Source organism: Mustela erminea, chromosome 4 (assembly GCF_009829155.1).
Source record: "Mustela erminea isolate mMusErm1 chromosome 4, mMusErm1.Pri, whole genome shotgun sequence".
Classification (NCBI taxonomy): Eukaryota; Metazoa; Chordata; class Mammalia; order Carnivora; family Mustelidae; genus Mustela; species Mustela erminea.
The window spans coordinates 117,035,725-117,154,240 of NC_045617.1; the positions used below are offsets into that span (position 1 = coordinate 117,035,725).

General features: G+C 39.7%; 2 protein-coding genes across 2 annotated transcripts; one reads left to right on the forward strand and one right to left on the reverse strand.

Moving 5' to 3' along the window:
* Positions 1–7,359: 7,359 nt before the first annotated feature.
* SRPK1 (SRSF protein kinase 1) lies at positions 7,360–94,339 on the forward strand. Its single transcript, XM_032340508.1, is given in 16 exon segments — positions 7,360–7,558; positions 7,561–8,083; positions 57,507–57,625; positions 59,156–59,264; positions 60,023–60,110; positions 61,629–61,716; positions 66,383–66,489; positions 67,366–67,531; positions 69,585–69,610; positions 70,037–70,250; positions 70,627–71,046; positions 71,417–71,517; positions 81,585–81,692; positions 86,756–86,825; positions 90,366–90,458; positions 91,942–94,339. Coding segments are annotated over 16 exon segments (2,493 nt in total). The 5' UTR covers positions 7,360–7,482; the 3' UTR covers positions 92,127–94,339.
* A 6,810-nt stretch (positions 94,340–101,149) lies between these two features.
* LHFPL5 (LHFPL tetraspan subfamily member 5) lies at positions 101,150–113,328 on the reverse strand. Its single transcript, XM_032340509.1, has 3 exons — positions 112,499–113,328; positions 108,136–108,372; positions 101,150–101,455 (listed from the first exon to the last, which is right to left on the reverse strand). Exons 1-3 carry the CDS (start codon positions 112,908–112,910, stop codon positions 101,445–101,447), a joined length of 660 nt encoding a protein of 219 aa, XP_032196400.1. The 5' UTR covers positions 112,911–113,328; the 3' UTR covers positions 101,150–101,444.
* Between the last annotated feature and the right edge of the window lie 5,188 nt (positions 113,329–118,516).

Genomic DNA, 118,516 nt, shown 5'->3' on the forward strand with positions numbered 1-118,516 from the left:
TCTTACTATTAAATATGATGTTAGCTGTGGGGTTTTCATAGATGATTTTTATCAGATTGAGAAAGTACCCTTCTGTTTCTAGTCCGTTAAATGTTCTGCATGGTGGTAGTTTAAAAGTTATTTCAGTGGGTAAGGGAGCAAAATGTTTGAAAGTTCAAGTTCAAGCTCCTCAGAGGCTCTATCCTTGCTGTAGTCCTACCCATAGAAGAGGCCCAACAAGTATCTGAGGAATGAACTCTCTCCCATCTCCCCCCTTGCATTTCATTCTCCCCAGTGATTCTATGGTGTCTATGCCTCCCCTGCTCCACTCCCCAACACCGTGCTGTCTTATCTGAAGTTTCCTTTCCACTCTCTTCTATTCCCAGCTGACACATATTCATGATCCCCAACACTGTCCAGGTGTCATCTCATTCAGGAAAGACACCGCTCTTCAGACCCTGAGCTAAGTGGGCCTTGTTGTGTGTGTTCCCATGGTACCCTGTGCTTCTACCATTATACACTGTGTGAATTATTTATCTATATTTCCATCCCCCACTAAACGAGACAGGTGATATACACACACAGGTGTGTGGCCAAGAGTGTGGATTCAAGAGCCCTACTGCCCAGATTCAAAACCCCTCCTCTGACTAGCTTGGATGACCTTGGCTCTGCCTCAGTTTCCTTATCTGCCACAGATGATGATAATAACGCCTATTTGGTAGTGTGTGACAGCTGAGGGACAATAGGGTCTAGTAAACAGTAATTATTCCATGAGTTAGCTATTAAGTCCCATAGGGCAAGGCATTGGTTTTTTCCTTCTCTGCTTCTCATAGCCCTGGTCTAAAGGTGAGTGAGTCCTCAATAAATGTTCACCACGAGGGTGAGCATGGTGGATAGTATCTGAAAGAAGGAAAAGCGAAACGGATTCAACATTGCACAGCAGGTAGAAATCAGAATTCAACTGTGTAAGCCATTTCTATGTATTTCCTACCTGCCTTCGGTCTCATCCTGGGAACAAGCTGGAGAAATTAAATACCTGTCATTATGTACTCCCTCTCCCTGGGGTCCCATAAGAGCCTGAGAGGTTTATGAACTGCTCAGAAAATAGGGAAAATACTTTGATTTCCAGTCCATTGTTTTTCTGGTCCAAGTCTTCATCACCCCTTGAACATATTTAGTATAACAGAGCACCTTGTCCTGGCTTCCACCTCATGATGTTTATAATTTGCCTTAAAATATTTTGGGGGCACCTGGGTGGCTCAGTTGGTTAAGCAACTGCCTTTGGCTCAGCTCATGATCCTGGAGTTCCAGGATGGAGTCCCACATCGGGCTCCCAGCTCCACGGAGAGTCTGCTTCTCCCTCTGACCTTCCCTCTCAGGCTCTCCCTTTTTCTCTCTGAAATAAATAAATAAAATCTTTAAAAAAAAATTCAGGATTCCCCCAGGTTATCAAGGAAAGATCGATCCTCTAGATCCATCTCTAGATAGACCTTCTAGGTGGTTCTTCTGGTACTTAACAGAACCTTAAAAAGAAGTTCCTAGGTCCCTGTTTCGTCAACTCACCTAGAGGGGATGTGCTATAAAACTTTGGTAACCATTCCTCTAGTGTTGGACTTCCACATTTTTTTTCTTTAATTGGCATTTTTCAAGAAACAAATCCATTTTTTCAAAATAAAATAATTGGGCATATGAAAATTCTGACAAAGACCGGATAACACTTGTAGGTGCTAGTTACTTATAGTTAACATCCAGGTGCGGCTTACATTCTAATCTGTGATTCCCATGCCAGGAGTGGTTTGTAAACATTCTGATCGCAAGGCAGCTTCGACAAAGGAGCTCAAGGTCATTGATTAATGCAAATTCCGCCAACGGCAGCTTTTTTTTTTTTTAATAACATCCATTACACAAATTAATAGGCAACGCATTTCACAAGTGGAAACCTGCTTCCGATGATGCCTCTGGTGTTGATCAGGATTGGAACAGCATAACAAATTATAAAGGAGACTCCATCTCTGGTTCCCTGCTGCCAGCTCTGCGGGTGACAGAGTCCTGCCTCGGTGATACTGTTATCCCACCTTGAGTAAAACAGTAAAACATTCATGCAGTGGCCAGAGCATCCAAAAGGCCAGAGAGACGTCAAAGAGCTTACATAGTCATAGGAGCTGTTTTGTGCCCGCCTGCTAATCAATGTTTAACAAAGGTTGCATGTGTGTGGCCGGTTTTAGTGTGCAACATTTTTCTTTATATTTTGGGAGTGAAGATGAGAAGCTGGCAACTCCTCATTGCTTTCGACTTCTCTGGCAGGTATGGTTACTGACAAAAAAGAATGCAGAGTTGGACGTGATCAGCTCATTTCAGTTTACAACACCTGCTGTCTCCCTGAGCACGCAGGGAGCAGAGCAAGGGCTCTCCCTACCTCTAGAACCACCAGTGTCTGGGACCTGCCCATTGCTAGAGAATCTCCTTTCTCTCTCAACTTTCCTGCTGTTGGCAGAGCATCCAAAAGGACAGAGAGCTGAGACCTCAAAGAACTTACTTAGTTTCCCATTCCACCAAGCCAAGGTTTTTATTCTTTTATCTCTTCTCCCTACTCTCCCCAACCCTTCACTCCAGCACTATTTCTTTTTGAAGCTTAAGCTTTATAAAGGAGGAAGAAGGAGGGGGGGAAAGCCAAAAAGGGGGTTATCTCCAAGCAGCTTCTGTTCTCAAGCCTTTCCAGGGAGTCCAAAAGCCTGGCTTATTTGCTTGAAAAGTGCTAGCCACTTTGGGTGTATCCTGTAGACTGCCCAGACAGGCTGTGCTGGATAGTCTCTGTTTGCCCCTCCAGATGAACCCTCCACCCTTCTCCACCCTCTTTGTGCCCTGGGAGGTTGGGTTGCTCGGACCGCATCACCCATGCACCCTTGCCTTCTTACTTCCAGTTGGTACACTCAGTGAGGGGCACTAGATGGCCTGAGAGGATGAGAGGAGTAAGAAATTGGGCATTTAATTCCCTGCCGGACAGTGGTTGCGTCCTTTTATCAAAGGGCACAGCTGCCATCCAGCAGATCTTTCTTATCACTACAATTCTGATAGGGGTTGGATTGTGTCCCCTCCACCCCCTCCCACCAATATAAGTAAGATATATTGGAGTGTTAACCCCCAGTACTTCAGAAAGTGACCTTATTTGGACATAGGATCTTTACAAAGGTTAAAGTTAAAGAGAGGGACACCGGGGGTGGCCACCTTGAGCTCAGGTCATGATCTTGGGGTCCTAGGATCAAGTCCTACATCAGGCTCCTTGCTCAGCAGGGAGCCTGCTTCTCCCTCAGCTTGTTGCTCCCTCTGCTTGTGCTCTTGTTCTCTCTCTGACAAATAAATAAATTTTTTTTAAAAAATAAAGAGAAGTTAGAAGAATTAGAAGTTAAAAGAGATCATTAGAATGCGTCGTAATCCATTATGACAGATGTCCTTATGAAAAGGGGAAATTTGGACACAGACTGAGACACACATAGAAGGAAGGAAATATAAAGAGGCACAGAATCCTCTACAAGCCAAGGAAAGAGGACAGATCCTTCCCTCACGGGCCCCAGAAGGAACCACCCCTGCTGACACCTGGATTTCTAGCCTCCAGAACCACGAGACAATAAATTGCTGTTGTTTAAACCACACAATTTGTGATACTTTGTTATGGTAACCCTAAGCAGACTAATACAAAGTATTACGGGGTTCTGGTTAACATCTCCACCCCTTGTCCTTTCAGGCCTAGGGGTAGTAAGGACTCCCACATTGATAGTCCTTGGACGCCTCACCATTCCTTCTTGGTTTCCCTTAACCCTACCCACACCTCAATCCCTTCATTCAGTTATCTTCAATTTTTCTGTTGAATGTGCCATGTGTTTCTTGAAACTCCAACCTAGGATATAATTGTTTTCTCAATATAACTTCACAAAAAATTCTTTTGGGGTTATTCAATTGTGCAGACATCTACTGGGAATCTGAAAAGTAAAGCATCCGATATATATTCATTTTGTTCTGCTGTCCATTTCATCTCACAAGACAAAAGGGAAGCCATAAAAGGTAAATGATATTTTTTTATTTAATTCAGATCAAAACTTAGGACAAAGTGTTAAGAGTTTGTGGTAACCAAAGCAGGGAATGTTGGGTTTGATGAAACATGTGTCCTAAACTTTAGGTGATCAAATTTCAGAAACTTCCAAGAAGCATTAGGGGACTGTCCCAGGGAAGTCTTAATAAATTAGCTCACATGGGGCACCTGGGGGGGCTCAGTGGGTTAAAACCTCTGCCTTCGGCTCAGGTCATGATCCCGGGTCCTGGGATGGAGCCCCGCATCAGACTCTCTGCTCAGCGGGGAGCCTGCTTCCTCCTCTCTCTGCCTCCCTCTCTGCCTACTTGTGATCTCTGTCTGTCAAATAAATAAATAAAATCTTTTTTAAAAATTATAAAAATAAATAAATAAATTAGCTCACAGGGAATGGGATCTTTTCAGAAATTATATTGACACTGCTCCTGAACAGTTTTCCAAATAATTCTACTTTTAAAAGAACTTGAGAAAAACAGTTGTGCAAGAGAGATATGCATGCTTCACCACTTGAAGAGGAAGGATGAAATCCAGAATGGGACAAGCCCTGTAAAATTGGGGATGAGAGGGTGGGGAGTGATTTTTAAAGTTATGTTTAAAGTAAGAAGCACAAAAAAGGCAGAGGCTTTATTTATTTTTTTATTTCTTCCAGTTTTTATTTAAATCCCAGTTAGTTAAAATACAGTGTAATATCAGTTCCAGATGTAGATTTCAGTAGTTCATCACTTACATACGATACCCAGGGCTCATCACAAGTACACTCCTTATCACCCATTACCCACCTAACCAAACCCCCTGCCCACCTCCTCTTCAGTAACTTTGTTTGTTCTCTATAGTTAAGAGTCTGTTTCCTGGTTTGCCTTTCTTTTTTTTTTTTTTTTTCCTCCTATGTTCATCTGGGGTTTTCTTTCTTTCTTTTTTTTAAAATTTTATTTGTCAGAGACAAGCAAGGGGAGCAACAGGCCGAGGGAGAAGCAGGCTCGCAGCTGAGCAAGGAACCTGATGCAGGACTCCATTCCAGGACCTGGGGATCATGACCTGAGCCCAAGGCAGATGCTTAACTGACTGAGCAGTTTCTTACTTAAAAAGGCATGGACTTTAGAATGGGAGGGGGGGACTAGCTCAGATGAACAACTATACAGATTTTAGGAAAAGTGTGGAGAACTGAACATGCTGAGAGAAAGGGGGAAAAAACAAAAAAGGTCTGAGAAATGGTCAATTGAGGGAACTCAATTCAGTGAACTTGATAATGACTCTGGAAAAATTCTCGAATGAGTTATTAAACAATAAGCTCTTAGGGAAAGAAGCAGTGATCACTCAAAGCCAGAATAGGTATGAAGAATTCATGCCAATTTAAACTTATTTCCTTCTTAATGAATCTGCAGTATCGCATTTGGGTTATTAGCACAGTTTCACGTTGTCCGGCTCAGTGTTTTCTCCCTCTCGTCCAGAACTTTCTCATAAACTGCACATCATTTATTCTTTGATCAGACAAATATTTAAGCACCTCCTAGGTGCTGGATACTATGCTAGGCACTGAGGATACCTCAAGAAAAATTCCTACCTTCATAGAGTTTACCTTCTTGTGGAGAGTACTTTGCCAATTCTGGGATTTCTTATCAGCCACCACAGCTCTCCTGTCTTTTCTAAATCACTGGAGGTTTTCCTGAGCTAGCAGAACCCTCACTGCCTGCCCCAACTCTCCCTTTGTTCTTAAGTAGAGTGGAGAGGAAACTGGGATGCAGTTTTCCTTGGCCAACAAGGTGCTATCCTCTTTTGCAATATGTCCAGAAATGCTATCATTCAGGTTCCATGCAATAGATATTAATTACCTAAATTTCAAATTCAGCCAACCTGCATTTCTGGCATCACATTCCACTGGATCCACTTCAGTCATTACCAGTCCCGCCCCCACCCTTAAGTTTCCAAATCTGTGCCTTTTTGCTCAACTGATTTTCTCATGCAGGAATGCCTAATGTCTCTTTCTCCACCTACGGAAACCCTACACATTTCCCAAGATCCAGTTCAAAAGCTGCCTCCTCCCCTGGCTGAATTTGATTACTTATTTTGCTCAATAAAATCCCACCCAAGCCCCCATGCTTCACTTGTGTAGTACTATTACACTTTCATCTTCCTTTCTCAGTCAGTTAATTACTTGTCTGTCTTCCCCCATAGAGTCTAACTTCTTCTAGGGCAAGGGTCTTCAAAGCTTACCCGCTGTCCAGCTTTAGTACTTTACAACAGAGGTTGGCAAACTAAGACCTGAGCCAAGAATGATTGAAATAGCTGAAAAAGATTAACAGAAGAATAGTATTTTATGACATGTGAAAATTACATGAAATGCAAATTTCAGGGACCATAAACAAAGTTTATTGGAACACAGCCCCTGTTTTCTATTTTCCATTTGAACTCCAGGGGCAGATTTGAAGAGCTGAGAGAGATCTTAATGGCCCACAAGCCTTAATGTTTACTATATGGCCCTTTACAGAAAATCTTTGCTAACCTTGCCTTACAATATGGGTTTGCTGATGGAATCACTGGATCAGGACACCCAAAATTGGGGGCACATCCCTCCAACTTTCAGTTTCTTAGTGGAGGTAATATTTTGCTTTTAAGCTGTCATAAATATCAAATGAAATAATGCACTTAGAAAAGTATAAACACATGCTACAACTATATTTATCATGTACTAAAAAGATGATAAAGTGGTAAAATGAGAAAACACTGTTTTTATTCTTCCCCTTCCTTCCTTTAGAGCCTTCATATAAACGTGAAACTTTAAGAGAAAATTCAGTTTTAAGGTTTCACGTTTTAAAAATTTATTTATTTAAGGTCTTCACTTTTAGAATGAAGGTAAGTTCACAGGCTCCTTCTTTCCAGGCACTTTTTGGTGCTGCTCCAACTTTCTTTTCTTTCTCACTTGTAATTTCGCCCGCCCTCATTTTCTTTCTATAGTATCTGAACTGAACCTCACAAGAGTTCAGCAAAGAAACTGGAACACGCCTGATTAAGTCCATTCTACAGACCAGGAAACTGAGGCGGACTCCAGTGGGCTGCAGAGCACCGACTCACCACCCAGGGAACCCTCAAAGCCACGCTCTTCTCCTTTCCTCAGGGGCAACCGCCCTGCAGAGAGAACGAACCTGACCCCGCCAGGCTTCCAAGCTGGTTCTCAGCACCTCTTTAGCATTCACACTCGGCGTTCTTTCCTCCTCCCAGCCCCCGATTCTATACAGCCCCCCCCCTCCTGGCAAGCAGGTGGTAGGCTCCGCGCTCAACGCGCAGGCGCGCGCCGTCGTGGGGCGGGGGCGGGGGGCGGGACCTGGGGGGCGGGGTGTGCGCGGGCTTGGTTTTGGGCCGCGGCGGGAGCGGGAGTCACCGCCACTCGAGTGCGCAGGCGCCTGGCGGTTACCGGTCTCGCCATGGAGCGGAAAGGTGAGCGGTGGAGCGGCCTCCGCCACGAGGGGCAACGGCCGGCGGGGCGAGGCCCGAGTCAGCACTGGAGCTTCGCCTAACCGCCGCAGTCCGGTCCCCGGGCGTGCGGCGCCCCCCCTCTGAGGTGGCGCCGCCCCTCACCCCCCGCCTCTGGGCTGCCGGTCCGCGCCCCTCAGCCCGGGCGTCCTTCCGCGCCGGCAGTCATCGCCCCTTGTTCCCCGCCAGGCCGACCCGCGCCTTGGGGCCGCTGCAGGGCCGGGCTCTCGGCGAACCAGAGAGACCCCCGGCCGCCGGCCCCCTGACCCGGCCCGAGCCCCCGCCGGCGCACCCCGCCTGGGCGCTCCTCTGCGCCCCGTGGGCCGCCCGCCGCCCGGCCGGCCGCCTCGCCCAAGCCGCGGCGCTCGCCCCAGAGCCGCCCCTCAGGCGGGCCCCGCACCCGGGCCTCGCGCCCCTGCTGGGTCTCCACCCTCACCTTGGTTGCCTCCTTTCCTCCACATTCGCCCTTCATCCATCCCTCTCTCCTGCAGTGCTTGCGCTCCAGGCCCGAAAGAAAAGGACCAAGGCCAAGAAGGACAAAGCCCAAAGGAAGTGAGTCTTGTACCCCAACATCCCATTCTTTGGATTTCCTCCCGCACCTCCTTTCCTCTGGTTTCACCTCTTGAACGTGCGCCGCGTTTGGGCACCGCGCGGCCCCGGCCACATGGCCTCGGAGTGGCCTTGGAGGGTCGCACTCAATGAACCCTGTGGAACCGAGCCGATGTTGCTGAGGGCCAGGCCTGGGTCTTAGCAGCCCCGGACCTGCTGGAAAGGGCTGTTGGAGGAGGACCAGAGCCCGCCCGGTACCTTAGCTCACCAACTCCGGAGAGGAGGCACGGCTCCCCGAGTTTGGGCCTCCCGGCGGAGCTGGTTGATCAGTATCAGTTCGTGGACTGTTGGTCTCTTCCGTACCTGCTTCCCCGAGTCTTAACTGGACTCCTACGTCTGCACCGTAGGCCGAAAGGGAGTTCTTAAATGAATTTTCCGCATTTTGGTCTGCCACCCACACGCTCTAGCTTACAGAGGAGGGCACGGAGCTTTCCCCTGGGTTAGCCAACTTCCTGAGCCTGCTCGGCGCATCGCCGGCCCTGCAGCGTGCGGGCAGACCACTGTGTATACAACCGGCTTCTCTTACCGCTCCTCTCCTCTTAAAACCTCAAGTCCTCGCTCTCAGTGCACATTACCTTCTGGAGTGGGCCTAACAGTAGTGACGGGTGTCGGCGATGCTGGTTAGGTGTGTAAAGTGCCACACGTCCGGGTTTATCAGCAGGATGCATAACCGTGGTTTAGCGCCACTGTGGGAAACACAAAAGTTGGTCCCATCTTAGAAACGCCCAGTAGAGGGCTTCTGCCAGTGAGGCTTAGCCGAAAGAACTTTTAGCTGGGGCTGACGTTTAATTGCCCGGTGTCTTGGAAGTTGTCTTTTAGGCAGTTTGTGTTGAGAAAAATAAATGCATTATTTTCTTGACACTTTTCCATTTACTTGATCTTATGTGGAGTTGCATACAGCTTCATTCTTCTTGAGCCGATGAAGCGAGCATTTCTGAGGTTTTCCTGTGTTACCTTTCTGAATGATACTGCCAGATGTGGTGTGTGTCTGTGTGGTTTTTGGTGGCTCCCCGATGTTTGAGAAGAGCACATAATGACTTCTATCAATAGAGCTAAAGTGGTAGGTGACCTCACCTCTTGTTCCATTTCTATCAACTGTCTTATGAAATTTTTTATTTCGTAAAGTGCTTGGTAACCTACACATTTAAATATGAGTTTATCTACATGTGTTTGTTTGACTCTTCATTATCCATGTGTGGATCATTTCAAAACCAGTTTTTAATCCCACATTGGCTTAATGGAAGCAGCAGAGGAGCTAACCTGGTTCTTGTCTGCAGTGGGAATTTAAATGTTACTCTTTTTTTTTTGTATGCGCCTTAGTTTTGTTAGTCCCTGTGGAGATGTTGAGATGTGTTATAAAACGTTATCTTTTCTGCTGATGTGGGGAGATGATAATTTTACTATGTACTGTGCTGTTTAGAAAAGATCTGTCCTCTCTCCACATAGAAATTAATTTTGTATCAACCTGAGTAGCCTATAATTTGGGAGGAAAGTATAGATGGGTGTATTTATTTATTTATTTGTTTGTTTGTTTTTAAGTAGTTTCCACACCCAGTGTCAGGCTTGAACTCACCACCCTGAGATGAAAAGTCGCGTGCTCTACGGACTGAGCCAACCAGACACCCTGATCATATATTTTTATTTAATTTTTTTTATTTATTTTTAAAGATTTTATTTATTTATTTGACAGAGAGAGCACAAGCATGAGGAGCAGGAGAGGGAGAAGCAGGCCCCCCTCCAAGCAGGGAACCTGATGTGGGGCTCCATCCCAGAACCCTGGGATCATGACCTGAGTTCAAGGCAGTTGCTTAACCACCTGAGCCACCCAGGCACCCCTGGATTATATATTTTTAGTACCAGATATTCGTTACTTTGGATTATCTATTTAGACCATGTGCTTTATTTCTAAAGCCGAATGTATGTGCTTTGGATTATCTGTTACTCCTTAACTCACTCGTGTATAATTTGTTATTTGCATACTTGCACAAAAGCAGTTAAATAGCATAGCAGTTATTTTACTGACTATTTGATCTTGTACAGCTTTAACTCCTGAACTTCTATGTAAATGAGCCTTCATTTACTTACAGTTTTAAAGATACTTTTTTTAAATTTTTTTTTTTTAAGATTTTATTTAGTTATTTGACAGAGATCACAAGTAGCAGAGAGAAAGGGAAGCAGGCTCCCTGCCAAGCAGAGAGCTCAATTTACTGGCTCAATCCCAGGACCCCGGGATTATGACCTGAGCCACTCAGGGGCCCCAAAGATGCTTTATTTTTGTTTTTTTCAGTTAATAGTTCTTCTTGACAATTTTAATTTTTTGTTTGTTTGTTTCTTCAGACTTCTTTTAAGTAGCTGAAATGTCTAATTAACTTGGTTAGAGTACTGTGTCAGAAGTTCAAGCCCCACCTGACTCCCGTAACTGGACTCTGCTCCATGATTCCTGACTGCACTCCTGATTTCCAGTCGTTTTGCAAAGGCAAACTGCTAGTTACCAGATTAGTCAGGGAGAAGGTCTGAGGAAGAAGCATGACATAAGGTTCGTCTGGATGGCTCAGTGGGTTAAGCCCCTGCCTTTGGCTTAGGTCATGATCTCAGGGGCCTGAGATGGAGCCCTGCATTGGACTCTCTGCTCAGCAGGGAGCCTGCTACCCCCCCCCCCCCACTCTGCCTGCCTCTCTGCCTACTTGTGATCTCTGTCTGTCAAATAAATAAAGTTTTAAAAATTTTTTATTTTTATTTTTATTTATTTTTTATTTTTAAATTTTTTTTAAAGGTTTTATTTATTCATTTGACAGACAGAGATCACAAGTAGGCAGAGAGGCAGAGAGAGAGAGGGGAGGAAGCAGGCCCCCTGCTGAGCAGAGAGCCCGATGCGGGACTCGATCCCGGGACCCCGAGATCATGACCCGAGCCGAAGGCAGCGGCTTAACCCACTGAGCCACCCAGGCGCCCCTAAAAAAATTTTTAAAAGAAGGATGACATAAAATTTGGTCTTTGGAAAAAGAAAAATTTGGTCTTTGGAGTGAGTCAAATCTGGTTTGAATTGCAATTTTGCCACTTATAGCAATCTGACTTTGGATAATTTAATTAAGGCTATGGTCTCATATATTGTTATGACTAGTAGCTGAGTCATGATGAAAACTGATTAAGAATTTACAAAAATTAAGTATTTAAGTGAAAAATTTTAGAGACTTTTGGAAGTACAGGTGGAAAGGATTTCAGTCTCCTGATTTTTGTAGATGTTAAAACTAGAACCTACATAACATGAAATAATATTGCATGGAGCTGGAGCTGGTTGTAGCAGAGTCAAAACTGGGATCCAGGGCTCCTGCCTTCCAGCTCAGTGCTCTCTAGCATGTGTTTCCTTCAGGTTGACTTTAGAGATTTTTAGTTGTTATTTGAAGAATTTTGCCTCCATTTCACTTTCTCAGACATTGTATTCTTATTTACTAATATTAACTAGTGGATGATAATCTCTGTTTTACTTTACAGATAAAGAAATTGAGATTTTTCCATATTACTCCCATAGAAGAGTGTAAAGCCAGGATTCAACCCTGGGTCTCATGGATCCCAAAGCCCTTGGTACTAACCATTGCTGTCTCTCAAGTGACAGTTCCTTCTGATGTGTCTGAGGGACAGACAAGGTAGAAACTGAGCAAACTAGGGCTTCTAAATAAGGTACCTCCAGGATGCTTGGGTTAAAGTTTAAGTACCTACTGGCTCATGGCTATATTTCTAAAAGGGCACAATTTTCTGTCTTTGGTCATTCAAGTTTTTTTGGTAATTTCAATGTATATATCAATAGGTGTGTGCCTTTATCTGTTTGTCATAAGCTTTTATAATGTAACACCCTTTATGTTTGCTTTTGACATTATTTCTTATGGAACATGATTCCAGAATGGATTTCATATTTAATAATTTCATTGCTTAGCTTAGGAAGTTAGTTGGGACAGTAGTTTTTACTTTCTTTGAAGTTAAAGAACTTTATGAATTTAGTAGTCAAATTACTTGCACTGGAAAAGTGATTTTTGCTTGTTTTAGCACTCACTGATCAATGCAGTTAAAAGAGAGACAGCTTTATTTCCTAGTTTTCCAAAAGATTTAATTGTTACATTGAAAATTTAGAAGAAAAGATAGTGGAAAATTTCTAACATTTTTATCCAGTAGAGAATAGAGTACATAAACTTGAAACAATTTTTTTTAGTTAAATGGTTGGATGCTTTTTACACTTTACAATGTACCTTGGAAATTGATTCTGTATCACTTCCTTATAGTGTAGCCTTACTATTTTTTTAAAGTCTGCCTTTTTCACTAAGGCTTAGAAATGGTTCAGTATCAGGACACCTGGGTGGCTTAGCTAGTTAAGCATCCGATTCTTGATCTCAGCTCAGTTCTTGCAGGTCTTGTTCTCATGGTGGTGATTTCAAGCCCTACATTGGGCTTCATGCTGGGCATGAAACCTAGTTTAAAAAAAAAAAGAAAACAGAAGAAATGAATCCGTATTAGGGCACAGTTGAGTAGCTTCATCTAGCATTCCATCATTCCGTTAATTGGTTGTATCATAATTTATTTGAGCTCTTATTAAGCAATATATTTATACATGTATTTATTTCCTATTAAGCATATCTAAATATACATCCAAAAATGGAATCATGAGTATACTTTTCCCTAGCTAGCATTATCATGCATGTTTTTCATAACACTAAATATTCCATATCCTTTTCATTGTTCTAGTGTATGTTTCCAGTTTTTCACAATTCACAGCTAAAATAAATAAGTTTTTGGATCACAACCATTGCTCACATCAGTGATTATTTACTTAGGATAAATTCTTGGAAGTTATATTACTGGTATGTAGATTTTAAAGGTTTTTAAATTTGGGGTGCGTGAGTGGCTCAGTCAGTTAAGCGTCTGCCTTTGGCTCGGGTCATGATCTCAGGGTTCTGGGATGAACCCCCACATCCTTGGGCTCCCTGCTCAGTGGGAAGTCTGCTTCTCCCTCTCCCTCTCCCTCTGACCCTCCCCCTGTGCTCGTGCCCGCACTCACTTGCTCTCAAATGAATAAATAAATATAAATAAATAAAGGTTTTTGCATTCATGTTGTCAACAGAGTTTTCTCCAGAAACATTAACTAGTTTAATTAGGAATTAACTAATTGAATTTTCATATTCAATTCAAATTCAATTCAATTTGTATTTAAGAAAAAACAAGTAATTTTTTAACCTTCCAATATCCTAGCAGTTTTCCATCCTCTGGTACATCAGTGAAAGAAAAACCTCTTTGTCCTTGGGAACTTTATTTTCATGGGGGAGGGGGACAGAGAATAAACAGTGTACATAGTAAGTACCTTATGTGGTGTGTTAGGCAGTTAGTTGGAAAAATAGAAGAAGATAAGGGGAATTGAGGAGTGGGGATGGCGGTGCAGTTTTAAATAGGGTGATTGAAGCCATATTGAGAAGAGGGGAGTGAAGGAGGACTGCTCCAGACAGTGTTGGAACTGGGAATATTCTTGCACATCCTGCTTGGGCACCAGCACTGGACAGTGTTACTTAAAAAGCTTCCCAAATTTGGTAATCTGTCATTTTAATTTTTTTTGTTAATCTATAATCTATATACCTATGGATAGGTAATCTATAATTTTAATTTCTTTTGTTACCAATAAGGTCAGCCATTTGTGGGATGTATTTATTGGCCCCTTCCATTCTTTTACCCATTTTTATATTGGGTTATAGATCATTTTTGTAATATTAAGAGCTATTTATTAAGAATATACCATTGTCATGTGGCAGATTTATATTTCTCAAGCCTTTCTAATTTCATTTATTATGTGTTCTTGACATAAATTGATTTTTTAAAAATGTGGCAAACCTGTCTTTTCCTTTGCTTTTTATTTTTTTGAAATTTTCAATGTCAATTGTCATCTTTAAAAAAGCTTTATGTTTGTGATTCCATTAAAGTGTGTGGTTGCAAAATTGCATTTCTAGAATTACAGTTGTCAGAAATACTTTCTTGTCCTCTTTTCTTCCTCAGTAAGTTTATATTATGTTAGTAAATTTTGTTTATATGCCTTTCTGCTACAGTGAGGCCCAGAGGCTTGCCAGATTATTGTATTCCTTTAGATTACTTGGTGCTAAAGTGGTAGGTACTTAGGAACTCCTTTATCAAAAATGAAGACAAGACAGGCTGGTCAACTAGATTCAGTTTTTAATAAATTTTCTAGACCTGGCAAGATAATAATCCCCCCCCCATCTTAGGGAGACTTCTTGCTCCATGCTCCCCAGATCTTCTCGGTCATTAATGCTAATTTAGGAACTAGTTTTATTCTTATATTGTCTAAAGTATTATTGTAATGCTTCTCTCACTGTAACTGAATTAATTCCAAGTAAGTAAGAAAATTCAGATGGCCAAGAGGTTTTTTTGAATTCTTCATTTCCAGTACAAGGCAAATAATGATTTAGCTAAGGAGAGATAGGTAACTGGATGTATTTATAATCTTGGGGGCTTTTTCATTGAATTTGAGATGCTATCATTTTTAAATTACACCATCTTATATTTATCACGTTGAAAAAAACTACCAGTTAAACACACCATTCACTGTAAGACATGTCTTGATTTCAAAGATGTGGGAATGTTAGGAGACCTGTTTGTGTTTGAATTTGTGAACTGCTGTAATTCCAGTGATGTGTGGAATTGGGAGCACTTTTCTTTTTAAAAGCTTTATTGTGGGAAATTTCAAATTTATATGAAAGAGAAAATGGCAAAATAAACTTTTGTGTATCAGTCTCAACTTCAGCAGTTATCAGCTATGGCTAATGTTTCATTTTATTTCCTGCTTCTGCTCCCCTCCATCTTTTTTTAAAGCAAACTGCAGACATCATATCATTATGTAAGATATAGACTCTTAATTTTCTAAACAGGGCTACAATACTATTATCATACTTAAAATTTTTTGAACCAAGGACTTTATTGGTTAGTTTTAAGTTTGTTTAAATCAGGATTCATAAAATCATTATATTGCTATTGTTTGAGAAGTCTTTCTGTTTTTTTTATCTGTTGGTTCTTCAGGTTTTTTTTTTTCCCCTGCAAATTTTTTTTTGCTAGACTGCTTTGTAGGTGGTGTTGTACACTTCTACCAGGTGATACCTGCTGTCTGATGAACTTTTTGTGATGTTAGCAGCCACTGGTCATTGCCTAGATCCATCTTATTTAGGGTTGCAAAGTGGTAATAGTCTGTTCTTTAATTTATTAATTATATTGTTCTATAAAGAGAAACTTTACCTTGTCTCTTTGGTTACCCAGAGAAACACTTCGTATATGTAAGACATTGATAAATACTTTCCAATTTTCATATAATAAATTAGATTCCCAGCATCCTCCAAAATGACCAAGAAAGATTTATTTTAATATAAACTCATAGATTTAAACATTTGTGTTTCAGTTCATTGTATTGGTTTTTTTTTTTTTTTTTTTTTTTGCTGGTACAGCTTTATGGAGGTATAATTTATATATGAAATTTGCCTGTTTAATGTGTATAATTCAGTGATTTTTAGTATGGTTCACAGAGTTGTACAACCATCACCATGATCAAATAAGATTGAAACGTTTTCATCACCCCAAATAGAAACCCTTTACCCATTAGCAGTCACTCCTCATTACCCCACAACAGTACCCTACCTCCAATCCTAGGCAAAGACTAATCCTCTTTTTTGCCTATCTGGACATTTCATATAAAGGGAAGCATATAATAAGTGGTCTTTTGTGACTGGCTTCTTTATCTTAGCATAATATTTTCAATATTTATGGCTTGTGTAGCATGTATAGTCTTTTTTTTTTTTTTTTTAAGATTTTATTTATTTATTTAACAGAGAGAGAGAACACAAGCTGGGGGAGCAGAAGACAGAGGGAGAGGGAGGGGGGAGAAGCAGACTCCTTGCTGAGCAGTGAGCATGATGTGGAACTTGATCTCAGCACCCCGGGATCATGACCTGAACTGAAGGCAGATGCCCAGCGACTGAGCCACCAGGTGCCCCTGTATAGTCATTTTTATTGATTGCCCCATCTTTGGTCAGTTGGAGTCCCTTTGAGATGGCCTGGCCCCAAAGTCCATTTGACTTAATCTGAAGCATCTTTTATAGCTTTTTTGCTATCAGGTATGACAGTTTGTCTAGAATTATCTTGTGCATTTTCTGCCCAGACCAGGAAATAGGCCTTTCTCTAAGAAGCTTTTTCATGGGAAATGGCATTTCAAAATCACAATCTAGGCGCTTAAAGTGTTTATTCCTACTGAGTTAGTCATTGTTTCTAGGCCTTGCCTGTGATTGAAGCTAGGAAATAAGTTTTTTTTTTCTTTTTAAAAAAATTCATGAGTTCATGTTATACTTAAAAATCGAATTAAATGACCCAAGGTCTTTTTCTTAGCCTTCTTTGATTTTACATCTCCCATCTCCTCTCTCCCACACTGGAAACCCCTTATTCTCAACAGCACCAAATGATTACTTGTTTTCCCTTTCCCACAGTATAAATACAAAAGAGTCACAGAATGACAATGCCAATACTACCACCAATATATGATTATTAAAGAAAGCTAATGATTTTTTGTTGTTTTTAAACCTTAGGATGTATTTCCCTATGGATGTAGAGTCAAATTACTGAGTTTTACAGGTACTTGGGCCAGTTCCTTGCTGTGTAATTATGTTACCACCTGGTTAACACAGCTTCATTTGTCATTTTGCTCTCATTTTATAGCATCTTTGGTGTTTTTTAAGATTCCAAATCTTACAGCATTTGAGTCACCTGTGTTTTTAATTTAAAATGAATATTGTATGTAATTTGTGATTGTGTTGATTTATTTTTGGGATGTGGCTTATAAAACATACTCTGAGTAAGCCAAAAGGGAAGAGTGGTTATTAGAATGTATGGAGTAGACCTCCTTCTTTGTATCTGAAGAAGAAACAACTTCTTAGCTCTCCTTCATTGTCCTGTGAGAAGATGAGTCCAGTGTAATCAGAGCTTCAGATTTTTCAGGAGACCCTGGAAATCTTTGTTTTCCTGTGATTCTCCAGATTATTTTGATTTTTTTTTCTTTTTCAACCATTGTAAACAAAAGTTTAGGGCCAGGACTTGCCTTACAGTCTGCAGTTTGTCATCTCTGCCACAGAGTCTGAACAGGGTGAGGGTTAGGTATTTATAGCCTAATTAATTAGCTTAATACTATATCAAGTACCCTTTCCTAAAGTTACAGTAAACACAGTTGTGGAAGAGCCCTGTGGTTCTGTGTACTTCTTATTGGAGAATGTACTTTGGGAATTTCGGAAAAAAACATGAGATCAGCTATGAAGACTGGCGTATCCAGTTTTTCAACTCTTTTGACAAAGAATGATTTCAGAAAGTTATCAGAAGCCACAAAATAAATATACTTTGTTCATTTTCAGGGAAGTATAGTAGTACTGTTCATAAAAGTCAGTTGGCAGGAGCTAGATAAATAAAAATTATGTTCGTTTGTACCATGGTGAACCTTCAGTTGTATAGATAAAGATTAAAGTCGAGGGTAATTTGTTGCTATTGGGTAGTAAGTTCATTGGTGGCCTAAATGCCTTGGACAATATGGACGAGTATTTTAGGATAGCTTATCAAGAAGTTTGAGAACATTTAATACATGTGTTTTTTAAGGACTTTTTTTTTCTTAAGTAATTTCTACACCCAACATGTGGCTCAAACTTAGAACCCTGAGATCAGGAGTCACATACCACACCAACTGAGCCAGCCAGTTGCCCCTTAATACGTATTTTTAATTACTATATAAGAATTATCACAAATAGTGATGAACAGACATCAATACCATGAAATTTGGCGTTGATAGGTACCATGAGTCACATTTATGACCTTTGTATTTGATTTACTCAAATTCTAAATTCTTTGTTTTGAGTGGCTAGGTGTTTTTTAAAAAGGCTACCAGTACTTTCAGGGTGAATTTGTGAACTTTTGTTTCCTAAAATACTAAGGTAATCTTATTTTGTAACTGATTATAAATGTAGTTTGTAGCAACTGTATCTTTTCATTCACTTTGCTTTTAATTATGGTGCTGCTTCAGTTTGTGAATATTCTTGAATGTCCTTCTAACCAAGGAATTTGATTAAAGGTGTTGGGTTCTTTTTACACATGAGCTTGGTGGCAAGCTCCCTTGATACTCCTTTTCTCTTCTACAACTGTCTGTGCCTTTGAGAATAGATTTAACAGAAACTGTATTTTGCATTTTTCTTTGCTAGTATTAACAAATAATGTGATTAAATTAATTAACTTGTGCTCATGTTTCTAGGTGGAAGGTTGGTATAGGTGTGTATGCTTGTGTGCAGTTCGCCAAAAAGCTTCTCCTTTTAAAACACCGTCCCAGGTTCCAGCTTTTCTCCAGCACCATTGCTGGGTAGATTTGGACAATGTCATTTGACTTCTGGACTCTGACATGGCTTATCTGTAGATGGTGAGATCCTGAGGGTGAAACTGCATGGGAGTGCCTAGCCTAGCCTAGTGTGAAGCTAGAGTAAAGTGCTGGTGGTTACTTCCTTCCTCATGCTTTCTTCCTTACCTTACATGGGATTACCTTTGACTTTTATGTGACATTTCTTACTATTATTCATGTATCAAATTAATGGTTTTAACTTACCCATTGGTGTTTCCTCTATATTAATCTGTATATATAAAGTCTGATTTGGGATATAATGGCCTAAAGGTCAGGGATAATTTATATTTAATTAACACCTGATAAACTTAGGCACTCATATTTTTATTTTGATGGTGCCAGATCCTAGCTCTGGTTTAGGATTACTGAGTTGAGGTTACTACTTGAGCATGTCTCAGAAGTTAAGTTCAGCTTGTCAATTTGCAGAAGAAAAAATACCTGTCAGAAATATATATGGAAAAGTAGTGGGAGAACTTTAGTACTTACTGAGCTCTACTATGTTTAGGTGCTGGAACTTAAAATAGAATCTCATTAAAATTTTGCATCAGATCAGGTACTTCAGCAGAAGAGATGCAAAGATGGTTTCGTGTACGTTCACCTCTTCCCCTCAAGGGGCATACAAGCTCTTAAGGGAGATGAGTGTACAGATATGATTTTCTCTTCGTCTGTATTAGTTCCCTAGGGTTACTGTAACAAAGTACCACAAACTGTATGACTTAACCCACAGAACTTTATTGTCTCACAGTTCTGGCAGCTGCTTCTCTGAAATCAAGGTATCATCAGCAGGGTTGGTTCCTTCTGAGGGCTGAGAGGAAAGAATCTGTTTTTAGGCCTCTGTCCTTTTGTTTGTTTGTTTGTTTAAGTTTTTTTTTTTAAAGATTTTATTTATTTATTTATTTGACAGAGAGAGATCACAAGTAGGCAGAGAGGCAGGCAGAGAGAGAGGAGGAAGCAGGCTCCCTGCTGAGCAGAGAGCCCGATGCGGGACTCGATCCCAGGACTCTGAGATCATGACCTGAGCAGAAGGCAGCGGCTTAACCCACTGAGCCACCCAGGCGCCCCCCTCTGTCCTTTTCTTGAAGATTGACATCTCCCTGTGTCTGCATCATCTTCCCTCTATGTATGTCTCAATTTGTGTTTGAATTTTTACCTTTTATAAGGACACTAGTGATATTGGATTAGGGTTCATCCCAGTGACCTCATCTTAACTTGTTCACCTCTATGAAGAGCCTGTCTCCAAATAAAGTCACATTCTGAGATACTGGAGGCTAGGACTCCAGTGTTTCTTTTCGTGGTTGGGGGTGGGATATAGTTCAACCCATAACACAGTCCCTGGAAGACAGTTCTCTGCAATAGGAGATTCTGTAATTCTTTATTCCCCACAGTCAAAAGAAATGAAGACTAAAGTTTACAAGTATGTAACCTAGAGTTGCTGGGTGCTGTCTCTAGTCAGCTTTTAGGCATCTCTTACCTCTTTACTCAAATATTACAACCCTATTTAAAATAACGTTGGTGTACTTTGTCCCCTTAGCTTACTTTTCCTTCTTAGCCCTTCTTGTAGCCTGACATTATAGAACTTGTATCTCCTTGAGAGACATTGAATAAGACTTTGATGGGATGTTGCAGTCCCGACTTTAGCTATGCATTGGCAAAAACTCAAGAATCAGATAGATTCCGTTTATTTAGGGCTATTTTTTCACCTCATGCTAAAATGTAAACATGTTGAAGACCCTAGACTTTTTTTTTTCTTTTTTCTTTTTTTTGCTCATGGTTGCATTTCCAATGCCTAGAAAAGTGCCTGGCACAAATACTTAGTAAAAATTAGTTAACTAATGAACAGATAATTGCTTATTCCTTTTCCCTTATTTCTTTCCTGCAGTGCTACAATTTATGTATTGGGCCCTGTACTAAGTAGAGTATAAGCATAATGTCTTTAAGGTAGATTTTTATCCTGTCCTCTTTTTACACAGCTGAAGGACAAAGAACTTCCTAACCTAGCAGTTTATCCAAAGTCGTGGAGCTCTGGTAAACTATAGAGCCAGGATCAAACCTAATAAGTCTCATGGCACCAGAGGCCTTGCTTGGGAATACTATCTTTGCAATGTCTCTTATATTTTTGCTTTCTATTCTGCTACCTTTTACTACCTTCTTGACAAAGGAATTTTTCTAAAACTTTTTATAGGGTTACTTTGCTGCTCACATACATGTCTTGATGACTTCCACATAAATAATAATAAATAAATAAATAAATAATTCAGTGCTTGACATTTAAGGCTCTTCACAGTCTCCTTCGGTAGGGGACTGGTTTGGGCTGGGTGGGTGTCATGAACAATCAAAGGATGGTGAGTAATAGCTAGGGATGAAAGAGAAGTTACATGTCTTGTATGTATACCTTTTCTAGGCATTTGGGTTACAGGCATTGAGCAAAATAAAATCTGTCCTCATGAGACATATTCTGGGAGTGTGGGAAGGAAGACAAGAAAATGTCAGCTGCTAAAGAAAAATGTAGCAGGATAAGGGGATGGGGGGAGGGCATGCAGCCACTTGATGTTTTATATAGGAGTGTCAAAGTTCTCTGAAGAGGCAACACTAAACTCAGAACTAGAGTGATGTAGTCAGAGATGAGTTTGGGAGCTAGTGAAAAATTGGATCATGAAAGGCCTTGTAAGGCCATTGTGAAAAAATCTGTTTTGATTGTAGTACTTGCCTGGTATTGGTGCTTATTTAAAGATCAATTGTGTTTTTGTTTTCTAAGTATAATTAAGTCAAAAATGCTGTGTATAGAAACCTAAGCTGCTGGGATTGGAAGGTCACAGAGTGCCATCTAGTGGTTGTTGATCATAAATGTGGGTGAGCCTTCCAGATTGTAAGAAGGCGCTACAGTAGTTTGTTTTTGCCAGCTAAGTCATATAAATGGAAAATGTGAATGCCTGAAGAAAACCTTCATTTACGAACTACTTGAGAGTAATTATTTTTTTTAAAAGATTTTATTTATTTATTTGACAGACAGAGATCACAAGTAGGCAGAGAGGCAGGCAGAGAGAGAGAGAGGGGGAGAGGGAAGCAGGCTTCCTGCGGAGCAGGGAGCCCGATGCGGGGCTCGATCCCAGGACCCTGAGACCATGACCCGAGCCGAAGGCAGCAGCCCAAACCACTGAGCCACCCAGGCGCCCCTTGAGAGTAATTATAAACATTGTCCCCCATGCCCCTAAATATTTCATGTATTGCCTCAAGGACATTCCCTTATATAACCAGAATTATCAAAATAAGCAATAAAATATTGATACAACATTATTATTTAATCTGGATCTTACTCTTTTGCCAATTGTCCCAATGTCTTTATAGAAAAACAAATTTTTTTCTGGCTTATTATCTAACCTAAGATCATGCATTGCCTTTAGTTTTTATGTCTCTTAAATCTAGAACAGTTCCATAGCCTGCCTTTGTCTTTCCTGACATTGATATTTTTGAAGAATATAGGCCATTTATTTTCTAGAATGTCTTTCGGTTTGGGGTTATCTGTTTCCTCATGATTTAGGTTTTGTGTGTTGGTGCCACCAAAGTAAATTGTATCTTCTTTGGTGTATCACATCATAACTGTCTCAGAATTGGCATTGTTTCCTTTAATTGCTTAATTAAGGTGGTGACTACCTAGTTTCTCCAGCATAATGTTATGTTTTCCTCCGTTGCAAATCTCAAGTTCTTTGGGGGGAGATACTTTGACCTGTGTAAACAACTTTTTCCTCATTGAAATTTCACTCTTTTAGTATCCATTGTTGATTCTTGCCTAAATCAGTTGTTATTATGACAGTTGCAAGTAGTGATTGCCTAACTCTCCCATTTTCTGCTCGAGTTATTGGTCAGCATTCTGTTGTTAGAAAAAACTTTCCCCTTTCCCCATTCATAATCATAGTCCTAATCCTTGGTGTGAATTGAGGTAGTCTGTTTTATTCAGTGAGTTTTAATCCATTATTCTCATTATTTGATGCTCATATTCTTTCATACTTGACCAGTGGGAGCCCTTTCAAGCTGGCACCTTGTCTTTTGACAAGTTTTCTGCATTCTTTGAGCACTTACACTTTCTAGCCCAACAAAATGTTCCAGGTTCATCTTTGCCTGCTCCAACCCTGGAATCAGCCCTTTCTCTAAGGAGCCCTGGTTCCTTTTTTTGAAGACTTAGAAACCAAGACTTGGGTATGATTTTAAGGTCCAAAAAATTCTATGTTGGACAGTATGTTGGCATAGTAGGATGTTTCTGTGACATCACAGTTCTTTATTTCCAATGAAAATCTTAGGTGGCAGAACCTGTGATAACCTCCTCACGCCTTCATGCCTGTTCTTTGGTATTACCCTACACTGAGTAGGTTGCTGGAGCAATGATAATTAATGTTGTATAAAAGCTCCATGTTTCTTTTTTTTTTTTTTTATTTCTAGCATAACAGTATTCATTATTTTTGCACCACACCCCGTGCTCCATGCAATCCGTGCCCTCTGTAATACCCACCACCTGGTACCCCAACCTCCCACCCCCCGTCCCTTCAAAACCCTCAGATTGTTTTTCAGAGTCCATAGTCTCTCATGGTTCACCTCCCCTTCCAATTTCCCCCAACTCCCTTCTCCACTCTAAGTCCCCATGTCCTCCATGCTATTTGTTATGCTCCACAAATAAGTGAAACCATATGATAATTGACTCTCTCTGCTTGACTTATTTCACTCAGCATAATCTCTTCCAGTCCCGTCCATGTTGCTACAAAAGTTGGGTATTCATCCTTTCTGATGGAGGCATAATACTCTATCCCCAGGGGTACAGGTCTGTGAATCACCAGGTTTACACACTTCACAGCACTCACCAAAGCACATACCCTCCCCAATGTCCATAATCCCACCCCCTTCTCCCAAGCCCCCTCCCCCCAGCAACCCTCAGTTTGTTTTGTGAGATTAAAAGTCACTTATGGTTTGTCTCCCTCCCAATCCCATCTTGTTTCATTTATTCTTCTCCTACCCACTTAAGCCCCCATGTTGCATCACCACTTCCTCATATCAGGGAGATCATATGATAGTTGTCTTTCTCTGCTTGACTTATTTCGCTAAGCATGATACGCTCTAGTTCCATCCATGTTGTCGCAAATGGCAAGATTTCATTTCTTTTGATGGCTGCATAGTATTCCATTGTGTATATATACCACATCTTCTTGATCCATTCATCTGTTGATGGACATCTAGGTTCTTTCCATAGTTTGGCTATTGTGGACATTGCTGCTATAAACATTCGGGTGCACGTGCCCCTTTGAATCACTACGTTTGTATCTTTAGGGTAAATACCCAATAGTGCAATTGCTGGGTCATAGGGCAGTTCTATTTTCAACATTTTGAGGAACCTCCATGCTGTTTTCCAGAGTGGCTGCACCAGCTTGCATTCCCACCAACAGTGTAGGAGGGTTCCCCTTTGTCCGCATCCTCGCCAGCATCTGTCATTTCCTGACTTGTTTATTTTAGCCATTCTGACTGGTGTGAGGTGATATCTCATTGTGGTTTTGATTTGTATTTCCCTGATGCCGAGTGATATGGAGCACTTTTTCATGTGTCTGTTGGCCATCTGGATGTCTTCTTTGCAGAAATGTCTGTTCATGTCCTCTGCCCATTTCTTGATTGGATTATTTGTTCTTTGGGTGTTGAGTTTGCTAAGTTCTTTATAGATTCTGGACACTAGTCCTTTATCTGATATGTCATTTGCAAATATCTTCTCCCATTCTGTCAGTTGTCTTTTGATTTTGTTAACTGTTTCCTTTGCTGTGCAAAAGCTTTTGATCTTGATGAAATCCCAATAGTTCATTTTTGCCCTTGCTTCCCTTGCCTTTTGCGTTGTTCCTAGGAAGATGTTGCTGCGGTTGAGGTCAAAGAGGTTGCTGCCTGTGTTCTCCTCAAGGATTTTGATGGATTCCTTTCGCACATTGAGGTCCTTCATCCATTTTGAGTCTATTTTTGTGTGTGGTGTAAGGAAATGGTCCAATTTCATTTTTCTGCATGTGGCTGTCCAATTTTCCCAGCACCATTTATTGAAGAGGCTGTCTTTTTGCCATTGGACATTCTTTCCTGCTTTGTCGAAGATTAGTTGACCATAGAGTTGAGGGTCTATTTCTGGGCTCTCTATTCTGTTCCATTGATCTATGTGTCTGTTTTTGTGCCAGTACCATGCTGTCTTGATGATGACAGCTTTGTAATAGAGCTTGAAGTCCGGAATTGTGATGCCACCAACGTTGGCTTTCTTTTTCAATATCCCTTTGGCTATTCGAGGTCTTTTCTGGTTCCATATAAATTTTAGCATTATTTGTTCCATTTCTTTGAAAAAGATGGATGGTACTTTGATAGGAATTGCATTAAATGTGTAGATTGCTTTAGGTAGCATAGACATTTTCACAATATTTATTCTTCCAATCCAGGAGCATGGAACATTTTTCCATTTCTTTGTGTCTTCCTCAATTTCTTTCATGAGTACTTTATAGTTTTCTGAGTATAGATTCTGTGTCTCTTTGGTTAGGTTTATTCCTAGGTATCTTATGGTTTTGGGTGCAGTTGTAAATGGGATTGACTCCTTAATTTCTCTTTCTTCTGTCTTGCTGTTGGTGTAGAGAAATGCAACTGATTTCTGTGCATTGATTTTATATCCTGACACTTTACTGAATTCCTGTATAAGTTCTAGCAGTTTTGGAGTGGAGTCTTTTGGGTTTTCCACATATAGTATCATATCATCTGCGAAGAGTGATAATTTGACTTCTTCTTTGCCGATTTGGATGCCTTTAATTTCCTTTTGTTGTCTGATTGCTGAGGCTAGGACCTCTAGTACTATGTTGAATAGCAGTGGTGATAATGGACATCCCTGCCGTGTTCCTGACCTTAGCGGAAAAGCTTTCAGTTTTTCTCCATTGAGAATGATATTTGCGGTGGGTTTTTCATAGATGGCTTTGATGATATTGAGGTATGTGCCCTCTATCCCTACACTTTGAAGAGTTTTGATCAGGAAGGGATGCTGTACTTTGTCAAATGCTTTTTCAGCATCTATTGAGAGTATCATATGGTTCTTGTTCTTTCTTTTATTGATGTGTTGTATCACATTGACTGATTTGCGGATGTTGAACCAACCTTGCAGCCCTGGAATAAATCCCACTTGGTCGTGGTGAATAATCTTTTTAATGTACTGTTGAATCCTATTGGCTAGTATTTTGTTGAGTATTTTCGCATCTGTGTTCATCAAGGATATCGGTCTATAGCTCTCTTTTTTGGTGGGATCCTTGTCTGGTTTTAGGATCAAGGTGATGCTGGCCTCATAAAATGAGTTTGGAAGTTTTCCTTCCATTTCTATTTTTTGGAACAGTTTCAGGAGAATAGGAATTAGTTCTTCTTTAAATGTTTGGTAGAATTCCCCCGGGAAGCCGTCTGGCCCTGGGCTTTTGTTTGTTTGGAGATTTTTAATGACTGTTTCAATCTCCTTACTGGTTATGGGTCTGTTCAGGCTTTCTATTTCTTCCTGGTTCAGTTGTGGTAGTTTATATGTTTCTAGGAATGCATCCATTTCTTCCAGTTTATCAAATTTATTGGCACAGAGTTGCTCATAGTATGTTCTTATAATAGTTTGTATTTCTTTGGTGTTAGTTGTGATCTCTCCTCTTTCATTCATGATTTTATTTATTTGGGTCCTTTCTCTTTTCTTTTTGATAAGTCGGGCCAGGGGTTTATCAATTTTATTAATTCTTTCAAAGAACCAGCTCCTAGTTTCGTTGATTTGTTCTATTGTTTTTTTGGTTTCTATTTCATTGATTTCTGCTCTGATCTTTATGATTTCTCTTCTCCTGCTAGGCTTAGGGTTTCTTTCTTGTTCTTTCTCCAGCTCCTTTAGGTGTAGGGTTAGGTTGTGTACCTGAGACCTTTCTTGTTTCTTGAGAAAGGCTTGTACCGCTATATATTTTCCTCTCAGGACTGCCTTTGTTGTGTCCCACAGATTTTGAACTGTTGTATTTTCATTATCATTTGTTTCCATGATTTTTTTCAATTCTTCTTTAATTTCCCGGTTGACCCATTCATTCTTTAGAAGGATGCTGTTTAGTCTCCATGTATTTGGGTTCTTTCCAAACTTCCTTTTGTGGTTGAGTTCTAGCTTTAGAGCATTGTGGTCTGAAAATATGCAGGGAATGATCCCAATCTTTTGATACCGGTTGAGTCCTGATTTAGGACCGAGGATGTGATCTATTCTGGAGAATGTTCCATGTGCACTAGAGAAGAATGTGTATTCTGTTGCTTTGGGATGAAATATTCTGAATATATCTGTGATGTCCATCTGGTCCAGTGTGTCGTTTAAGGCCTTTATTTCCTTGCTGATCTTTTGCTTGGATGATCTGTCCATTTCAGTGAGGGGAGTGTTAAAGTCCCCTACTATTATTGTATTATTGTTGATGTGTTTCTTTGATTTTGTTATTAATTGGTTTATATAGTTGGCTGCTCCCACGTTGGGGTCATAGATATTTAAAATTGTTAAATCTTCTTGTTGGACAGACCCTTTGAGTATGATATAGTGTCCTTCCTCATCTCTTATTATAGTCTTTGGCTTAAAATCTAATTGATCTGATATAAGGATTGCCACTCCTGCTTTCTTCTGATGTCCATTAGCATGGTAAATTCTTTTCCACCCCCTCACTTTAAATCTGGAGGTGTCTTCGGGCTTAAAATGAGTTTCTTGGAGGCAACATATAGATGGGTTTTGTTTTTTTATCCATTCTGATACCCTGTGTCTTTTGACGGGGCATTTAGCCCATTAACATTCAGGGTAACTATTGAGAGATATGAATTTAGTGCCATTGTATTACCTGTAAGTTGACTGTTACTGTATATGGTCTCTGTTCCTTTCTGATCTACCACTTGTAGGCTCTCTCTTTGCTTAGAGGACCCCTTTCAATATTTCCTGTAGAGCTGGTTTGGTATTTGCAAATTCTTTCAGTTTTTGTTTGTCCTGGAAGCTTTTAATCTCTCCTTCTATTTTCAATGATAGCCTAGCTGGATATAGTATTCTTGGCTGCATGTTTTTCTCGTTTAGTGCTCTGAAAATATCATGCCAGCTCTTTCTGGCCTGCCAGGTCTCTGTGGATAAGTCAGCTGCCAATCTAATATTTTTACCATTGTATGTTACAGACTTCTTTTCCCGGGCTGCTTTCAGGATTTTCTCTTTGTCACTGAGACTTGTAAATTCTACTATTAGGTGACGGGGTGTGGGCCTATTCCTATTGATTTTGAGGGGCGTTCTCTGAACCTCCTGAATTTTGATGCTCGTTCCCTTTGCCATATTGGGGAAATTCTCCCCAATAATTCTCTCCAGTATACCTTCTGCTCCCCTCTCTCTTTCTTCTTCTTCTGGAATCCCAATTATTCTAATGTTGTTTCGTCTTATGGTGTCACTTATCTCTCGAATTCTACCCTCGTGGTCCAGTAGCTGTTTGTCCCTCTTTTGCTCAGCTTCTTTATTCTCTGTCATTTGGTCTTCTATATCACTAATTCTTTCTTCTGCCTCATTTATCCTAGCAGTGAGAGCCTCCATTTTTGATTGCACTTCATTAATAGCTTTTTTGATTTCAACTTGGTTAGATTTTAGTTCTTTTATTTCTCCAGAAAGGGCTTTTATATCTCTCGAGAGCGTTTCTCTAATATCTTCCATGCCTTTTTCGAGCCCGGCTAGAACCTTGAGAATTGTCATTCTGAACTCTAGATCTGACATATTACCAATGTCTGTATTGATTAGGTCCCTAGCCTTCGGTACTGCCTCTTGTTCTTTTTTTTTGTGTTGAATTTTTCCGTCTTGTCATTTTGTCCAGATAAGAGTATATGAAGGGGCAAGTAAAATACTAAAAGGGTGGCAACAACCCCAGGAAAAAATGCTTTAACCAATTTAGAAGAGATCAAAAATCGTGAGGGGGGAGAAAGGGGATAAAAAGAGGTTCAAAAAGGAAGAAAGAAAAAAAAAGAAAAAAGAAAGAAAAAAAAAAAGAAAAAAGAAAAGAAAAGAATTAAAAAAAAAAAAGGAAAACACCTAAGAAAAATGTAAAAAAGAAAAAATATATATATTAGATAAACTAGTAAAAAATCGTTAAAAAAGAAAAAGGTAACAGTTAAAAAAAAAAAAATTTTACCCGAAGGCAAGAAAAGAAAAAAAAAAAATGAAAAAGAAAAAAATTAAATTAACTGCAAGACTAAAAAAAAAATCACAGGGAAAAAGCCATGAGTTCCGTGCTTGGCTTTCTCCTCCTCTGGAATTCTGCTGCTCTCCTTGGTATTGAAACCGCACTCCTTGGTAGGTGAACTTGGTCTCGGCTGGATTTCTTGTTGATCTTCTGGGGGAGGGGCCTGTTGTAGTGATTCTCAAGTGTCTTTGCCCCAGGCCGAATTACACCACCCTTACCCGGGGCCGGGGTGAGTAATCCGCTCGGTTTGCTTTCAGGAGCTTTTGTTCCCTGAGCGCTTTCCGTAGAGTTCCGGAGGACGGGAATACAAATGGCGGCCTCCTGGTCTCCAGCCCGGAGGAGCCGAGAGCCCGGGGCCGCACTCCTTAGTGCGCCCTCAGAGAACAGCGCCCAGTTACTCCTGTCTTCCTGACCTCCGGCCGCGCTCCGAGCTCTCCGAGCCTGCGACCAGTTCAAGGTAACACCGAGCTGTGAGCTTACTGTCGGCTCTGTCTCTGTAGCCGGCTTTCCCGTTCCAATACCCGCAAGGTCTGCGACACTCAGACACCCCGATCCTTCTGTGACCCTGCGGGACCTGAGGCCACGCTGAACCCGCGTGGGCTTCGCCCCGGTTTAGCCTCTGGAGTGATGTCCCTCAGCGGAACAGACTTTTAAAAGTCCTGATTTTGTGCACCGTTGCTCCGCCGCCCCCGGGGTCTATCTTCCCGTCGCTTTGGAGTCACTTCTCCGCCGGTCCTACCTTTCAGAAAGTGGTTGTTTTTCTGTTTCCAGAATTGCTGTTCTTCTTCTCTTCGATCTGCCGATGGATTTTCAGGTGTTTGCAATCTTTAGATAAGCTATCTAGCTGATCTCCGGCTAGCTGAAGCAGTCTCAGCCTGCTACTTCTCCGCCATCTTGACTCCTCTCAATGACTCAAAGCTCCATGTTTCTATTCTTGAAACAATGCCGTTGTAGAATTTGTGATTAATAAGTTCCCTAAAATATTGAATACGTGAATTTAAATAATGATTAGCTCTCCCCAAATTAATACATAAACGTCCTGTCTAGTAACAATATTCAGTTAAGAACTAAAGCAGATTTTAAATTTTATGGAAAAATACAAATGTAAGAGTAATATAAATTGTAAAAAGTATAATAATAAGGATGGAATTGGAACTGCCCGGATATTTTAAATGCTGTGAAGTTGTAATAATTAAAATTGCTTGATACTTACCCTTGAATAAACAAGACAGTGGAACAGAATAGAGAATCCAAAAAACATTAAAGGCATGGGAATTTAACACCATAAAAGTTGTATTTCAAATGAATTCAGAAAAATGAATTCCAACTGCTGTTGGAAGAACTGGGATTAAAAAAATATTCTTGACCTGTTTTTAACACAGTTAATTAGAGGTGGAGCAAAGGTTTAAACATTAAAAAATAAACAACATATAAGAAAAAATGTGAATGTTAAAAATGAAATAATCTTGGAGGAAGGCATGACCAAAAACTGTATCTAAAGATTGAAATATTTTATAAGAATAAAAAATGTATACATGTCAAAAAGGAGAAAGTCAGGAACGTCAAACCAAAAAACACTGGGGGAAAAGTACTTTTTTTTTTTTTAATTCTATTTATTTATTTGATAGATCACAAGTAGGCAGAGAGGCAGGCAGAGAGAGAGGAGGAAGCAGGCTCCCCACCCAGCAGAGAGCCCGATTCGGGGCTGGATCTCAGGACCCTGAGATCTCGACCTGAGCCAAAAAGAGGCCTCAACTCACTGAGCCACTCAGGCGCCCCCCGGGGGGGGGGGGGGGGCGAGTACTTTTCAACCTGTGCTCAAAGTGATGATGTTCATTGGGCATGTCATTTGGTTCATTCCTGTTTGCATTCCATTTCAGGTTCTCCCACATCCTGGTTGGTTTTATATTTTCATTTTGGGAGCCAAAGGACACATTACTGTGTTTTTGAAGAGTCAGAGCTATAGGAGAAGATATAATCAGAAGTGCACTTCTCTTCATTCTGGCTTCCCTCTTCCCCGCTTTTTCTGTCTCTTTCCCACTTGCCCATTGTTGCGTGTTTCATTTTGCACAAATGAGCAGGTGCATGGATTTTTTTTTTTAAGATTTTATTTATTTATTTGACAGACAGATTACAAGTAGACAGAGAAGCAGGCAGAGAGAGGAAGGGAAGCAGGCCCCCTGCTGAGCAGAGAGCCCGATGTGGGACTTGATCCCAGGACCCTGAGATCATGACCCGAGCCGAAGGCAGCGGCTTAACCTTTCTTCCATGGATGGTGGCATACTGTAGCTATTCCTTTGCACTATGCTTTTTCCATTTACCTGTGTGTCATGGTTGTCTATTATTCTATATCAGTTCATAAAGAACTTTCTCAGCGCCTTTTTTTTTTCTTTTTTTGCAGCTGCATAGTGCTCACTTGTGTGCACGTACCACACTGTATTCAACCACTCCCATGTGTGGGCATTTAGGTTGTTTTTAATATTTTGCAATTACAAACAAGGCTGCAATGAATAGCCTTCTGCCAGTGTTATTTCCAGTTTTTTGAAGGTGTTTCTTTCAGGGTAGATCGATTCCTAGAAGTGGAGTTACTGAGTTGGAACCCAAGTAGGTTTATCATTAATTATTATCACATTTCCTTTCAGCAGAATTGTGCTGTGTGCATTCTCACTAGCTGTGTATCAGGTGCTTATCTTCCAAGAGCTTCACCAAAAGAATGTATTTTTCAGCAGTCTGATAGGTGAGAAATGGTATCTCAGTATTTACTTTACATTTTTCTTTTCAATGAGTTTCACCTTTAATATGTGTGGAGCGTCGTTTTTACCTGTTTTTGTAAATTGTCTCATCTCCATCTTTTTCTCTTTTGGAAAAAAAAATGTAAGTCTGTGGCAAAGTTGAAAAAAATGGGATGATAGCCTGTAATTGTCTTCTTCTGTATTCACTAGCTGCTGACATTTTGCCATATCTTCTCCCATCTTTCTACAACAGAGTAACACAATTTAATGACTTACAGCAGCTGTGTGCATCCATGAAATCACCACTGTAATCAAAGTACAGAAAATTTCATTGTACCCAGAAGTTTCCTGCTCCTTTGTGGTCCATTCCTTCCTATATTGCTGGCCCCAAGCAATGGCTGATCTATTCTCTGACATTATGCATCAGCTTATATTTCTAGAGTTTTATATAAATGTAAATACACGTCATATATTCTTTTGTATTTGGCTTCTTTCATTCAGCGTAATGATTTTTGAGATTCATCCATTTTTCCTGTGTATCAGTAACTTAATTCTTCTTATTGCTCCATAGTATTCCAGGGTATGGCTTTACCACAATTTGTTTATCCATTCTCCTTTTGATGACCATCTGGTGGTCAGTTTCTGGCCTTAAAGCTGTCTACATGGTAATTTTGTTGCTGAACCATTTGAAAGTTACAGGTCTCATGACACATCATCTGTAAATACTTCACGATACATCTCTGAAGAATGATATTTCCTTTAATAAATGCAGTAATGTTATTACACTGATAATGAGCACACCTAAGAAAGTGAATATTGATTCAGTGTCATCTAATACTCTGACCATATTTAGATTTTCCTGTATCTCAAATATGTCTTTTACACCTTTCTTTTTTTGGATCTAGAATTTAGTCAGGCATTGCATCTGGTTATGTCTCTTCAGCTTTAGTTATGTCTAGGTTTCTACATAAGGAGATACTCCACGTCCTCTGTGCTTTCCCTGCCTCAGACTGGAATCATCCATTGCCCCCAAAGAACCCCCTTGTGCATTTTAGTGAGGAATTATATTTGGAAACCAAGATCTAGCTACTGGTCCTGCTCATTGCTATTAGGATTCTGTTGTTTCTAGACCTTTAAAGTGGAAGTTGAGGGTAGAACTAAGAAATATATTTAAATATATATTTTAATTGTGTGTGTGTGTGTGTGTGTGTTTATTTATTTCATGGTACTTTCAATTCAAGTGTACTACAGGTTTTCTTTACTTTCTCTCATTCTATATTGGTATATCCCTTCTTTGTTCTCCATGAATCTGTATTACTCCTTTTGCTTTCCTCCAGTTACACACAAGTACTTTCAAGATTATGTTTCACTGTCAACACTAAATCAATAAAGTGTAACGTTTCCTTGTAGTAGTTCAAGTCCTAGCAAAACATCTCACTTAAGGATGCATAGACAGCTATCCAAAATTAATTGAATTAACTTTTTCTCCTGTTTTATTGATTTAATATTCAGTTAATTTATTTTTTCCATCTGTTTACATTCAATATTAAGGTTTGCTTTTTCATCATTTTTTCTTTAATTTCAGTAATACAGATGCTGTACGTGGTTTAGGGAGCCAGTCCCATCCTCCCTTTCCCCTTTTCCTTGTCTCCCACCCCACCTAAAGGTGACCATTTCATTCCTTTCTTTTTTTTTTTTCCTTTTTTTTTTTTTTTTTAAGATTTTGTTTATTTTATTAGGGAGAGAGTGCATCCACATGGGGGGAAGAGCCAGAAGGAGATGGAGAGAATCTTAAGCAGACTCCACGCTGAGTGGGGAGCCCAACACCAGGCTTGATCTCACAACCTCAGGCGATCATGACCTAGGGCGAAACCAGGAGTCAGACACTTCACTGACTGAGCCACCCAGTGGCTTTTCTGATTTATCTCTTTTTGTAAAAAAGTATATATGTATTATTTCTTCATCTGCCTTATACATAAAATAATCATACATTCTTTTGCAGTGTGCTTTTTTTCCCCCTCCTTAATAGTATATCTTGGAAATCACTTCATACCAGTTCTTAGAGATCATCATTCTTTTTATGGGTTCCCATGTTTTTTCGAATTCTTACTTTACTTCAGAGAAACCCCAGCTGGAAATTAGAGTTGATACATATGGGTGTGATGGTTGCAAGAAAGGTGGCTAGGAACAGGAGTCAGTACACCTATATCCAAGAAATGGCCTGTTCACTTACATTTTTTAGGTTATAATAACTATTTATAGTATATGTATGATTCCCTGCTTTATCCAGTGTTTTCACTTAACACAGATACCAGTGTGATCAACTTGAATTATAGGACTTTTACCATCTTTTGAGATTCTCTGTTTCCCCATCAGGTTGGCAAAGAACAAAAAATAATACATGGTATTGAAAAAGAAATGAAGAGACATGGTCATATATTGCTGATGGGAGTGTAAATTGATAAAGCATCTATGAAAGTCCATCAGCAGTATTATCAAAAAGTAATTTGCACATACCCTTTTTTTTTCAGTGTTCCAAAATTCATTGTTTGTGCACCACACTCAGTGCTCCATGCAATATGTGCCCCCCACAATACCCATCACCAAGCTCTCCCCACCTCCCCTGCACATACCCTCTTCTAGGAATTTGTTAAACTGATAGAGATATATGTGTAAAGAAGTATTAAAAACAAGGTTTAGAAGTTTGTGACAATAGAAGAAAATGTCCACAGAAAGCATGTTTTTTAAAAATTAGGGTATACCCTGCTTCCATTAAAAATGAAGTACCTGCATCCCTACTTTGAGAATTATTATGAAATGTTACTGAATGAAAAAAGAATGCTTTGAACACTGGATTGCATGCTAACAATAGTTAAAAATAAGAATATGTGTATATGTGCATATATACCCATACATACATTTATTATATAGAATGATATAGGAGAAATGGACTTATCCCTTTGGAGAAGGGAAAAGGGGAATGGGGAAGCTGGAGTAAGATAAGAGAGTTTTGTTTTGGTTTGTTTTTTAAGATTTTATTTATTTATTTATTTGTCAGAGAGAGAGAGAGAGAGAGAGAGCGAGCACAAACAGGCAGATTGGCAGGCAGAGGTAGAGAGAGAAGCAGGCTCCTTGCTGATCAAGGAGCCCCATGTGGGACTCAATCCTAGGACCCTGGGATCATAGCCTGAGCCAAAAGCAGTGGCTTAACCAACTGAGCCACCCAGGTGTCCCAAGAGAGTTATTTTTTACAGTGAATAGCAAAAGATCCAAAGTAATAAGTGACTGAAAGAAGATTATTTCTTCCCAAGGTTAAAACTCTGGGGATGTATCTTTAGCCATTTACAGTGGCTCTGCTCCACACCACAAAGTGTCATGTGACCACAAACTCCTAGTTCACTGGTCTCACCATCCTGGATTTTGGGTGTTGTGCTTTGGGGCCAAGGGGGCATCTTGTTTCAGTCATAGGAAGAGGTGTAGGGTACTTGCCAGTTTCTTTTCTTTCTTTCTTTCTTTTTTTTTTTTATTTGTTTTTCTTTTAAGATTTTATTTACTTGACAGACAGAGATCACAAGTAGGCAGAGAGGCAGGCAGAGAAAGAGGGAGAAGCAGGTTCCCCGCTGAGCAGGGAGCCCGATGCGGGGCTCCATCCCAGGACCTTGAGATCATGACCTGAGCCGAAGGCAGAGGCTTAACCCACTGAGCCACCCAGGTGCCCCTACTTGCCAGTTTCTTGAGGAGAGTTTCCCTCTACGTGGCCCATAAATAGCTGCAAGGGAGACTGGGAAATGTGTCTCTCTCTGGTAGTCCATGTGTCCAGCTTAAAAAAAAAAAAACACAGTAAGTACTGTAGAGGAATAAAATGGAAAGTGGTGTAACAGTCTCTGCCATAATATCATATTGTTAAAGTTTGAAGTTTTTGTGGTGTAAGCAAACTAAGTTGATCTGATAACCTAAACATTTTTTTTTCCAGCCTGAAGGTTAAGTAACCCACATGGCTAAATAGTTAATTAGTATAAAGATGTTTTACTTTACTCTGAAAATAGTTTCTTTGAATAGCTGCTGTTTGAATTCCTTTGAAATCATAAAGGGATTTCAGGTGTCTACAGGACACTAAACTAAACTTTAGAGTTCCAAAAAGTATTAGGTATGGAAACATTTTCAAGTAGGTTTTATTTTCTTTTTTAAAGGTTTTTTTGTTTTGTTTTGGGTTTGGGTTATTTTTGTTGTTGTTGTTGTTTTGACACAGAGATAGAGAGTACAAGTAGGCAGAGCAGCAGGCAGAGGGAGAGGGAGAAGCTGGCTCCCTGCTGAGCAAGGAGCCTGATGTGTGGGGCTGGATCCCAACACCTTGGGATCATGACCTGAGCCCAAGGCAGCCACTTAATGGACTGAGCCACCCGGGTGCCCTTCAAGTGGGTTTTATTAAAAGGAACCCATGAGGTCATAGAAATTAAGCAGACTTTTAAATTTATGAATTTTTCCAAACTAATTTATGGAAAATTGTTCTGCAAGGTATCCTCATGAAGGTCTGCATTTTGTAGAGATTTAAGCTGGCCCACATTTTTGCTCCTACTTGTTTTCATAGTTAGCACCCCATTCTTTGTGCTCTTTCAAGTGCCCTTTGAAAATTAAGTGCTTGTCTCCGGATCTCTTACTGCTTCTTTTGTCTCTCTTGCTACTACTGTTCTTGCTCCATTGCAGGACCTCTCTTTATGAAAAGCTATTAGTTTGCTGCTGTTGGCCAGATGGCAAGAACTCTTCAATAAGCAAGGAGAATCTCAGTTCCTTGGCTTTGTATTAATACAGGGATAGCTTTAATTTCTATCAAAAACAGAAGGAGGGGAATACCGTGCCTTATTTAAAGTCAGCTCTGTTGTGTAATATACAAACAATAAAATGAACCCATTTTCGTAGTTCGGTATATTTTGCCAAACATATACACCCATGTAACACCCCCTCCCCATCCTGACCCTGAGCCAGGTCTTCTTCTGTTACTATAGATTAGTTTGGTCAACAAACTGAGATAAACGGACTCATACAGGATGTATCCTTCAGCATCTGTCTGTCTTCTGCTCAGCATACTGATTTTGAGATTCATCCATGTTTGTTGCCTATGTTAGTAGTTTGCTCCCTATATTAGTAGTTTATTCCTTTTATTGCTGAATATTAATCTATGACTCTTTTAGTCTTTTTCTCCATTGGTGGCCATTCGTGTTATTTCATGTTGGGGCCTATTATGAATCAAGATTGTTTCTATGAATTTGTGTATAAATCTTTGAATATAACTTTTCAGTAGGATTGGACTTAGGAGAAACATCAAAGTGTTTTCTTAAAGAACTCAACAAGAAAACATTCCTTTTCATGGAAATCAGTAGATAAAATTGTAAAATTGAAGGATAATTATGATTTATTAACAGGGGCCAAAGAAATAAAGTCTGTTCAATTCAGTAAACTTTTGAATACCTGTGAAATGTTAGGGAATATCTAAAACAAAAATGGATAAGACACAGTCCCTGTCCTTGTGAAAATTCAGCCTAGTTTCACATTGTTTGAGAGCAAAGAAAAATTAATATTGTTACACAGATATTCCTAACTGCTGACTAACTCTAGTTAACCAGGTGTCAGAAAAGAAACAGTTTTCATTGGGGCACCTGGATGGCTCAGTCAGTTAAGTGTCAGAGTCTTGAATTCAGCTCAGGTCATGATCTTGGGGTCATGAAATCAAGCCCTGAGTTGGGCCTGCGCTGAGTGTAGAGCCTACTTGAGATTCTCTCTCTCTCTCTCTCTCTCTCTAAAGAAAACACACAAAAAAGAACATATTTTTCATTAAAGCCTCTGCCTTCGGCTCAGGTCATGATCTCGGGGTCCTGGGAGCAAGCCCCACATTGGGCTCTCTGCTCAGCAGGGAGCCTGCTTCCCTCTCTCTCTCTTCCTGCCTCTCTGCCTACTTGTGATCTCTCTCTGTCAAATAAATAAATAAAAACTTCAAAAAAAAATAAATAAAGTGGATTTAATGCTTTCCTGTGTATCCCATTTTTTTTTAATGTTTGAAGTTGTTAATCACAGAAACCTAAATATCCAATAAAGTAGAAATAACAAATAATGTATCTGTGTGGAATATTGTTTTTAAACATAATAATGACTGTAAAATATTGAATAAAATACATATAAAGCATTGAAAACAGCTTGATTCTGTCCTAATCCTTTTTCTCAATTATGAGAAATTTCAAAAATCTACAAAAGTTGAAAGACTAGCATAGTAAATACTTTGTATATTTATCCATCCAGGTGTATTAGAGATAGATATATATATAGATATATATAGATATATATAGATGTAAATACTTTTTTTTTTTTGACTGAACTATTTGAAAGTAAGTTGCAAAATCTATGACACCATATCCCTAAATACTTCAGCTTGCTCCTCCTAAGACTACGGATGTTCTTTTATGTATTTGTCTTGGCTGTGGTAATGGTATTATGGTTAACAGTAATTCCTTAGGATCATCTCACAGCCAGCTTATAGTCATATTTCCCCAGTTGCCTTTATAAGTGTCTGCTGTTTAAGTCATTAAAACAAGGTTCACATATTTCGGGTGTGCAAGTTTATCTCTTTTCATCTAAAACAGTTCCACTGCCCCCCACCACCCCAGTAACTGATTCCCCCCCCCCAAGAGATCAGGCCAGTTATCTTGGAAAATATCCCACATTCTGGATTTAACTTGTTCCTCTCTCCCTATATTTCCTTAAAACTGGAAGTTCAGACTAAAAGATTTTTCAGTTTTCACTTGAACATTTTGATGAGAGTAGTCAGGATGATGGTGTGTACTTCATATTGAATCTTTTTTTGTTTTTTGTTTTTGTTTTTTATTAACATAAAATGTATTACTTGCTACAGATCTGTGATTCATCAGTCTTAAACAATTCATAGCACTCACCATAGCACATAACCCTCCCCAATGTCCATCACCCAGCCACCCCATCTTGAATCACTATTTGTAATGAGAAGTTTAACCATATGGCTATTGGAATCTAGTTTTTGAATAATTTTTAAGGTAAAACCTTGTTACAGTGTAAATCCCTTCGATTAATTAGAAAATACTAATACTTATAAATAAATATAACCTGATGGCTTTTTCTGTCCCCCAAATGGGAGAGCAAATTTTGATTTTGTTGCAGGTTTTCTCCTCCAGGACTACTATTTTCAGTAGTGTGTAAAGAAGAGACAGGAACTAATAAGCTTTATTTCTGGATCAGTGATGCAGTTTTGTCCTGTATTCCTATACAGTTTGGTAAAACACTCAAAATAACTTTTCCTTCATTATGTATATACCCATTACATAAAGCAGTGGTGGAGCTTAATATCCTTGTATTTTGAATTAGACTGAAACAAGCAAACTTGGTCTTTTGCTATCACTAATTTGAAAAGTAGATATGTGTGAGCTTTTAAGGTTGATGTTTTTGTTGTTTAAAATCTATTGCTGCTTTTAAATCTGATCCTTCTTTGAAGAGGGGAGATCATAACATGGTCTGTGAGTTGAAATTTGTAATGGTATGATAAATTAGCTTTTTTAAAAGAAGACAGTAATGGGATGCCTGGGTGGCTCAGTTGGTTAACCGTTTGCCTTCAGCTCAGGTCATGATCCCAGGGTTCTGGGATTTAATCCGGCCTCAGGTTCCTTGCTCACAGGGAGCCTGCTTTTCTCTTTGCCTGTCACTCCCCCTGCTTGTGCTCTCTCTGGCTTTCCTTCTCTGACAAGTAAATAAATAAGATCTTTAAAAAAAAAAAAAAAAAGACTACGACGACCATAATGTATACTTTAGAAGTTCATTACACAGAAACATTTTTTTAAATAGTAAACATTTAAAATGGAATGTATTGATTAGGGAGTACAAATAGATAATCTTTTCAGCAATTAAATTTTGTATGTTAAATGAACAAATTGGCAGTCAGATTTTACATAAATGGTGATTTTAAACAGCCAGTAAACTTACTTAGTCCTCTCTTGTTGGATGTTTAGGTTTCTAGTTTGTTCCATAAGGAATTATGTCTTTCAGTATTAAAAAATAAATATAGAATGGAAGCCTATTGCATAAAAGCTATTCAGTCTTCTGTCCTACACTTTCCCCAGTCGTGGGCCTACTTCCTTAAATCAACCATTTTGACCTGTTTCTTCATAGTTGGTTGTTTTGTTTTATTGAGATAAAATTGACAGTAACATATTCATTTCATATTCTTTTGTTTAATGCCTGTATCCATCATGCTTATTGCTGTTTCTTGATTGATTGGCTTTAGCTATTACCACCAATTTGTGCTTGATTAAAGAAGATTTAATTCACTTGTCCCACCTCTACTCTCCCCTTTCCTACAACAGAGCTGTACAATCTTACACAATCTAAATTTAGACCATTTTCACCACCCCTGTAACCTCCCCTACTGAAAACAAACATACAAACATACAAACAAACAAACTCATTAGCAGTCACCATTATACCCTTACCCCAGATTCTGTAACTAATCTACTTTCTGTCTGTGAATTTGCCTATTGTGGACATTTCATGTAAAGGAAATAATATAATATGTGGTCTTTTGTGGCTGACTTCTTTCACCTAGTATAATGTTTTTAAGGTTCATTCATGTTGTAAGTTACTTCCTTTTTATGGCTGAATAGTATTCCATCATATGGATGTCTTTTATTTATCCACTCATCAGTTGATGGACATTGGGGTTGTTTCCACTTTTTGGACTATTATAATTAATGCTGTTGTGAACCCTGGCATACGGTTTTGTGTGGGGGCATATGTTTTCATTTCTCTTGGATTAGACCTTGAAGTAGAATTATTAGATCAAATGGTAACTCTAATATTTAACATTTTGAGAAACTGACAAACTCTTTCCCAAGGTGTTTGTAATATTTTGCACTTCCATGAGCTATAATACAGTATTCCAGTTTCTCCAAATGCTCAACAACACTTGTTATTTCTTAACTTTTTCATAATAGCCTTCCTAGCAGGTGTGAGGTGGTATCTCATTAGGGTTTTGATTTGTATTTTCCTGATGTTCAGCATCTTTTCCTGTACCTGTTGACTATCAGTATTATCTTCTTTGGGAAAATGTCTGTTCAGATCTTCTGTGCCCATTTTCAAAAGGAATTTTGTTTTCTCCCTTTTGAGTCTTTGGAATTCCTTAGTATTTTAGATATTGGCCCCTTATCAGATAAGTGATTTCAAATTTTTCCTCCCATTCTATAGCTTACCTTTGATTTTCCTTCTCTCTGTAGTAGCTTTTTAATGTATGATGTAGTCCCACTTATTTATTTTTTAAAAACTTTTGTATTTGCTTTGGGTGTCACATTCAAAAAATTATCAAAACTTTTGTCCAGGAGTATACCACCTATGTTTTCTTTTAGGAGTTTGATGTTTCTGGTCTTAATGTTTAAGTGTATATGGTATAAGACAGTGGTCCAGTTTCATTCTTCTGCCTATGGCTGTTCGTTTTCCTAGCACTACTTCTTTTTTTTTTTTTTTAAGATTTTATTTATTTATTTGACTATCAGAGATTACAAGTAGGCAGAGAGGCAGGCAGAGGGAGAGAGGAGGAAGCAGGCCCCCCACCAAGCAGAGAGCCAGATGGAGGGCTCGATCCCAGGACCCTCGGACCATGACCTGAGCCAAAGGCAGAGGCTTTAACCCACTGAGCCACCCAGGCGCCCCCCCCAGCACTATTTCTTGAAGAGACTGTCCTTTCCCATTTCTTGAAGAGACTGTCCTTTCTCCTTGTCCTTTTTATGCTAGTACCATACAGGGTTTTGTTTTTGTTTTGAGAAAGAGCTGTAGCGAGCAGGGGGAGCAGAGGAAGAAGGAGAGAGGTTTTTTGTTTTTGTTGTTTTTAAGATTTTATATATTCATTTGGCAGAGAGAGACACATTGAAAGAGGGAACACAAGCAGGGGAAGTGGGAGAGGGAGAAGCAGGCTCCCTGCTGAGCAGGGAGCCTGATGCAGGACTTGATCCCAGGACCCCAGGATCATGATCTGAGCCGAAGGCAGATGCTTAACGACTGAGCCTCCCGGGCGCCCCGAGGAGAGAGAATCTTAAGCAGTCTCCTCACTCAGTGCAGAGCCCAGTGTGGGACTCAATCTCACAACCCTGAAATCATGACCTGAGCTAAAATCAAGAGTTGGAAGCTTAACTGAGTCACCCAGGCATCCCTAGTAACACTCTGTTTTAACTACTATAGCTTTATAATGTAGTTTAAAATTAGGGAGCATGATACTTCCAGCTTTGTTCTTCTTTCTCAAGATTCTTTGGTTATTTAGATTATTTTTTATGGTTCCACACAATTTGTACACTTAATTTGTTCTATTTCTTTGAAAAATGCTTTTGGACTTTTCATGGGAATTACATTGAATGTGCAGATTGCTGTAGGTAGTATGGACATTTTAATACTGATTCTTCCACTCCATGAATATGGACTGTCTTCCATTTACTTGTGTGGTTTTTTGTTTGTTTGTTTGTTCGTTTCCATTAATGTTTTATAGTTTTCAGTACACAGGCATTTCACCTCCTTGGTTTATTCCTAGGCATTTTATTCTTTTTGATATAGTTGTAAATGACATCATTTTCTTAATTTCTCTTTCTGATAGTTCACTAGTATGTAGAGACACAACCAGTTTTTATGTGTTGATTCTGTATTCTGCTACTGAACTGAACTTCTTAGTTCTAACAGTTTTTTGGTGGAATCTTTAGGTTTTTCTATATATAATATCATGGCATCTGCAAACAGTGACAGTTTCACTTACTCCTTTCCAATTTGGATGGCTTTTTATTTTTTTCTTACCTAATTGCTCTGGCTAAGACATCCAGTAGTCTGTTGAATACAGTGTTTGCTGTGGGCTGTGTCATATATGGCCTTTATTATGTTAAGGTATTTTCTCTTTATACCTACTTTGCTGAGAATTTGTATCATAAATGGATGTTAAATTTTGTTAAATCTTTTTCTTTATCAAGGTGATCATAAGACTTTTATCCTTCATTTTGTTAATGTGTATCATGTTGACTGATTTGTGAATGTTGAACTATCCTTGCATCCCCAGAATAAGTTCTGCTTGATTGTGGGAACAATCCTTTAATGTATTGTTGAATTTGGTTTGCTAATATTTTGTGAGGATTTTTGCATTTATGTTTATTGGGGATAGTAGCCTGTAATTTTCCTTTCTTGTGGTATCCTTGTCTGGTTTTGGTATCAGGGTAAGTCTGGGCTCATAAAATGGATTCACAAGAGTTCCCCCCTCTTCTGTTTTTTTGGAGGAATTTGAGAAGAATTGGTATTGTTCTTTGACTTTTTGGTAGAATTTACCTGTGGACCGTTTGGTTTTTTGTTTGTTGGGAGATTTTTGATTACTGATTCAATCTCCTTACTAGCTATTGGTCTGTTCAGGTTTTCTATTTTCTTCATGATTCAAGATTGGTAGGTTGTATGTTTCCAGCAATTTATCAGTTTCTTTAGGTTGTCCAGTTTATTAGCATATAGTTGTTCATAGTAGTCTCTTAACTATCTTTTATAGTTTTGTAGCACAGTTGTAACATCTTTTTCATTTTTTATTTTATTTCAGTTACCTTTCTTTTTTTCTCAGTCTAGTTAAAGGCTTTTGTCATTGATCTTCTCTATTGTCTTTTTAGTCTATATAATTTCTGCTCTAGTTTTTGTTATTTCCTTCCTTGTACTAACTTTGGGCTTTGTTTTTCTTTTTCTAGTTCCTTGAAGTGTAAAGTTACGTTGTTTGAGACTTTTCTTGTTTCTTAAGGTAGGCATTTATCACTATGACCTTCCCTCTTAGAAGCACTTTTGTTGCATCCCATAAATTTTGGTACATTTCAGTTTTCATTTGTCTAAAGGTATTTTTTATTTCTCTTCAATTTCTTTGATTCATTGGTTGTGCAGTAGCATGTTTAATCTCTATTTTCTAGTTTTCTTGTAATTTATTTCTGTTTTCATACCATTGTGCTCAGAAAAGATGCTTGATATGATTTCAGGCTTTTAAAATTTATTAATATTGTTTTGTGAATATATGATCTATTTTAGGGACGCCTGGGTGGCTCAGTTGGTTAAGCAGCTGCCTTCGGCTCAGGTCATGATCCCAGCGTCCTGGGATCAAGTCCCACATCGGGCTCCTTGCTCAGCAGGGAGCCTGCTTCTCCCTCTGCCTGCCATTTGTCTGCCTGTGCTCGCTCTCTCCCCCTCTCTCTCTCTGATAAATAAATAAAATCTTTAAAAATATATATATATATATATATGATCTATTTTAGAGAATGTTGCATGTACACTTGAGAAGAGTGTATATTTTGTTGCCTTTGGGTGGAATATTCTGTATGTACCTGTTAAGTCCATCTGGTCTAATGAGTCTTTTAAGGCCATGGTTACCTGATTGATTTTCTGTCTGAATGATCTGTCCATTGATGTAAGTGGGATATTAAAATTACCTATTGACTTTTTTTTTCTCCATTGAAGTCTGTTAATACATTTAGGTACTCCTATGTTAGGTACATAAATATTTACAAATGTTATATCCCCTTGTTGGATTTACCCCTTTATTTACAATGCCCTCTTTTCTTTTATTATAGTCTTTGTTTTTAAGTCTGGTTTTTTTTTTTCTGGTAAAAGTATACCTACTCCAGCTTTCTTTGGGTTTCCATTTGCATGGAATACCTTTCCATACTTTCTCTTCAGTCTCTGTGTGCCCTTATATCTGAAGTGAGTCTTTTGTAGGCCACATATAGATGGGTCTCGTCTTTTTTATCCCTTTAGTCATTCTGTGTCATTTGATTGGAGCATTTCCTCCATTTACATTTAAATTTATTATTGATAGGTATGTACTTATTGTTAATTGTTTACTGACTCTTTTGTAGTTTCTTTTTTGTCAGTTCTTTTCTTGCTGTCTTCCTTTGTGATTTGATGACTTTATTGAGTGGTATAATTATATATTCCTTTCTCCTTACTTTTTTGTATACACTATAGATTTTTGTTTTGTGGTTACCACGAGGCTTACATGTAACAATTTATATCTAATAATCTATTTTAAGTTACTGAAAGCTTAAGTTTGAGCCCATTCTAAAGCTTAACATTTTTACTCTCCCCTATATTTTGTTTTTGATGTCACATTTTATTGTGTGTCCCTTAATTAATCAACATAATCCTAGTTATTTTTTACTGCTTTTGTCTTTTAACCTCCATCTAGCTTTATACGCAATTAATCCTTTTCTTTTGCAATATATTTATCTTTCCAGTGAAATATAATCTTTCATATGACTTCTTTTTGCTAATTAGTGCCTTTTCTTTTCAGCTTAAAGAAGTCCCTTTAACATTTCTTGTAAGGCTGGTTTAATGATGATGAACTGGAAAACTCTATCTTTCCTTCAATACTGAATGATAATTGCTGGGTAGGGTACTCTTGGCTGGAAGTTTTTTTTGTTTTGTTTTTTATTTCAGTACTTTCTGTATATTGTGCTGTTCCTTTCTGGCCTGCAGGGTTTCTGCTGAACAGTCTGCTCATAGTTTTATAAGGTTTCCTTTGCACATAATGAGTTATTTTTCTTCTGCTGTTTTAAATTTTCTCCTTGTCTTTAACTTTTTAGATTTTTAGAAGATATATATTTGATTTGAGAGAGAGTGTGAGAGAGAGAGACCATGAGAAAGGGAGCACAAGCTGGGTGAAGAGCAGAGGGAGAAGTAGGCTCCCCACTCCCACTCAGCAGGGAGCCTGACATGGGGCTTGATCCCAGGACCTTGGGATCATGACCTGAGCTGAAGACAAATGCTTAACTGACTGAGCCACCCAGCACTCCAAGTTTTGAGATTTTAGTTATGTGGCTTGGTGTGGCTGTCTTTGGATTCATCTTTTTTGGAAATATTTAGGCTTCCTAAATCTGGATGTCTGTTTCTTCCCCCACGTTAGAGAAGTTTTCACCCATTGTTTCTTCAAACAAGATATCTGCCTTTTTCTCTCTCTTTCAAACTTCTGGGACTCCTCTAATGCAAATGTTAGTCCGTTTGATGTCCCACAAGCCCCTTAGTCTGTCTTCAGTTTTTTTTTCCTGCTGTCTTTCACTGTCTTAACCTTGATTAAGTTGATTGATCCTTCCTTCTGCTTCATCTAGTCTGCCTGTTGGATCTAGTGTATTTTTCAGGTCAGTTACTGTATTCTTCAGCTCTGGGACTTCTCTTTGGTACTTTTTTAGTATTTCCAGTCTCTCTTAAAGTTCTCACTGCATTCATCCATTCCTTTCCCAGGTTGTTGAACATCTGTATGACTGTTGTTTTGAACTTATCTCTGTTATTAAGGTCTATTTTTCTGAGGTTTTATCTTGTTTTTTCGTTTGGAACATATTCCTCTGTTTCATCATTTTGCTTTGTTCTCTCTTGGTCGGTTGGAAACAACCACCTCTCCAAGTCTTGAAGGAGTGGCCTAATGTAGGATATGAACCTTGTTGCTTAACCCTGCCCCAACTCTTTGTTGTCTTTCAAACATTTGTCCAAACAGCCTATTATATTTTTAATAGATCCTAGTAGTTGAGAGTATGCTAAACTATTTTTAATAGCTCCAGTAGTTGAGAGTAACCCTGAGGGCAGGATTTAAGCACCTAGAATCAGGCTCTTTGGAAACCAGACCCTTGGGCAGCAGTTTTTAAGTGTGTGCACATGGATATATTCCTGTGGGACCACAAGCATAATAAGTCTCACTGGCAAGACAATTGGACAGTGTCGCCTGAGCAACAGTTGCAAAAATTAGGCCTCCAGATGAGTGTATAATCTCTTTTCTGGGAGATACTGGCGACCTGGAACATGGCAGAAGAGTTTCAAGAGGCGCCCACAGCTGTGTTCCTTGAGAGCAGTTCCATAGTCTATTAAATGTGTGCCATACCTGAAGCCCACCCCTCAGACTGAAGCTCCTAGACAGCCAACAGGCCTTCACAGAAAGACTGGGGGTTGTGCCTTGATATACAGTCTACACAGTGCCCTGGAGGTAGCTTCCTGCCAGGACTCATCTCTTTGATTGCCACACTGGCCACCAGAACCCAGAGGACAACAGCTGCAAAAACAGGGGCACCAACTGCATGCAAAATTCCCCTCTAGGAGGCCAGTGTTCGAGAGCATGGCAGGAAAGTGCAGTAGTGGTGCCCATCCTCTTGAAGTCTCTGGAAAGGACTAGAGTCAACCCCTAGATTCATGTTTAATTATGTTGATTTTGAAAGTAGAAAATCAGTAATCTATTAATAACTTACATTACTTTAAGTATTATACCTGTAATTATATATGCTTTTTTGTTTGGCTTGTGGTGGTTTTCTGGAGTTTTTATTATTTTTCCCCTTTGTGTCATTTTCTTTTACCATGTATCTCCAATATCTTGAGTATACTTTCTTGTCTGTGTGTTTTCCCTGAGACCTCCCTCTTAGAGCCCTCCAGCCTCTCACTGTAGAGTAATCTCAGAGTAAATGCATTTTAGGGCTTTTTAAATTATTATTACAGTATAGTTAACATACACAGTGTCAGTTAGTTTCAGGTGCACAATATAGTGATTTAGCAATTCCATACATGACCCATTGTTCATCCCAAGTGCACTCCTTAGTTGCCATAGGTTTTCTTCACATTTGTTCTCTTGGAACTTTTTTTTTCTGTCATCTCTCCTGGATTCACTGTTTACTTGGATCTCATGTTTTCTTTCTTTAACCTTTTGTTTCCTGTCCTCAAGCAACTTCTTTAGAAAAGGTGAATGATAAATAAGTTCTATATCCTTCTATATTTAAAGGACTGCCCTCAAATCTATTCGAAGCTACATTGGGTAAAACAAAAAAAGTTATTTTCCTCAGAATTTAGAAGTCATTGCTTCATTGTCTTTTCGTATGCTGGATTTCTAATGAGACATTTGATGCCAGTGTGATTATTGTTCTTTTAAATCTTTTTTTTGCCCCCTAGAAGCTGTTAGGACCTTAATACTGGATACTGAAATTTCCCCAATAATATATCTATATTTTGGCAAGAGTAATCCTGTTTAGCACCACAAGGGGCTGTTTTGAGTTAAATGGAGATTCTGTTTAATCCCCAGACATTTCTTGTATTCCTTAATAATATCCTCCCATCCAAACAGAGCTCTCTTACTTTGCCATTCCCGTTATTCAGATGTTGGACCTCTTGAATTGATTGTCTCTGACCTCTTTTTGGTGCATCTATCATCTCCATAGGTGATTCCCGCCCCCCCCCCCCCCCGCCAACATTTAGAAGACTGTATATATTCCAGAGCTTCTTTCCCGTATTACTTACCTTTTAGAGCACTTTATTTCATTTTGAAGTTAATATCACTTAAGATATTAAATCTCTCTATTCATATAAATTATGGTTGACCCTTGAAAAACAAATGGGATGTCAACCCCAACAAAGTGAAAAATCCATGTATGTTTTGAATGCCCAAAAATTCACCTACTAAAAGCTTGCTGAAGCCTCACCTTGCTGGTAACATAGTTCATTAACACATATTTTGTATGTTGTATGTGTTACATACTGTATTCTTTTAACAAAGTAAGCTAGAGAAAAGAAAATATTACTAAGAAAATCATAAGGAAGAGAAAGTACATTTTACAGAACTATCCTGTATTTATTATCAAAAAATTTGCATATAACTAGTCCCATGTAGTTCAAACCCATGTTGTTCAGTGGTCAAGTGTAGTTTTATTTATTTATTTAAAAAAATTTTTTTAGGGTTCTATCTATTTAGTTGAGAAAGAAAGAGAATGAGCAGGGAGGAGGGGTAGAGAGAAAGGGAGAGAAGCAGACTCCTGCTGAGCAGGGAGCCCAACATGGGGCTCAACGCCAGGACCTGGAGATCATGACCTGAGCTGAAGGCAGACACTTAACCAGCTGAGCCACCCAGGCACGCCCAACTGTAGTTTTAAAAATTGTGATCTTCCTGGGGCATCCAGGTAGCTCAGTTAGTTGGGTGCCTGACTCTTGGTTTTAGCTCAGATCATGATCTCAGAGTTCTAAGATCAAACCCTTTGTTGAGTTCCCAGCTCAGCAGAGTCTGCTTCCCCTTGTTCAACCTCTGTCCCTCCCTAATCCCAACCCCCTGCTCATGCATTGTGCTCTTGCATGCTCTCTCTCTCTCTCTCTCTCTCTGAATGAATGAATGAAAACTTTTTTTTTTTTTTTAAATGTGTTCTTCCTGAATGCACTTCTCTCAGATCAGTTTTCCAATTGTTTATCTTGGTCTCTATCATTAGGGGTTGGAGGCTTTTCTCAAATGTTTGCTAATACTTGGTCAGCTTTTCATTTTTATGAGATGAGCCATTAGAGAACTGATTGAAAGCCTTGTGTCCTAGCAAGGATTTTTCTTTAAGATGAGTAATTAGAGAGTCATCCATGGTTCTGGGTACCTGAATCTGGAGAACTTTACTCTGGAGTACCAGCATCCACACTGACAGCTTTTGTTATTCCATTTGTGTTCATTTTCTTTAGAGAATAGCCCTACAGGGTAAATGCCAGACTATCTACTTTGCTGTGTTAGGGTGTCAAAGTTATTTTACAAACCTTCAGTTAATCTCTTTATTTATCCCTCATCTCTTACCTGCATTCCATCATACCTGTATCTATCATTTAATCAGGTATCACAGGTCAGCTATCTCCCTCTATCACTATAGCTCACTATAGCTCACCCTACCTTTGTGTTTCTGGGTTGCCAGGACATTGCTCTTTCTGTCTCCTCCACATGGTTTTAGATTTATAACCTTATTCCTTTATTTAGTTTTGTTGGCTTTGAGCAGGAAGATGATATTAATAGTTGTGCAGTCCATCATCTTAAAGTGTGTCCCTAGTTTTTGGCTATAATAAATGCAGTGATAACCATTATTATGTCCAAGTCTTTGTCCATATATATCTTAATTTCTTTCACAAATTTTTAAAGCTTTTTAATTTTAAAATAGAGGTGCCTGGGTGGCTAAGTCGTTGGGCATCTACCTTTTTGGCTCAGGGCGTAGTACCAGGTCCTGGGATGGAGCTTTGCAGCCAAGCAGGGAGCCTGCTTCTCCCTCTTCCACTCCCCCTGCTTGTGTTCCCTTTCTTGTTGTCTCTCCCTCTGTCAAGTAAATAAATAAAATCTTTTTTAAAAAAAATAAAAATAAATCTTTTTTATTTTTAAGATTTTATTTACTTATTTGTCAGAGAGAGAGATCACAAGTAGGCAGAGAGGCAGGCAGAGAGAAGAGGGGGAAGCAGGCTCCCTGCTCAACAGAGAGCCCGATGCTGGGCCTGAGATCATGACCTGAGCTGAAGGCAGAGGCTTAACCCACTGAACCACCCAGGCGCCCCTAAAAATAATAAATCTTAAAATAATTGCAGGTTTGCAGGAAGTTGCAAAGATAATATAAGGAGGTTCTAGTTTTAACTATATCAAAACTAGGAAGTTGACATTGGTATAAAGTGTGTGTTTATCTTAATTTATAGGATAAGTATTTAGAAGTGAAATAATTTAAAATTGTTGTGATTATTGCCTAATTATGTTTATGTATGTGTCTTATTTAGAATGCTTCTTGTTATAAGTACCCAAATTCAAACTCACTTAGGCTGTATCCAGAGGGATTAATAGGTAGGGAGTTGTCTGTAAACCCTGGAGATACATTCAGTGCCCATTTTCCTCCACCATTAGCCAATAAATACCTTTGCTTTATTTTTCTTTATTTTGACTTCATTCTCAGAATTCTCTCCCTACTTGGCAGCAATAAACATTGGACAGCTCCTTGGCTCTTAGTGCTTAAGATTTCAGAAATAGAGCTCCCAGCAGCCATCATTTCCCCCTCAAAAGGATCCTAGATCTTGCTTGGATCATGTGTCCACTCCTGTAGAGAGAGGGTGGGTAGGGCCATATGATTGCAGCCTTGACAATTGTAGAGGGTCATTCCCTAAAAGGAAATGATGCTGGATAGAAGATGAAGCAGAGTATGAAAGTGGCAGTCCTATCATTGCACACTTACTAACCTAACAATGAGTTGTATCTTTTTTAAAATTTTATCTGTTTTTTAAGTGATGTGAATATTTCATGAGTAACAGTTTTTGTTTCATAATTGGTATATTCGTAGTTACAAATTTTTCTCAAGTGAAATTGTCACAGATTTTAACATGTAATATGCCAATTTCTAAATACTTTGAAGTTTTATTTACTTTTTTAAAGATTTTATTTATTTATTTATTTATTTGGGGGAGAGAGAGCAAGCAGGGCGAGGGACAGAGGGAAAACCAGATTCCCTGTTGAGCAGGGAACTCAATGCAGGGCTCAACCTGGGACTCAGGGATCATGACCTGAGCCAGTCAGATGCTTTGCCGACTGAGCCACCCAGGCAGCCCTACTTTGAAATTTTAAATTTCATTTCCTCTTTAAATCAAGAGCTAAGATATTTTTATTATATTTTATGGTATGCCCATTTTGGGCATATATTTTTGGATGTTTGGGAAGACCAAATATAAAGTTCACATGTAAGTATATCAGTTTAATATGTAAAGTTATTATATAGTTGGTGCCCATTTGTACTCCTCCTTGATCAAATCCCTATATTGTAGCTCCACTGTAGAATTTGTAGTTACCCTGAATTTATTCTTTTTTTTCTTGTTTTAATCACTTTTTTCCCTCAGCTTTTTTTGAGATACAATTGACCTATAATATTGCGTAAGTTTAAACTGTACAACATAGTTACTTGATATTTATATTGCAATATTATTGCCATTGTAGCATTAGCTAACATCTGTTGTGTCAGGTGATTATCATTTCTTCTAGTGGTGGGGACAATTAAGATCTAGTCTCAGGGGTCACCTGGGTGGCTCGGTGGGTTAAAGCCTCTGCCTTTGGCTCAGGTCGTGATCCCAGGGTCCTGGGATCAAGCCTTGCATCGGCCTCTCTGCTCGGCGGGGAGCCTGCTTCCCCCTCTCTCTCTCTGCCTGCCTCTCTGCCTACTTGTGAGCTCTCTCTCGCTCGCTCTCTCTCTGTCAAATAAAATAATTAATTAAATCTTAAAAAAAAAGAAAAACTAGTCTCAGGGCACCTGGCTGGCTCAGTCCTAGAACATGGGAATCTTGATCTCAGGGCCATGAGTTCAAGCCCCATGCTGGTCTAGTTTACTTTAAAAAAAGAAAAAAAAAGCATACTTAAATGTTTTAAATTTTTAAAAAAGATCTTGTCTAGAGGTGCCTGGATGGCTCATTTGGTTAAGCTTCCAACTCTTGATTTTGACTCAGGTCATGATCTCAGGGTCATGGGATTGAGTCCTTTGTCAGGGTCAGCACAGTCTGAGAGTCTCTCCCTCTGCTCCTTGTCCTGCTCATGTGTTCCCTCTCAAATAATAAATGGATAAACCTTTTAAAAAGAAAAAAGATCTAGTCTCAGAAAGTTTAATGTTTGGGGACACCTGGCTGGCTCAGTCAGAGGAACATGGTGCTCTTGATCTCAGGGTGATGAGTTCAAGTCATACATTGGCTGCAGATATTACATAAATAAACTTTTTTTTTTTTTTAAGAAAGTTTAATGTGTGTAATACAGTTTTGTTCTCTGTAATCACTCTACTATGTATTAGATCTTTATTAGTTGCAGTTCTTTATTTCCTTATATTGGCCGTTTTGTGTGTGTTTTAAATTTGGTTAAAGTGATATATGTATGTATTCTGCATCTTGCTATTTTCACTTCATCTTGTTTGTGCAATTAATTCATGCTGTTTTATGAGTGTAATTCATTCATTTTGTTGGATATAATATTTTATTATATCAAAATACCATGACTTATCCTTTCTCTTCTTGATGGACATTTTATTTTTTTTTTTTTAAATATTTTATTTATTTATTTGACAGAGAGAGATCACAAGTAGGCAGAGAGGCAGGCAGAGAGAGAGGAAGGGAAGCAGGCCCCCTGCTGAGCAGAGAGCCCGATGTGGGACTCGATCCCAGGACCCTGAGATCATGACCTGAGCCGAAGGCAGCGGCTTAACCCACTGAGCCACCCAGGCGCCCCTTGATGGACATTTTAGTTTCCTGCTTAATGTTATTACAGATGGTGCTGCTATAAACATAGTCACGTGTGCTGCTTCTGGGGTGTTCATAGCAGTGTGACTCATAATAGTCAATAATAGTCAAAAAATGGGACCAACTCAAATGCCCATCAGTTGATGAATGGATAAATGAAATGTGATCTATCCATATAATGGAATATTATTCATAAAAAGTAATGAAGTACTGATACATCCCACAACATGGGTAAACCTAGGAAAACATTATGCTATGTGAAAGAAGTCAGTCATAAAAGACCATATATTGAGTGGTTCCACATGAAATGTCCAAAAAGTCATATTCATAGACACAGAATATAGATTAGTGGTTTCCAGAGTCTAAGGGAAGAGTATAATGGTGAGTTACTGCTAATTGGATTGGTTTTTTTGTGGGAGTGATAAAAATGTTCTAAATTAAGATTGTGGTAATACAAGTCTGTGAATATACTAAAACCACTGAATTATATGCTTTAGATTAGTGATCTTATGGGATGTGAATGATATCTCTCTAAAGAAGTTAAAAATAATTTCTAGGTCACTGTTTTTCAAACCAACCTTCTAGTAGGTTATAAACCAAGTTAGTTGGTTAGTAATAGGCTTTGTAAAAAAAAAAAAGAGAGAGAGAGAGAAAGTGTATAAGTAAAGTATAAGTAAAAACTCATAAGTAGCATATTCTTTATGGCAATTATAAATATAAATATAATATAAATATGAATTATATAGTATTTGCTCACAAAAGACAGTAGTTTTGGCACTTGGGTTTTATTATTTATTTGGCTGATTAGAGACTGAGGTAACGGATGCTTAGAAATGAGGATTATACCAGAAATGGAATCTAAATTGGAAAGATCCTCAGAAATAAGGGGGAATACCCTGACAAATACAGTTTTTATCTGTTTTTACTCCTTCTGTGTCAAGCCTTGCTTGGAAATATAAGAGGAACAAAACTGCCAAACTTTTCCACTACTTTCTGCCTTCCTCACTCACAGATTTTTGCCTTGGCTTCATTCTGTACCCTTGTCAAGTACATTCCTATTTCTAACAGTACTTCTGTTTGGATCAAGTTATCTCTTCTGAAATCATGCTGCTATTAAAATTTGATCCATTGTCCATTTCAATTTCTGTGAGATTTTGTAGATGTACTGGGTTTAATCTTATATGCTTTGAGAGCTTTAAAGTGCTGGCATAATTTTTTCCTTGTGAACATGAATAGCCGAATTTTGAGACCGGAAGTGTAGGTATTAAGAATTTCAAAGCACAGACTGAAACTATTTTAGAACTCCCCTTTTTTGTTCTAAGAAGAATGGGTTTTAGTTCCTAGTATTAATAAGCTGAAATTTCTTTCTGTAGCTTTTCTGTCAATTCTTTACTCTTAACACCCATTGTCAATGGAAATTAAAGTGATTTTGAATTATTTAATCATATCACCATATTATCCTCATTGTCTACTAGTAACTGTCTCTGTTTCCTCAGAATTTCTCTTTTCTTTCTTTTTTTGTTTCAGTTGTCCGATGTTACATAAGTATGGCATTAGTAAAACATTGGTAGTTTGAGAAAGCCAAGATGATGATACAGGATCAGAAGGAAACTTTAATTAGTATCCTTAAGGTAAAAGATAGTGCCTCATTGAAACTAAGCAGCAGTCTGTAAAAAAGGAACATTCAAGAGCCAAAATGGGGCACCTGGCTGGCTCAGTTGGTAGAGCATATGATTCTTACTCTCAGGGTTGAGTTAAAGCCTGTGTTGAGCATAGAATTTATTTTTTTAAAAAGTGTAAGAAATTTAAAATATGGTAGAAATGTAATAGACAACACAAGTTAGATAAATCTAAAAAGTAGAACAGCAACAGAATCTAAGGAGATAGAAAATGTAAGAAAATTAATGTAGTGAGTCAGAAGGTCCAGTGTCTGAAAAAACATGTTCCAAAGAGAACAGACAAAATGAAGAAGATTAAATTTACATTGAAATACAGGAAATTTTCTCAGAACTGAATGAATCCTTGTCTTGCAAGTAATTACACAGAAAGTACTTAGCAAGCTGGATTTTGGAAAAGCCATTCAGGAAATTTCAGAACATGGGAATTAAAGAGAAAATCTTTAAAAAACACTGAGGGAGAAAAACAAGCCCTGTTTGGAAGACTCAAGAAATCAGAAGGCAGGGGCGCCTGGGTGGCCTAGTGGGTTAAGCCTCTGCCTTCGGCTCAGGTCATGATCCTCAGGGTTCTGGGATCGAGCCCCGATCGGGCTCTCTGCTCAGCAGGGAGCCTGCTTCCCCCTCTCTCTGCCTACTTGTGATCTTTCTCTCTGTCAAATAAATAAATAAAATCTTTTAAAAAAGAAATAAAAAGAGAAGAAATCTCAAAAAAAAATTATTAAAAAAAAAAAGAAATCACAAGGCATTGGTTGGACTTGTCAACAGCAACACTGAAAACTAGAAGGTGACAGAGGATTTACTTTATACCCAGACCAGCAATCATGGGTGAGGATAAAATAATAAGAGAGATCTTAAATTTACCTCCCATGTGCTCATTCTCCAGAAGTTACTAAGAAATGTGCACTATGAAAATGAAGGAGTAAATCACTGTGGACTTGAAGGGACAGGACATCCACCACAGAGAGATGACTGGATATTAAGACGTTATATATTTGAAATTAATACTTAAATGTAAATTTAGTATATTTTTTTAAATGACATTTCAGAGTTAAAAAGTAGGATCCCTCCCCGCTTAAGTAATCTTTCTCTATTGTTTTAGAATAACAAGATAGTTTCTTCTGTCCCAACACATGTCAGAGTAGAGACTTGTATTTCAAATTGTGACTTGTAATTCATTATTCAATCTTGAATCCTTTAGGAATTCTACTTAAAGATAAAAAACTCTTCACAAATATATTTGTTTTCAAGAATGTCCAGATCTTTTAAAAATAATTTTTTAATGAATCCCATGATGTTTGTAGAATCCTGATATTTCAGCAATTTTATGTCTGGTTTTCACTATTATATTTCACTGCTTTTCAAAAGTTTCAAATTGTAATTTTATTTTTGTAATTTTATTTGTATAAGGTACAAGTCTGAAATTAGAGACTCTGTTTTAGAAATTCATTTTAATCTTAAATTCAGGAATATTCATTCAGACTCATATTTCCACATAGGAAAGTGGGCCAGTTCTTTACTAAATAAGTTTCCCAAACACATGTTTTCACTAAAAATGAATGCTTTGAATAGTGTAGTTTATAGCTACTTTTGTATTCCTGGAAGACAAAAAAGTACCCAGAATTGAGGCAGGTTGGAAAGGTCACCAAAAATCTAAATTTGAATCATTAGTTATGCTTGCCAAGGTATTCCCTATGTCTCAGTAGCGCATATAACTGGTTTTGCTATTAAAAATTTTTTTCTGTAAAACTGTGTCTTTTAAAAACAATCTAATGAAACAGAATGATGAAAAGATAAATAAAATATTGAAAAATAGGGATTAAAATTCCTTTTCCTGCAACTACTGAAAGGAATGTTGTGTACCTGCTTATTTTGCATGAAACTTTATAAAGCAAACAACTAAGAGGTGTCAACCTGAATACAAATCCAAGCCTTTCTGCCTCTGAACTTTTCAGTGCACAAAAATTTTGATGCAACTAATTGATGGCATGTAGAGAAAGGAATTAGTAAATTTTTTTTATTCATTTTAAGTTGAGAAACCATCTTTCCCTATCAGATAAGCCAAGTTTTCCAAACATGTTAATATTAAGTACCAAAAGCACATACATGGCAGGAAATACAACTCAGTTACAACCTCTTTAGAAAAGTCATACTTACATAATAATTCTAAAGGCTGTTCATGGCTACAGGCTGGAAAAAAACAGTTTAAAATAGAAGTGTTTTAAAATAAAATAATTTGTTCAGAATAGAAGTGTTTTAAAATAAAATAATTGTTTCCCAAACTTTAATATTTTAACTTTTTTTTTTACTTTTTTTTTTTAATTTGACAGCAATCACAAGTAGGCAGAAAGGCAGGCAGAGAAAGAAGGGGAAGCAGGCTCCCTGCTGAGCAGAGAGCCCAATGCGGGGCTTGATCCCAGGACCCTGGGATCATGACCTGAGCTGAAAGCAGAGGCTTTAACTCACTGAGCCACCCAGGTGCCCTAACATGTTGTTTTTATAAATAGGGAGAATGTTTCTATCCTTCCCTGGTGGTTTAACTTCAGGGAAATAATTCTGAATATAGAGTAAAGATTATCCAAAAATACTCATCAGCTTTATATTTAGTGGTAAAAAATTAGAAACAAGTTAAATGTCCAACTGAGCAGAATATGCCGAAGTAAGTGGTGATATGGCTAAGGAAAATATGTAAGATTTAATAGATGGCATAGGAATGAGGAGAAAACTTTAAAATATAATGGAAAAGCAGGATACTAATTTGTTCATATAGTATGTGATTACAGATACATGTTTTCATAAAAATACAGGAAGATACTGAAAGAAAATATAATAGTTTTATCAGTAATTTGTTTGGATATTGAGTTTAAGTAGTTTTTTCTGTTAAACATCTAACTCTTGGTTTCGGCTTAGGTCACGATCTCGGGGTCATGAGATCCAGCCCTTGTGTCAGGCTGAATATGGAATCTGCTTGAGATTCTCTCTCCTCCCTCTACCCCTCTCATTCATGTGTATTTCCTCTCTCCGTCTCTCTCTCTCAAATCTTTTTTTAAAAAGGTATTATTTTCCTAACATAAGATAAAATGATAGCTAATATTTTCTTAGGCCACCAGTAGATAATATTCTGTTTATGTCATCTGTCAAGTAGGGAGACATTTTGATAATAACACTTTCTTAATGTCCTATTTTATTTTGTCCATGTGGAATGAACATGTTTGTATTATTTCTTAGATCTGAAACTCAGCACCGAGGCTCTGCTCCCCACTCTGAAAGTGACCTACCAGAGCAGGAAGAGGAGATTCTGGGGTCTGATGATGATGAGCAGGAAGATCCCAATGATTATTGTAAAGGTAAGGCTTTTTATAAGGAGACACCAAGTAAGATAGGATTCATGTACATGCAGTATCTCACTTAATTATTTGGTCTGTGAGTGTAAGCTGTTGTGATGTTTTCTGCTCCTTGCATCCTTTACTTGAAGTATAAGAAATAGTATTTCCTCTCAGTTCAATTTAATGTATTAAAGCTTGGTTTTATATTAAATCTGTTTTTACCCTTTTTTTTTCCTTAAAAACGATAGCATGTATTTACCTTAGAAAATTTCAGAAATACATTAAACAAAAAATATAAGCCATTTGTAACACTGTATCACCCAGAAGTAACCAATTTTGAGATTTGGCATATAGACTTTTCAGAAAACCTTTTCATTACTTTTTTCTCATAGTGATGATTGCTAATATAAGTTAAACTGGAATTACAGATACTTAATAGCAAGTGATATCAGAATGTATCTAACTATCTGGAAGAACCTGGTTTGTGTTATTCTCAGCAAGCAAAGATGTAAAAATACCTTGACTCCTGCCACTGTTGGCAGCCTTTTCAGGCTTTCCTTGTTTTGTTGTGTTATATTGTTTTAGGAAAACAAACTTTTTTTTTTAAGTTAAGTAAATGGAATTCATTGATCTCCCAGGATGTATAAAAATACATCCTGAGACTGCAACTATAAATAGTTTTTATATAAACATGTACATGTTTAGGTAAATCTACTAGATTTTTAAGAGGCAAGAATATTGTGATACATAATCTTATTTTTGTTTGAGAATGACTTATTTTGGGATGCCTAGGTGGCTCAGTTGGTTAAGTGGCTGCCTTCAGCTCAGGTCATGATCCCAACCCTGGGATCAAGTTCTGGGTTGAGCTCCTTGCTTAGCGAAAAGTCTGCTTCTCCCTCTGCCTACTGCTCCCCCTGCTTGTGTACTCACTCTGTCTCTTTCTCTCACACACACAAATAAATAAATCCCTTAAAAAAATGACTTACTGTTTTGTTGTTGTTGTTGTTTTTAATTTCTTTTCAGCGTAACAGTATTCATTGTTTTTGCAATGACTTATTGTTTTAAGTAACATGGTGGTTCAACAACTTGCTTACTCTAAATCATTAACCTTATTTTCTAAGATTTTTTTTTAAAGATTTGCTTATTTTTTTAAACGAAGATTTATTTATTTAGAGACAGAGCTCAAGCGTATGTGTGCGCAGGAGGTGGGGCAGGAGCAGAGGGAGGGCGAGAGAGACTCTCCAGCAAACTGCTGCTGAGTGCAGAGCCCAACACAGGGCTCTATCTCACATCTCAGAACCCCGAGATCATGACTGAGCCAAAATCAAGAGTTGGATGCTTAACCAACTGAGGCACACAGGTGCTCCTAAGAATTTTTTTCATAACATGAGTTCAGTAATACTGTGTGGCTGATTTTTTTCTGTTCAATTGATGATGTAGAAGAAACCATTTTTAATTTGATAAGCGGTGTATAGATGTTGGAAAATGGAATGTAAGATATCTTTTTTTACTACATAAGTGACAATGTTTCTTTCTTATTGTTTCTTCCAGGAGGGTATCATCTTGTGAAAATCGGAGATCTATTCAATGGGAGATACCATGTGATCAGAAAGTTGGGCTGGGGACACTTTTCAACAGTGTGGTTATCATGGGATATTCAGTAAGTTGTAATGATCCTGCAAAAGAATTAGGTGATGCCTGAGAGCTTTCATCTGAATTTCCAGAGATGATCCAGCCTTTAGTCTATCTCTAGACGAATTTCTTGATCAGAATTTTGTTGTTGGTAATCTTTATGTTCTTGGGCAAATTTATCTTTCATCTGGGGAAGAAGAGCCTTGGAGACAAAAGATTGATTCGATTAGTATCCATAAGGCACTTGGAACTTGGAAATTCAAAACATTACAAATACTCAGTGAAAGTGTGGTATGTAAATTCTTTAGGGTGTTTTTGTTTGTTTGTTTACTGGAGTAAGTTTTTAAATGATGTCCTATACCAACCTATGTGAAGTATTTCTTCTGGCTTTTTCTAGGAAAGTGTTAAAGCTTTTAACCTTTTAGCTTTTGACATGCAGATATACAGGACGCTTCTGATTTGATGTGGTTGTCCCCCATATTTACTACCATTTCATAATTTTACTTGGATTCAGAGAAGCATTCAGAAGGTAGACTTTAACTTGGAGAAATGTGTGCTGACTGAGATTACCTAAGAACAGCTTTTCTTCCTTCTATAAATGAAATCTGGCCAGTTAGTACCATTAACAGTTACAAGTGATTACATAGAAATAGCCTGTGTTTAAGTACAGGAAGACATGAAATCCGTATTTGTACTTTTGTCACTACCTCCCAGTTACAGGTAAATTTTACCTTCCTAAAGTGAGGCTAGGGCATTAGGTCTTAACTGCCTGTGTTTGTTTTGTAGGGGGAAGAAGTTTGTGGCAATGAAAGTAGTTAAAAGTGCTGAACATTATACTGAAACAGCACTAGATGAAATCCGGTTGCTGAAATCAGTGAGTATTAAATCCCATGTGTGACGCAAGACACACCAAATGTAGACTTTTTAGCATGACTAACTTTTATTGTAAAGTTACAATATCCTTAAAGAAGTAGAGGTAGATGACAATATTTATAAATTCTGTGCTTGTGGTAGGGGAAGTGGTGGATTCCCATCAAAAGCATTAAAAAAAAACTTTCAAATAAATGAAAATATTTATGGAGCATGTTTTATGTACCAGAAAGCACAAAAAATGTTTTACTTTCCTACTGTAGTTTAAAGTTTTCTGACAATAGCCAAAAATATCCAGATGCCCATTAACAGATGACTGGATAAAGAAAATGTGATGTTGGGGGTGTGTGTGTGTGTGTGTGTGTGTGTGAGAGAGAGAGAGAGCTGGAATATTACTTGGGCATCAAAAAGAATGAAATCTTGCCATTTGCAATGACATGGATGGAGCTAGAGGATATTAGGCTAAGCGAAATAAGTCAGTCAGAGAAAAATAAATGATTTCACTTATGTGGAATTTAAGAAACAATACAGATGGGCATAAGGAAGGGGAAAAACAAATAAAATAAGATAAAAACAGGAAGACAAACCATAAGAGACTCTTAACTATAAGAAACACACTGAGGGTTGCTGGAGGGGAGGTGGGTGGGGGGATGGGATATCTGTGAGAGATGGGCGTTAAGGAAGGCACCTGATATAATGAGCACTGAGTATTATAAGCAGCTAATGAATGAATCACTAAACTCTACTTCTGAAACTAATAAAAAATAAAGTTATGCGAATAAGTATATATCTATTTTATACTTTAAAATATTATAAAAATATATAAAATAAATACTTTATTAATTCCTTTTATATATCTGAAAACTTAGGTAAATTTTAGAAAACTTATTTTTAGTTTTGTTAAAAATTAGGAAGTTATGGTAGAAGGAGCTTAAACTCATAGTTAGAAAACCTGGACGTTAAGACCAGCCCTAGTCCAGTATATCCTCTAGCTCACCACGTCATTTCTTCTGAGCCCTTGAGTTTTCATTTGTAAAATGAGGAGAGCTCTAAGAATGTAATTTTCAGAGTGCCAGTCTGACAGGCTAGGAGCCTGTGCCCAAAAGTTACATCGATACTGCTTGCTTCCTTGATTGAGAAGGTTTTTTATGGGGGGGAAAGTTCGACTGAGTAAACAGTGTGAGGAATGTTGGTTCAGTGGTTGTTTTGCATCCTATGAAAGCTCCTTATTTCCTCATGGCCTGGTAACCAGCATTAATTTGAGAGTCACACTTTTGGTAGAAAAATGGTTGAATTAGAGCAATAGTCTTTGTCAGTTGTATTTCCTTTTGTGCACTGTTTATTTCTTTGCCTGTTTGAGCAATTAAATTTTTAGTATGTTTTTCTCATAATTTGTGTGATCTCTTTCTTGGGAGTAATTGTTCCTTTGTTACATGTGCTACAGGTATTCCCTCCCTCCCCCACTAACTGGCTTATTTCCATGCTTTCCCTTTTGCTAAATACTGTCTCTTTCCCACTACAGGTTCGTAATTCAGACCCTAACGATCCAAATAGAGAAATGGTTGTTCAACTATTAGATGACTTTAAAATATCAGGAGTTAACGGAACACGTATCCTTTAAAGAAATGTTTGAAAATAAATCACGAAATAACCTTATCTCCGAGAAAGGAAACCAGATTGATAAAATAGCATTCGTCTCTTTTCTCAAGGCAAAGTATAATCAAACTACTTTGGGTTATTGTAGACTTCTGAACACAGATATGAATAGTGTTTATATGTTGTGACTTGTCAGGGTATTGCTTAGGCTTTTTCCCCTTTCCAGGCAAATTAAACCAAAGTCAAAAGAAAAACTTTTTTTTTTTAAATCAGGCTTGTATTAGTAAAGGTTCTTAATGGGAATAATCTTTCATGATAAATACTGGAAAAAGAAAAAATTAACATGTTGTATTATCTACTGGCCTTCAACATTGAAGAGGGTGTGCATATAGATTATGCTTAGACTCTAAACAGGTGTGATTGCATTCTGTCAAAATGAAAAAACTGACTTGTTTAATGTTTTTATCTGGATTTTTAGAATTTCTTGAAGGAATCTTAGCTGATTTTTTCATAAGTTAATATCACAGTGACATGTGTGAACTGATTAAAAGGTTATTGCAACAGCCATGCTTATGACGGCTCATCAGACTTTTCAGAATAAAAGATGAAGTAGAATCTCACTTGGATTGGAGAGTCTAAAACTACCTGTTCATAAACTATTTAAAAATGTTAAAAGAAAGACATTTCTTCTTTCATTCTACTTTTTCTGCATATTTAGCCTCTCTTAACATGCACTATTAATTGCCAGTTATCTCTTTTTAAGGAGGTGGGCTACATATGGTTCTGGAATCATGTGGACTATGGTATGAGGTTTGAATGGAGGAATGAGCGAGAACAGGTGATAATGTGAAAAGATTTTTTCTGTCATTCTAAATTCGGTTGTTATTTCCTTGGAGAAGTATAAATCACATATCCCTGATGTCTGAAGAAAAGTGCTTCAAGAATCATCCATTTTAAAGCAGAGTCTTGTGACTGTTGTGATCACTCTGTAGATGGCTTACTCTGTATGTATATAATAAGGCTAACCAAGATACAAAAGATACATAGGATGCCATTAGATTCTAGTTCCCTGTTGTTTGATCTTGTAATGATTATCATGCCAACTCTCTCACTGCTATTTGGGAAAGCTACAAATAAAACTAGAAATATTCTAAATAGTCTCCTCAATAATGCTTGAGTGAGTATCTTGATTTGACTCTAATGAAGAAGGGTGTTCTTTTTGTTGGTTTGTTTTTTAAACTATTGAAATCTTAGTGGGTTTGAATTTCAAGTTTCAAGATATTTTCCAAATATTACCAGGTAGTTTCTCTGTAGTTTTATCCACTGAGTCCCTCTTTGTCCTGAGCCCATTTCTCCTCTGCTCTTCCTACTTGTCTCCCAACTGTCTTGGCTCCCACATTATTTGCTGCTACTAGAGATTGAAAAAGATAAAGAGCACTGCATTAAGGATTAATGGGTTATGCCATTCTCTTTTCACAAGATAAGCATGTCTGCATGAAGCCATATATCTGTATTTTTCTTTGTATCTGAGCATTTCCAGAGCACTGTCCTTCTCATACTGAAATATAAGGGACCCTAAACTAAGAGGGAGCACAAACAGGGGAACAGCAGACAGAGGGAGAGGCAGGCTCCCCACTGAGCAGGGAGCCCAGTGTGGGGCTCCATCCCAGGACCCTGAGATCATGACCTGAGCCGAAGGCAGAGGCTTAATCCACTGATTAAGGCGCCCCTCTTAAGCTACTAAATGTTCAGTCATTTTTGTATCACTGCATAGAGATTGAAAATCCCACTGTCAAATTACAATGGTTCTCTCAAGAAATCAAACATTGAAACTAGGAGCATAATAGAATAACTTAAGAATTCCATTTTCTGGGTTGTTGTTTTTTTTTTTTAAGCAATCTGCATTTTAATAAGTCCTGTTTTGTTATATTTCGTGTATACAAAGTAGAATAGTTAATCTCCACACATTCATTATGCATTTTAGGATCTTGTTTAATCTTGTTTTGTCTCTACCTCCTGCTAATTTTGTGGCTATTAGATATATTACTTCACCCATAATTATTTTAGAATGTATCTCCAAAAAAGAAGGACTTTAAAATATAACCTCAATATAATCACTATGTCTAAAAAAAATTAGGACCAGTTTTTTAGTCATCCCAGTATCTAATTTGATAATGTTTTTGTCTAGGAGTTTATGGTTTCAGGTCTTAAACATCCAATGAAGTCTCCATTTTGAGTTGATTTTTGTATGTGGTGTAAGATAGTCGTCAAGTTTCATTCTTTGCATGTGGCTGACTAGTTTTCCCAACACCATTTATTGAAGAGATTTCTTCTTTCCCCAGTGTGTCATAAGTGAATTGACTATATGTATGGGTTTATATCTGCCCACGACTATGACTATGAATTTATCTAGCCTTTTTGATGAGAACAGACATTGTTGAAGCCTTTTGGGAACGCTGGTCACTATTCTCTCTAATTTCTTCAGGTGGTATTTTCCCCCTGCCTCCAGTAGTTTCCTTGTATACTTATATTGATTAGTAGTACTCAGTAGTTTCCTTGTATACTTATATTGATTAGTATTACTCTGCTAAATACTTAAGGGGATCCCTCTGCAGATCACCAAGTTTTCTTTTTCTGTAGCTGCCTTTGTCTCCCAAGACTGTTGACTCCATCTCTTAAACTCAGGGGATCTGGAAAGTCTCAAGGCAGTAATATGGGGCAGTCATAGGACTCAGCTCATTTGTTTCTCTTTCCTCAAGGATCACTGCCTTTATTTGTCTGATGTCAGGGTCAATAAATTTGTCGTTTTATGTATTTTGTCTGCTTTTGTTGTTGTCATTTTAAACAAGAGGGTAAATGCATGCCCTGTTAACTCCATCTTGACAGAAGTTCCTAGGGATGTTTAACTCTGTGAAATTGCCAGCCAGTTTTCCAAAGTGGTAGTACCATTTTATACTTCTCTTAGCAAGTAAGAGAGTTCTCATTGCTCCATATCCTCCCCTATATTTAGTCCTGTTGGTCTTTTTATTTTAGTTATTCTAGTGAATTTGTAACGCTATCTTATGAAAATTTTGTTTGTGTCTCCCTGAATAGCATGTCCCTTTAATCTTCTTTAATTTAGAACGTTGCTTTCCTTTAATGGCATTGACTTTTTTTTCTTTTTTAAAGAACCCAGAGCAGATATTTTATCTCTTAATTTGGATTTGTCTAATGGTTTCCTGAAAATTAATTCCAAGTTAATTTTGGTCAAATATACTGCATGGATGATGCTTTATTCTTCTTGGTGTATTAAATCAGAAAGTACCTGATATTAGTATGTACTTTAGCATTAGTGGGTAATAAGTTGGATCACTAGGTTAAGTCACAGTCTTCCAGATTTCCCTGTTTAGAAATACCTTTTTCCTTTCATAATTAATAAGCAATCTGGGTTGATACTGTGACATTGTGACTTTATTCCAACCACTCTTTAACTCAGTAGTTTTAGTGTTCATTGATTCTTACTTGAGCCAGTTATTGCTACAGTAATTATAAAATGGTAATTTTCTATTTCTGTCTTTGTATGTCTGTTACTTGTCATTTTCTCTAAAAAAGATATTTCCAGGAGCACCTGGCTGCCTCAGTTTCAGGGTCCTGATTCTGAGCCCCATGTTGGGTGTAGAGATTACTTAGAGTGAAGATTGAAATCTTTTTAAAAAATTAAAAATAATTAAAAAGATATTTCCCTGTCCACAACACATTACTTTTTAAAGTCTTTGTTTGGACTCACTCGTTTTTATTTATAAGTTAATTCATAACTTCATTTTTAAAAATGCTTTCAACTTGGCGAGTGTCATCCTTTCCAAGTTGTTCTCTTGATGTGTTCCATTACTGATCACACAACTAGGTTTCCAGGTTCACCTAGAATTTGGCCATTTCTTCAAGGAGCCCAGGTTTTCTTTTAGTGAAAAATCTTATTTAAAGGAGAATTCTGAGCACTAGTTCATTATTACATATTACATATTACATATTATACATTTTCCCATAGGTAGAAATTTCTGGAGGTGCAAGGTAGCAACATACTATAAAATCCCAGCCATGCCCTGCACATAGTTATTCCTACTTGTGGTGATTGGAATGTTTATACATAAAGAGAACACACGGTGGCACTAGAATCAAGATTAGTTTTGTAAACTACCCTGACAAGTCACAACATAAAAACTACTGTTTTTAAAAAATGTTGGCCTTCACATTTTTTAGGTTAAGTTTTGGTACATTATTTCCTGCAGTTAAAGCAGAAGTTATTTTTTCTTGCTTTGAGACCGTGAGAGTAGGAGTTGTTACCCTGGGCATTAGTTTTACGTCAGGGAAAACTGATCAACAACTTAAAGCTAGTGCTTTCACTAATTGAATGTGCAGGTTTCTTTTACTTTTACTACTGAGCGTTTTAATGTACATAGTTTTATCAATAAACCAGCCCCCCCCCCCATTTCTTGGATGTTTTCAGTAACTAACCTTTGGAATTCAGAATATTGACAGCTAGTTATATTTTTAAGTCATATTCTTTTTATACTGAAAGAATTACACAGTAACAGTTTCATTGTGAAAGAATTACACAGTAACAGTTTCATTGGGGCAGAACACATTTTATCTTGCCTCTTTCTTCTTTTGTGCCCCCCTTTTCCTTCCTTAACAAACCCTTAGATATCTGCATGGTTTTTGAAGTTTTGGGGCATCATCTGCTCAAGTGGATCATCAAGTCCAATTACCAAGGGCTTCCACTGCCTTGTGTCAAAAAAATTATCCAGCAAGTATGTATCCTAGTTTTTTCTATGTGGTGATTGTTTTATATTCTTAAAGTGTCAGGAGTTTCCTATATCCAATAGAATTTTTATTTTAAAAACTAGGGATTTTTTTTAATTGTTAAAATTAGGTGTTTTATTCAGCCCCTAATGTTTATTCTCTCTTTAAGTGATTTAGCAATAATCATTTTTCCCAGATTCATCTCCTATAATAATCATTAGAGAGGAAGATGTGTTCATTGACTGGTGTTGGAAATTTGGAGCCCTTTTCTGGAAGTTGTGGTTGCAAATATTTATTATTTGTGAATAGAGAATTGCTGTGTCAAATTATTACTATCTGTAGAACATTATTCAAGGGTATTTTCTAATATTCTGAATAGCTTTCAATATACAGTAAAGAAGTTTACTCTCAGGAAAATATTAATACTTCAGAGGGCAAATAATTTGTTTGGATAATGTGTTTTGGTGGAAAGAGCTCTAAACTGGGAATCAAGAGACCTAGGTTCTTTATCAACAAGGAAATTTTAATTAAGAGATATCTAAATCTTTCATCACCTATATCTCACCATTTTAAGAGCATATTGACTTTTATTCTCAGCCTTAATGTTCTTCATTAACTATCTCAATACTGTTAGCTTTTTTAAAACAATTAGCCTTTTAAAACTTTTTATTAATAGATGAACTCTTGTCTTTGCTCATACTTTACAGGTAATCTTTCTGGGGAAGTTTTCCTTGGTGCCTTACTAAAAATGCTTTATTCTCTGTTGAAAACTATCATATTGTTCTTATATTTTTACTTTTTAAAATGTTGTATTGTGATTTCTTCCTTCTCCAGAAAGGACTTAAATTCTGTGTTTGCAAGTCTACTGCTCTGTTCCCATTCAGGTGTTACAGGGTCTGGATTATTTACACACCAAGTGCCGTATCATCCACACTGACATTAAACCAGAAAACATCTTGTTGTCGGTGAACGAGCAGTATATCCGAAGACTGGCTGCAGAAGCAACCGAATGGCAGAGATCTGGAGCTCCTCCACCTTCTGGATCTGCAGGTATGTTTTCTTTAAGGACTTTGGTCTCATTAGAAGTTAATAAAAGTTCTGGGGCACCCAGGTGGCTCCGTTGGTTAACCGTCTGCCTTCGAGCCAGTCCTGGGATCAAGCCCCCACATCAGGCTCCCTGCTCACTCTGTCTGTCTCACGGTCTCTCTCTCAAATAAATAAATCTTTTTAAAAAAAGAAAGAAAGAAAAAAGTTGAGAAGTTCCTATTTTTATTCTATTACCAGGCAGTTAAGTAAAGCATTTCTCATTTAACAATAAGATACAGTAAGTACTTATGTATAAGAAAGTCTCAGCCTTCAAGACTTTAAATTTTAATCTTCAGTATTGCTCTCCTATAGAAAGAAGTCTAGAAATTGGGGCGCCTGGGTGGCTCAGTGGGTTAAGCCACTGCCTTCGGCTCAGGTCATGATCTCAGAGCCCTGGGATTGAGCCCCCCATCAGGCTCTCTGCTCAGCAGGGAGCCTGCTTCCTCCTCTCTCTCTGCTGCTTCTCTGCCTGCTTGTGATCTCTCTCTGTCAAATAAATAAAATCTTCTAAAAAAAAAAAAGAAGTCTAGAAATTGTGTCTTCTAGATACAGATATTTTGTATACTATAAAAGTTATTAATGATTCATATTCTTGTTTTAAAATATTTTCCCTTGTGATTCAGTGGCTATTTTTGATGTGTTTATCTCTAACCATGATCATACATACCTGCTTGCTTAGAGATCAGTGTGATCTATAGAGGGCTTGCTATCAAGAACTTGAGTTTAGGGGCACCTGGGTGGCTCAGTCATTAAGTGTCTGCCTTCAGCTCAGGTCATGATCCCAGGGTCCGGGATCAAGCCCCGCATCAGGCTGCCTACTCACCGAGGCGCCTGCTTCTCCCTTTCCCACTCCCCCTGCTTGTGTTTCCTCTCTCTCTCTGTCAAATAAATAAATAAGTTCTTTTAAAAAAAAAAAAAAAGAACTTGAGTTTAGGGGCGCCTGGGTGGCTCAGTAGATTAAGCCACTGCCTTCGGCTCAGGTCATGATCTCGGGGTCCTGGGATCAAGTCCCGCATCAGGCTCTCCGCTCAGCAGGGAGCCTGCTTCTCCCTGTCTCTCTGCCTGCCTCTCTGCCTATTTGTGATCTCTCTCTCTGTCAAATAAATAAATAAAATCTTTTTTTTTTTTTTAATAAATTAAAAAAAAAAAAAACTTGAGTTTAAGCACTGGATTGGACAGACCTGGTTCGAATCCTGGCTTCATCATTGGCTGGTTGTTTTGAGCAAGTGTCTTGACTTCCCTTTCCCTCATGAAGTTCTTGGGATTAGTTCCATGTTAAAGCAGTTAATAGGTTGCCACACAGTAGTATGTGCTAAATAAATGATGGCTATGATTGTGGTGCTTTTTTTTTTTTTTTCCATTTGGGGTATAGATTTAATTTTAGTAGTTTTATTATATTTGAGGAACTTTTTTTTTTTTTTAAGGAACTTGATCAAGTTTATTTTTCCAAAATGAAAACGTTCTAGAAATACTACACAACAATGTGAATATAATTAACACTGTTGAACTGTACACTTAAGTGTACAGGGAAATTTTACCTTGTGTGGCTTTGACCAGAATTTAAAAAAAAATTTTTTAAGAGTCTACCTTCCACCTAATCTAAACTAACACCCATAACATGCTATGTTACAAATTATTATATAGCTCTTAATGCTGCTCTCCTTTTAAAACTGACCATTGCCAAGGGGAAGAATTAAGAGATGGGGATTCTAAGTGGGGATGAGGGCTGCTGCCTATCATTTTCTGTTTTAAGCATACATAGGAATGAGATTTTTGCAACATTAATAGCGGAAACCAGAAATTGGGACTTGGATCTTTGCATGTATGGATTTTATCTGGAGAGGAATTTAATTTATTTAAATTCATTCTAAGTTTGCCAACTTTTATGTGTATTATTCTTTTTTAAAAGATGGTACTTCTACCAGAGGTGTTTTAAAAAGAGTGGTTTTCTCTGTAACATAAACTTACATGGCTTGCTGAATGCCAGGATTCTTACTTAGTTTTCTTTTCTTTTCAGTCAGTACTGCGCCCCAGCCTAAACCAGTAAGTATAAGGTGTTTCTATGTTTAATTCTGATCTGTGGGCAATGGGCAGGGATTCCTCTGTTAGGGATCACAGTTTGTGTAGAGTTTGAAAACCAAAGAAAAAAATATTCCTGCGCTTCTATATTTTCTCCAGTAAATGCCCATGCATCTTTGACAAGTTTGTACTGGTGAGGCTCCTATAAACTTGAGAGTGTCTGAAAGTATCAGCCCCACAGTTGGCTCAGAGGACCAAAATTTATTGTTAAGTTTGTTTCTGTTTGGTTTCATAAGAGTATCCACATTGTTTAAGTTAATGAGAAACTTAAGCGCTATGTTAGGAAAAGAATGAAATTTAATTAGGAAATATTAAAGTTAACAGTTATCTCCAACTGGGGGTAATGGATTAGCCACCTGAAGGCTTTATCTGTTTGTAATCTCCGCCCAGGCTGACAAAATGTCAAAGAATAAGAAGAAGAAATTGAAGAAGAAGCAGAAGCGCCAGGCAGAATTACTAGAGAAGCGAATGCAGGAAATTGAGGAAATGGAGAAAGAGTCGGGCCCTGGGCAAAAAAGACCAAACAAGCAAGAAGAATCAGAGAGTCCTGTTGAAAGACCCTTGAAAGAGAACCCACCTAATAAAATGACCCAAGAAAAACTTGGTATAAATAGAGCATACACAAAAATTTATTTTAACATTACTTTATCATTGTTCTATAATGTAGTGGTTTCATGCATACAACACATTTGGGGGTGTCCTTATACAGTAAGAGTACAGAACCTTCATAAATGTCAGGCAGGTAATATTCAAATGTAATTTCTGACTTTTCTATGGAAATGCAACATAGACTTCATTTTGCAGTTGAGTAAGGATGAGAAGATCTTTTTTCCTTCCATAAATAGGTCTTAGATGTTCAGTCATGTTTTTATGTCACCCTATATAAGTTCTAGAAAGCATTTTTAATCTTGTGGAGAAATTTTTTTGTTCTTTCACTCATACACATACACATACATCCTTTTTGTCTGTTTGTTCCTTAGAAGAGTCAAGTACCATTGACCAGGATCAAACACTTATGGAACGTGGTGTAGAGGGTGGTGCAGCAGAAATTAATTGCAATGGAGTAATTGAAATCGTTAATTATACTGAAAACAGTAATAAAGAAACATTGAGGCTTAAAGAGGATCTACATAATGCTAATGACTGTGATGTCCAAAATTTGAAGCAGGAACCTAGTTTCCTAAGCTCCCAAAATGGAGACAGCAGCACATCTCAGGAAACAGACTCTTGTACACCTGTAACCTCTGAGGTGTCAGATACCATGATGTGCCAGGCTTCACCAAATGTAGACAAGTCATTCAGTGAACAGGACATCAGCCAACTTCAAGAAAGCATTCGGGCAGAGATACCCTGTGAAGATGAGCATGAGCAAGAACAAAATGGACCATTGGACAACAAAGGTACCTAAACAGACATCCTTCCCCAGTACTCCTTCCCTGAATAGCATATTCATGAATTTCTAGTCTAAATCTACCATTGTTTTTATAAATAAAACTTCATAGCAGGTTCCCAGGTTACCTTCAGTGTGTAAATTTTTAGCTAATTTTGAATTGTATTGGTCATGTAGTGGGTGCACAGCACTTCATTTGCCCTGAAGGCAGAGGTAGATTTTAATTGTGTAAACTGAAGGTGTTGCTACTCTTTATCTTACAAAATTTAGTGAACTTTTCCAGTCAGAGGCCTGGGTATGTTGCCTCAGAGCATTTTATTAACCTTTGGGTATGTTTGTGTTCACTAAACACTCTTATTAATGATATCCTTTGTCTGTAGGAAAATCCACTGCTGGAAATTTTCTTGTTAATCCCCTTGAGCCAAAAAATGCAGAAAAGCTCCAAGTGAAGATTGCTGATCTTGGAAATGCCTGTTGGGTGGTAAGTTAAACTTAGTGCTGTGTTTTGAAGTGACTAGGAATGAAGGAAAATTTGAACTTTAATTGTGCTAAGGAAGAAAACATCTGTAGGTCTGTACTCAGATTGCCGGTTAACATGTTAGTGAAAATTTTTTCACTTTTTTCTTAATCTTCAATTATAGAAACGTTCAAATATACTTAACAGAAGTAGAGTAGTATAATAAAACAGCCCCCACTCCCATTCCAGTTACCTGTCACCCAGGTGCAACAGTGTTAATTCCTGGTCAATCTTGGGGTTTTTGTTTTGTTTTGTTTTTTTGTGTGTGTTTTTTTAAAGATTTTATTTATTTATTTGACAGACAGAGATCACAAGTAGGCAGAGAGGCAGGCAGAGAGAGGGGGGAAAGCGCGCTCCCCGCCGAGCAGAGAGCCAGATGTGGGGCTGGCTCCCAGGACACTGAAATCATGACCTGAGCCGAAGGCAAAGGTTTTAACCCACTGAACCACCCAGGCGCCCCATATTCAACAATGCTTATGTTCGTACTTCCCCAATATTTTCAAAATTGATATTGATACTATTAATTGTAACCTTTTAACTCATTCAATATTTTGGACATTTTGTCAAACAGAAATTTATATCAAATTTAGTTGGTTATGTAGTATTCCCTAATGTACTTAGTTTTTTACACGTATTTGGTAGCTCTTTGCAGTGAGCATCTGGTTGTTTTGTGGGTTTTTTTTTTTTTTTTTTAAGATTTTATTTATTTGTTTGACAGAGAGAGATCACAAGTAGGTGGGCGGTGGGTGGGCAGGCTCCCTTGCTGAACAGAGAGCCCTATGTGAGACTCAATCCCAGGGCCTTGAGATCATGACCCGAGCCAAAGGCAGAGACTTAACCCACTGAGCCACCTGGGTGCCCTGCAGTGATCATCTTTACTCACAAATCTTCATATGGTTGTCCTTAGGACAGAACCTAAACATAGAATTCCTAAGTCAAAAAGTGCGTGCTTTTTTTTTAAATGAATTTTTGATGTCTAGTGTCCCTTAATAATATTGCTTACCTAGTTAAGAAATTGGGGGAGGGCATTATTTTTAATGGACACCTCAACAATCTAGGAATTGATTTGCACATAAATGACACTACTCAGAGTCATACACCTTGTAAACAGGAATGTTGAAGATTGCCGAAGGAAAAACTGAATTATTAAAAATCCATAATAATGTGTTTTACATTTATTTTTATACTTCAGATTTTTCTATTCCATATGGCATTCAGGTAATTAGAATTACTCCACCATACCACAGTCTGATCTAGGCCAGCAGTCTTCACCTGAGTGCAGGATGACTGCTGTAGCCCACTCACTCTCCCTTTGGTTGCCCATGTCCCCATAAGACTATTGTCAGCACATCTATCAGAATGACTTCCCTCAAAATGAATGCCAAAGTCTTTACCATGTCCCACATAACACCAAGCAAATGATGTCTTCCTTCTGCCTGGAATTCTTTTCCCAAGACAATGTACAACTCATTTTCTTCAAGTTCCTATTCAGTTGTCATCAGGAAGATCTTCCCCTGAACACCTAATATAATAAGCAAACCACCACTATCCAAACCCATACACCTTTATTATATTCATTCATGTATTGTCTCTCTCTTCCTCTCCCTCTTCAGTTTTTTTTCTTCATAGCACCTGTCACACAGTCTAATACTATATAGTTGTTTGCTTACTGTCCCTTTTCCTAAATGTATGCCCCATCACAACAGATTCTTCTGTTCACTTCTGTATCTGCAGTACTTAGAAAAGAACCTAGGGAGATGCTCAATAAATATTTAAGTCAACATATCGTGAGTTGTGCTTTGGCCTGTCACACATGTCACATGGTACGAACATCAGATGCTTCAGGCTTCTAGGCCTTTGTGTTTAGAATGCCTTTCTCCATTACTGTCTACCCAGCTGGCACACTTCTCTTTATTCTGCTACAACTTATCATGTCACCTTTACTACCACAATTACTTTGTTTTTGTCTGCCTGTCTCTTTTAAAAAATGTGTCCCTATGCTAAAATGACTTTACCTTCTTTTCATTCATTCACTCCTTCAGCAAACATACTGTCACATGCTCTGACTTGGTACTAGGACACAGTGTGAACAAGACATCAGTGTCTTGTCCTGCTGGATCCTAGTCAGACGTCACATCTTACTGATTTCTGCAGCATCAGCAGCATCTGGCATTCAGTAATGGAATTGTGTATGATTTTCAGATTGCTTGATTTTTTAAAAAAAATTCTTATCGGTTATGCATGTATGTAGTTTAAGTTGATTTAAAAATCTGTTCCCTCCCTTTGCGAGTTTTTTACTCTCCACACAACAGTATTTACCTTCATATTGCTGATAAATAACTTGGCTATGCTGCTCCCAATTTTTTTGAGGGGAAGCATTATACAGGATTTGTGTACCATCACTACACCCAGCCCCCATGTTCCCGACTTAAGATGATTTTGGCTGGTTAATCATTCTATGTTGGCATTATTGGGACCCAGTGCTATCTTGAGGATACGTTGTACTGATTCTTTCTCCACTTCTGCCCAAACTGTGTTTCATTTGCTTACTCATCTTTATACTATTTATTACTTAATTCAACTCCACACTTTGACCCAGTGGTATAAATATGTACACTTTAATACATGCAGATGCCTTGAGTATTCTTTCAACTTCTTCCTGAAGAGCTCTATCTGGAACCTGGAGTCTTCTAACTTGTGTTCACCTGTTGAATTGCCCATAGGCCTGTAGCATTACTGCCATTCGGATTTCCTTTCACCATCATCCTGGAGATTATGTTTACTTTCTCTTTATACCCCCTGCTTTCTGTCCTTTTGATCTCTCTTGGTTTACTGTAAAATTATTTTTTTGTTTTTTGTTTGATGGTTTTTGTTTTTTTTTGTTTTTGGAGTATATACAACTTGAAGTAGCTTCCTAAGAAGGGGTATGTGAGACTGGGAGGGGCACCTTGCCTGTTTGATAGTGTCTCTGTCCTACTTTCACACTCAGTTGGCTGCAGGCAAAGTTTTAGGTTGAAAACAATTTTCCTTCAGAATGTTTGTCATTGCTCTATTATCTTCTAGTTCCCTGACTTGTTGCTGCTAAAGACCATGGTCATTCTGATTCTCGATCCCTTGTATGAAACCTTTTCCCCTGTGAAAGTCTCCAGGATCATTATTTCACTGTGCTGTGCCTCACTTGGGTCTGTTTCTATCCGTTATACTAAGGACTTGGTGTGCACTTTTTTTTAGGGTTTGTTTGTTTATTCATTCATTCATCTATTCATTCACTCATTTATTAAGTTTATTAAAACAATCTCTACACCCAATGTGGAGCTTGAGCTCACAACTCCGAGATCAAGAGCCACATGCTCTTCCACCTGAGCCAGCCAGACACCCCTGGTATGCACTTTTAATTTTGAAACTCTAGTTCTTTTCGTTTTGACTCTTTCTTTGTCATTAGGTTGGTTGGTTTTTTGTTTTCTTTTCTTTTATTTCCTTGGTTTCTGTTCTCTAGCTCTGAAATGTCATAATTCAAATGTTAGACCTCCTGTGCAGGTATTATCTTCACTCCTATTTTCTGTCATTTTCTTTTTGCTTTATTTTCTGGGAGATTTCTTGACTAGTTATTATATGCCTTATTTTTTCTTATTTCTCTCATTACATTTTTACTTCTCAAGAGTTCTTTGGTTCTCTGTCTCTCAGAGGATATAATTTATTATCCCATTTTTCACATTGTTTCTTCCTATGTGTTGTCGGTTGCCTTCTTTCTGAAGGAAAACAGGGGGTTCAACATGCAGTTACTAGTCACTTGATTTCCCTGTTTTTTAAAATGGTCCTCGCCCCTCAGTTGTGTGGAGCATCCTTCAAAGACCCTATTTTACCTACTCCAGAGAAAACCTCCAAATGATCTGTCAGGTCAGGGAAGATGCTATTATATTGCATCATGCCCTGTGTCTTGGAGCCCTGTTTCTTTCTCTTTCTTTTTTTTTTTTCTTTACATTTTTAAAAAAAATTTTATTTATTTAACGTATAATGTATTGGGACACTTGGATGGCTCAGTGGGTTAAAGCTTCTGCCTCCGGCTCCAGTCATGATCTCAGGGTCCTGGGATCGAGCCCCACATCAGGCTCTCAGCTCAGCGGGGACCCTGCCCCCTCCAACCCCTGCCTGCCTCTCTGCCTACCTGTGATCTCTCTCTCTGTCCAACAAATAAATAAAATCTTTAAAATATATATATATATTTTATATACATATATAATACATATACATTTTTATATGTGCATATATACGTGTGTGTGTGTGTGTACACACACAGGGTTATAGGTCTGTGAATCGCCAGGTTTACACACTTCATAGCACATACCTTCCCCAATGTCCATAACCCCACCACCCTCTCGCTAACCCCCTCCCCCTGGCAACCCTCATTTTGTTTGTTTTGTGAGATTAAGAGTCTCTTATGTTTGTCTCCCTCCCAATCCCATCTTGTTTCATTTATTCTTTTCCTAGCTCCCCAAACTCCTACGTTGCCTCTCAACTTCCTCATATCAGGGAGATCATATGATAGTTGTCTTTCTCTGATTACTTCGCTCAGCATAATACCCTTTAGTTCCATCCACGTCATCACAAGTGGCAAGATTTCATTTCTTTTGATGGCTGCATAGTATTCCATTGTGTATATATACCACATCTTCTTTATCCATTCATCTGTTGATGGACATCTAGGTTCTTTCCATCGTTTGGCTATTGTGGACATTGCTGCTATAAACATTTGGGTGCACACACCCCTTCAGATCACCACATTTCTATCTTTAGGGTAAATACCCAGTAGTGTGATTGCTGGGTTGTAGGGTAGCTCTGTTTTCAAGTTTTTGAGGAACCTCCATGCTGTTTTCCACAGTGGCTGCACCACCTTGCATTCCCACCAACAGTGTGGGAGGGTTCCCCTTTCTCCGCATCCTCGCCAGCATCTGTCATTTCCTGACTTGTTAATTTTAGCCATTCTGACCAGTGTGAGGTAGTATCTCATTGTGGTTTTGATTTGTATTTCTCTGATGCCGAGTGATGTGGAGCATTTTTTCATGTGTCTGTTGGCCATCTGGATATCTTCTTTGCAGAAATATCTGTTCATGTCCTCTGCCCATTTCTTGATTGGGTTATTTGTTTTTTTGTTTTTTGTTTGTTTGTTTAAAGATTCTATTGATTCATTTGACAGACAGAGATCACAAGTAGGCAGACAGGCAGGCAGAGAGAGGAGAAAGCAGGCTCCCTGCTGAGCAGAGAGCCCGATGCGGGACTGGATCCCAGGACCCTGGGATCATGACCTGAGCCAAAGGCAGAGGCTTAACCCACTGAGCCACCCAGGTGCTCCGGATTATTTGTTCTTTGGGTGTTGAGTTTGCTAAGCTCTTCATAGATTTTGGATACTAGCCCCTTATCTGATACGTCATTTGCAAATATCTTCTCCCATTCTGTCAGTTGTCTTTTGGTTTTGTTAACTGTTTCCTTTGCTGTGCAAAAGCTTTTGATCTTGATCAAGTCCCAATAGTTCCTTTTTGCCTTCGCTTCCCTTGCCTTTGGCAATATTCCTAGAAAGAAGTCACTGCGGCTGAGGTCGAAGAGGTTGCTGCCTGTGTTCTCCTCAAGGATTTTGATGGATTCCTTTCTCATACTGCGGTCCTTCATCCATTTTGAGTCTATTTTCATGTGTGGTGTAAAGAAGTGGTCCAGTTTCATTTTTCTGCATGTGGCTGTCCAATTTTCCCAACACTATTTGTTGAAGAAACTCTTTTTTCCATTGGACATTCTTTCCTGCTTTGTCGAAGATTTGTTGACCATAAAGTTGAGGGTCTATTTCTGGGCTCTCTATTCGTTCCATTGATTTATGTGTCTGTTTTTGTGCCAGTACCATATTGTCTTGATGATGACAGCTTTGTAATAGAGCTTGAAGTCTGGAATTGTGACGCCACCAACTTTGACTTTCTTTTTCAAAATTCCTCTGTTTGAGGTCTTTTCTGGTTCCATATAAATTTTAGGATTATTTGTTCCATTTCTTTGAAAAAAATGGATGGTATTTTGATAGGGATTGCATTAAATGTTTAGATTGCTTTAGGTAGCATAGACATTTTCACAATATTTGTTCTTCCAATCCATGTGCATGGACCATTTTTCCATTTCTTTGTGTCTTCCTCAATTTCTTTCATGAGTACTTTATAGTTTTCTGAGTATAGATTCTTTGCCTCTTTGGTTAGGTTTATTCCTAGGTATCTTATGGTTTGGGGTGGAGCCCTGTTTCTTTAAAAGAGTGGTGGTTGTTGTTTTAAGATTTTATTTATTTCAGAGAATGCTGCTAGAGAGCATGAGGTGGAGGAAGGAGAGAAGTGGAGGGAGAAGGAGGAGCAAACTCCCCCAGCATGGAGCCTGACCTAGGGCTCCATCTCCCTGAGATCCGTGACCTGAGCCAAAACAGAGTCAGGTGCTTAACCAATTGAGCCAGCCAGGCATGTCATCTTTAAAAGATGTTTAAGGCAGTATTTCTGGGTTAAATCCCACCCTCACTTGCAGTCATATGTGATACTGCCAAACCCTGAGCCTTGAGGCAAGGGGGACTCTGGTATACATCCCAGTGCTTCTCAATTTGCACCGGTGGCTTATTCAGTTTTCCTGGATCCACTAAGATGTTTACCAGTGATCTGTTTTTCAACTTGTAAATTTTATTGCTCTAACTTCTTTGTTATTCTCTTTGTTAGTTCATGTTTTAAGAATTAACACTGAATTCTTACTAAGGTGGAGTTTCAGGAGTGGGAGGATGTGTGCGTTTGTATCTGATCCACCTTCTTTACTTTTGCTGATTCTTGGCCTTATTTATCATTTACAGCGTCTTTCTAAGGCAATAGTGAGATACAATTAGTAAAGACAACTCCCTTGAACAGCATGTCCATTTTTCTAAATGTATCACTGAAAAGGATGCCTGAACCCAATTCTTTTTTTTTTTTTTTTTTAAGGTTTTATTTATTTATTTGACAGACAGATATCACAAGTAGGCAGAGAGGCAGGCAGAGAGAGAGGAGGAAGGAGGCCCCCCGCCGAGCAGAGAGCCAGATGTGGGACTCAATCCCAGGACCTGAGATCATGACCTGAGCCGAAGGCAGAGTCTTTAACCTACTGAGCCACCCAGGCGCCCCACTGAGCCACCCAGGTGCCCCACCTGAACCCAATTCTGAAGAGTGTGTGTGTGTGTGTGTGTGTGTGTGTGTGTGTAGGTTTTCCCCACACCAAGTGGTTCTTGGGCAGTAGTCTGAGAATTCAGCTCAATTCTGACATTATCTACCTGGAGAAAAATGAGATTCCACAGGTAAAGGGCTTAGTTCCACAAGACCTCCTTCCACTTCATATCTCAGTTGCAAGCCCAAGTTACCTTTGCTTCTGACCAATCGGCTATAAATTGGAGGTTCCAACAACCCCCTCCAATTCAGGATGCTGGTCACAAATCCAGGTTGTTACCTATACTTCTGACCAACTGGCTGAAAATCAGAGAATCCCACTGCCCTTTCCTTGCGTTTGGCTGATTTGCTAGAATGACTAACAAAGCTCAGAAAAACCTGTTTACTCACTACATTTCCAGTTTATTACAAAGGATATTAAAGGATACAAATCAATAGCCAGAGAAAGAGATACAAAGGGTGAGGTCTCAAAAGAGTTTGGGACCTGCCACAGTGGCATGTGGCAGCATTCTGGTTCCTCATTGTGGATGCTTCCCAAACTCCCTCCTTTTGCATTTTTATAGAGGCTTCATTACATAGGCATGATTGATTCACTTACTGGCCATTAGTGATTATTCAGTCTACAGCCGCTCTTCTCTCTCCAGAAATCAGAGATTGGAACTTTCAGTCCCACCCTCTGTTCATAGTTAGTTCCTCTAGCAACCAGCCCCCATCCTTAGGTGCTTTCCAAGTCAGCTTATTAACATAAACTCAGTTGTGGAAAGGGGCTTATAAATAATAAGCCTTTACAGCCATTTTACCTTTACAGCTGTAAAGTGTTTTCAGGAACTGAGGACATATAATAAATATACTCCCTTTTGTTCTTATTGTTCCAGAAATTCCAGGGGTTTAGGGAGTTTTAGCCAAGAAGAGTGGATAAAGACCAAATATATATGAGAAATGCATTTTGAATGACTTGTACACTTGAATGGCTATATGTGTGTGTCTGTCTGTCTTATAAATTACAGTATCATAATTGCGAGCAGTACATTTCCACTTCAGACTCCATATCTGAGCCCATTGTTTTCCTGTAAAACCACTTCACTAAGTCTGTCATTCTCCGTTTTTGTTAGCAGACAGCTAACCCTTTAGGCCTCTGCCACTGAGTTCCTACTGTCTCCTACATACAGCCGTTGAATTTTTAAATTCTGCTTGTTCTTTCTTTGGCTGTCCCTGGGTTTACTCTTCCCTCTGCTGTTTTCACAGCCAGTGCTCAGATTTTCATTACTGGCCACCAACCAGCAAATGACTGGAATGATATCCTCAGATATCTTGTCATTCTCCTTGGAGCACACTTTCCTGTGCGTTAACATGGAGTGATGCCAGATGAAATCCAAACTCCGTCCTAGCAATTAACTGTATGTGGCTTTGGCAGGTATCTTTCTGTGCCTATGCTGGTGATGTGCTCCTCCTGGCAGAAAAGTACAAAAGTTGCTCTTTCTGATCAGTCTTTGTCCCTGTGGAGCTCTGGTCAATACTGGTTTCCTACCTGAAGCTTTCTCTGCCTAATATCTCCTCTTCACAAATGTTCTTCCTTGGGGTGCCTGGCTGGCTCAGCTGGGGTGACTCTTGATCGTGGGGTTATGAGTTCAAGCTACATTGGGTGTAGAGATTACTTAAGTAAATAGAACTTTAAAAACAGGAACAAAAAACAAATGATCTTCCTTGTTTTTGAATTCCAGTAGGATTAAAGAGTCATCTTCCACTCTTTTTTATTACATGTTTTTTAATATCTGGATTTTGTGTTGTGTCTGTGACTCATTCTAAGCTTTTTTCTGCAATGTTTTTTATTATGGCCAACTTCAAACTTACACCAAAGTAGAGAGAATAGAACACTGAAACCCTGTGTCATTATACTAGTGTCACCCAGTATTTATCAACTCACTGCCAGTCTCTTTTCATCTATACCCCCACTCTGCCACCCACTCCAGATTATTTTGAACTATGTCCCAGGTATTTTCATTCCTAAATATGGCTTGCTAAAAGATGACTCTTTCAGGCAACGATGACACCATTGCTGCACCTACAAAGTTGGCAATTCACCAATATCAAGTATTCAGTCTGTTTTGCCAGTACCTTATAAACGTTCTTTTAATTTTTTTGTTGTTTCAAACGGGATCCAAATAAAATCTATGAATCCACAATTGGATACTATGTCTCTTAAATTGCTTTTACCATAGTTTTCCCCTTTTCTTCCCATGCAATTTATGTGTTAAAGAGATTCTGATGGTTTTGCTGATTGCATTCCCAAGGTACTTAACATGGTCTTTTTTCCCCCAAGAATCATGTTTGAGTTTTTAGAGGAGTGTGGGGGATGGAGGAGAATGGGAGCAAGAGTTCTTTATAGATGGTGCTTACAAGATTCTTGAAACTTGAAGCCTAATTTTTTTATTTCTTCATAATGAGCACATAACAAGGAAAGTTTGAATTGGACCTAAATTGGTGGCATTTATTTGTCGAAGCACTTATTACTATGGACAAATGACCAACTTAATTTTTGCTTGGGGTAATAGTTCTCCATTTCTTAAAAAGCAATTGTTATTCCTTAATCTGTATATCTATATTATGGTTAGACTTATATGTTCGTTAAAATAATTTGGAGTAGATGGTGTATTTAAGCAAAGTACTGTTTGGAGCTAATAGCATCAAAATGATACTTTCAGTAAACTAGCTAAATGAAGACTGGTTTGGGGAAAATAAGAGATTTATTTTAATCTCCATTTTTTTGTGATTTGTTACTTTTTAGAATAAGTGAATTTTAAAATACTGTGTCCTTCTCCATTTACTCAGCACAAACATTTCACTGAAGATATTCAAACAAGGCAGTATCGCTCCTTGGAAGTTCTGATAGGATCTGGCTACAATACCCCTGCTGACATTTGGAGCACAGCATGCATGGTAATGTTTTTCCAAACCCTTGACCTTCACTTAATTATGTGGTAGTTTATAGCTTGCCCTGCTTGCTAATTTCAGTAGACCAGCAAATTTACAAACAGGAAAACAAATTTTTTATGATATTCCACTAGCACTCTAAATCTTATGTCTGGAGAGGCTAGAATTCAAAAGCTGATTAAAAACATCTGGCATTCTGTGGCATCTGGCTGGTTCAGTCGGTTAAGTGTCCGACTCTTTGATTTCAGCTCAGGTCATGATCTCCAGGTCGTGAGATTGAACCCCCACTTTGGGCTCCATTCTGGGCGTGGAGCCTGTTTGAAATTCTCTGTCTCAAAAAAAGAGCATCTGGCATTCTGTTTTGTTATGCCAAATTGCTGCTGGTTGAAGGCACCAAATGTTTCTTAGCATGGGCTTCGGCTGAGGGAATTAAAAATAAGTGCTCCAAGGTGGTACCGCTTTTGATTAGGAGATTACCAGTACCCTTGCCCTTTCGGCTCTGATTTGTTTTCAGATTAGGGAAACTATGGAAACTACTTCAGTCTGTATAGTTGGACAGTTCTTTATATATCTTTGCACCCCAAAAGATGTGAAAGCCCAGTCATACAAAGAGTCTTAAATTGCTGCTTTGTCCCTGTCAAGTACTCAGGTAGTCATTTAGTTGACATTGAATGGTTTCCCACAAGTAACCTTTATTGGAATGTGTTATACTGTTTCCTGAAATAGAGTATACTCATCAATTTGATTTGTAATTGTGTGTTTCTTCACTTATTTCTCTTGCACTAGATTGTAAGTGCCATGCTGACAGGAACCATGTCTGTTATGTATAGCTAAGTGTCTGGTTCAAGGCCTGGCACATTCTGAGTAGATGCTTACAGTGTGATTCTGATGCTAACTATCCCAGGTTAGGGCAGACTTCATGGGTTAAGGGCAGAGTTTCCAGAAGGCCCCTCAGTCAAACACCAGCTGCAAGCTCTGGAGTCCACAGGCCACTTACAGTTCCGACCTGCTAGCTGCATATTGGGAGCTTCCATTATCCTTTCAGATTCAGTAAATTACTAAAAGGACTCACAGAACTTGGGAAAGTACTAAACTGCTGTTGCAGTTTTGTCATAAAGGCTACATATCAGAACCAGTCAAATGAAAACATGCATAGGGCGAGGACTAAGAGGGTCAGAAAGCCGAAGCTTCTGTGTCATTAGGACATGTCACCTTCCCAGGACATCATGTATACCACCAGCCAGGGAAGCTCACATGGGCTTCAGGTGCCCCGTTTTTTATTGAGGTTTCATCACTTAGGCATGATTGATTGAATGAATTGTTGATCATGTGATTGAACTCAATCTCCAATCCCCTTTCCGTCCCTGGAGGTTAGGATAACACAGGCTCAAAGCCCCAGTCCTCACACAATTGGGTCTTGTCCAGTTAGGGTGTATATCCAGCCCTCCTCTTATAATTATCTAGGAGCCTACCATGAGTCACCTCATTGGTATAATGATTAGGGTACAGGGGGACAACGTGAATGACAAAAGTCATCATCACTTGGAAATGCCAGGCTTTTAGAGGCTCCCTCTCAGGAAACAGGAACAAAGACCAAACAAATTCTTTATTATATAGCAATACTTAATAAATAAATGTTGGTGGGCCATCAAATGAGTAAACTAAACCAGAAGCCTATTAAACTGTCATTTCAGTTGACATTGTTCACAGTCAATTTTGGTGAAGACTTGAGAAACTATAGATTAGAAGCCCCAGCCTGTTTTAGGTCATAGATTTCTTGAGACCCACATTCCTAAAAAACTTTGTCTTCCAGAGGTAATAGAGTTAAAACCGTGTCGTTAATATGGCCTGACCTTGTAAATCATTGTGTTATGGCATATCAATGGCCTGTTAAGATTGTGGACTTTGTGAAATGTGAGGGTTGGTACTGTGTGCACAAGATGAAAGAACATTGGAATAAAATCTAACTTCTTGGGGCACCTGGGTGGCTCCGTGGGTTAAAGCCTCTGCTTTCAGCTCAGGTCATGATCCCAGGGGCCTGGGATGGAGCCCCGCATTGGGCTCTCTACTCAGCGGGGAGCTTGCTTCCTCCTCTCTCTCTCTGCCTGCCTCTCTGCCTACTTGTGATTTCTGTGCGTCAAATAAATAAATAAATAAATCTTTAAAACAAAAACAAAATCTAACTTCTTTCTTGGCAAACTTTAAAGCTTTGTATTTTCAGGAATTTGATTTGCTGGAGAAAATAAATGGTAGAGATGCCACCAACTACAAAATATAACTAGTTTGTAGATGACATCTGGTTTATTATGATGTGGTTTTTAGTAGTGGGTTAATTGGGGGCAGTAGCTCCTGCTTGCTATGTCGTATGTATACTAAGGCAAAAGATAAAAGGGGGATTAACCTTGCCCCCCGTTTGGACCAACTCACATGTAGGAATTTTCTCAACCAAGGGAGGGAAAGCACTTACCTGACATGAGACAATATCATGAAACTTGAACCCCCTTCGCTGCTTCTCTTATTTTGCAAATAGATGTAGAAATGTTGCTTTTCATTTAGCCATAACCAGAAAGTAAAAATAAATCCTGTAATATCAGAAGTGTCTGGAAAGATGGATCATCCTGCATCCAGTGCAATTAATTGATGGAAAGATTGGAGCCCTTTCTAAGAGATAAAAAGATTGCCTGCCACCTTATTGCTTGAGACTACCAAGTTAGAGGGCAGTTATAAAAAGGGAGAGTTCTGTGAAGACCACTTCGGAGTTGACAAAGAATTAATGCTTTAAAATCTTTCATTCTGTAAAATCCTCCATTCAAAATTATACATTTTGAAAAATGTATAATGACTTCTGTCTACCACTGTAGTATCATACAGAATAACTTCACTGCCATAAAAATCCTCTATGCTCTGTTTACTCATCCCTCCCTCTCTACCCCCTGTACCTGGCCACCACTGATCTTTCTATTGTCTTTATAGTTTTGCCTTTTTCAGAATGTCCTAGAATTGAAATCATAAAAGTATGTAGGCTTTTCAGATTAGCTTCTTTCACTTCATAATATTTAAGGTTTGCCTATGTCCTTTCATGTCTGGATAGCTCTTTTGCATTTTTAGCACTAAATGATACTACATTGTCTGGATATATACCAGAACACAGGATTTCCTAACTCGTTGCCTCTGGTTGTGAGCATGACGTTGAGTGTCACAAAACAGGCTCTTTGGTCAGTGTAAGACCAGTACAGGAGTGGGAATCAGGAACCCTGGATTCTAGGATGGGCTTTCTTGCCTGTCATTTTTGGTTACAGTTTTCTCATCTACAAAGGGAAGAGTGTTCAACTAAAGTGTTTCGTTTCTAACTAGAGCTTCTGCTAGTTTTCACTTCTGACATTGTGATTGTTTGGTTTGGTTTGTGTTTTTCTGCTATTATCTTACTTACAAAATTGTAACTACTAGCAACTGCCATATGTTCCAAAAAATAAAGTTCTCAGAGAACTTGAGGTAACTAGTTGTGAGTGTCTGGGTGAAAAATTTAGAAAACACTGAAATCTTAGAAATTTTCCTTTATTTCCTTGAATTTTAATTTCAGTATTTTTACTGCACTCCCATTATGAACCTTTGAAAAAGTACTGGTTTCAGAAGAGATTAACAAATTTTAATTAATGAGAATCACAGTTTGTTTCTGTTCTCCTTTGGAACTATAAGCCTTAGGATAAGGATGGAACAAGTTACCAGCTTCAGTTTCTTGATGAACTTCTAGAATATAAAACCAGCTAATGCCTTGGAGGGTAGTACAGTTCAGGTAATACAGTTTTGAGAAAAGCTGTCCTGTGGTGAAATTGCAGAAGCGGACTCTGAAAAGCCACAGACCTAATCTTAGGACTGAATTAGAGAGTGCAAACCACACCACAGTTTTTGAAATTGTCTGACCGTTGACTTAATCAAAATTGACCTGTAACTGACACTTGACTTACAACTGCACTTTTATACCAGTATGATCCTTTATAAAAATTGCTGTTACATTACCTTTTTGACCCATTTTTTAATCAGTGAAAGATTAATATAGGCCTGTCACTCAGATGCTGTCTTTTTCCATAATGCTTGGTGTGTATTCTAAAGGAAATCACTTTTTCATACTTGTTGAACACTGTTTACAAGAGGTTTTCTTTCTTTCTTTTTTTTTTTTTTTTTTAAGATTTTATTTATTTATTTGACAGAGATCACAAGTAGGCAGAGAGGCAAACAGAGAAAGAGTTGGGGTGGGGTGGGGAAGCAGGCTCCCTGACGAGCAGAGAGCCCATGTGGGGCTCCATCCCAGGACCCTAGGATCACGACCTGAGCCGAAGGCAGAGGCTTTAACCAGCTGAGCCACCCAGGTGCCCCTACAAGAGGTTTTCATGTAGAAGACCTGTGCCTGCCTTTTCCTGGTATGTGAATGCCATACCTGCCAGTCCCATAAAACATGAATGGCTCTTGACTACATTTATACTTAATCTTTTTCTGATTTTCCATTAGACCTAGGAATTGAGGATTCTATGGAACAGTTTAGGGGGTGCTTCCCAAAGCAAAACTTAAAAATGTACTTTTTGCCACATAGTTAAGAGTCCTAGGTAGAGAGATGTCTGTCTGAGTTTTTTGGTTTTGATTTTGTGTACAGAATCTTAATTTCTAGCTATGTGAAATTATAACATAAGAAAATAAGACCTGTTCTTCTCGTGAATAATTTAATAACTTAGAATTAGCTTAATATCCACATGTTGCCCTCTCTAAGCAAAAAGAGAAATTCAGGAGAGCCAAATTGCTGATAGGAGCATGGGATGGAAGAATCCATATGTTGATATTAATAGTTTTTCCTGTTTTCCTGCTCCATTTTACTAAGAAACTGGGTGTGGAAGGAGAACTCCTTAGATACAATCTCAGACGTTTTTAAAAATGATCATCTGTGGCTTTTTTAAAAAAGAAAAAATTACTTCATATTGAGTCAGATAGTAAGCAATAAGCTTCCCAAAGGCTACCTTTTTGTTTTGTTTTGTTTTGTTTTGTTTTAATGCTTTCATATGCTGTCCTCTTTTTCTCAGGCCTTTGAACTGGCCACAGGTGACTATTTGTTTGAGCCTCATTCAGGGGAAGAGTACACTCGAGATGAAGGTGAGTCTCCTTAACCAAGAGTCTCTGTGCATGGCAGTTACACTTTCCATGTGTGATTAACATGGTTTGTTAGTACTGAAGAGCTTAGTCTTTTTAGTGTACTAAGAATATATAAATCTCAGAAAAGATAGAAATATAAGTTGTTTTATATTAAGTATTAGATACACTAGATATTTAATAATAACTATTAAAGAACTATATGAGGATTAAAGAAGAGACCACAGTTGGTTAATAAAACTTGTATTTGCCAGGTAATCTCTTCTAAAACATCTGGTTATCTTCCTTTCTGTATAAATCAGTGATTTATTCTTTACCCATTGTGAACAACCTGTTCATCAGCTTGTTGCTCAGTTATGCCTGCAACTTTATTTGGAAGTCAGTAGTTTTATAGGCAAACACACTACTTGAGTGGTGTTTGTGAATGCAGACACTAGAGCTTTTTTGTCTATATAAACTTTACAATATTTAGCATTCTTTTTCCCTTTTCTAAAAATTAAAACCATACTTTTTTCTTTGTAAATAATACTGACATTTAGAATTCCATTCTAAAACAGTGTTATTGGGTCGCCTGGGTGGTTTAGTCAATTAAATGTCTGCCTTGGCTCAGGTCATGATCTCAGGGTCCTGGGATTGAGCCCCACATTGGGCTCCCTGCTCAGCAAGGAGTCTGCTTCTTCCTCTGCCCCTCCTCTTCCCTGTGTTCTCTCGCTCCCTCTGTGTCTGTCTCTCTCCAATAAATTTAAAAATCTTTTAAAAAATAAATAAATAAAAGTGTTACTGATTTACATTTTGTGATAGCTGATGGGAAAGGCCCAAGCTGTCAGTTGCTCCATCTGAAAGGCTGTGAAAGCACACAACTGAATGTGACTTTTTTTTTTTTTGTCATGGTCATGTCCAAATAACTTAGATAATAATGTGAATGAAAGAACTATTAAAGAAATGTCTTACTATTATACAGTTTCAGCAGGTTTTATTTTCAAGATTAATGAGGATTACTTTGAGAGAACACTAGCAATGTAGCTTTCCAATGTGGAAAATATGTCCTTTACTTTCTGTGCTTCCCTCAGTTCTTAGGGAAATCAGGTTTTGTGCTGTGTGGAACCAAGAATGCTCTCCATTTCTTAAACCAAGGTTTCTTGGGATAGTAATAGGCAGTGTTAGTAGGGCCTCTTGATACTCCTCTAACACATAATCTGTTTGGAAATGTTAAGATAATTCCGATTGCCAAATGCCTATTGTAGTGAGTACAGTTTGGGTGTTTTTCTACATATAAGCCCTTTTAAGAATATACTGTAATAATTATCTATGTACACATTTAATTTTCCCTAATCTCTGCTTTTTTTTTTTTTTTTTTTTTTTTTTTTTTTTGCCAGTTATAAGTTTGGGGCTTTGGACGTTTTTTAGAAATGCTCTGTTATACCTGTTTGAACAATTGATTTTTTTTTTCTCTTTACTTTCCTAGACTCCCTGTAAATAGTTGTGGTACAGAACACATATAACAGCTGAAATTACACTCTGTAGGGTCTTACGTTACCAAACCTGAAAATTGAAGTGTATCTAAAAAGTCCCAAATAAGGGGCAAGGGAGAACTGTCTATTCTAGATACTTAAATTCAAATTTATTTCCTCCTGTACCGGTTAATACTAATAGTCCTTAGAGGAAACTTCAGACTACTGCAGTTTGGTCCATAAGAGAAGAAAAAAAACTAAACCCTTATTCCCTAGCAAGTGTATGCATAGTTTGTTATAAGTCACTGTAGGACTGGGGCCTACCTAAGAGACATGTTTTTCTGATGTTGTTGATGTTCTACAGCCCTAACTCTTGGAATAATACTTGATAATTTTGCCTATCAGGTATATCATTCCTATGATTAATTGATAAGCCAGAGACAGGCTGCTGGAATTAAATGTAGAATAACACACTCAAGAGAAAAATAATTTCTTGGTACAGGAAAAATGTTAAAAGAACCAGTACTTCACTTGGAAGTTTACATTAAGATAAACTGTAGTCTCATTTATACAAAAACATTTATTTGCAGGTTTTACCTAAAATGAGCAGAAATTTCTTGGCGGCCAAGTCTTGTTAGCAAACGACAAATTCAGTCAAGACTGCCAGAAGTTTGTAGTGATTTCATGAATGTAAAGCTGTTTTAAAATGACAGCACTGAGTCCTTTACTTGAGAAACAGATAGGACCTGACACCATCACAAATTCCCACATATAGTGATGTCTCTGGCATAACATTACTGCCCTACAGGATTAAAGTCATTTATAGAGCTCTTTTGTGCCATCACTTTTTAAAATTCCTTCCTATTCTTAGTTGCTGTCACCTGCAGAGTAAAAAAGTAGTAGAGTTTCCTGTAAATGTGGATGCTGGCTATTCCCAGGATCACTGCCTGGGGCACACTTCCCTGGCAGTGCCCACAGTCCACATTCATGCTGGGATAGTTACAAGACACTGCTACAACATGGGCATCTTATACTGGCCCACAGAAGTCAAGTAGCTGTACTTTAAAATGTTTGTGCCAATTTCTACTTTAAAAGTGTGATGTATTTTAAAACAATTACCTGGCTCTGAACTACACATGGTTAGATGTGGATTCATTTTGAGTTCTAGCTCCTGTTTACCCTGTACCTTCAAGTAGGCCATTTATTCTGAGGTTCTGTTTTCTCATTGTTAAAAATGGGGCATCTATTAGTTTTGACCTGTTTTACAGGGTGATTGTAAAAACTCATCATATATGAGTGCTTTAATTATTGTGAACTTTGTTAAATAAAGTGATTTTATTACTACTTGAAGTCCAGAGTAGTATCATAAATAACAGTGTCTAAAGCATATTGGTAGTTTTTTTAACCTTAACTGAAAAATCCACCTGAATCTAGATGTATAGACAAAATAGAAATAAAAATACAGATAAGCCTCTAAACTCTACGGTGGGCCTTGCCAGCTGCTCTCAGGTGACCAACCACCTGAAATAATTCTTGACCTTCCCAGTCTCCCCTGGAGTATCCTTGGTTATATTTGTAGTTACTTTTAAACAGCTAGGCCTGAAAAAGCTATTCATTTTAAAAAAAAAAAAAAAAAAAAACCTTTTACAGCTTGTCCTTGATCCTGTTCTTCTTACCCTTCTATTTTAGACCACATTGCGCACATTATAGAGCTGATAGGCAGAATTCCAAGACGCTTTGCCCTCAGTGGGAAATATTCACAGGACTTCTTCAACCGCAGAGGTAGTATTATTAACATGAGTTTTCATCTAGGCCCCAGGGATACAACTTCAGGAAGCAGAGCATTCACACCAAGATTGTTTTTAGTTATGACTTTAGTCTCACTGAAGTGGGCACCTGATTTTTTTTACATTTTTCTGGATTCTCCATTAGATGGATAGAGTCCTCTTTCTATTTAGGACAGAAAGCAAGGCTGAAATGCTTTACAAAGAGGTGTGCATGCTACTCTTTCTGCCATTGTCTAGAACTGCATTTGTTACTCCTGTTATGTATGTCTTTTTTTTCCCCCTCCTGAAATGTTTGAAACATACAGATCACATTGCATTGATCATAGAACTTCTGGGGAAGGTGCCTCGCAAGCTCATTGTGGCAGGAAAATATTCCAAGGAATTTTTCACCAAAAAAGGTAAAATAAATGTGCTTGTTCCCAGACATTACGGGAGCAAAGTGTTTAAAAATGAAAAGGTAAGTGCAGCCGTGTACATGCTCCCAGCACCTTTGGAAGAATGGTCCTGCCTTGGATGCTGAACTGTAACAGCAGAGAGGTGAAATACTGTGGTCAGGAGCAGAGACTGGGGCCACACTATTAGGTTCTAATCCCAGCAGCCACACAACCTCAGTCTGCTGATTTCTAAATGGGGATTTTAAGTGTTTACTTCACACTAAATAAGTTACTGTGTATATAGTGCCTGGCACATAATTGGTTGATTACTCCTCTTCATTGCTTCTGAAAAATGGGCAGACGTTTGCTAGTGTTTGATCTCAGAACTGCCTCTAACAGAGCAAGTAGTTTAGTTTAAGCTTCCTAAGGGCAGGACTACATCTTACTCATCTTGTAGCCCAGTGATACCTAATATAGTCACTTAAGTATATCAGTCCTGCAAATTAACTTTACCTTTTGCAGTTTTATAAGTTTATGTTATCACCAGTTAGTGAAAGAAACATAATGCTCTCACCTGAAATTTTTGACTCCGTTAAGTATGTATTTAAGTATTAAGTATGTAGTTAAGTATGTACTTCTTATGCATCCAAATAAAATTTAAAAGCTGAAATTTGAAAACCTGACCTAGGAAGGACTAGAAAACTGTCTTGCCTTTTTTTCCCTCTTTGCCATGGTTCCCTTTTTCCTCATAACCTCTACACTTGACAGCAAGCATCCTAGAAACATTATTGTTTCTTTTTGGCAGGAAAATAGTGAAGTGCTTCCTAAGAGTTCCTCCTTGTGCAAAGACCAGTTAATGGCATGTGTATATCAAGTGGGTAATGAATCAGGCACTCACTGCCCACAGAAAGAAACTTCAGATAAGTGTTGTATAAGTTAAAATGGTTATGTCAGAGAAGTAAGAATTAGAATGACATTTCAGAATAGGACAAAGTGTTGATGTAGCTATATCTGAAAGCTGTATGGGGTTTGTTTTAGTCTTGTTACTTTTTATACAGGTCTAACGTGGTATTAGCTCTTTATTTTTAAATTACTGCCTTATTTGGAAGCAACATTAGTAGACTATTAAGCCCCCCAAAAACACAGCTGTTCTTGGTATGTGATGATAAACTGTTTTTAAACACCCTTTGAAACTGTGTTGCATATATAGGCATTTAATACTCATTTTAGTGAATACCTAGTTAGTTCCTGCTAGGCCTACCCAATTTTACTGGGACAAAATATCCTAGAGTAGTGGAGCAAACAAATTAAGATTTTAGGCCCTCACGGAAAGTGGAGACACTCCAAGGAACGTGTTAAAGAAGAGCTTTGTGAATAGAAAAGGATTAGATTCTGATGGCAAAATTTGGTTCTTTATAGAGCGTCTGGATTAGTTCCTGGATTTCCACAAAAGGATCTTGTCACTTGTCAATATCGGTCAGTTTCTTTTGTACTGTCTTTACCATAGGTGACCTGAAACACATCACGAAACTGAAACCCTGGGGCCTATTTGAGGTTCTAGTGGAGAAGTATGAGTGGTCTCAGGAAGAGGCAGCTGGCTTCACGGATTTCTTACTGCCCATGTTGGAGCTGATACCCGAGAAGAGAGCCACTGCCGCCGATTGTCTCCGGCACCCTTGGCTCAACTCCTAAGCCCCAGCCCAGGACCGCAGCAGAGATCACATGCTGACCCTCGCCCCTCCCTGCCAAGCATTTCCCTCTTCCCTTTTCAGGGTGAAGCTCTTCCTTCAAGGGTTTCCTAGGTTTTTTGGTTTTTTTGTTGTTTTTTTTTTTTTTTTTTTTTTTTTTTTCAAATCAACATGTTCATTTGGGTTTGCTTACTTGACCCTGTGGAGATCCCCCACAGCCATTGGGCATCCTAGGTGAATTTGGCCTCGATTGAGCTCTGCCAAAGACTCATAGACTAAAATGTGAAACAGCCTCTCACCCTGTACACTTGTCTTTCCATTAAAACACCCTTTAAATTATGAGCTTCCTTTTTAAAAAGCTATGAAGATGATGAGCTCATCCTTTTATTCATTGACTCTAAGAGTCAAATTTTCTAGTGCATCTCCTATTGCCAGCATAAGGATGAGAAGGGGAAAGGGTGTTACTTCTGTGTACAGCAGAGACATTAAACTTACTGTATCCAGGCTGCATCATCTTCCTGGATTGTTTCTGTTGTTCTCTGTGTTCACGTTTTGTCCCGCAACTTTGAAGCTACTATCATTTTAAATGAGCTATATCAACACCAAATTTGGATACCACTTTTATCACTGTTCATAGCACTATCAAATTCCTTTTATCCTCCCATAACGCTAAGATCCTTAAATCTTTGGTCTGATTTTTGGTGGAAACAGACACGGAACCATTGACTAGCTATTTCTTCAGAACTAGATGTTCTGCAGAAACAGTTCTTTCCTCTGTGTCTTCTGCTACCCTAACCACAGAGTTACTTTGATTGGCTGCTTTGGTTTTTGTTGTTTTAATCCCTGGCTGGCACTTTACTCATTGCACTCGAGTTTACTGCCCCACAGCAAAAGAATTCAGGATGACTCCAGAAAGGGGATCTGGGTTTCAGAGATTTCCCCTCTAGGAAGAAGATGTACTAGAATTCCCAGTTCTTTTCCAGTCAGTCCTCTACTTTATTTACAGCTTTTTCTTTCCCTTGTCCAAAATTTAACCTTTAAGCAGTTTTCCTTTGTGGCTTTGCCACTCTCATTTTCTCAGAAGCTTCAGGTCTTAAATGAAATCCCAGCATAAAAGAGCCAAGGGGAAGGGTGGGGGGATGGCACTTTTGGGTTTTTTGTTTTGGGGGATTTTTTTTGTTTTTTGGTTGTTTTAAGATTAGCCATTCTCTGCTGCTATTTCTTTGTATAATGTAAGTTTTTAACTGCAATTCTGAGATAATTGAGATGTACTTGAGGGTTTTTTTCCCCCATGAGAAAAGGCTTTGTGAATCTTACTTTAGAATGGGCCTTTCATAGACTTGCCCTAGACATCACATATTCCTTGGGTCATACTGAAAAGCAAAAGGGGGCAGGTTTAGGGTCACAGCCGCTTGTTCAGCATGGACCAAGTGGGCCTTGGGGATTACTGCTTTCTGCGGAGGCGGCTCCAGGACTGATTTACAGAAAGCCAAGGAAGTGCGACTTGAGGCTCTACTAGCAGAGCTGCCGACAAGACTTTCAGGTAGCCAACTCTGTATTGGAGATTGGAGTCCAGATTCTGCCATTTTTCCACCAACAACAGGAAAAAGTGGTACAATTATGCAATCCATTTAACCCATAAACACAGAACCCTGAGTAACTATGGCCAGCCATTCATCGGATCCTTGATTGGGTAGTCCTGAAATCAGACATGTTCCTGTAGAAAGAATTCTAAGTGAGGCTGTCTATGCACCTATCAAGAATAAAGAAAATAGATTGTATCCAACAACGGCAGGGAAAAATCCTTCGGCAATTCTAATCCACTTTGGCTTTTCAGCGATACATAAATCTAAAGCAATAGCAGACTAGAACTGAATTCTTGTCTACACTGTAAAATAACAGCTGTGCAATTACAAGAATTCTGGTGACAATATTAAAGTGAAATAACCAAAACAAAAATAGAAGGCCCCATTTTAACAACTGATGTGAAAAGAAATTTTAATAAGAGAGAACCTATAACTTCTTTCTGAAAATGTTTTCCCACAAATAAGGGCTTTCCCCCTATCATTTAAGGAGCCAGATGAATTAGAAGCCGTAGAAAGAGGCAGCTATAGAATTTGATCTTCCAAATACCCCATGTACCTTTATTGAACTTAATCATAATGCTGTCAAATTGCCACGATCTCAGTAAAGGATTTCTATTGCTGTCAGTTACAACCCCAAATGCATTTTTATTCTTTCTACTGGGTGCATTGTCTGTTTTCTTTATAAATGCAGTACAATAAACAAATTATTTAATAATCTATATGTTTCTAGAGCATTTATTTTACTTTGTTGCCCAAGTTGGTCTGACCCACACTTCAGAATGGAGAGAAGGATTGGTTGAAAGTTGTTTTTAAACTTAACTATGCAGTGAAACTGCCTGGCTTAAACACCTGCCACCACTTTATGCCATTTGTAGCTTTGCTTCTGTCTTTTAAATTGGGGGTAGATGAGACTAACAACGTACATTTTGGAAAAATCTTAGAAAGGGTATCATTCCCTATATCCAGTGGCATTTTCCCAGAATACTAGTGGTGTGTCCTTTACCACTCCCCCCTCAGATTATTATCACAATCCCAGTAGATGCAAAATGCCAAAGATTTGTGAAACCCTCTTGTACAGGGGCTTTCATAGATTCATTGCTTAGAATAAGTTCTCCAAAATGGCATGGCTGGGCCAGAGAGTAAGCACATTTTCATGGCTTGTAATAAATGTCAGGTAACTGATATGGAGAATGGTTGGACTGTTTTGCTGTGACCAGCAGCATTTGAATGGGCTTGTTAACAGTCACATTGATTTTTTTTTTCCCAATAGCCAGTTTGAGTGCCAAAAAACAAGAGCATCTTTGCCTTGTTTTAATTTGAATATTGGATGACAAGTCAGAAACTTGTTTCATGGGTTTTATTGGCCATTTTTGTTTTTTGGTTATTTGCTATGTTGCCCAGCTTTGTTTTTGTGTGCTTCCCTTTTTATTTGGTATGGGTTTGTTCTGTATTAAAGATAGTGCATTTTTGTGGTTTTCCCATCATATATACTTCAACAGTTTTTAATTTGCCTTTCACTTTTATTTGTGGTGTTTTTTAGTGTTACTCATAGAAAGTCCTTCCCCACCCCTGGGCTACATACATTAACTCTTCTAGTTAATTTAATTGCATCATACTTAAGACCTATGTAGTGTGTTCATATTGTAGTGTTGACCAGAAGAGAATATAACACATTTTAAAAACAACCTAGGGGCGCTGGGTGGCTCATTCGGTTAAGCATGTGTCTGCCTTCAGCTCAGGTCATGATCCAAGGGTCCTGGGATCAAGCCCCGAATCAGGCTACCTGCTCAGCTGGGAGCCCATTTCTCCCTCTCCCTCTGCCTGCTGCTCCCCTGCTTGTGCTCTCTGCCAAATAAATAAGTTTTTTTTTAGATTTTTTTTTTAATTTATTTATTTGACAGAGATCACAGGTAGGCAGAGGCAGAGAGAAAAGAAGCGAAGCAGGCTCCCTGGTGAGCAGAGAGTCTGATGCGGGGCTCAATTCCAGGACCCTGAGATCATGAGCTGAGCTGAAGGCAGAGGCTTTAACCCACTGAGCCACCCAGGCACCCCAGATTTTTCTTCTTTTTTACCTAAAAAAATTGAACTGGAATTCATCAAACCAGTGTGTTCACCAGACTGACCAGTCTAGACGGTCGTCTCCAAGCCTTGTCTTAAATGTATGGACCTCGGAGGGTTTTGGAAAACTTAAGTGCTGTCCTAGGAGAACCTGTAGCTATCTTAAAAGAGCCAGCAAACTGGGGTTTGAATTAATCCTCCACACCCCCCCAATGCCCCTGCTTTTCAGTCTTCATTTGCCCTGAATGTCCACAGGGGAACCATTTGCCTGCTCCAGAGAGGCCCAGGTTACATTCTTTTATTTTTGAAGACTAGAGTTTTGCTCTTATGAGGAAAGAGATTTGCTGTTAGATTACAATATCACAGAAAACTTGTGATTTATTGATAACAGAGTCAAAATTATATTTACTCCAGGAGCACCTGGGTGACTCACTAGCTGCCCGCACCTGAGGTGTGTTCTAGAAACATCTGCCCTCAGTTCAGGTCATAATCCCAGGGTCCTGGGATTGAGTCCCACGTAATCAGGAAGACTGCTTCTCCCTCTCCCCCTGCTTGTACACTCGCTCGCTCTCTGTTAAATAAATAATTTTATAAAGAATTATATTTATCCCCAAAAATAAGGCCTAATGACACCAGAGAGCTTGAATAGTCCTTTGTGTTTTGCCTACAAGTTTGGGGCCTTAGAAGTTAGCAAGTCATTGGTAACTACCAGATCTCTTGCACAGTCTTCGGTATGTGAAGATTAAATAAATTATATATATATAAATTATATATATATAATCTGAGAGCGTTGAGACCTGAGGAGGAAGTTTGTTTTCATGTCGCTAAAGTCTTGGGGTTTGATTTTGTTTTTTGTTTTATTTGTCAGAGAGCAAGCAGAAGCAGGCTCCCCACCAAGCAGAGAACCTGATGCAGGACTCGATCCTAGGACCCTGGGATCAAGACCCGAGCAGAAGGCAGACACCTAACTGGCTGAGCCAGCCAGGTGCCCCTAAAGTCTTGTTTTTAAAAGTTGGAATTTAGGGGGGCGCCTGGGTGGCTCAATGGGTTAAGCCGCTGCCTTCGGCTCGGGTCATGATCTCAGGGTCCTGGGATCGAGTCCCACATCGGCCTCTTTGCTCAGCAGGGAGCCTGCTTCTCTCTCTCTCTCTCTGCCTGCCTCTCCGTCTACTTGAGATCTCTGTCAAATAAATAAAACCTTTAAAAAAAAAAAAGTTGGAATTTAGGAACTACATGTGTGATACACATTTGCCTATAAGTCTCTGCACAAATATTAGTCCACACAAAGCCCTTGTAATGCCAGATATCCCAGGTAAAAAGCCAGAAAATTTGAGATCATTTTAAGTGATTGGAAGTTTTCATTAAGCAAGTTTACATTAGTATGTAGTTGCGTTGCTGGCTGTACTATTCCTTCTGAGGGAGGAGGCTTTTTTATCATAATCTTGTGTCCTTAATTCCAGTCTAGCTTCTGCCCACTTTAACCCAGTAACAAGGCTGGGTCAGAACCGGGTCAGCTGTCAGAACTAGACTATTATAGAAGTCCACTGGCTGCCTGCACCTGAGGTATGTTCCTAGAAGTTGTGCCCTTAAGACTGCACCCGATGCTTTGGATTTTGTAAATGTAGAGGAAAGGACCGTCGGTGTGGGAAATTAGTGGACCCTACTACAAATCCTCTTGAGGTAAGCTAACAAAAGTGGGATGAGTTTTGAGGGTTAGAGCACTTATTTGATCTTTAGGAAAAAGGACCCCAGTGATTCCCACCTGGTACTAACACACTTGTATAATCCCCTCATCTTTTTTTTTTTTTAAGATTTTTTTTTTTTTGTCAGAGATCGAGCACAATCAGGAGGAATGGCAGAGGGAGAAGCAGACTCCCCGCTGAGCAAGGAGCCCAGGACCCTGGGATCGTGACCTGAGCCGAAGGCAGGCACCCAACCATCTGAGCTATCCAGGCGCCCCTTATAATCCTCTCGCCTTGAATGTGGGTTGGACTTGATGACTGTTCTAACAGGTTAAGTCAAAAGTAACAAGTACTACTTCTGAGGTTGGGTTACAAAGGGCTGCGGCTGCTGTCTTCTCCACCCCCTCTCTGTCTTGGAACTCTTCCGGGCAAACAAGCTGACATGTGAGTTGCCTTATGGGGACGGCCGCAGCCCAACTACCTGTGAGAACCTGCATCCTGCAAACAACCACTGAGCCTGGAAGAATCTGACACCTTAGCTGCAGCCCTGTGAGAAACCTGGATGCAGACACCGCACTAACTCTTGCCATTTCCCTAAACCACAAAAACAAAAAACGTGTAAGCTACTGGAGGTCTGTGGCAATGTGTTATGGATACAGCAATAGGTAACTAATGCAGGGACGTGAAACAATGAAAGCATTTAAAATATCCTTCCCGTTCACTTCTCTGATGTAAATGACTAATCCTCTCTTGACCACATCTGCTTGGGCATCACAACCATCCCAAACAGCCCAGCCCAAGCCAGAAGCAAGAAAGCAATAAGTTGACTTGGTTAGAGGAGTGCTGCTTTTATTGATCTTCTACATACTTCCAAAGAGGAGATTCCTGCCTTTAGGAATTTATGTAAAAAGTAAAGCTACTTGAGCTGATAAACAGTTACTAGCTAGCAACCAAAATCAATCTTGTGATTGGAGAGATTGAATAATGAGTTTCTTTGAAGATAAAGCAAAAGGTCATCTGGGTCATCTGACTCATAAACAGAGTTGCAGATCCTTCCCCAGCACCGGGTCATTCGTAAACAGACTCGGAGCACCTTGGTGAAGCCAGCTGTTCCTGACAAGAGCAAGGTGCAGGCTGTTGGCAGATGCACCCTAAGTCCCCCAGAAGCTTCAGTGGACCACCATAGTTACTATGTTAGCAAGAAATCTTTAGAAGGTAGACTTTTAGAAAACTTACTACTTAAAAAAAGTAAAATTATGAGAAGTAAATATAACTAGAAAAGGCACTAAGCTACAGAATTTGTTGGATTCTGTCATTCATCAGGTTTGCATAAAGTAAGTGCCTGACTGAAATAATTTCATCAACACAAGGAAATACAAATGTGATTATTAAGTCCCATCCTAATAGTTTCCGTTACCAACAACAGGACGGTGCTGTAGTACTCATTCCTAATCCATCTGAACTGTGCAAGAAACCACACTCACTGGACAGGTTGTCAAGGCTTTGATTAAAAAGTGTGCCCTGCGGGGGCACCTGGCTGACTCAGCCATAAAGCCTTGGACTGTTGCCTAGGTTGTGAGTTCAAGCCCCATGCTGGAGGTAGAGTTGAGTTTAAAGAAAAAAAAAAAGAAGTGTCCCTTACAGCCCAGGAATGAGAAACCTGCTGTGTCTGCACCTTGATCAAGTAACAAGATCCAAAAAAGTTTTGTTCAGTGTTACCTCCTCCCCTCTCTTACCAGCGTCCACTTTTTCTCTTTACTGAGTGCTACACAAGACCAGGAAAAAATCACCTGTTCATCAGGTTTATCCACTGTGGATGACCAACAAAACCCGGTTTCCGTGCACCATCCCCAGGCAGGGAATAGCCCAAAGAACCTGTTTGTCTTGGTGTTTGCTACAAGGAGGTATTACCTAAATTGAGTTCCCCTCTGGAGGCTGGCAAAAGATGCACCATTTAGAGTGCCAAATTCAAAGTACTGAGGTGTTTGTTTTTTTTTTTTTTGCAAGAAATAAAATCTACTATAACAAATTTCTCAAGCCAGTGCCCAGTTCTGATTGTGTCAGTGTGGGCACTAAGGGAAGGTAATATAGGGGTCCAAAGGAGAGAAAGTCAGTCTCCTAAGTTTTTAGATCTTGTGTTCACCCAATCTTCATAGGGCTTTCTGATGGATTCAGGTTCTGGTGGCCCCTCCCTCCCTTACCCAACCCAATCAGCAATTTAAAAAAAAAAAAAAAAAAAGTGAGAAAGAAACAGGACTCCTAAACCCTCCACCTGAAATGATCTAGCACACTTCCAAGCACCTCTTCCTCCCCTACCCTTTTAGAGCTGGGTGGCTGTTTCTAATGTGCCTTCAAACAAATGTATCCTCAGGCAGGCTGGCTGTGGGAAACTCAGACCTGGGAGGCCCCAAGACAGGGACTCAGCCCTCTCATTTTACAGAGGAGAGGCCTCGAGGGGATAAAGTGATCGCTGCTGTAAAAGGGATACAAGAGAACTGGGGCCCCATCAGAAGAACACCACCCATTTCTCTCTGAATATCTCTGATGTTGGTCACTGCGGGGCTGCTTGCCCCTGAAAATTTTCTGTATACACGCCACGTTCTAATCCTATAGCAAAAGGCTTCGGAACATCAGGTCTATAGTGCCCACAGGGAAGCATGGAAGGAACAAGTTTTTGTCTCTGAAGAATTCGATTTCTTAATTTTCCATTGTCAGGGAAACAGTTGACCTGTGGTATTAAAAAAAAAAAAAAAAAAAATTCCAAGAATATAAAATTTGACATTTTTTAAAAAACAGTCAAAACAAAAAAACTTCCCCATGTATGTTCACATGCGCTCTAACAGTTTGCTACTCAAAAGTGCAACCATTATGAGAAGCAGGTTAGAAACACAGAGTTTATGGACCCACTCAAACTGAATCAGAATCTACATTTTAACAAGATCTCCAGGTGGGTTGTATGCATATTTGAGTTTGAGAATCATCTAGTAAGTATGGAGGGGGCAGTGCTAGCTTGTAATTATTCAAAAAGTACATCTAAGTGGTCAAGGATTGGAAGGTACTTTGCAAAAATTAAAATAATTGAAGTGGAGATAATCCTTCCTCCCCACACAAAGTGCCCGGCCTGCTGGAGGTCCTCAATAAATGGGAGCATTTGGAAGGTGATACTATGATGGGCCCTTTTTTTTAATGTGCTCCTTAATATTCTCATCAAATCACATTTTGGAAACCTAAAGACAACAAGGAAATTGATATGTGTGCTTCCTTTTCAACCGACATTAAAACAGGTTACATCATATTTTTCTTTTTGCCTTGGCTATTAGGAAGCATAAAGCTAAATTTAATACTCAATACAGTATTTCTGTTAGCCTAGCTTTCTGGAATATTTGTTTTCCTCTCTGACTTTTTTTTATTTTATTAAGTTTTCTGTTTGTTTCTTACAAATCACTTAAAATCTTTCTGAAAATAAAGGCCCAAATTAGAATGCCAACTTGTAAACAGTCTGTTCTTGTTTGCCAGGCTCCAGAAAAAGATGAGTTTATGAAACCGCCTCCTATTTTGTTTTAATATTTTTATTTATTTGACAGAGATCACAAGTAGGCAGAGAGGCAGGCAGAGAGAGAGGAAGGGAAGCAGACTCCCTGCTGAGCAGAGAGCCCGATGTGGGGCTCAATCCCAGGACCCTGAGATCATGACCTGAGCTGAAGGCAGAGGCTTTAACCCACTGAGCCACCCAGGCGCCCCACCACCTCCTATTTTAAATATTTCTTCCTGTTCTTTGCCTACTTCTCAAGACAGAAGGAGAACTAGAGGGTCTCAGATGCCAGCTAACTCCTGCCAGAGTCCTTCCTCCTCTCCCAGCCCGAACCGCAGCCCCCACAGCCCCCTCCCCCACCAGCCATGCACCCTGCTGAGTCAATAAGGAAACCGCGAAGGCCACAGCCCTTCCAAAGGCACACAGATGACCCAACAATGGTTACTCACCGAACTTCAGCTGCTTCAGACTTCCTCTGCATGGAAAAAGAGAACATTATTTGTTTACAACCACACCTCCTTTTCAGGATAAGTCCCTACACACTACTCCCTCTCCAAACTAGATCAGGTGTCATTTATTCAATCTCAAGAAGGTTTCTTTTTTTCCATAATGCTTCTCAGATTGTAATTCCATATTGCATGTGGTGTCCCTTATCAGATGGCAAGTTCCAATGAGACTTCTTCCCTCACTGCTGTACCCCCACCCCATGCCTAAAGATGTCGGTGGGCACGTGGGGCCCAGGAGCTGGTACTGAGTGGGTAGATGGATGGTGTAAAAAGTTGGAGATCCTAGAAGGACAAAAGGGTGAGAGAACTAATAGTTATTAATCACCTGTATAGCGTGCAGGCGCTGTCAGTGCTTTATATGCACTATCTAACCCTTCACACAATCTTTCATTTTTTTATTCAGCTATAATTCACTAACAAAATTTACTCATTTTATAAATTACCTTCCCAAGGTAATATACTTTTTTTTTTTTAAAGATTTTATTTATCTATTTGACAGACAGAGATCACAAGTAGGCAGAGAGGCAGGCAGAGAGAGAGAGAGGAGGAAGCAGGCCAGGCTCCCTGTAGAGCAGAGAGCCCGATGTGGGGCTCGATCCCAGGACCCTGGTATCATGACCTGAGCCGAAGGCAGAGGCTTAACCCACTGAGCCACCCAGGCGCCCCCAAAATTTACTCATTTTAAAATGTACAGCTTAGGGGGCGCCTGGGTGTCTCAGTGGGTTAAGCCTCTGCCTTCAGCTCATGTCATCATCTCAGGGTCCTGGGATCCAGCCCCACATGGGACTCTCTGCTCAGCGGAGAGCCTGCTTCCCGCAGGCCCCCTCCCCTCCTGCCTTCCTCTCTGCCTACCTGTGATTTCTCTACTAAATAAGTAAGTGTACAGCTTGGTGGGTTGTCAGTATAATCTCTGGGTTGTGCAACCACCACTACTATCCTATTCTAGGATATTTCCGTCATCCCAAAAAGAAACGCTGTGCCCGTTATCACTCTCAATCACCGCTTCTTCACAGCCACAGGCAACTACTAAAACCTACATTCTGTCTGCATGGATTTGCCTATTCTGAACAATTTATATCATTGGGATCATACAACACATGTTCTTTCGTGAGTGGCTCCTTTCACTTACAATGTCTTCAAGCTTCATCTACACGGTAGTCATTCTCAGTACTTCATTCATTTTTAGTGCTGAATACTATTCCTCTGTATGGATATACACAGGTCATCTATCCAAGTCATCATCTGATGCACATTTGGGTCGTTACCACTTTTTGGCAATTATGCTACTATGAACGTTTGTATACAAGTTGTGCAAGCATATTTTCAGTCTTCTTGCAGACATACCTAGGAATAAATTTCGAGCCACATAGTGGTAACTCTGTGTTTAACCATCTGAGGAGCTGCCCTTCTGTTTTCCACAGCAACTGCATAATTTTGCATTTTCACTAGCAGCATATGAGAGTTCCAGTTTCTCCACGTGCTCACCAACACCTGTTACTGTTCGTTTTTGTTTTTGTTTTTGTTTTTTTTCCAATTTATCCTAGTGGCTGTGAAATAATATTGTGGTTTTGATTTGCATTTTCCTAATGACTAATGATGATGACTATCTTTTCATGTGCTTATTGACCATTTGGATATCTGCGTTGGAGAAATGTCTATTCAAAGCCTTTGCCCAGGCGTGCCTGGGTAGGTCAGTGGGTTAAGTGTCTGCCTTCTGCTCAGGTCAGGATCTGGGATTCCTGGGACTGAGCCCCGCATCAGATTCCTTGCTCAGTGGGAGGCCGGCTTCTCCCTCTCCCTCTGCTTGCTGCTCCCCCTGCCTGCTTGTGATCTCTCTGTCAAATAAGTAAATAAAATCTTAAAAAAAAAAAAATCATTTGCCCACTTTAAAAATTGGGTTATCTATGTTTTTCTCATTTGTTAAGTTGTCGGAGTTTTTAATGTATTCTGGATACTAGAATCATGATTTGCAAATATTTTCTCCCAGTCTTTGCATTATATTTAGACTTTCTTGTTGGTGTCCTTTGAAGCGCAGAAGTTTTCAATTTTTTATGAAATCCGGTTTATATATATTTTTGCTTTGGTTGCTTATGTATTAGGCATCCCATCTAAGAAACCTCTGCCTAATTCAAGGTCACAAAGATTTATACCTATGTTTTCTTCTAAGATTTTTATAATTTTACATCTTACATTTAGGTCTTTAATCCATTTTGAGTTAGTTTTTGTGTATGATGTGAAGTGAGTAATCCAACTTCATTCTTTTGCAAGTAGATATCTGATTGTTCCAGCACCATTTGTTGAAAATCAGTTTGCGGGGCGCCTGGGTGGCTCAGTGGATTAAAGCCTCTGCCTTTGGCTCAGGTCATGATCCCAGGGCCCGGGGATGAGCCCTGCATTGGGCTCTCTGCTATACAGGGAGCCTGCCTCCCTTTCTCTCTCTCTCTCTCTCTCTCTCTCTCTCTGCCTACTTGTGATCTCTGTCAAATAAATAAATAAAATAATTTTTTAAAAAAAAATTAAAAGAAAAGAAAAAATCAGTTTGCAAAAGGCACCTGGGTGCCTCAGTCAGTTGAGCGTCTGCCTTCAGCCCAGGTCCTGTCCTAGGGTCCTGGGATCGAGCTTTACGTCCACTGGGCTCCCTACTCAACCGAGAGTCTGCTTCTCTCTCTTCCTCTGCCCTTTCCCCTCACTTGTGCTCTCCCTCTCTTTCTCTCAAAATAAATAAAATATTTTACAAAAACTCATTTTGCCGTGGATGTTTGGCTTTACTTCTGGACTCTCAATTTTATTCCATTGATCCGTATGTCCGTCCTCATGCCAGTACCACACCATCTTGATTACTGTAGCTTTGTAGGAAGTTTCAATTCAGGACATGAATGTCCTCCAATTTTGATCTCCATGATTGTTTGGGCTGCTTCTGGGTCCCTTTTATTTCCATATGAATTTTAGAATCAGTTTATCAATCTCTGCAAAAAGCCAGCTGGGATTTTGACAGGGATTGCATTGAATCTGTAGATCAGTTTGGGGAGCATTGCCATCTTAATGTATTAAGTGTTCTGAGTGATGAGTATAGATGTTTCCATCTATTTAGGCCTTTGATATCTTTCAACAATGTCTTTTAATTTTCATGTACAAATCTTACACTTCTCATTGAATTTATTTTTATGTATTTTATTCTTTCTGATGCTATTATAAATGAAATTGTTTTCTTAATGTCATTTTCAAATCATTCATTGCTAGTGTATATAAATGCAACAAATTTTTGTATACTGCTTATATCCCTCAACCTCGCTGATGTTATATATTAGCTTTAATAGTTTCTTAGTATATTATTTAGGATTTTCCATATGCAAAATCATTTCATCTGCTAATACAGACAGCTGTACTTCTTTATCTCAAACTGGATTTCTTTCCTTTCTTTTTCTGGTCTAATCACCCTGGCTATAATCTTCCGTACAATCTTCCGCAGCAGTGACAGGAGCAGACATCCTCATCTTCCTGCTGAGCCTTCTCTTGTTCACGACTTTTTGAAGCAGGTATTTTTTACAAATGAGGAGAAACCTGCCACCTCATCTCCATAAAAATGAGGCTCAGATGAGGAAACTGAGACTCAGAGAAATTAAGCAATCTCTGCAAAGTCACAACTAGATAACAATGTAGCCCAAACTTTATTTAAATTCAATTCTTATATAATGTATTATTGATTTTAGTGGTAGAGGTCAGTGATTCATCAGTCCTATATAATACCCAGTGCTCATTACATCACGGGCCCTTTTTTTTTTTTAAGATTTTATTTATTTATTTGACAGAGAGAGATCACAGGTAGGCAGAGAGGCTGGCAGAGAGAGAGAGGGAAGCAGGCTCCCTGCCAAGCAGAGAGCCCGACTCGGGACTCGATCCCAGGACTCTGAGATCATGACCCGAGCCGAAGGCAGCGGCTTAACCCACTGAGCCACCCAGGTGCCCCATCACGGGCCCTTTTTAACGTGCATCACCCTGTTACCCCATCCCCCACACCCTCCTCCAGCAACCTTCAGTTTGTTTCTTATGCTTAAGAGTCCCTTATGGTTTGTCAGAGCCCAAATTATAAACCCAGATCTGACTCCAAAGCACACACTCACTCTCTGCCTCCTTAACCCCTAGGGAGTGGTTCGACAACTATGTACTTGTGCAAGGTTTCATTTCTGCTTTCATTGTTTTGTTCATGCCACACAATAATGGAGGGGGCAAAACAGGAGTTGGTGTCCCCCTTTTCCCCTGGAAGAAAGTGACCTGGCAGAACTGGGACGCAACCTCTGCTTTCCTGACCCAATTCTGTGCTTTGACAGAGGCAGTAACTACGTCACTGAGTAGTTAGATCTATTCAGAAAGATTATGTGAGTGTTTTCTAACAGGTAATAAACTAAAAGGATAAACTAAGTCCTCCATGATAGTGAAGGACCTAAAATATGGAGAGAAAAAAGTCTGAAAAGATTGATGGCAAGTGCATGGGATCTGAAAGGAGAAGGACAAGGAAGCAGAAAAGAGTGAACAGACATTTTGATTTGTAAAGAAAAGTGTCAAAGGGACAAAACCATCTCTTCATAAGAAACCACTTTAGGGCGCCTGGGTGGCTCAGTGGGTTAAGCCTCTGCCTTCAGCTCAGCTCAATGGTCTCAGGGTCCTGGGATCAAGTCTCTCATGGGGCTCTCTGCTCAGTGGAGAGCCTGCTTCCCCTCCCTCTCTGCCTACTTGTGATCTCTCTCTCTCTCTCTCTCTCTCTGTCAAACAAATTTAAAAAAAAAATCTTAAAAAGAAACCACTTTAAAAGGAATTATGTGGAGACACCTGGGTGGCTCAGTCAACTAAGTGTCTCTCTTTTTTTTTTTTTTAGATTTTATTTATTTGACACAGAGAAACTGTGAGAGAGGGAACACAAGCACAAGGAGTGGGAGAGTGAGAAGCAGCCTTCCCACTGAGCAGGGAGCCCAATGTGGGGCTCAATCCCAGGACCCTGGCTGGGATCAGGACCTAAGCCAAAGACAGACACTTAACAACTGAGCCACCCAGATGCCCTAAGTGTCGGGGGACTTTTGATCTCAGCTTGCATCTTGATCTCAGGGTTGTGAGCTTTGGGCTCCATGCTAGGTGTGGAGCCTACTGAATGAATGAATCAATGATGTCAATAGAATTTCTTTCCAGCTGAAAGAATCCCTTCTGAAAAGGAAAGAATGCAAATAAGTAATGTAAAATATTCTAAGGCAGGTTGAGGCTGAGAGCTGAACAAAATGCCTCCAGCAGCTCCTGCTGAAACTTCCCTGAGAAACTCTCCATCACTGGAGAAAATGCTGGCTGTGCCCATTGCTTCTGTACCCCCCACCTCCAACCTGTCCTCACAGGTTTGCTGTGCAGATTAAATAAAAATGTCTCATGTGAACAAAACTCACATCACTTCTGCACATGGAAAAGGCTCAGTAAATTCTAGTTCCTTTTTCCCTTCCCATTATGGGGTTTACAAGGGACCCAGACCTTAAGTGCTCCCCCAATGGAAAGATACCTCACTCTTCTCTCCTCCTTGGCCCAGCTCATTCTAGTAATTTGCTTTTCATCTTTAACCACAAAACTTAGGTGTGTGAGTCTTCTTAAACTCCCAAACAAGGACGAGATGTTTGATTACTTCCTTGTGGAGAAGTGGGTGCTGGGCTGAGCTAGAGAAGACCAGAATTTTGGGTCTTCCTTGTCACCACCTTTTTGTGTACCTCTGGGTGGGTCTCCCTCCTGGGCTTCAAGTTCCTTATCTGGGAAGGGTCCTAGGTCATGGGGGGAGGGGGGCAAGGAAGTTTGCCTCTTTCTTCTAGTTCAGGGCAATCGGTGAAGACAACTATGGGGAAAGGAGACTGGAGAGGTCCCTGTGGAGCCAGAGGCCCCTCACAGCAGCCGCCTGCTGGAAGTAGGCATTTTGGGATTGACAAGGGTGTGAGATAGGACTTGCCCTATGACTAGTAGATAAAATTTATGCCCCTAAAAAGCCCCTTAATACAGGAGAAGTGCCTAATGAGATACAGGAGCAGAAAGTACCCTAGGAGGAAGAAAGGTCAATGGGAAACAGAAAAGGCTGAAGGGTCTGCCTGGCTTTGGGTCAGCTACAACTGACTCTTACGACTCAGGGATAGGACTTGGGCAAGATGGAAATTGAAACAGGATGGCATGCAGAGAACCCCAAGGCTCTCTCCCCAGCTCAAGGGAGCACCCACCAACTGCACTCCAAGAGCTGTCACTTCTGCCCCCTAACCTACCTTTTTCCTTCTGCCCCAACAGCTCAGCCCCTCTGCTCACCTGTTGTTCCTCTCTCTACCAAACTCCCAGTGAACTTCCAGACCCAGCCTCAGTGCCACCTTCTACTGGAGGCCATCCCTAGGTCCCAGGCTAGATCAGAGTTCTCCCCCTTGTAGACCCTGATGGGAGTGGGGGTGTACGGGAGGCAGGAGGACACCCTTCTATCACAGACAGCCTCTCTCATCACCTGCTGGCTTGTAAACCCCCACTGGCCCTTGGCTTCTGGAATAAGGGCTGTGTCTGATTGGTCTTGATGTCCCCAACCCCAGGCTAGGGACAATCCTCTGGCGACTGGCTGAGAGGAAGCCCCAACTCCCGGGGGATGGTGAATTACCTTTTCCATCTGCCTTGTAGTCATCAGGGAGGAGCTTGTCCTGCCGGTAGCCCAGCACAAAGGCCAGGAAGGAGAGGATGAGGGCATCTCCAATGCTGAGGATGGCCAGCATGAAGGCCCAGCGGATGGTACACTGGCCCAGTGTGTACTTGCCTGTCTGCTCCCCACACATGCGCCGCACCTCACTTGAGTCCCAACCGTCGGGGTAGACCAGGCAGCCAATCATCAGGCCTGTGGCTGAGGGGGCAGAAGGGCGGGCAGACAGCATCAGGCTGGGTGTGCTCAGCCTGCCACCTCCCACCTTGCACTGCTGCTATCTTGTCACCTCCTTTTCACGTTAACAGCCTTGAGAGGTATGGGACAGTACCTACCATCATTCTTGTAGAACCCAGGGGAGAAAATTGAGGATCCAAGAGCTAAATTGACTTCCCTTTGTTCAGGAGTAGAGGCAGAAAGCGGAGCTCCCCAGCCCAGGGAAGATTCTGCCATGGCACCAGGTGGTCCTACCAGGCCTGCAGCCATGCCCCTCACTTTGGACTTGATGAGGCACTAGCGACCCTGGCTTCAAACCCCCGCAAAATCCGGTCTCAGCCCAGAGAACTCATCACTTCTAAGATGCACAATTGTTCATACTCCAGTATCTCTGAAATACGTATAATAAGAAAGCTTCAGGCTGTGGTTCGAGTAGAAGTATTTTTCCTGGGCACCTGCGTGGCTCAGTTGGTTAAGCATCCAACTCTTGATATCAGCTCAGGTCTTAATCTCTGGGTCATGAGTTCAAGCCCTGCATTGGGCTACTTAAAAAAAAAAAAAAAAAAGAACAAGTATTTGCACATAGAATAACAGCATGTCCTACAACTTGGAATCTTAGATTTAATGAATACACAAAGTCTTCCAGCCCCATCTTTGGCTGCTTCCCTTGTGAACCTTTCATTCAAGCAAATAGGTCTCTTCATCCTGACCCAGTACAGGTCAGTGCAGCTGCTCACACTTCCCTGAATTTACAAATCCCTAATATTTATTTAAAATACTAATTTCCAAAAAAATCCTTATAGCAGAGCTGTAAGGATTACATGTGGTCATGTAGGGAAAACACTCACGGCAGCATCTGGTTCATGGTAGGCAACCAGTCCCTGTCCATCGTTGCTATTGTTATTGGCACTGAGGCCAAATGAATGGAAGCAACTTCAGTGGATGTGGATGTCATTAGAGGTGTTCAGAGGTATTTCACGTACATAGTACGGTTGTACTTCCTTGCTCTCCTCTTTTCAAATTAGGTAAGGCCTCAAGACTTCCCTTAGACAACAAAATGTGTGTATTTCCAGACCAGAGCATTTAACCACTAGAGAGAGACCCTCCAGAGCATCCTTTCGCTCTCCAATGACACCAGCCAGATGACAGAAGATGCTCCATCGGCCAGGGTTCCAGGAGAGAACAGTGAGAGCAGAGCCCCCCGCTGGTCCTCAGTGGGCACACGCTGCAAGCAAAAACTGAAGCTTTGTTTTAAGCCACTAAGATTTGGGAGTAATTTGTCACCTCATCCATCCTGACTGATAAAGTGGCTTTTGTGTTTTTTTCACATTTACTGAGCACCTGCTATGTGTCAAGCGCTGGAGAAGGTGTATTATGTGTATTAGACATCCCATCCTTGTGATAGGAGGTCCGTTGCTACGTTCTACAAGGGAGGTTACCAAGACTCAGAGAGACAAGCAACTTGCCCTACCTGGGTTTCCAGGAGCTGGAACCACACACAGCTTACACCTGGCATCCAGAAGCTGGATTAACATTGTTAAACTACAGCCTCACACTGCCCCAGTCATCGGTCCTCTTTCCTTTCTCCTGCTCCCCTCCCTGGTCTCGGGCTTCTTGGCAAGGGTCAACTTCTTGGCAAGGGTTTAGTTCCATCTGCTGTCTGCCTCTTCACCGCCCCCCTTCGGCTCATCTTTCATTCCCTTCCATTAAAGAATGGAACTTGACACCACCTTTACCCTCCCCCAACATAAATGTTTCACAGGATGGCATCCAGCCACCTCTGCTATCAGTGTCTCTAGCTTCATGACCTGGAGTCTAATTCAAATGGCCTGCTGATGCCTCCCCCACCCAGGCCTTCCCAAGCACACTGCCTGTTCAGCAAATGGCACTTGCTGCAGGATGTTGTGGGAGGGGGCAGCATGGAGAATGAGAGAAATGGTTGTGTTTCCAGCCTTCCATGGCTCTGATACGGTGGACCAGCTGGTAACCATGCCAGGGTCCATTCTACTCTTCTTTGTCACAGAACTGCTAAATCTTCATTCTCCCGCCTTCTCCCCACTGCCCACCGAGATTTACCTTAGCCCTGCCCCAGCCTCTCCCTTAATCTATAGAGATCAGAGGAGAGGGAGAAGGTAGATGGATTGGGGAAGCAGCTCCGGAGCCAGGTGACTACCCTGAGTACAAGATTTTGAATCAAAGGTTCTGTCCATCACTACCTGTGCTAAAAGATAAGTTACCCACTAAGAGCTTTTCTATAAAATAAGAGGAATATCTCCCTCACTAAGGTAGGGATGGGGTTCCTCCAGATGATATATATGAAAGTGCTTGGTCAGCCATTATACCTATGTAAATGTGTGGCTCAATAAAAATGTCTTTGGAATACATCCAGTTTCTTGGAACCCACTGCCTTCATTCCCCTAGATCCTTAGTCACCAGTTGGTTTGCTATAGACTTGGTCAACTCTTTTCCTTATTTCCAGATTCCTCACTGTAGTTGGCAGGGATAACTCCACCTCTCTGGGGTCCCCCTCCAACTCCGACAGAGCGTTTGAGTCTATGTGTCTGGTTGTCTGGGATTCTGATCCCTGCTTCATTCCTGTTATGGATAATACTGCTTCTCATTCTAACCAATGATGTCAAGATGGTTTTCTCTCTAGTCTGCAGTCCTAGCACTGCTCCTAGACATGTCCCAGTATGGGCAGCCTGTGCCTGGTCCTTGTGATAGGACAGGATCAAGGCCTGCAGGACAAGGCTTAGAGAACAGGACCAGCAGGCTCAAGGGCTGAGAGGCCTGCCTGGGCCAGGAGCAAGAACAAGGGGCAGGGAAGGCCTTGTTTCTGGGCACCATCTGCTGTCTGCCTCTTCACCGCCCCACACAGTTTTAAAGACCCTAGCCACTTGGGGCACCTGGGTGGCTCAGTTGGTTAAACGTCTGCTTTTGGCTCAGGTCATGATCCCAGGGTCCTGGGATTGAGCCCCGAATCAGTGGCCCTGCTCGGTGGGGAGTCTGCTTCTCCCTCTGCCCCTCCCACTCTCTCTCTCTCTCTGTCAAATAAAAAAAAAAAAAAAAATCTAAAAAAAAAAAAAGGGGGGGCGCCTGGGTGGCTCAGTGAGTTGAGCCGCTGCCTTCGGCTCAGGTCATGACCTCAGGGTCCTGGGATCGAGTCCCGCATCGGGCTCTCTGCTCAGCAGGGATCCTGCTTCCCTCTCTCTCTCTCTGCCTGCCTCTCCGTCTACTTGTGATTTCTCTCTGTCAAAAAAAAAAAAAAACTCTAGCCACCACCCTACTCCCCCATCACAAAATACCACTCCCATTTATTGCCTCAAGTATGGAAACCTATAACTAGGGAACAAAGACTTTCACTCCACCATGAAAGGGAACTTAAATGCAAGTTTCTATGGGAAAGGTCACAGTATAACACTCCAAATCAATAACTGACCTTAGAATCTCCCTGAGAGCAATCTGGGGTGGGAGGGAAGGAGTTAGGACAGGGATCTGTGGGTCCTTAAAGGAGAAAGAGCAAATATCCAGAACTGGGAGATGGAAACATCTAGGATGTGCTTGACCATTTTGCCCTGGGTTGGATCCTATTCCCACATGGCCGACAATGGAAGTTTCCTTCTTTTTCCTTCCCAGACCAAACAACCTCTGATGTGGTGGCCTGGGAGTCAGGACACCTTCTATCAACTAGTTGTGTGCTCCTGGGCAAGTCACTTCCCCTCTCTGGACCTCAGTTCCCATCTACAAGATGAGGGGGTTGAACAATTTGATCTCAACAATTCTTTCGGTCTCAGCCATTCTAAAATTCTCTACTCCTCAGAAGCTTCTGCAGAGCACTGAGTATATGGCTGGGCTAAAGGAGAACAGCTGAGGGGCGCCTGGCTGGCTCAGTGGGTAGAACGTATAACTCTTGATCTTGGGGTTGTGAGTTCAAGCCCCCTTTGGAAGTAAAGATTACTTTAAAAAAATTAAATCTTTGAAAAAAAATAAAATAAATGTAAAGGAGAGCACCTGGAAAAGAGACCCAGAGCATCCGCAGAGGGTGGAAGCTTCAGCTTCCTGGGGGGGCCTGGGTTGGGCCCCTGCTAGTCCTCCCATTAATCCTGCTCACCTGCTGCCAGCTGCATCCATGCGCAGATCTTGTAGACAGTGGCCGTGTTGCAGACAAAGAAGAGGCTAAAGCAGATGATGGAGCCAATGATGAGGAACATTGCCAATGCCACAAAAAACATGGCAGTCTTGAAGGCTCTAGAGGGAATGGAGGAGAAGTCCAGCGGGCCACCCTTACAGATGAGTTCAGAGGACAGCACGTTGCCCACACAGTAGGAGAAAAGGCCAAAGTAGCCTGCCTGGGGTGTGTTAACACTGTCACCGATCCAGTAGGGCTGGATGAAGAGGGCCATGACCAGTACAGAGAAGCAGATGGTGAGTGTCCCCCACATCACACCCACAGCCCTGGCATTGCGCACATAGTTGGTATGGTAGATCTTGGCTGCCTCCTGGGCAGGCAGCAACTTCACCATGGTGAGGAGGTAGGCCCTAGGCTGGGATCCTGTGGACTGGAAGCCAGTGACTTAGCAGACAGAGGCCTAGGAGTGGGTCACTCCTTAGCCGGGCTGGGGAAGGAGGCTGAGGTAAGGATACAAGGTGAGGGTTCCTCCAAGAAGAAGAAAGAGGATTAATAAGACCGGGAAGAGAACCTTGGTTTCTTCAGCGTAAGCTTGTCCAGATGCCTTTGTCCGCTCTAGCCAGGCTGTCTCCGGTCTTCTTCCTCTCCAGCCTGCCAGGGTCTCGGGCCTACTGGCGCCGCCCTGCCCCTCCCCCCATTTCCAGCTCCCGGCTCAGAGAGCTCCGCCTCTTCTCGCGGCTCGGTCCCTCCTTCCTCCCGCCTACGAAAGTGCTGCTTCAGCACCGCGGCCAGCGCCTCGGGAATCGGGTCAGAAGAGGCTTTGGAAACCGAGACCTGGCCGGGGGAGGGGCGGGGAGCGCCCGGCCTGCCCATCGCGCACTCCATCCACAGGAAACTTAGATTTTTCTAAACCCTCCTGAGCGCCAGGGCCGGGGTGTGGGTGGGAGAGCTTCCAAAAACTGGGAGGCTGGGGCTGCGACTGTCACTGTCACAGTCCTCCCGCTCAATTCCTGCCGCAAAACCAAAACCTCGTCCTGAGCACTATCTGTTCCCCCACCCCCACCCCAGTCCCATCCAAACCCTCCCTGGCTCCCTAGTCACCTTCTCAGAACTCCCAACCCCCTGGAGTGCAAAACCTTTTCTGATTGTGTCTTCCGGTCACTGGTTTCTGGTCTCTGTGGCTTCTCTCAAACAACAATTACTAAGAGCGTACTATGTCCTAAGCCCTATGTTGGAGGATATCTTCCCTAAGCAAAACCACAGAGATAAAAATGACAGAGCCCTTGCCCTCAAAGATGGTGAGATACTTACATACATGTATATGCATATGTATATTTGCAATGCAGACTGATAGTGTCATAACAACTACGAAGTACCCCAAAGGAAGCCTCCCAAACCTTACACATGGTTTGTTCAATACAGTACCTTTTTCCTTTATGTTTTTTTCCTGTTTATGTTTTTGTTGCATATTTGTGGTTTTTTTTAAGATTTTATTTATTTATTGACAGATTACAAGTAGGTGGAGAGAAAGAGAGGGAAGCAGGCTCCCCGCTGAGCAGAGAGCCCGATGCAGGGCTCCATCCCAGGACCCTGAGATTATGACCTGAGCCAAAGGCAGAAGCTTAACCCACTGAGCCACCCAGGTGCTCCTGCATATTTCTTTTTTACCCCTCTTTTTCAAAATATATATTTCTCCTGACTGCATAGGTAAACATGTTTGATGTAGAGAGACAGGAAAGTTACATAGAAGAATATAAATCATGCATAACCCCAAGAACTAGGGAGAGCCATGATCATCTTAAAAACACAGTCTTTGGCTTTAGACAGATCTGTATTGAGTTAGCCACTTAACAACCTATGTGACCGTCTGTGTATTTAACCTTCCTAAGCCTCAGTTTCTTCATCTGTAAAGTGGGGAGGATAATAGTATCTATCATAGGCGCTTGGGTGGCTCACTTGGTGGTTGAGTGTCTGACTCTTGGTTTCAGTTCAGGTCATGATCTCAGCGTCCTGAGATGGGGAAAGGGCGTGCCAGGGAGCTCCACACTCAGTGGGAGTCTTCTTGTCCCTCTCCTTCTTCTCCTCCCCTTCCCTCAAATAAATAAACAAAATCTTTTAAAAAATAGTATTGGGGGGCGCCTGGGTGGCTCAGTGGGTTAAAGCCTCTGCCTTTGGCTCAGGTCATGATCCCAGGGTCCTGGGATCGAGCCCCTGGGATGCTTCCTCCTCTCTCTCTCTCTGCCTGCCTCTCTGCCTACTTGTGATCTCTGTCAAATAAATAAATAAAATCTTAAAAAAAAAAAAATAGTATCAGGGCGCCTGGGTGGTTCAGTTGGTTAAGTGACTGCCTTCGGCTCAGGTCATGATCCTGGAGTCCCAGGATCAAGTCCACATGAGGCTCCCTGCTAAGCAGGAAGTCTGCTTCTCCCTCCGACCTTCTCCCCCTTCTCATGCTCTCTCTCTCTCATTCTCTCTCTCAAATAAATAAATAAAATATTTTTTAAAAACAGTGTCTATCATATAAAGGTTAGGTAAAATAACATACGTTAACTGTTTGGCTCAGGGACTCACATATAAAAGTACTCAAAATGTTTGTCACTATTACTACTTCTGTTAACATTTTGGTGCCTTTCCCTCCTTCTGCAAATACTGCTTTACACAGTTGGACAATTTAGTACCTAATTTTTTCACTTAGCTGTACACCATTAATATTTCTTCGTATTACTATTTTTTCAAAAACATGATTTTAATACTTGTATATTCATACAGAGTATGTAATCATTTAATCATTTGTCTAATTATTTCTCCTTTCTAGAGTATTTTGTCAGTTTCTGATTTTTCACTACTAAAAAATTAAAAAAAAAAAAACAGGGGCGTCTGAGTGGCTCAGTCATTGAATGCCTGACTTCTGCTCAGATCATGATCTCAGGGTCCTGGGATTGAGATCCACATCTGGCTCCCTGCTCAGCGTGAAGCCTGCTTCTCCCTCTCCCACTCCCCCTGTTTGTGTTCCCCCTCTCGCTGTGCTTCTTTGTAAAATAAATAAATAAAATCTTTTTAAAAAAATTTTTAAGTAGGGCGCCTGGGTGGCTCAGTGGGTTAAACCGCTGCCTTCGGCTCAGGTCATGATCTCAGGGTCCTGGGATCGAGTCCTGCGTCGGGCTCTCTGCTCGGCAGGGAGCCTGCTTCCCTCTCTCTCTCTCTCTCTGCCTGCCTCTCCATCTACTTGTGATTTCTCTCTGTCAAATAAATAAATAAATAATCTTTTAAAAAAATTTTTAAGTAAAAACCAAAAAAGGAAAAAAGGAAAAAAAAGTAAAGAAATCAAAAAAAAAACAAAAAAAACAAAAAAATCAGCAGTGCCAAGTGCTGGTGAGGATGTGGAATGCAATTGGAATATTTTTACTTTGCTGGTAGGAATGCTTTTTTTTTTTTTTTTTTTTTTTTTTTTTTTTTTTAAGGAATACATACTACTTCAGCCCCTTTGGAAAACAGTCTGACATATTTGAGACATTGAAACAAACATTTGCCATGAGACTCAGCCATCTCACTCCTGAGTTTTGCCCCAGAGGACTGAGAACTTGCACACACACCGAAATTTATACATGAATATGTATAACAGCTTTATTTTCTCTCTCTTTGTAAAGACTTATTTTATTTACTTTAGAGAGTGCGCATGGGTAGGGGAGGGGCAGAGAGAGAGGGAGAATTGCAAGCAGTCCTTGCTGTGCGTGGAACCCCACTAGAGACTTGAACCCATGACCCTGAGATCATGACCTGACCCAAAATCAAGAGTTCAGCCCTCAATTGGCTAAGCCACATCATATGCCCCCTTTTTGGTTTGGGGGTTTTGTTTTGTTTTGGTTTTGGTTTTGGTTTAAGTAGGCTCTTCACCCAGGAGCGCAACACAGAGCTTGAACTCCTGAGATCAGATCAGAATTCCTCAGATCAGACCCTGAGATCAAGACCTGAGCCGAGATCAAAAGTCAGACACTTAACCCACTGAGTCACCCAAGCGCCCCTACGTATAACTGCTTTATTAATAATTGCCAAAACTTTTCAGAAATAACCCAACTGTTCTTCAGCCAGGGAGTGGATAGGTGCACTGTGGTTCCATCCACACAACAGACCACTAGCCAGCAATATAAACGAACTCCCTAAGCCTGACACAACATGCATGAATCTCAAATGCATTATGCTAAGAAGCCCAAAAAAAAAAAAAAAAAAAAAGAAAAGAAAAGAAAGAAAGAAAGAAAAGAAAAAAGAAAAAATTTAAGTACATACTGTCTGATTTCATCTCTATTTTATTATGGAAAAGCCAAAACTATAGAGAATAAAACATATTTGTGGTTGCCAGCACAGCTCTGGTGGTGGGGTTGATTACAAAGGGGCCATCTGAGGAAATTGTTTAGGATGATGCAAGTGTTCTCTATCTTGGTTGTGGTGGTGGTGGTGACACAATATATGTGTTTGTCATAGAACTTTACACTGTAAAGCGCGAATTTTTCTGTATATACTTTAATATTTCAAAAGAGATTACTGATTTTGGTTGGGTATCCTGACAATCTAGACCAGAGAGTGTGGTAATACACAGAGGGAGCAGAAGGAATGCATGTAGAGCTCAGGAAATGCCGGGCTGCCTCCCGTTACTGTCACATGCAGTTGTGAAAATTAAGAGCAGTCAGGAATAAGTTAGTAAAGACTTTAGTAACCCAGCACAGGGGCAGACCCATCAAGACCCAGATATCTCTAAAATAGAAGTCTGGGCCACGACACAGCCCGAAGAACTCTAATCAGCAGAGATCCTGACCAAGAGCAAAAGGAACACTGGATCGGGAGCTCCTTACTGGCTCAGTAAGTTCAAGCCCCACCTGGAGTGTAGAGATTACTTAAAAATAAAATCTTAACACAAAAATACAGATTTGAAGGGGGTACATGGACCCCGATGTTTATAGCAGCATCACCAACAGTAGCCAAACTATGGAGAGATCCCAAATGTCCATTGACTGATGAAATGGATAAAGAAAATGTGGGAGATAGAGATAGATAGATAGATAGACAGACAGACAGATAGATAGATAGATAGATAGATATAGTGGTAGAGTGCAAAGACGGGCTCATTTGTTAGAACGGCTGCTGGAGGCCTGTCTTTGTATGTGTGTCCTGGGGGATCTTGGAGAATATAGAGCAGGGGGCACCCAAAAGATGTTGGCTGCATTTCTAGGCCTACAGCTACTGTGCCCCAACCCCACTCACCAAGAGGCATGACATTACCCCAACCCTCACTATCCGTATGCTAGGACTTGGCCAGGGGGAAATCTGCTTTTTAAAAAACACTGAGGTGCAGTACTGCACTACATACAGTAAAATACTCAAATCTTAAGTGAATCACTAGATATTTACGTATGTGTTACCAACACCCCAAATCAAGATTTAGAACAGTTTTAACACTCCGGAAGGTTTCCTCCTTCCCCCTTCCAATCAACCGCCCTCCCAGGGGTAGACCTGCAGATTCTCATCACCATAGGTTAGTTTTGCCTTTTCTTTTAAGATTTTATTTATTTGACAGCACAAGCAGGAAGAGAACCAGAGGGAGAGGGAGAAGCAGACTTCCTATTGAGCAGGGAGTCAGATGCGGGACTCGATCCCAGGACCCTGGAATCATGACCTAAGCCGAAGGCAGACACTTAACTGACTGGGCCACTCAGGCGCCCAGTTTTGCCTTCTCTTGAACCGCATGTAAATGTAATACACTGTGTGTTTTCGTCTATGGTTTTCCTCACTCAACATTGTGTCTCTGAGGTTAATCAATGTGATTGCATGTGGTGTTCCTTTTGGAAGGGAACAAACCCAAAGCACAACACTCTTTAGACTGGGGAAGGGGTGGTTAAACCTTGCAAGGTTTTGGTACAAAAAGAATCTAATTGGGGCACCTGGGTGACTTAGTTGATTAAGTGTCTGACCCTTGATCTCAGCTCAGGTCTTGATCTCAGGTTTATG

Bases quoted from the DNA above. Each gene is read 5' to 3' on its own strand.
- LHFPL5 (XM_032340509.1), bottom strand. From the start codon at position 112,910: ATGGTGAAGTTGCTGCCTGCCCAGGAGGCAGCCAAGATCTACCATACC. The intron at 108,373-112,498 runs GTGAGCAGGATT...CTGCCCCCTCAG, and splicing joins ATGGATGCAGCTGGCAGCAG to CCACAGGCCTGATGATTGGC.